Raw genomic sequence first — 140,678 nt, 5'->3', positions numbered from 1 at the left:
AAACTCCCCAAATTGCTGGTGTGGAGCCACAACACGGCAGTGCTACCACTATTTTGCTTTCCATTGTGAGGCATTGTACATGCACACTGTATTTCAAATATAGCTGTCACTTAGTAGATTGATTACATTAGTGCAAGGCTTCTTAAGTTTTATGATGCCATGGCTTTCTCAACAGCAGGGAACAGTCACTCTTACATATCTACTACATTTTTGCCAGAAAATAAAAGGCTAATGACTTGAAATATGAATGCCACAGTAAGGCCCATGATTAATAGCCACTGAGTAATAAAATCATTGCTGACAAAATATGTCGAATGACAAGTTTAAATCTTTTCCAATGAAAAGTTTAAATATCCCCTTGGGAAAGAAGTCCTCTGTCTTGTTTCCAGTGCTGCAGAGGCATTTTTTATTCAATTGCTTCTTGGGCAAGTGTTGTGAAGCAGTTTCCAGCACATGGACAAGAACCAAGACTTCCCATTCTCAAACACATTTTTCTGTTAAAAGGGAGGGTGTGTACCTCTCCACTTTGTCTGTGTCCTCAGGAGTCCTGCACTCTTTGCTGAACAGTGGCCCAAAGGATTTCAGTGGCCTCATGCTGGACCTTTCCATAGCTGTTTCAGAAAGGAGGTATCACAGATTAAATTCCTTTAAGCTAAGTAGGATCCAAAACCTGCCTGCTCCATTTTGTTGTAGACATTATATTGCTGTGGTGACACAGCCCCTACTTCCTGCCTTCTTCAGATGATGGTCTGGTTCTCCCTCTCCAACAAGTACCAAGCCCACCTCTTATGCCCAACAGCTTTCAGCTGAGGGGCTGAAGCAGGTAAGGAGAACTGCTCTAATTCCTCAAAGCTCTAAAAAATAAAAGGGATTATACACCCATGTTGTGGAAATGAGATCTGTGCCTCAACTCTTCACTAAGAGGGAAAATTCATTGAGAAACTGATGTTTTGTAACATAAAACTAAATGCCACAGAATAGTTGGTTACTGCTGCTAGAGAAAACTAGATTGGGAGTATCATGGGAAAATACCAAACAAGAAGATTTTTCTAAAACATACTCATTTCTTCATCTCCTGAATTATGTGGTAGTTGTTTATAGTGGTTAGTCCTAAGTCTTGTCTTCACATGATACACAGTACAATAGCCCAGTAAACAGCACCAATCCACTGGAAATACTAAATTACATTAAAGAAATGTGTAGGGAGATGTTGCTTCAGCCAAGAGGAATGTGGGCCAGGTGACAGGCTCCAGCTTTTGGGGGGGCTACCCCCACCAGAAGAGTCCTAATACCATCCATCACATAGTCAGCCAGAACACAGCCCCCTAAGTCAAGGAAAAGATCTGACCTCACATACAGAGACCAGAGGGCAACACCACCATGCCCTGGCCCCTACCCTTACTCTCTTCACATTATCATCCTTGACCTAAAACCATGCCAGCTGTAGGCCCAGCTGGGCTATAAAAGGAAAATAGCAACCACCTTTTCTTCTAAAACTTTTCATCATTCAACTTACATCGCTTGTCTCCAGGGCATGATACAAGAGGGTACAATAAGCGCTAAGTGCCTTCCCCTCATTTTCCCTGTCAATGTTTCTTGCCAGCAAAGCCCCACAAGGCTGCACCCACAGTCCAGTCTGTCGCAGTGCAAGCAGTCCACAACAGTCCACATTACTGCTGACTCCTCCTTGCTTTTCAGGACACCCCTGCAATGACTGTCACTTTTATTACTGGCCCAAAGCCCACAGCTGCAGCTCTTTCCATCATGGGGATTGCTGAGTCCTTATTTCCCTAAACTGCTGCCTCTCCACCTGCATTTTGCATCACCTGGAGGCTGTCAGGCCAGAGAGCAAATACCTCACATATGGTGATGAAGCCTTCCTCAGTGCTGTCTAAAGCCACAGAGGAAAAGAGCAGCCCTGTCCAAATGCCAACAGTGGCACAGCAGGCCCTTGCCCATTCACATCGCAAGTGCCATTCTTCTAGACAGACCTCTGCTTCCCAGGACTTCCCCACACAACCTTCAAAAAGCAACCTAAACAACCTTTAAAAATATGCCAGCTAGGATATCAATTCCTGCTGACTCCTTAAGACCTGCAACCTAGTTTTCCAGCACTGCTGGGCTGCTGGTGGGCTCACAGGCAGGCTCATGTCAATACAGGCTAATGTACCAACTGAATTAGACACACAGCCCTTCATACAGCACAGGGTAACAGAGCAGTGGTGCTGCCGCAGTATGTATTGAAAATCAGCCATCTTTGCCTGGGACCGGGTATTTTACACAGTATTATGATTTGTTATGCACAGCAAGGCAGAGATGCCCAGACCACATAATATTTTCTCTCATAAGAGCTTAAGAACTCTGCTTCCCTAAATGTAAATGGAGAATTTGAGGAAACACAAGCCTTTGATGTGTGTGGGGAGATGTAATGCATTTAGGCAGAATATTTTAATTATGTGAATTACAACAGGACAGCCTGCTCTTTTTCTTTTTAGCATGCTGAGTCATTTCCACTTGGACTCTGCAAACATGGACCCTTGCACTGAGTGTTTAAGTATTTGGAATAAACAATTAATGTTGTGATCCAGCTTTCGCAAGCCTCGTGCAGAATAAAGACATCACTCCTTTTCTTCTCTCTTTTCCTTGTGCTTGTAAGTGCCTTCTTTGGAAGAGTGTGGAGCTAGTTGGGCACCCCATTTTGAGATACAGAGTGCCAAGGGCCAGTTTGCTGAAACTATCTCACCCGGTTCCCAGGGATTGACTTCTGAGCCTTCTCTGAGGCTTTCAGTTGCCATCCAGTCTCATTTGTGTACAAAATATGGAGAGATGAGTCAGAGTAATTTCTCGCCCTTTATGAAGAAAACCTGATACCTTGTGCATAGTTGTGGTATTTCTACACACAGTTTACATACTAGCCACCAACCCAGTTTTATTTTTCTTTTGAATCTTTTGATTTTTTCATACAGTAATTGTTCTGCTGAACTCTATAGCTAAATGAGGTGTTTATTCAGCATCTGTGCCTTCTAAATATTTACTAATGAAGATCTTTTTAAAAAAAACTTTTTCCCTCAGCTTATTGACTAACGTAACTTTTTCCATTTCTTTGATCCTGAAGCCCCTTTATTTTAATTATCCTCCCTTTTGGCAACCAAAAGAAAATGTGGCAATATATTCCAAGCCCTTCCTCACCCCTCCAGTTAACAGAAATACCGGTTGTAGATCAAAGAACCCATCAGAACAAACTGCTTCCTATGCAATAAGCCCTCTGTCTCTGGAATAAGCAAGTTTATCTTCATTGTGCATTCCGATAAGATGTTATTATAGCAGTGACTTTAATTACATTTCTCATTATTACATTAGTGTGCAGCAACATAGAGTTTCACTGAATCTAAATGTGTTACATTGTAAAATATGGTGCCTTTAAGTCTTGTGATGGAAGCCACAAAACAACAACAAAAAAGGGGTTGGTTTTGCAGTTGGACAGATGTTTCTGTGAAAGGAATGATGAAATTTTTCTGGAAAAAAAGTCTTGAGCATGGAAAAGGATGAAGAGACATCATGAAATGCCAACAGCATATGTCTCGTGTACTGTACATCATCTCTGTAATTCAAATGTGGTAAGACTCTAGAAAATAAATAGCTTCTTTATGATTTAAGCTGCTTTGTGATTTTCCTGTCTGAAGTTCATACAGTGATATACCTACAGGTATGCTTTAGTGGCAAATCTTTAAATGTTGATTTGCTTTCCTCCATAAGAAATAGCTTCTTCTCTCCTTATTTCTCGTTTGGTTTGCTTGAGAGTTTTTTATGGTAAGACTAGAAAATGTAAGACTAATGAACTATCTCAAAGTATTTAATCCTGGGCATCGAGTCAGTTAAAAATGTTTGTAGCTATAAAAACATTCTTCAGGACTTGTACATTTCAGATGTCTAATAGTCCCTGAACAGATGCTGAGTAAAACAGATCTTTATGTATCTCAGCTTCTCTGATAACTTGATTAAATATGAGGTCTGGTATTTGGTGCCAGGTGTTTCCCAGGGGAGTGAATTTATCACATACTTAGTCTTGCAATCCTTATTTAATAACTACTTGATCTATAACTTAATGTTAGTTCCTATGAACTGCAGTCAACTTTTAAATCAGGGCATAAATTACCAAATGCATCTCCCTGTGAAAAGCACAGATCTCCAAACAGAATGTTCCTACTTGTCCTATGGAGTGGCAATAACTTCATGATCTCCAAGACAACAACATGTTTGCAAGGAGTGGATTAGAGTGCAGTGGTCTCCTTCTTGGAACTCCTAAGCGAAATATTCAGTCAGTACCCAACTTGTTTCAAAGAAGACACAGAGTAAAATGATGCACTGCATGACCCCTATTGCTTGAAGCAACTGTAAATTTGTGAGGTTATTTTTCTGCCAGATAATAAAATACAGATAATCTGATCCATATAAATCAAGTTTTTAATTAAAATACTTTGAGTTTTCTAGAACAGATGGCATTTTCCCTTCTAATTGCTGCATCCTGCTTTAGTGCCAACACTGAACAAATAAGATATGTTTATCAGTACAATGTTATAGTCATGTATCACTGAGCTTTTTTTCCTTTTTATATTTTGAGTTTTAAATAGTCTAGTTTATAAAAATGTCTTTTTTGTCTTTTTTCCTCCCCTGGCAGGCACATATACTGTCTTTCTTTAAACTGTAGGAGTGTTTTAAAATAAAATATTATTAAGGAGATGTTTACAGTCAACATTAATTTTTAACATCTTTACAAGTTTTCATCTGGAGAGGGAAGGCTGAGGACACCATTTAGTGATAAGAGTTTCAAATGACCTTCCAAGATGGGCTTTCTCCAAAAGTGAAACACATCTTTGCAGTCTCTGTTTTGAGAAATTTGTTAATGATCTTTTAACTCCATAAAAAAGAAAAAGGCTGGAGGAGGGGGGAATTACTGGCTTCTTGTTGTTGTGAGCATTCTTTTCCCTTCCTAGAGCAAGAATATGAAGAAACCATATAAGCACATGAAAATCCAAGCAACCATACCTTCTAAGTAAACAGAACACACAAGGACATTTTAGGGATAACTGCTACACTAGATAACACAAAGTTTCCAGTTAGATTGGAAAAGACCTCCAAGACCACCAAATTCAACCTCCATCTGAACACCACCACTTCCACTAGGTCATATCACAGTGTGCCACATTTTCTTGGGTTTTGAACACTTCCAGGGATGCTGACTCCACCATTGCCTGGGGAGCCTGTTCCAACGTGTAACCACTCTATCATTAGTTTTGCCTGGGAGAAGAGGCCAACCCCCACCTTGCTACAGCCTCCTTTCAGGCACTTGTAAAGAGTGACGAAATTGTTCAAGCTGAGTTTCAAACAGAAGGAGGCACATCAGAACTGAAATTAACACATCAAGATGACCCCACTCAATATTTCCACAATCTTCTTCATACCTCTTCTTCGTTGACAATGTGGCCAAGAGAAAAAAATTATCTCTATGGACTTACTTTAAATCTGCTTCCAGAAAGGGTCAGGAATGATACCCTGTCAGGTCAATAGTTTCTTCTGAAAAGTTCTGTTCATCAAGGATGGCTTCACTGGCCTCAAAAATTTAGTATCTAACATGGAAATAATATGTGTTGGACAAAGTCTTGACTGGTACAGAAGCCTATCACTGAAATAGAGAGATTGCTTTACAAAGATTGCTTAATCACAAGGTATTGCAATTGCACTTGTGATGTGTTATCAGGAGATAGTTCGGACAGCTCTACTTGTTCTTGGAAATAAATTAAAAAAAAAAAAACAATCCACACAAAACCACAAACCAAAACCAGAAATTCAGTCTTATGAAGCTGAAAGCATTTTGAAGCTAAATCAGCTGAAAAGAAAGAAAATAAATAGAAAGGAAATGATAATTAGGAACTGCTTAAAACATTCTAGGAGATACTTTCAAAACCACAATCCAACTGAGAACAGAGGCTATTCTGGTTAACAGAGAACAGACAGACCCCAAATGAGTATGAATGCAAATATGTTCTATAAAACATACAAGACAAAAAAGACGTAGAGATTTTAGAAAAAAAATCATAATGGAAATAAAAGGAGGATAAATCCATGGATGGCCAAAGTAACAGTAAGAAAGGGGTTAAGTATTCCAGATAAATTAAAGTAATTCAAACAATTATTTGTTCAGTACTAGGTAAAAATTATAGAACTGAGAATAAAATTAAAGATTTCAAAAACTATCTGGAAAAAAAAGGAGTTAATTTACTTATACTGCAAGGTAATAACATTTTTTATTTTAACAATAACTGAAGATGATGTTAAAAAGCAAACCCTGACTTAAGACATTTTGAAATCATCAGCTCAATAGCTTCTTGTGAAAAGTTGTGCTTACGGGATTCCCTGGTCTTAAAAATTCAGCATCTAACACCTTGTTCTCAAGGATTTTAAATGTGAGCACTAATGAGCTCTATGGCAAACACACGCTACTTCAACAGATTTGAAAAGGTTAGGAACAGCAAAGCAGAAGACAGCTAATATTATGTTAGCATTTTGAGATATATGGAATATGTGGGGTGATTAGAGGTCTTTCAGAATTAAAACCAGTTCCAGGTAAAACTATGAAACAGTTAAAACAGATCATGGTTGCTAAAGGATTAAAGGAGGACAACAGGAGGATGGCATATGTACCACCACTCAGTAAATACATCTGATGAAATTAAAACTGAATTAAAAGATTAACTGGTAAAGGAAATTAGTTTGATATTACAGACTTTTCAGAGGTATTCAGCTTCACGCTACCTGACATTTTAATTAAGAAATTAATTAAAATTAATTATTAAATAAACTAATAATGTAAGCTGTATTGAATTAGTATTATTTTAAATTGATTAAAAACTGACTAGTTCCTAGGTCTGAAAACATCACCATAAATGGGGAAAATTTTATCAGCTTGATGGATTTTTAATGAGGGCACAAAGAGATAATTTCTTGACCTAAAAGGATTTAACTATCTTTTTAATAATGACACAGAAGAATCTATGAAGTTGTTACTGAGAACTTTGCCAATGACACAAATTATGGCATTGTTGAAAAAGGAGGACAAAAAAATTGAAGAGAATATGTAATTAGACTGTCAGTAGTGCAGGTGAGGACCTCAAAGTCATTCTATCCCTCCCGATTTCCATGAAAGAACCAGCTGTTGGACAGATTTTTTGCCTAATCTGTTCTTCAGAGGCAGAATTTCTCCCTCAGCAATGGGGAAGTTATTCCAGTACTTGCTTGTAAGCCTGGCTCAAGAAGACAGCACATTTCTGCACACTCTGTTCCTGTCTGTAAGGTGGCATGCTGGAGTGAAGAATGTCTGCAGGTCAAGGTGTGAGAGGATGGGAAGTCTAACCTAGAACCTAAATAAATCTTGGGCTTCACCTCAGCAAGAGACAAAATTATTAAATATTGGTGTGATCTCCATAAGTTCAATAGAGACTTACAAGGTCAACTGTTCTCTGTATATGTCCCCTGATTTCTAGTAGAGCTGGAGAAGCCTGGGTTCTTGATGTCCACCATTCAAAAAATGTTGAAAATTTGGAATGGAATCAAAGGGGAGTCCAGCAACTCTTAACATTATTTAATCAACTGATATTTAAGGGCCATTGCCAAGTGTATGAAGGAAAAGGTAGACCATAAGAACAGGCTGTAAAGGAATATGCAGAAATAATGAACTTTTAGTCCCATGTGTAAAGAAAGACACAAGATGAAACTGCTAGTAGCTGAAGTTAGAAAAATTCAGAACAGAGAAAGCCATTTTTTTTTACAGCCTGTGCTTATGCTACCTTGTAAGCCAAGGACAAGCCTGACCACGGAACAACTTAGCAAGACTTGTAATGGGTTTTCCATCACTAATGATTTCAAAATCTCTTTTTCCAGAAGATTTGCTCTAGCTCAACCATAGCTGTTGGCTCTGATGCCAAAGTTCAGGGAAATCCTGGGACCTCTGTATATATGTGAAGCCAAAGGACAGTGGCTTATTCTTACTACCAATGAATCTTTACATGTTGTTTCTTTTCCATACTCTTTCTTTTCATCCAAGCAAGTCCTCAGCAACAAGAAAACGGCTAACGTTAGAAAGATAAAGAATGGGCTTAGATAAAATGGCTGAGAGTTCATCTGGTTCTTCTCAACATTAGGTGTGAAGTACAGAAGGTGAAGTGAAGGCAGGGGATTGCAGCAGTTCTTGAATCAATGCCAGCTGAGCCAGAGGCACATAAATATTTCATCCAGGTCAAGCAAACATCAGGGAGGTGATTTATCACAGGTTTCAGCCAGTGATGGCTGAAAAGGGTGGAAAGAATCCTTGCAGACTTCGCCTACTATGGTTTACTAAGTCATCAATGCTGCTGTGCTAAAGGAACAAGAAGTGCAAGTAGGTTGTCTCTGTCCTCTTCCTCCACACTGTCTCACAGTTTTGAGGACAAAGTAACAGACTCTGTCAACTGGAAGATCATCTTCTTCCAACTAATCTCAGCTAGTCTGGCATCAATCCACATATCTTGGAATAAAAAGACATCTCAAGAATTATATTGTTCTGAGCATCTCAAGTCTTATTCTCTGCAGCAGAGAACAAACTCAGCACCAATAACAAGACAGGCAGCTGGATCTCAGTGCGCTAAAAACTTTGGAGAATTAAAGTCAAGTCATTTTATGTGGATCAAAGAAAAGGAAAAAAATCAAGGGACCCTATGGAGCTTTAGTATAGTAAGATGAAGACAGATTTCCCTGGAATTCCTTGGAATTTATGGGGGTTTAGCTCAGAGAAGAAATTGCCCCCAAAATCTTTAATAACAAATATGATTTCATTCTTTTAGCTGGTACTTACATACACACACTAACAAAAATCTTGTTATGGTACTGGATAGGAAATTATCCTTTCCACGTACAAAAACTGTAGTGACCTGGCCAGTCCAAATATTTTGCAGAGTCTTTTTCATCTGGTAATTGAAAGGTACAGAGAATAAATTCATTTGTTCATGCCACAGTATGCTTATTCACTTCTTGACATCTCTTCCAACGCTGGATGAAAAGTGCAATTCAACTAAATGACAAATTGCAGATCTTACTAGTCATCTGACCCAAAAGGGAGAGAATCCCCATCCTGGTGGCAGTACCTGAAGCCACTCAGCCTGCTCACCTCTGTGTCTCCCAATATTTCTGAACTATTGTTTTTCAGTTTTCTCAGGTGGTCGTTGTTATTCCATCTACTCCACTGGTGATTCCCTTTATTCCTTCTCTCCCTTTAGGCATACACCTCCAAACTTGCCTGCCTACATCCTTCTTCTGCCTCTCTGGATTTATAGCTTCACTTGCAGAATCTGAAGCGAAGAGCAGTGAGATGAGCAGTTGCAATTCCTTTTCTGTGACAGTACAGACCACCCAGCTGCCCAGCACAGTCTCTGCAGTGCTGCATTCACCAACATGTTGCAAAAGATTGCAGCTGCTTTTCCCACCTGTTTTTTCTTCTGAGAATTAGCATCTTAAACCATAAACATGCAGGAAATTGATGTGAGTAGCACAAAACATGTTTATAAAAGCAAATGTTTCATCCTGTTTGTGCTGGAAAAGATGTGTGAAGGAAGACTCCCTGATGGTTCAAGTGCTTATTTGTAAACCTGATACAGAGGTGTCCCAACTGTTGGGACCTTAATTCGATACTGAGATACCCAAACTGCCTGTGAATAAGAAGCAGGATACACTTCAAGCTTCCAGACAGCACAAGAAATATCAAAGAGTCAAACCCAAGGGTAAGGAGTTGGGGCTGGTCCAGCCCTATCCTGGGAAGGGGAGTAAAAGGTGTGGGGCTAGGCATCCTGGCAGGGTTTGGGCTTGTAGTTCAGTCACCCACGGAGAGAGTGAGATGGTGACTGCTGCTGCTTGAATAATCAGCTTCATCTTGGCAATGCTGCCCCACATGTCTGACTCCACCCTGCAATACTGGAACAGCCCTCCCTTTGCAGGGCTCTGGCACAGGCAAAGCGGGCAATGGAACCACAACTATGTTGCTGTTCCCAAAAATGTGCTGCCAGAGGCAAGTGCCTGCTGTGTCTTTGCCTGGAGAGAGCCCTTGAGGAAAATGTAACTCATGCAGTTAGTCCAAGATACCGTGGCTAGGAGTCCTCTAGTGCCTGCAGCAGCACACTTGGAGCTGTTTGAGGGATCTCCATCACCCGGCACACGACACTGCTGGTGTAACAGCTGTTCCTTGTTCAGTGCTGGACACTGCCAGTACTCCACTGGAGCCCTGGAGCAGTACCTGCAGAGTCAGTGTATTTACAGCTCTCAGGAACTTGCAGCTCCGTCCAAGTGGAAAATTCATGTTATTCTATATTTTACACAGTATCAGCGCTAAAAGGCATTAGTACCTTTTCATCCATTTTACAGCTACATCCAGTCTTTACTATTTTCTACATAACCTTTTATTGGTGCTTTTCTTTACGTACTTACCCAGTACAAAAATACAAAATACAGACCAAAATAAGAATACTCCAATAAGGTTTTGTTTTATGAGTAAAGAGGGTTGGTCCATGTTTTGTGGGAGGGGATTTGAGAAGGTTACATGGTGTGTAGGCTAAGGGAGGGCTTTTGCAAAGGGCAGGATGGGAAATGAGGCGCTGGAGAGAGATAATGGCATTAGCATAGCTCAGGTGGTGCAGAGGAGTAACAGGTGATGAATCCCCCTCGCAGGAGGAGCAGAGCCTTACAAAGAGGACACTGGCTTTGAAAGCCGTGCAGAAGAAGATTTGGGCTCAGGGATTTGGGCTCCGAAAGTGTGTGTGGAGAGAGTGGAAAGGACAGGCAGGATTTGTGAGCACTGCTCCTGAGGAGATCCCTCATTCCAAAGGTTGTTCCAAGCAGATCACAGGTAACACCAGCATATATTCAGCTCTTGTAATAAAACATGTATGTGTGCATGCCACGTGATCAGAAATACAACTGCATGCAAAAAAAATTGTTGCCTGCTAGACAATCTATAATGTATCAAACTCTAGTGTTATATATGTACACACACACACACACATATATATATGTATAAACACACACATATGACTTCTGTTAGCTAGAGTTTTTTCTGATATGGGACAGTTCAAACGGCCACCACACAAATAGGAATGCAATTAAATCATTTCACAAATAATTTATGCCTATTTAACTGGAAGCTTCAACCAAAGTAAAGTTTTGGGAACGGACTGCTCAATCTAGCCAGCAGCTCTGCTGGTTGGGATCACTCCAGTAGTGGTACTGGTATTTTAATGTACCCTGCCAACGAAGACAGACTGGAGATAGGACAGCAGGCTGTGCACCAGAGTGGCAGGAGTAAAGACCCGCCTTGTCTTGCCACCCCTTTTTTGGTAGCAGAAACTCTGAGCAGAGGCATGAGAAACCAGAAGTTTCAACACCTGAAAGAGATGCAGTGAGACCCAGCAGAATTTGGTTGTCCTTCAGTAAGTTACATACCACACCTCTGCCGACCCACCCCCCCTACCCCCCAAAATTACCCATGTATACATCTGCAGTGTGATGTCTTCAGTTAAAAATAAACAGCATTGTGGACATAAAATCTGAAAGCACACCCAGTTAGAATGTGTGATTGGCACTTTATTAATATTTACAGTGATTTTTAATTAACAGCATCTCTTCAGCCACTCATCTGTCAAGAAGTCTCCTGTAGAAGAAGCCCGACAAGCAGTGGGGAAGCCACCAGTATTTGAAGAAGATTTAGTCAAAGCAGGAAACAGAGATATTTTGGGGCATTACATTGTATCTCCCTATTGCACCACAGCCCTCACGCACGCATGCTTGGATAAAACTGCTCTGCGGAGCCGTAATTGCATTGTGGCTTTTTGATGTCTACTCAAACAACATTAGCTTTGCTGTCATGTTTTACAATGTAAAAGATTTTGGTGAAAATGTCAGCAGGATGGTATCTTTAATCATATTTATTGATTGACCTCAAAAGGCACAGTGCAATTTAACTGGAGCCCCTCGATGCAGCCAGGGTCAGGTTCAGACATACCTGTTCCTAGCACTGCCTGGAGCCCCAATTTCATGAGTAGCTTTTATGTCTGGTGTCCTTGAAGCCACTTGACTTCCCTTCTTTCAGCCCTTCCTTATTACGGCTTATGCAATATGCTACATAGCTAGAGATGCTTACTTTTAGGGAATATGAGGGTTTAATAGGTAATCTCTGGAGCAGGAGATGCATCTGCTCGTCAGGGCCAGCTGCAGTTTGGTGTTCTCTGACCAGTCCGAGAAATGATGGGACCTCCGCGCAGCCCGGCGTGGGAAGGCGCAGTCTGATCCCCAAACCCGTTGCAGCTGTGCTGTCCAGCCGTCCCAGAGGGACGACGTTGATTCCGAGTCTTTGCCCGCAGCCGGCATTTGTCTCCTGCGCCCAAAAGCCGGGTCAGCAGCGCTGGTAGCAGCGCAGGACGGGGCTGAAGTTGCCCACTCCCCGCTTGGCCCCGGTGTCCATCCTCGGGCATTGGCGAGAGGGACCCCGGGGAAGGACCGGCTGCAGAGGCAGTTTCGGGAAAGACCTGTCCCGGGGCGACCCGGCTGTCACACACAGACGCCTCGGCGGCCCCGCACGGCCCCGGGCAGGGCAGCGACCGGGGCACCCCCTCGGCGGGCAGCCCGGGCCGGCGGGATGGCGGCCCCCGAGGGGCTGGGGGTGAGCGGCAGCGGGCGTGTGATAAGGGCGGGTTCGGCGGAGGTGGTTCGTGTGTGTCTGTGCCTGCGGGTGAGCTCTGTCACGGGGAGCCCGTGCTCCGGAGGGGCAGAACTCGGCGGGCGCGGAGCGGTGAGCCCGGCGAGGGCGGCGTGCTGCGGGTGCGGGGAGATGCATGATGAAAGTGTGCCTGTGAGTGTGAGTGTGTAACTCACATGGGCGTGTGCTCGTCCGTGTGTGCTTGAGCGTGTGTGTATATCTGTATCTGTGTGGACGCGCGCGTGTGTGAGCGGTGCCAAGTGTGCGAGAGTGTGGATGTGCGCTTGTGTGTGTGCGAGCCATCTCGGCTGTGTGTGAGCGTGTGTGTGCGATCGTGTGTGTGTGTGTGTGTGTGCGCGTGTGTGTGAGCGCGGCCGGGGGGGCGCGGGGGCGGGGGGCCGAGGGGCGGGCCAGCGGCCGCGGCGCTGCTGGCCGCGCTCCAGCCCGGCGCACTAATACAGCCTGGCGGCTCCCGCCTGACTGACGCCGGCCGGGGCTGCTGCTGCCGCTGCCGCTGCGCCCTGGCCCCGCCGCCGCCGCCGCCGCGCAGCTGCAGCCCCGCTCCCGCCCGCGGCGCGCCGAGACCCCAGCCCGCGCCCGTGGCAGGTAAGAGCCGGGGCTCCCGGCAGCGTCCCGGCAAGGGCGAGGGGGGAAGCAGAGGGGACGGGGGACAGCGCCGTCGCTCCAAACTTCGCGCCGGGGCTGTCCCGCATCCTTCCCGAGCGGTGCCGGGCGGCGGGGCGGCGGCGGCGGCCGCAGCATCATCCATCGCCCCGAGAGCCCGGCGGAGCAGCCGCGGCGGCGCCCCGGGCCGGGGTCCCCCCGGCTGGCGGCCCCGGCCCCGCTGCGCTGGGGCGGTGTGCGGGCGGGGGCTGGGGCCGCAGAGCAGCGAGATGAGACAGACCGACGCCAGGACGGCGAGCGAAAGGAGGAGCGCGGGGAAAAACATTTTTATGGATGGCTAAACGGTGACAAGTCTTCCCGCTGTCAGGATTTTTTCTTTCTTTCTCGCTTAAGTAGGAGAGGGGAGGTTAAAAAAAAAGAAAAAAAAAAAAAGGAAAGAAAAGAAACAACAGAGCCCCACATGACACGTTTGGAAATACTTTTCCTTTCAGAGGTTATTTTCTGTTCAAGAAATCCCGCTCCTGGACACGCTCCCGGGAAAAACGGAGCACAATTGCTGGGATTCGGGGTTTTTATTCCAGCTCCGAACGGTGACTCTGATTGGCTTCTTGTCTTTTGGCTCCGAAGTTAAAACGTTGCACGTTTGTTGGTTAGCAAATAACCAACATTTCCAAAAACAATAGCCCTCGATATGGCAAATTAGAAATCACTGCAATTTTATCTCCGTGCCCAGGCAGCTCTAAGTGGGGGGAAATTCGGAGTTCAGCTTATTGGTAACAATTCAGATATTGTTTGGTAACTTTGTGTTTGATTTTATGGGTCCATTTATTTCGTGCTAGCCAGGTCTGCTTTAAAAGAGGCATTAGTGGAATAAAAATAAAAGACACACACATGGACATGTGCAGATGCACGCCCGCTGTTAATTACTTACATCTTATAAATTAGTGAAATAAATATTTCAGCCCAGAATGGTCAACTATTTAGTGAAGGAGCTCTCCCTTGGCAGAAGTAGGAAATTGTGTGCACGGCTTGGGAATGAATTCAAGTTTGCAGTGGTTTGAGAAGGGCACTGCAGATAACGCAAGTTTCAGTACTCTTCAGCATCTCCGCTGTGTGGAAATGTGCCCCTCTATAGGTGCAAGTATCGGTGTGGTAGGACTAATCTTCCCATCTTCAGGAGCATGAGATGAAGAAAGTGCTGCAAAATTCTTCTCCTCAGCAACGGTAGGACAAATGTCATCACTCAAACAAACCTCATCTCTTTTAATCCAGCCAGACAACTCCCTTCTTTCAGATTTGATAAGTACCAGTGTCTGGCTGGTTCATCTTTGCTTCCTGTTAGATTTTAAAGCAGACGCTGGGGATGTTTGTGGTTTGTTTTTTGGTTTTTTAAATATTGAGTTAATTTGACTTAGTAGCTAAAATAAACATGCCCAAAAATACATTTTTAGTCAGTTGTATCAGGAAGGATATCTTGTATTTACTGGGTTTAGCAGTAGTTCCCATTTCCCTCTGCCCTTTGTGATGGAATTAGAAACATTTTCTTCTTCACTTTATTAGCTTGCACATAAGCTGATAAACAGGAATTCTGCAAAAGGGCCTTGAATAAGGGTCAAGTGTATTTTACAACAAATCCTTATCATATCCAAATTATATATGCAAACCAAGAGATTTCCTGATGGATGCATCAAATCCGTGTCAGTATTTGTAAACTGATACAAGGTGGAGAGAGCTTTTATTTACATGCAGCAACTGAAACAAACACACACAAAGCTCTCAACTGCCCAACTTTGTGAAGAAGTTGAGAATTAGTATTTCACTAAAGAGTCATGCACACACATGCCAAGTATCTGCAGAAGGTGGGGATGTGGTGTAGAGGAACTCTTTAGCACCTCGGGTTTGAAAGCTACTCTCACGAAAATGGGCAGCAGTGCTCCATCTTTGCTTCAGTGGGTACAACATGAGGCCCAGCTCACTGGAAGAGGAGTGTGGAAGTGTCAATACAAAGTATCACGTAACATCTGCACAGTTAATTCTCCTTTCTCTCCTTTTATTCTTTTACAGGCTTTCTGCATCTCATGTTTGAATTCTTAGCTATCTGCTGTTATCAGACAGGGAGATAGTGTGTCATGCAATCCTCTCTCCTGAGTGCTAAAGTGCTGTAATTTTGATGGCCAGGCTAATCTGTCGCTATAAAGTTTTATTTTCCCATTGTTAAATTCAAAGGACAATGACTACTAATTACAAGTGACCTTTAACCAAAACACTAGCTGGAGTTTATCACCAGTGCTGATACTGACTAACAGTAATTCCAGCACCAGCAGTACTGGGCACCCTGTTTCAAAGAAACTTAAAAGAATAAGGGGAGACAAATATATATATGTATATATATACATGCTCTATAATTTGTCTGCTGCAAAAAATACTGTGATAGTGTAGAGAGATTCCATTTTCTGTGCAATATATACCCTTTACAAATAATAATTACAGGGCTGGGGAAGACAAAAAAACCCCAAATAATGCATCAGAAATATTTTAACTGAAAACAATACAGCAGAAATATACGTAGTAAAGGTTGTTCTGTCTGACTGCCTGGTTTCCTGATACAAGTGAGTGTAAAGAACCATTAGTGTTGCTGTGCATGAGCAGCAAGGGATAGTAATAAGAACAACAATTTGGGATAATCATTGCAGTCTTATTACTGTCTTTGAGAACAGTTGTGAGAAGCACTAGACTTTGAACACAGTGCAACAAAATTAATTTTTCAAAAATATCCCAAATTATTTCCCATCCGATAGTTTGCCTGCAGTGTTTGAATAGTTAGTACTGTGGGAATTTTACAGGTGGAAAGGTGGCTTACAGAGATTTGGGCCCTGTGTATTTATTATAGCAGCTAAAAATATGGCTGTGCTTTTGCAGATGAGTGGATTTAATAGAGTGCAGGACCAGAGTCCAGACAGAGATCCTGACCAATACATGTTTGCATTTTAATTAAAGCAGGTGAAACATCAGGTGGATTGTTCTACAGGACCATTTCAGATTTCTGCACCTTAGACAGATGTAAGGTTGAGCAGCTCTCTTTGAGGTTCAGTTCCTCTAAACAGGGGCACAGCAAGGACATGGTGGAAGTAGTCATGGAGTGAAGGAGACTTCCCAATTTATGCAGCCAGCCCTACTTTAAAAACCAAGAAAAAAAACAGAAGAAGAAAGTCTGATAATTGATCTCTGTTTTTCTGAGACATCATTAAGACCGAAGTGTGTTTCTGACTGGGAGAAGCAAAGCCTTATCTTTCACATCTTTCTACCCAGAACTTGTTTCCTTCCCACTCTTTTTTCCTTGTCAGTGGCATCACCATCCTCCCTCTGCCAAGCTTAGCATCATCTTTGCCTCTTCTATTTCCTCACAGGTTGTGATACTTCCAGATATCTCTTGACAATTTTTCTTTGTGTTACTTCTTACATTCCTCCTTCCTTTTTTTTGCAGCTGCCAAAGCATTAGTCCACACTGTGGCAACCTTCCAGCTTGATACTGCAACCTCCTATTTCCCAACAAGATCTCTTCTCCCACCTACGTTCTGCTCCCAGATGCAAAATCCTGCATCTTTTACTTTTCTTCCTGAAACATCTCCCATTCTGGAGTCTCTCTATATGCCTGGCCTTTGTATAGGTTTTGAAAATATTCCTCACATCCTGAGTTCCCCACAACTGTTGGCCTCAAACTCACTGTCCATTAAAAGAGAGAAATGAGGAGGAAAGAAAATTAGCAGACCCGTGGGTCATTAGAGTTTGTTCTGCTTCAGACTTCCTTTCACCCTCATTACCTGGCTACAATGGGAGCCAGACTGGCCACTTCTTGGTAGCGGTGGTTCTGTGTTTGCTCGGCCTGCTGGTGAGCTGGGTCACGCAGCCGTGCTGGGCAGAACAGCAGGCAGGAGCTGGCCATGGGGGTGCCCTTTCCAGCAGGCCTTGTCTGCCAGCAGCAAAGCTCCACCTAATGAAGAATCCTTTATAGTGTGAATAACCCTGCAGCTGAGGTCAATACATTTCAACAATGCCTAATCTTTTTTTTACATGTGTTTTCTTGCTTGCCTTCCCTTAACAAAAAAAAAACCAAACAAACAACAACAAAAAAAAACCACCAAAACCAAAAACACACACAAAAACCAAAACCAAAACCCCAAAAACCCCACTTTTTTTTTTTTTTTTCTTTTAAGCATTTCTTTGCTGCATTACTCATCAGATCATGCTTTACAAAGCCATTCCTGTCAGGACACCTGTGGGACAGATGCACCTGAGGGAAGGCTGTTCACCCTGAGGCCTGTGGCAGGGAGCAATCCCACATGCTGCCCGGTGGGCACAAAACTGACCTGAGGCACAAGCAGTTCATGTGGCTTTTCAAAACTCTCTTTTGGTTGCTTGCTGGTCTTGCCTATCCAAACCTACTTGTCTCTGTCAAATTACTCTGGCCCAGCTGCCAAGGTGCAGCTTCTCACCCTGCAGCATACGTGAGGTAGCTGATTTATCTCTCTCTCATCAACAGATCTTGGATTACTTCACACAGGGCATGACACCTTCACAGAGACATCTAGAGCAGAGAAACCAAAATCCATTCCCATGGGAGGCTGCAGCTCCCATGCCTGTCCTGCTGCATGGTCCTACAGGACCACTCAGGCTTCCTGGTCATGCCCTCCTCGGGAGCCTTGGGCTGTACGGGCTGCCTGGGCCAGAGCTGAGTGGCCCAGGCACTCAGGAGGGGAGAGGAAGGGTAGCAACAGCCATGAAGAGATGGAATATTCCTTGGAATCCTGAGATGGATTTGAAGAAGAGTAAAATATTTCTTCTAAGGACTCAGGGCCTGATTTGTGCCTTCTGAGACAGCTGGTAGTTAACACGACATGTCATCTTACATGCTAAAGAGAATCCAGTCTTTGGGTTTTTTTTTTCCCAGGCTCAAATGTAGGCATATGAAACCTGTTTAATCTCCTAAGAAGATGTTCTGGTTTGCAGAGAATCTGAGCACCCACATCTTCAGCTGAAGTCGCTGGGAATGGCCAGCTATCTCCTTCTTTCCCCCACAGGAGGGAACTAGATAGGCAAGTTCTCACTCCTTTTGTTCTTAGTCCTGTTGTTGGGAAATAACTTCCACAGACAGTCCAAGCATATCCAGATATTTTTCAAAGAAAATGTCCTGGTCCCTTGACCAAGGCAATCCTTGCCACTGGACCAGATCTTTACATGATAAAGCACACTAATACTAGTGTTTACCTTTTCTCCACACAGTTATTTGCTGCAGCTCTCCAAGATGCAGGCCGTGTGGATGCTCCACCCTTCCTCCCCCCTGCAGGGTTTCACAAGCCACTGAGGGCTCAATTAGCACAGATTACTGCGGATGTTCATGCAGGAGAACCTATATGTCAATCTTATTGCATTAGCAATTTCCCACAGTGATGCACAATGGAGGCCTTTTAGGAAAAACAGATTCGAGTGTGATATGGTTTGAACACAATGAAATGCTAATGCGATTCCGTGGACAACTGCTAGTGTGATGTGTACAGAAAGTGTCTTGTGTGTGAAATCTATCCCCCCTGTGCAGTTAGCCAGGCTGTCTCACCTGCAGAGAAAGAGACGTGGCCAGCAGTACTGTTGCTTCCTCCCCAGCCCTGCTGCCACTCAGAGGGGAAGTGCTTCTGGAAGTTCTTCCTTTTGCGTTTTTTATTGATCTGTATTTCACTTTCCAAGCTGTGAGATGCTAAATCATCTGCAAAAGACGTCTCCTATTTTAACACTAGAACTGAGTAATGCTTCAGACAGACCTCCCTGAGGTGGGATGTGCTACCATACAATGTGAGGAGAACATTTGCTTTGTCCTTTTTCCCTGTGTGCACTGTAAAGGCACAACCAGGTATGCAAAAGCATATTCTCTTCTGACAGTTTAAGACACTAAATTTCCAGAATAGGTTCTTATCACACTATGTGCCACATTATTGGTGAAGTAATTGTTCTTTACAAGTATCCTTATTCACAACATTCTTAACATCTGAATCTAAGCAAATCCTTTTCCTAAAATGAGTATTTGGGAATGACTCCAAGAATGCCAGTGATTGATAACAAGGATTACGGAATCCTATTATTGTGGCTGTAAACTTTAGACTAGCATGGAAGCTGAAGTTCTTTTCAAGTTCTCTTCTTCCTTTGTGTTTGTTCTGGAGGCACTTGGCTTCATGCTTTGTATCAGAGACGAATCAGCTTTTATTTTAAAAGCGGGAATTCTATTTTTTTTGCGTATTTCTAACCCTTCCATTTTTAGAAACACCAATGGGCTTTGCTGCAGTTTCTTTGGGAATGGTGGGTATGTGAGGAATGCAGGACCAACTGGCTGTAAAATGGGGATAGCCAGAGCCATGAGAAGACATTTTGGCTTCCTAGGGCAGGTTGATGCACCTCCCCATCACCCCAATGCCTCCTGCCGTCTCCCACAGATGTACCCTCAGAGCTCCTCCATGGCATGAGTGCTCCTTAGCCTGCAGCTCTGCTGGAGGAAAGCAGCTGAGAGAGGGGCTCTTCCTTGGAGGTGCCGGATGAGTGTGAGCAAGGCAGCCTCAGGAAGAGGTAAGGCAGGGACTGGGTGGATGGGTCTTCTTCCTGCCTGCAGGGAGCAGGGTGTGAAGCAGAGAAGAGGATGTGTCCCTGTGGGATTGCATCTTAGAAACTTTGGTGTGGCCCAGACAGGGAATACTGTGTGGTTCACTCCTTATAAACATCACAGTCACTGGTTTCCTTTAAAAATTAATACCGAGGAAGGAAGTGCAGTCGGAGAGAGATCATAGTGATAAATTGGTCCAGTTTAATATTTTTACATAGACTTTGGTTGTGGTAGTTTTGTGGGGTGCCTTCAGATATTGTGGGAGATTTTCAAAGACAAAATTTGGTGGGAACATCAACCCTCTGGTTTGGGTTGCCATCCTCAGCAGCTGGATGCAAGTAGCCCAGGGGTCAAAGCCAGTGTAGCCGTGCTAGCCCAGTGCTACACCAGAAGAGAGGGACCCTTTTACTCAGTTCTAGTAAGGGATGTACAGTCATTAGGGCTCATCTCAAGGAGTTTTCCAGTCCCTTCTTCCTCCCCAAGGCCAGCACAGTTATTCTTGAAGCAAGCTGTGTAAAATGCTCTTGCAGACGGCAGCAACTGTCCCAACATGTATCTATCCTACTCCCTGATTTTTCAAGTGGACATGAAAGATGGATTGCCCCTATCCTGCCTGCAGCAGACTTTGCACATGGGGGTACTGTTACCATGCCCAAGAACCTCTGCTCTCCCCATCTTATGTCACACCAACAAAGCTTTGTTGAAACATCTGCCAATGTGCTCATCCACAGTCCCACAGCAGTCCTACAGCAGGAATTGCTTACTAATCAGGCATCATGGGCATACCAGACATGACCTGGGTACTTAATTTTCTTTTGTGACAGAGTTTATGCTCCTGAAACACTTCTGCAGGTGTTTGTTTGTTTGTGTGGAAGTGCACATAGCTGTGTTAAGGTGTGTAGCTTATATACTTGAATATTTCCTCCTTTGTATCAAGTAAGAATGTGTTATTCCTGTCACGAGCAGCTAAAAGATGCTGAGTAGATGAGGTAATACTTGAGTGGTTACATGAGCTCAGAACAATTATGTGAATACCTGAAATTTTTACTCACTAGCATCAAATTTTGTTCTTACTTTATTTGAGAGGCAGTGAGTTCAGGTGAAGGCTCGACAGGGTGAATAAGTGGCTGGAGAAGCATGAGGTGCTGTGAGATTTGCTTTGTGATATTGATGCCTGCACATAAAGTTCACTGTAGAAGGGTTTTCTAAACAAACTTGAAAAATACTCAAGAAAATTAGTTTCAGAAGCTTATTCATTTAAGCTTATATGAATAAACAAGATGCTCCCAGGGCTGTGCGAAACATGGATACATTTGAGCTTCAAACACTCTACCTCCTATCATTGGATGTGTTTTTAGTTGGAGCAGTCCAGGGTCAAACTGAAAAGAAATTTAATTTCCTAATTAAAAAACCCCAACCTTCTTTTCATCCTATTAAATTAAAACCCTAGGTGTTAGGTTCTGTGGTTGTGGAAGAAGTTGGGAACACTGTAATGAATAATTCATTCACTGTATTTTCCTGTGTGTGAAAGACAGTGGTTTCAGATGGGTTCATAATAGCACCCTTGTCCCAAGGGTGGGTCCCAAGGGCAACAAGAAGCCTCGGGGGATCCCAACTGATGCTGAGGGTGCCATGAGTGGAGCAAGTGATCTACATGCTTCAAAGATAACATGTGGCCACAGTTGCTGAGCCATGAGCTGATTAATGGACTGTGCTCCTCAGGCTGTGCTTTCACACTGCTCTCCTGAAATGAGTGTACACGTGAAACCTCTGTTGCCCAGCTCCAAGTTGCTGTTAGGGCAAAAATATAAAAAGATTGGTGCATGAGGCCCGAGGCAAGGTTGGTGAGGTTTGCCACACATTTGAGACCCACATATTTGTACACACTTTTGTTTGTTTGTTTGTTTTGAAACCCTTTTCCCTGCTGATGTGTAGAAGATCCCCAGAGCAAGTAGCAGTGATGATTTGACTTGGGTGGTTCTCTGCCAGCCCTGAGTGTGTGCAGGCTGCTGTCAGCTGGGCACATTTGAAAACATACCAAGAATAATTTGATTTAAGAAAACTCACATACTTCTCTCTTTCATAGTAGGTAGAAGTTACTGAATCAGCACTAGGTAAAAATAACTAACCAAGAGCATGTTCACTGCATTCTTCTTCACACTGTTCGACTGAAACAATTTTCTCCCTTCCAGTTCTGTTGTGATTTAGTTGCTGAGTGTCAGACTTCCAGCTATAATTGTCTCACTGCTGTGTTTTCCAGCTGCATGCATCCCCAAGAACTGCACAGCTTATGTCTAGATGACCCTCTGAGAAATCTCCCTCTGTGGCCTTACTTAGCTGTTGCAGTGACACTGAGACTGATGATGTCAGGCATTCTCAAGACAGATAGCCATGCCTCTCACCAGACAAGTGCTGGAGTGGAGGCAGCACCTTGAAGCTTTATGCTGAGATCATGAGTACATACACATCTGCCCACACTTCTGCTTGCATGCACATACACAGATACGCTTTTGAAGGATGTTGGACACTTTGTTTTCACACAGTGGTGTCTTAAGTCTGTTGTCATTAGCATCTGTGAAAGTTTTCCTTTTTGACTTCTGCAGAAAGCTTAGAGTGAAATTTAACAAGGACTGGTACAATTTCCCTGCTGTGCCTATGGGAGTGAAATTCCCCCAGCCTGAGGGAATGGTATGAAGCTGTGTCAGAGGAGGTTTAGGTTGGATATCAGGAAAAGTTTCTTCACCCAGAGGGTGATTTGAGTTTTTTTGTTTTTTGGTTTTTTTGGGGGTTTTTTTTGAGGTTGGATATCAGGAAAAGTTTCTTCACCCAGAGAAGTGATCATAGCACCAAGCCTGACAGAGTTCAAGAAGTGTTTGGACAACACTCTGAGGCACATGGTGTGACTCCTGGGCTGGCCTGTGCAGGGCCAGGAGTTGGTTTTGATGACTCTAGTGTGCCCCTTTCAGTTCAGGATATTCTTTGATTCTGTGATTCTATGACAACTGAATTAGAGGAAACTTCATCAGCATGTTGGACTGCACAGGCATTCTGCTGGTGTGTGATGTGAATCTTCCCTGACGCAACAGATCCTTCTTACATTAGGTAAAATCTGAACTTACCAAATCTTTTCATTGTGGAGATGTCAGCATGTTTGCACTAGACAGAGAGGAGGGCATGTTTAATATCCATGAACTCTGGAATCTCTCTTATTGGCTTCATCAGGGCTTGTCTCCAGTTAGGAAACTGTAAGCCCACAGTTATGGTGGGCTTTCCTCTGCTCCTGGTGTGTCAGGCTCTTTAGTACCACAGTAGAAGTTACTGAAGTGAAGCTCCTGGAGCAACACATTTCTCCTGTTGACCTGAGGACCTACAGGCTATTTCTACACTAGAAGGTGAAAAATGGGCATTGAAGGAGAAGAAAATATCCTAGTCCCTTCTACTTCATGTCCATTTTGCTGGCTATTAGCAGCAGTCATTCTGACTTGAGGTGTCTCATCTCACACATTAGCTGTATGCAGTGCCTGATTTTGCTATTTTTTTTTCTGGATATTTACCTTTATGTGAAATGCTCCATGCTATGTACACACATATTCTTCTCAAATACAGATTTAGGGACTTGAAGATGAGTAGGTCAGATGGGTGATAAAAATTTGGACATGTTTACGTGGCCAAGTAAATTCTATTGAAAGACTGCTTCTATACTAATAAATTAAGCATGCCTTATACTGTTCTTGGCCTTGAGGCTTACTTCTGTACAATGGTTGTCTCACCCTCCAAAACATGGTGGCTTTATGCTGACTTGTTATTAGGAGTGACCCCTGTTCCCTCCTAACTCTTGAACTCTGCACAAAAGTGGTTTGGGGGAGTGCTGCTGGCACCGACCAAAGCCATTCCAGATGCTGTGGTAATAACATGCTACAGGTAATAAAGTTCCCATGCCCAGAGATGTTTCCCACCACTGTTATGCCACAGCAATAGTAGACAACCTTATGTTTAGCGAGAATGGAGCCAGTGAACTGGGCTGACATGTTTCCAGTCCCACCTTCTCTGCAGGCTGCAGGAAAAAAAAAAGGTGCTCACATCTCATATGCTCACATCTCATATGTCTTATACCTCTTCCCTAAATCAAGCTTCAGATCTTAGGCTATACTCAGTGATGGAATAAAGATTTACAGCATGGAAGACTGACCGTGTTTGGTGTTGACCCTTCACTTAGCTGACAGATAGACAAAGCCTTCCTTGTAGTCCCAGGGGAGGGAATTGTGTTAGGAAAGTATCCTGAACGATGCCTGACTCATCCTCATGATAGCACATCATAATACCACATCATATTCTCACTGAGGGAGATAGAGCTGACCAGACCAGAACTTCCATCATTATGTAATGGATGTGTGCTGGGAATATGGATCAAAACTGTAACACTTCCCTCCCCACTGCTACTCTAAACTGCATCGTGCATCGAGAAACACAATAGATCACCAGCACAGAAAATATATCAAGTGTGGATTTGAAACATTCCAGTTGGGTAGTCAAGTTGCTTGTTACCAAAGGCATATGGCTTAAGCAACTGCTATACTGAAAGACTGTTAAAATTAAATTGTGAATTGACATCTCAGTCGTTGCAGCCCTGGAGCAGAGTGGCTGCCTCGCTGTTTCGCAATGGAGAATCTAAGCGTAGCAACACAGGGCTTAGTCTGCTGAATAGTGTGCAGTATTATGTAATTTAATAACATTAAACTAGGATGTTCTGATAATATTATTTGAAAGCTGTTTAATTTATTTAATACCATTTATATTTTATATGTCAGTTGAATTTGGGGAAAAAGGATTTTAGAAGAAACTGGGGGGAGCGCGGTAGGAAATTGTGCAATGTACTTATCTGAGACTACATCACATGGTCTGCAAAGCATGGCTTTTGCTTTTATACACATAGTCTTGGCGACTCTCCCACCAGCAACAACAGTGCTCAGACTCATACTGATGTCACTGTTGAGTTATTTAATTTGACTGAACGAGATTAATGTGTTTATTTAAAACCTTGGTCAAAATGGAAAAGAAAATCTCAGGACAATACTTTTATGTGAACATGTATGTTTTCACATCTGATGATTGTAATGTTGCATTAACTTATCAGGAGTAGTTGTTTACACATGCCAATGCCCAGGAGACCCCCTCAGATAAGAAGTGTGAGCCTTTTCCCTCTCAGCATAGAGCAGAGACTTCTACACTGCTACTGGTCCAGTGGGCTTTCATCCCAGGCTTTCCTTGCTTCCTGTTGCTGCTTTCAAGGTTGATCCACAGTGATCCCAGCATTGTTTTATATTCTCGTGTGACGACGAGTTTGGTGCCACCAGGGAATGCCAGCAATGTGTTGGTGGATCCTCCACAGGTTCTCACCAGGGCAGCGAGGGACAGACACTTCCACTGCACAGGATGTCTGGATGGGGCTGGTGCTGGGCTCTGTAGCCTGCTCCTGCAAGGACTGGAGCCTGCCTGTCTAAATTTTATCCACATTATGTTTTACAAACAGATTGAGGGTGTTTTTTCCTGTGATAAATCACTCTGATTTTCCTTCATTTTCACGTGTACCCCCTAAGTGTTTGGAATAGACTTTGGTTTTGTCTAGAGGCATTAGTAACTATCCAGTTAAAATACTCCAGGTCATTGGACTTCTACTAATGTAGAGCAGGGAAAAAAAATCTGGAATCTGAATGTTCTTTTTGTATGGTGGGACAGGTTTCCACAGTCCTGTGTAATTGATCTTTGACTGATGAAGTGCATGAGGGAGGGGGTTTCTGCCGTGCTCTGTCAAGAGCCCTCTTGACAGTCGGGGACAAATGGACACACACATAAGTTGATAATGTAGAAATTGCATAAGCCAGAGCTCAGTGCTGTGGTGGGTGCCCGAAGCAAGGTGTGCCTGTTCTGTTTTCCTGTTTTGTAGTTCCTTTGTGCATGATTTTATGGCGCTTGGCATATGAAAATCTCGGGGAAGAGCAGCTGCTGCCAAAGAGTTGCTTTCATGATTTCTGCTCTGTGGGGACAAGTGCTTCCATCCTCCTAGTGCAGTGGAAGGCTTTTGGGACTTTGAGCTCCTTCCCCCACCACTGCTGCTGTTGTGGAGGAAGGGAAAAAGCTTGTTATGTTTCCATGTATCTGCATTTCTCAGTGATGGGCATCTCTCAAAGGGAAATGCAGTGGAGCATAGGGATGGGCATGAGAACAAAACAGAAGAGCTGGGAGAAAAACAGCTCTAGGCAGTCCTTGGTCCTCAGTAAACATCACAACCTGTCCAAGAGGCTGTGCTGCCCTGGGCCATGTGTGCTCACACTGCAGCATGCTCCAGAGCTGCATGGCGCCGAGGGTATCCAAGTATGCCAAAGAACCAGTCCTTAAATTGGCCTCCTGTCTCACTGTGTTGTACCTGTGCCTGCACATGGTGTCCCCAGGTGCCCTCTGAACTCTTACAAGACCTGTATATTCAAGGAAATTGCACAAAATATGGTTTGTGAAGCTCTGCCGCTCCCTGTGCTGGGCAATATCTGTCTCCCCAGTGGCTGCATCTAAGTGGTGCTGAGGACTGGGAGCAGGCCTTTATTGGTGGGGCAAAAAGGTCCACAAGGGTGGGCTAGGGCAGTCATGGAACTGCTTTTCTAGAGGCATCCATTTGGAAGCTGGCCCCATCGCTTGTTTCAAGTGCCCTCTGTGTGGTTCAGACTTTTGGATTTGCTTTGCACAGGGGGTCCATGAAATATATTTAAAGCAGTAAATAGCTTGACATACAAGGACATTTTTTCCTCAGAGTTCCAGTCAGTGGAAATATGTAATTTTCAGCTAAAATTAGACTGGCTCCAGCTATATGGAAAAAAAAAAAAAAAAAAAGGAAAAGCCCTCAAGAGCTAAACTCTTTCTGTTGGACTTTGTCAGATGTAGCAACTCCTAGCAAAATAACTCAGGATCCATCCACTCAGGATCCATCCAGCACAAACTGTGTCCAAAAGTCTGTGATTTGGATCCAGAAAGCTGTGAACTGTTGATGAGAGAGAAACAAACTGTATAGGCAAAAAAGATGTTCTCTTCCATGTAAGAAAATATAAATAAGTTTAGAGAATAATAATAAATCTTTCAAAAGCCTTAAATGAAATCCAGGAGAATTTTAAATTAATTTTGCAGTTAATATTTTACAACTCTTGACAGTACAGTGAGATTGGAGTGGCAGAGAGCGAGTTGAAATCAGAACAGTGTTCTACTCATTGCTTCCATAGAATTTGGTATCACAGATTTATTTTCATAGAAGATGATTGAGCTGAACCTACAGCTACCAGCCTATAAAAAGGAGGGTAAATTTTATTTTGTACTAATAATAATCTTAGTCCTGCAACCATTTGCCTGGTGCATTAAACTCTAAACACAAGTTGAAGTGACTGGATACTTTACAATTTCCATGAAATCCCCAACTCTAAAATGAGTGGGGTGGATAGTGTGGAAGAGAGGCTTGGGCCCAAAATAAACATTAAAAACCAAACAGAAAACCACTGAAAATTAACTACACATTTTGAATGATTTCTCTTTCAAAACATTTTATTGAGGGAACAATGGAAATAGTGTGTGAAGCCTAACCATGTATTGTGTTGCTGTTCCAGGCTTCATCAGCAGTTTCTTGATGTTTGGAAAGTTCTGAGACCCACCCTGTTAGACTACTTGTGCCTAAGACTACAAAAACGTACGTGTGAAAGAACCTGTCTTCCTTCTTCCACTGAAGGAAGTGTCCATCGCAGCACTGTGGAAACGCCGTGCAGGCCTTGCAAGGCAGGAGAACAGTTTGTGCTTCCCTTGACGCTCGTGCGCAATCTCTGCTTCTTATGCACTCCAGCACCCCTATCAGCTCCTTGTTCTCCTTCACCAGCCCCGCAGTGAAAAGGCTGCTGGGCTGGAAACAAGGAGATGAAGAAGAAAAGTGGGCAGAAAAAGCTGTTGATTCCTTGGTGAAGAAGTTAAAGAAGAAAAAAGGAGCCATGGAAGAACTGGAGAGGGCTCTGAGCTGCCCGGGTCAGCCCAGTAAATGCGTCACGATCCCACGTTCCTTGGACGGGCGGCTGCAGGTGTCTCACCGCAAGGGGCTTCCCCACGTCATATACTGCAGAGTGTGGCGTTGGCCTGACTTACAGTCTCACCATGAGCTGAAACCACTGGAATGTTGTGAGTTCCCTTTTGGCTCAAAACAGAAAGAAGTGTGCATCAACCCCTACCATTACCGGCGGGTGGAAACCCCAGGTAATTATGTCATCTGCAGATGATTCGCATCTCTGTGTTAGCTCTTGCTCTGGCAGGTCCTGTCTTGGTGCATCCTACAGCCTTGCTCTGAAATGTGAAAAGGCAGGTTCCATCTGATGGAAGGATCTTGTGTCTCACCCTGCCTGCTGCTATCATAGCTCTGGCAGCCAGGATTAGGGAGGGAGTAAGGAGCCCCTCTCCCGTTGGGGTCTGAGTCCCGTCGGACCCCTGAGGGTACCCGGATCTTGTCCAAGGTGCTGAAAGCAGCTTCCTCTCCCTGGACGTGGGTGCTGAATCCTCCCCATCTGAACTGGTTTGCATGAAGTCCGGGCACCAGCCTGGCCTCACCACCGTGGTGAGATTTATGTCTCACTGAAAACTAACAGTTGACTCATTAAGCCCCAGGAAACACTAGCTCTCTCTTTAAAGATAAGAGTTGCAGTAAAATGGCATATTTTGCAGTGAATGCCAAACCAGGTCAGTTGATTCTTCCTAAAATACATGGTGGACTGCCTTAAGTGGGATTTACTTACCTAAACGGAGAGTTTATGCGAAATAAATCCATCAGGTTCCCATAAAACTTTGACATTTTCTACTGATAACCCTCTTTGGACTGCACTAAAAACTTATGACCTCACTGAAAGGTCATTTAATTGGGCTTTATGTCAATGAAACAGCTGTTAAAAAATTGTAGTGTTCAGTGTTGACTTCTATAGGGATCTTGGAAAACAGGGCTGGCAAAGGTCTTTAGCAGTCATCCTGTTTTCCTCTGCCCAGACTCCTGAACCAAACGAAATTACCAGGTATATTCCTGACAGATATTTTCCTAATAAGCTCTAAAAATCCCATGTGATTAAGGCTTTACAACCTCCCCAGGCAAGTGAAGCTATTGCTTTTCTATCCTTACAGTTCAAAATGATTTCTAATGTCTAACCTGGCTCTCCCTTACTGCCAAAAATCTCGGTAATTTAATTTACTAATGGATACGGTTGGTAAGTGTATACTTTTTATTCTGAGATTACTCCTTGTCTGGCATGAATTTTACTCTGAGGTGACATTCTGATCAGATAAGTGAACCATGGGATGTTTCTTTTCACACAGATGAAATAAGGGAAAGACATTTGTTAACATTTGTTAACATTTGTTAAACACTAGGGGCTGCTTCCTCTTCTGATAATCCTTCCAGTGCAGCAGAGCTGTCATTGTGAAGGTGTATCCAATCTCCTGTAAACATTGTCAAAATTTTTATATTTTACAGCTACACTGAGTGGCGCTTGTTGTCAACAGTTTTCAGTGGACAAAGCTGATCTCATGCCTTGTTAAAGTAAACTCTTCAATAATTTAAGAAAAGATGCTCATAAAATATCCCATTTTTTTGTTTATTGCACTTCTTTATTTGCAGGCTGCAGTCTTTAGAGTCTTATTTCTTCTGGTGTAACTTTGGTGCAGTTAATGGAGTCTCCTCAAAGCTGACAGCACTGAACAGTGCTGATTTCAACCCTGGTTTTCTCATCTTTTCAGTGCCAGCTAACAAACACTGCTAATGGAATAGTCCAGCAGCTGCTAAATGGCTGCCAAAGCTTGTTGTTCTGATCCTGAAACTCAGAAGCTTTTGAACACGTGAACACATCTCTATTGTCTGTCTGTGCAGCAGAGTGGCGGTATCTGTGCTAGTAAAGTAGAAGGGGACAAGGTGCAGGTCTGGGTACTGCTGAATTGGTAACATGATCCCAGGAACAGCTTTCACCCATGTGGACTCGTGTGGACTAGCAGCTCTCAGAGTGCAGAGTTAGCCCACAGGAGGGACTTTGGGCACTTTGGACTCGGCCACCTTGTTCTGGAGGTGGAAGTGAGTGCAACTGTGAGGATACAAGCTGTGCTGTGCCAGTTCTCCACAGGACCCAGGAATTGCTCTCAGGCTGTTGTATTCACTCCTACAACTCTGCTCACAGGCACAGCTCAGAAGCCTAAGCTCACAGCCATAGTATATATTTGTACAGTGTAGCAGAGTGCAACCCACTCGGGTACTCTGGGGCAGCAGCAGCAGAGAGAACTTGCACCACTGCAAGTGGTGCAATGCAGCTCCAGTTAGAAAGCAGTGCTGCAAGGAGGGGTTGGCAAGGCAAGAGAACACATGAGCTTCATGAGAAAGTGGCAGCAGTGAGATCACTGCAGAAAAGGCTGGGAGTGGTTGATTTAGGTGCCAGTCTGTTTAAACAACAGTCCTCTTTTAACTGCAGGAAATCTGCATCTTGGCTGTTGGTGATTTTAGGCTTATATGAGATTCTCTGAGTTTCATCCTCTGGAGCTAAAGAATCCCTCACTGAATAAGTCAACACTGTATTTTTTATAATCCACATACCAGCCTTATTTTCATATGAATGTCCACCCTTTTCGGGATCATTTTCCATCACTGCAGTCTTTCTTGCTGAGTCAACCACTCAATGACCAGATCCATTAACTTCAATCCAGAATGAATGAGCTGTGTCCAAGATGGGAGGGCCTCATTCTTTCTTTGACAGCCTGGCAAATCCTCTGTTACTAGAGTACAGCTTTGAAATCTGGTCAGAGATTCTGGGATTTCATTACCTCTGCTGTGTCCTCAGGCGGCCCAGTCCCATTTTAGGCTCTGCTACTGAAACTGCACAGATTACACATGGCTTTTATTGCTGCTACAACTATTCCTGGCAGATTTCTTCTCAGGTCTGCTGAATAGCAGGTGCCACTTAGGAAAAAAAACCCAGAAAATATTCCCTATATGTGTGCAACATCCCATTGCAGAGAGGAGTTAGCCACCAAATCAGAAAGGGGTAGGTATGTTGCTTATGCTCTGCTTCCCCCTTCATTGTTGCCTTGTTGCCTTCAAAGAGCTTCTAAAAAGTCTGGTTTGGTGTCAGCAGAAGCTGCCTAAACATGTACCCTATCGTTTTTATAAGAGATCATTCATATGTAAGTATTGCAAATTTGAGGGTGCACCATTGCTCTGGATAGGAGAAGTTTTGACTTAGACTAACTGACTGCTTTCATGAAGCCTGAGTGGGACTAAGATGTGATAGCCTGCAAGGTGGAAGACCACCTGATGGCTTCACTGTTGGTCGTGTGCTTGGGAGTAGCCATGGGCACAGGGAAGAGGTGGATATCACTGGAGAGTGGTCTCCAAAAGTAGTAAACTATGCGGAGATGGATTAATGTGTGAGAAATCACAGTGTGGATGTTGTACCTGAAATTAAAATGAGGCAGAGAAGTTTGCTTGCTAGCATCTGAAGTCACAGGCACAGCCAGGTTCCCAGCAAGAACTGTTGAAGCCTAAAGGGAATGGGAGAAAGGTATGAAAAGCAGTGGCAGGACTTAGGACACGACCATATTTGTCTTCAGTTGAACAAAGATCATCAACACTTCAGCATGCATAGAAGGAAGGATCCACCTCTGGCTCTTGGTGGACAGTAGCACATAGAAGAAAAGGACCCCAGTGAGTGGAGAAAATGTGGATAATTTATGAGGACAGACAGGTCCCAACACATTCAGTTACTCGTAGATTTATGCCTCTGGTCACACTTCCTTCAGAGTGGCTGAGCCCTGGAGAGTGACATGTTACTGAAAGAACAAGGAGAACGAGGCCCTGGGGTATACTCTCAGCCACAAACAAGAACATCTCGGAATGCTTCCCCACCACAGAGGCTTCAGCCCTCCAGGCAGTCACAGAACAGTCAGTGGAAAGAGTGAGTGAAGTGGCAAACAAACTGTTCAGCAGAGCAGAAATTAAGAGTGCCATGGTCAGAGCTGGGAAGGAGTTCAAGGCTTGAAAATTCTTCCTGCTGACTCACTCAAGGCAAATCAAAGGCTTTCCCTGGCAAGCGCTGTTCACACATCCAGATTCTCAGCTTTCGTTTAGAGAAGGAGTTGAGTTCTCACAGGGCTAAAGGAAGCAGCTCCCTCAGCTGTGGTGCCCACAGTGAGGTGTCAGCCTCTCAACACTGCAGGACATTGCTGCACACAGCTGCCCCTTTCTCAACACCTCTGCTGGGTGCAAAATGATCTCCAGCTCCTCATTTTTGAAGGCTGCTGGTCGGAGCTGGCTGATCAGCAGCAGACCTGACAAGCATCAGACCAGTTTCATGGAGCTGCTGAGGAAAACTCCAGAAGCAGCAATAGTTCACAGCCTGGAGCTGTTCACAGCAGCATGGGATGGGAGGAATACAGCTCACCAAAACTATATCTGCAGTGCTGGTATTGGTCTTGTCTCAGTATATAGCAGTTAAAGAGTTTATTCCTCTCCACTGGCTGTGAAGAGGTCTGCAGGGGACTGGGCAGTGCATGCCAGATGTGAACACTTGTATTGCCTGTATGAGTCCTACCTGAATGTTTAAAGCTAAAGGAACAGCAAAGAAGCAGAAATACCTTTCTTTACCAAACAAGAAAGTGGCAGCAGACTCTTCATGCCACAAACAGGGGCATATGAGAGGCAGAAGGAAAGAAAATAGTCTCCAGAGCACCAATCCTTGTCTTGGCCAGGGTCTAATTAGCAATGCATTGGGCCAGAGAACCATGCATATGTGGTGTCCTAACAGGTATGCCAGTGCCTGTGTTTCTGGGCAGAGGAGAAGATAACTTCTGCAGTGAACTCCCTGCCATCAGTCCAATCTTTTGCAGTGTTAGGGCTCAGTTCTTCAGGTCATGGGTGACTAGCAAACTCCCAGTGGTATATTCCAGTGGGTGGGCAGACAAGTTGTTTACCCCTGCCTCTACTGCAGCATTGAGCAAGAAGCTGTGAGCCCATTGTTGGTACCAGGCACTGTAAATGCCCAGCTCTCTGAGCAACTGATGTGCATTCCAAGCAGAGTTCCTGCAGCCTCTTTTCATGCACATGTTTTGCATTATCTATACATTATTTGCTTTATTCAATAGCAATTATTCTACTCTTTCATTAAGCTGGATAAATGAGAGTTTGCTGTAATTAAAAGTTGTTAGCTAACCTACCTAAAAATAATTTGCCTTACCTAGACAGCTCTTTGGCTCAAGCAATATGTTAAAACATGTTCAAACTCTATATTCCCATCAACATTTAAAAACAAGAGTGTACATTGCTACTTGTTTCCATAAACCAGTAAGGATAGGCTGGAAGATGATGTGCTGCTGAATTTTAAGCCAGAGGAACTCTGGATACTAAGTCAGTCAATACAAGCCTGCTGAATTGTCCCTGATGCTGGGACAATTCATCCTTCTCACAATAACTCAAATTGCCTCCTTATCTTTTTTGGTGGCTTTTAGATCTACACGATACCAACTGGGAATTCATTCTCCCTACCTGTGCTGAAAGCCTTAACTAAGATAATTAGGCATTATGTGAGCTAGTAGCTAATAGAGAAATCTTGGAGTACAGGAATCACCCATTGTAGGGGCTGCTTTCTCCACCAAGGACTATGGAAGATGTGGTTAAAGCCTCAGGTTGAAGTCTCATATTGTAAATTTATCAGCAAGCCTCCTTGTGTTCCAGCCTAGGGACTGCATCTTCATAGGTATCTCACTAATCAGGGTTTTCAAAGTGTTTTGAGTCTTAATTCTACTATGTCAGAATCCAAAGTAATTTGGATCAGCTTTGGGTTTCTCAAAGGGGCAATGCTGTTAACAGCACTGACAGTGTGAGATAAAAAGGAAGAGAGTTTGTGGATAGGCAGTATCTTCTTCTAGGCTAATTTTTAAATGGGTTAATTTGGATTTCAGTTTTCTGGCCTGCATTTTTCATGTCTTAAATACCAACCACTGACATATGCCTTATTATGCTAGATCTTTTATAACTATATTGCAAGACCCAAATTGATATTGCTGCAATGTTTGAATTGCCATTTACATTTCCTTTCAAAGATCCCACTGTCTGTCTGGCAGCATTTTCAAGTACCTGATAACATTTTAGATCTGGTTTCAGGTCTGTACGTCTTTTTGCCCATCTGTAACACGCTGATAGTAAAATATGCAGTGTATTGTAGAGCACTATTAATTGTTATTAAACTTGGCTGTAAATTTGGCACATCCTGGTGATAATATTTAGAAAATTTCTGATGTGTTCAGTTTTTGAAGAAGGGAGGATTAGGTAATTTTGGAAGGGAGAGATATACCTCCTGAATTTCTGCATGCCATACTTGTGGTACCTTGCTCAAGTCAAGATTCCTTATTTTTCATGTGAAACTGCTGTAACTGGATGCAGATCTGGAGAAAAATGTCCAAGAATTCAGTTTTCATTCTTGACTTTGGACAGATTTATTACTCTTCAATGACTTGTATGCAGACAGCAATATTTGAGCAGCATGGAATATGCCTCTTTTTAACTTACAAGATATACTTTCAAGAACACAGCTTTAACCATTTTTCTGTTGTTTTTGTTTTCAGTCCTACCTCCTGTACTTGTTCCAAGGCACAGTGAATTTAACCCTCACCTCAGCCTCCTTGCCAAGTTTCGAAACACTTCTCTGCACAGCGACCCACTGATGCCGCACAATGCCACATACCCGGATTCCTTCCAGCATCCTCCGTGCACCCCTTTCCCTTCATCCCCCAGCCACATGTTCTCCCAGTCACCCAACAGCATCAGCTACCCCAACTCACCAGAAAGCTCTTCTGGACCAGGAAGTCCCTATCAGCTCACAGGTAAGAATGAGCTTTGGGACACCCTCACTGAGGCATTTGAGGGTTGTGACAGGGCCTGGGGTCAGGTGACAATTCTGTGCTCCCCCCAGACTGTAGCTGCAGATTGAACTGTTGGATAGAATGGACTTGGAATGTGATTTTTCATGACTGTCTCCTGTATATTGTCTCTCAGTCCTTCTGACAGATGCTCAAGAGATTGAGAACTGTAGTTGTCCTGCTCCTAGAAGTGCCTGGGTGCGATGACATGATTATTCTAGGGAAAAAACTGAGGAGAGAAGTAGGTGTGGCAGAAACGAGCACTTGCAAGACCTAAGTTAGGGACCTAGGGTGGTCAGGGTAGGAACCTTTAGAAACTCCATCAAGGAGACAGGATAAAATGGGGAAACTGGTGTGCAGAATTTTTTTTAAGTTTATGGCAGTCCTACTGACTGTATAAATTTCAGAAAGTTAAGATGTTTAACAATCTTGCCCAACACTTGGAGAAGTCACCAGACAAGTTCCTGTGACTTTGGAACATGTTCCACAGTTCCGAGATTAACAGGTTTATATCACTCAGATATAAGTTTGTGCTGTGAACTCCTGACTTAGTACAGCTCTAATTACCTGAAAATTTAACTGTGCTTTTGCTGCTAATGCAACACAGCTAAGAGCTAATTTTAATATCATAAAATGGTTCAGATTCACTTCAGCACTTTAACTTTCAAGCAGTTTCAGTTATGTCAGCTTTTTCACAAAGATGAATTCGGGTCAGAATCTTGTAATTTAAGATTTTAGTGTCTTAACTATGAAGCATTTAAATTCAGGTCCTTAATGATATGCCTATTTCATTTTAAGAAAGAAGTTTATTTTACAAGGTTTTTGTAGCATTTGAACTTCCTTTTAAATTGAATACTTTCAACACAGTATGATGTTTTTCCTTCCCTTTTCATTCATTGGATGTGCCTTCATTCATTTATTCTCTAGATCTCTATTTCTGATTATATCATATTTAGCAACACTGAAACATTTCATCAAGTAGCAAGACTTGTTTGTCTTGCCAATATTTTTCTTTCTCCTGTGTGTAACTAAGTTGGATTTAGTGGAGCTGGTCCTGACAGGTAAATCAGGCCCATTCCAGCTGTGTAATGACTCTGACTCGTGCATTTAACTGAACTTGGGACCTCGCAAAGCTACTTAATAATGGAAGTGGCTCAACCTGAGCTTCAGTATATCACAGCACACGGCTTACTGATAAGCATAATTTGCCTGTGTAACAATTAGGGATGGAAGGCTATCTAAAGCAAACTGGAGTTGCATCAAGAACCTTGAGAGGGATTGCTGTGACCAAATATAGATGTCAGCAATGCAGGTTTCTGCATCTCATGGAATTGTCTATACTCTCCCTGTAACCAGAGCAGGAAAACAGACACTCCCAGAAAAAGATTCATTGCATCTTCTTGTGTATGTCCAATACACTGTGTCTGCAGGTTCCTGTTTTTCTTTAGTGGATATAAGGAGACCTAAATGTGACTAGTTTAGGAGCAGACATCAAAAATATCCACATAACCACATGATTCTGTGATTATATTCCTTTCTGTAACTTATTTTCTCTTCCACTATTTCTTGACTCTGTTTTACTGTTTTTTGTTGGAGGGTTATGTCATTTAAGTGTTAGAAATATCATATAGTGTATGAAATTCCTAGGTCCTGAGCAGTGCTTAAATAGAATAGAATAACATGACTTACTTGGAAGATTCAGTGGTTGTCTAATGATACAGTTCACAGTTATCCACTCTGGGTCAAGTTGCTTCATTTTGAGGGCCAGACAACAGACCCCAAACACAAGAGGGAATTTCAGTCTGGAACAAAGTTAAACCCTTCTTAGAGAGGCCTTTGGTCCTGCAAGCTTGTATGTGGCTATAATTTTCAGATAAGCCCATTGAGTTTCTGTTAAAATGAGGCAAAACTACACACTTTTAGTGCTTATGCACTGAATGTTGTCATTTTATAATATGAAAATGAAGTTCTTTTTCATTTGGCTTTCTAGAGCCTCCAGCCTTTCTGGATAATCCCCACTGTAGAGTCACCTTCTGTTTTCTAGCTCATGTTGCTGTAAATGAAACAAATCAGGAGCTGAGCAGTTGTGACTTCATACTTTTTCCTCCCAATGTTTTCATGACATCTATTGCTCTTTGATGGGAGACTGAACAAACCAGGAGAGGGACACACTTCCCTTGTAGGACAGGGGTAAAAACACAAGTCTGGAGGGAGTTTTGTCAAGTCTGATTTCTACAGCTTTCCATAAGCTTTTTTTACATATTATGAAGAAAGAGAGCTTTCTCCCAGAGGATGAAATAAAGTCAGTTTCTGTTTGTGTTGGGAACTCCTGACTTAGTACAGCCCTAATTACCTGAAAATTTAAATTGTCCTCCATAAGTTTTGAATTAAAGACAGAAATCTGGAAATAACAGATGAAACTGCATTACTTTCTTAGGGTAACAACCAGTGTTAACAGAGAACTTGATTTTACATGGGTCTAGGCCTGAGGCACTGTTGTGACCACCCCTCTCTCTTTCAAGCACTGCATGTCCAACATGTCAGCTTTTCCTTCCCATCTTTGCTGAACATGCAATGGTCTTAACATGGAGACTGAAGGGAAGTCAGATTCAGATTTGTTCTTTTTCCAGTCTTCTCAAGCCAAACAGTACTGAAGTGGTAAAATATTCACCAGGAAAAAAACAGGAGGAATTTACCAACATACTGACCTAGGTGTCTTTCTTCCTTTCTTTCTCCTTTCTTTTTTATTTCTTTCTGTAGTGGAAACTCCACCTCCACCCTACCATGCAAGAGAACCTCCAGGAATCCACAATGGACGGTCAATGGATGCAATAGCTGAAAGTCAGCTAGTGCTGTCTTTGCCCAATGGAGGTAAATCTGCCGATGGAGAAGCTGAAAGTAAATACCATTTATACTATTCTTTAAATAAAAACTTTAAAGAAAAAAAATTGTTTTAAAAAATTGTTATTTGCACATGAAGGGTTAGTGATCTGTAATAATAATTTTGAGTCAGTTTTGCAGTAAGGCTGTGTGCTAGACCCATCCATTAGCTAGCAGGAGAGGTTGAAGTACTATTTCCATGAATTATGTGCAAAGTTACAGAGTTTAGACCTTATTTGCATCCATGGACTATTACAGTTAAAAAGCTGTTAATGCAAGCAAACACTGTTATCTACATTGTAAAGATAAACATATCAAATCAGGGATGGTGGGGCAATATAACACACAAAAGAGTTATCAATATCAGAACTCATTTCTTTATCACCTTCAGCTCTAGGTTTCAAGTACTTTAAAGCCTTATGGTGGGGACTTTTTTACTGCCATCTTTGTATAAATGTTATGGAACTGCCTGGCTGGAAAAGGAAAGGACATGTTCTAGTGGAGTACCAAGATATTTTGACAGAACTCCAAAGTCTTTGTCGTCTTATAAGAATTATTTAGTGAGACGCATTAATGGTCAAAGAAGGTTCTGGGGTCCTGTTTGCACCCCTCAAACAACTTGATGACCTCTCCTCTTGATGGCCTTTCCTACCTTTGGGCTAGTACTGGCTAGTGCTAATGCCCCCACCATTCAGAGCCCGTGCTGCAGAGTAGGAAGGGGAAATGGAATTCCTCTGCTGGCTTTTGCTTTGGCTTCCTGCTACTGCAATGAAAAATCACTGATGTTCTTTTAGTCCATCATATTGTTTTCCTAAAGAAGTGTCATTTCCAGAATGAGGACTGACATTAAAAAAAAAATATTGCCAGCCTTCTGAAACAGTGAGGAGTGTGTATTTAGCATGGAACTGGAGCAGAAGGAATGTGAGGGGATAGTGCTAATTATGGATGGGGACACAGAATGGCTGGATAATAACAGGTTATCAGACACCAATACTTATAAATAAATTGTCAAGCTAGTTTAATCTCTTTATCACAGCCTACCATCCCTGATCACTATCCTAGCGAATATTAGTTGGAAGTTTATTAGAGGTTATGCACAGAGGTGCTCTGGGGGCAGGCGGGCTCACATGCCTGTGGTGAGCAGGAAGGATAAAGTTTCCTACTAATTCCTGTAGGACAAATGAGGCTCAGAGATTCTGTTACATTTTTGAGTCTTTCTCTGTCTCTGACTTAGAAAACCTGACCAGGGGTAGATCCAAAAGAAATGACCTTGCTGGCATTTCTGCTTACAGTCCCACATGGAAGCGGAAAGCCTGAAAGCTTGCAAAAATTGGAGTGATTTATTACTTCTGAACTCTAGAGTTTGGTATTAGGCTGAAGGCCTAATACCAAAAACTTGGCTCAGTTTTGACTTGCTTTGAGCCCATCTGTCATCTCTATCTCCTGCTGGTGTGCAGAGCAGATGTATCCCTTTCTATTTTCAGTGTATAGTTTGGGCCCCAGTTCAGCAAGGAATGTCAGTGTGGTTGATTTAATGCAGTGGAGTTTCCACTTTTAAGAAGAAGTGGGGCTCTTCGAGGCTTAGACTTAAGCTGATGCATCAACCTTTTGCATGTTTGGTACTTCAGTCATAAAATCAAAAAGCAAAGGGAGCTTCTGTGGGGATAAAGTATGACATAAGTGACTGTTTAGATAAAGAGATGGGGGTCTGAGAGTGGGAGGGAATGAAAGAAAACAGAGCAAGATTGTTTAAAAAATATTGCTGAAACCTGAGCAGCTGCTTAACTTTATTTCCTACAGACTTTCGGCCTGTTTGTTATGAGGAACCCCAACATTGGTGCTCAGTTGCCTACTATGAACTCAACAACCGAGTAGGGGAGACTTTCCAGGCCTCCTCTCGAAGTATCCTTATAGATGGATTTACAGATCCTTCAAATAACAAAAACAGGTTCTGCCTGGGTCTGCTCTCAAATGTAAACCGCAATTCTACTATAGAAAACACCAGGAGACACATAGGAAAAGGTAAGAGGAAATCCCCTCTCCTCAGGAGTAATATTCAGAGCTCAGAAGATCCATGCATTGCATGAACAAACCTATCTGATTCATCAGATGTGCTTGCCTTAAAAATCAGACCTCTGACATTACTTGTGAAATAGAAGAAAAGCAGAGGATTCTTTTCTGACTGGATAACAATCAACAGAGTAACTCCTTACAAAGGCTATTTACTTGGCCAGCAAAGAGAAAAATGTTGTTTATAGTTGTGTGTTCTAATTTAGCAGTATGTATTTTCATTTTATTTATTGGAGCTTCTGGCAACTGGGAATATTGCCATTGAAATGCCACTAAAAGGATAATTGCTGGTGCCTCAGGGCTGCTTCTCCTCCCACCAAATAACAAAGGGAGATGGATGAAACACTTAGTAGTTGAGTTGCTTAGCTGAAGAACTCTGGTGGAGTTGTGTTTGTAGCTTCCCCCCCCCCCCCCCCCCCCCGCCATCCTCCTCCTGCCAGTCTGATTCCCTGCTTTGCCAGCTTTTCACTGGTAAAACTAAGGTTTGTGTCCTCCCACCAGTGGCTGCTGGTGCAGCTCTGTGTGCTCCAGCGCTGGTGTACAGATACCCCCAGCATGCAGTGCTGGGGCCAAGCACCAGGAGTCCACACCTGGACACACATGGCCACACACACTCTGTCCCAGCTCCCCAGGGTTGTGTAGGGTTTGATATTCTCCCAGAACTTACTGTTGTTTGTGGTGGTGAGTCAGAAGCTCTGTGCCAGCCACTTCTCCATGCAGATGAAGCTTTGCCTGTTCTGGTACATCCAGTCTAGACTCATTATCTTGCCAACCCAGCCTCTCACCAGTAGTTGCCTGGGAATGCATTTCCCACTGGGCTAATTAACTCTAATTGTTCCACTCCTATTATCTTGTCAACCTCACCTCATTTCCCAGGCCTAGAGCAATATTTTAATTGGCTCTTGATAGTCTAGTGTTGAATGACTGAATATGAGGAAGCTCTGAGACAAATGTGATACATTTTTTGCAAACAGCAGTGAACCTGAAGGCTGGAGCAGGCAATGTTGTGCTAAGCTCTTGCACTTTTCCCCAGAATGAAAAACACTTATGTTGCAGATGCTACAAGTGTGTGCCATAGTGGTTCGTTGTGTGGAGTGCAAATGTGTTGTACATCTAGTTCTAACTTAGAAAATAAAGCAAAGCTTTACATCCTATCAGCGTAAGCTGTCAGAGGGATGTGGATCAAAGCTGAGCATGGCCCTAAAAGAAGAAAGACAAAAGATCCCAGCTGTCATTTGGCAGTGTTGCAGTCTGTGACTTTCTGCCCCAAAAGATGAGGAGACAGAAGAGAAATAAAGTTGGGTAAATGCTAATGGTCTTCATCCATTTAAATGTGAAGATCTGTCTTAATTGATTGGAAGTCCTTTAAAGTCCTACACTAGGAATGTGCCCAAGGGAAGGGAGCAGATTGCCCAGAGAGGAGCTTAATATATCAGAGATCCTTAATTTTACTGCTCTTCCCTGTTTATGCAAATCCTAAAAAATCATATGCAAGTGGAATAGAAGTGGCACCAGTGCAGGCCTGCAGAAGAGCACAGAGCAGCTCCAGAAGCGTATAGTTCAAAGGCATGGTGGACAGATGAAAGCTGCTGAAATGGATACAATTGTCACATGTTAACACTGGAGAAAAAAGAGTGAGTAAACAAGATTAGCTCAGTAGGATAAGGATATGGGATTGAATTGTCATCTAGAGTATCAGCGTGAAACCATTTCCTGGAAATACCACATCAAAGCTAAAAACAATCCAGAACACAATGCTACATCTACGAGCAATTGGACCTGTTTCAGCAGTCAGACTTCAAGGACAAAAAAGTAACTTTTGATCAGTGTCAAAAAGATGTGGATGCTTGGAGACTGCTGAGGCAGTTTCTGCAGTTTCTTTCAGTTTCTGCAGAGGCAATGAAATACCACCTAAACATATGGACCTTTGATTTGGTCTTCTACAAATATGTATTTAGCTGCTTGGTTTCCTTTAGGATGCTTTCCTCTGGTGAATGAGTACTAGAATAATAGGAATACACACTGATTAGTGTTGTATTTACTGCTTTTAAAAAGTTCACAAGAAGAAAACAATTTGTAACCTCTGCTTTCAGAAGCGGCATTGATGTTTTTGTTATTGTAGCACAATGTTTGGGCAATGCCTTTGATAGCATTCTTTTTTTTTAAGAAAATGGGTTACTTAATATACTTTGAAAACTCAGCCTTTAAAAATTTTCACCTTAGCATCCTCTGTGTGACCCTAAGTCTGTAGCTTCTCCTGAAGATTTGAAATGTGGTGCACATTTACGTCCTAATTCTTCTCTCCCTACCCTCTGTTCTCACTTCATCTGATTATTTCAGACAGCTATATGGACTCCATTAAGTTCCTTTCTGTCCTTCTCTTTTGCCCATTTCCATGGGAAGGAAGATCAAGCGGTAACAGCCACGGTGTGCAGCACCCCACGGTGCCTGGTGCAGCTGGAGCTGATGCTTTCCTGTCGCTGCTGTTCCCAGTGCAGCACCAGAGTGTGCTCCAAGCCACAGCCCTGCCACTCACAGCTCATTTCAGATCTTGTGGCTGCTCAGAAGTCAAGTGATGGCTTGAAGACAGACTTTAAGGTTCCCATCTGAGTTACCCTGGAAGACTATGGGAGAGTGTATTTTTTCCCAGATTCTTTTCCCACTCAACCTGCTTTCCCCCGTGCCATTCCCACTTCTGTCTAGAGGCTGGTTTTGACCTAAGGATGTGCTGCTGCCCCTTGTTGTTATGACTGCAGAATGATAAACAGACTGGGAATATGTAACCAGTCTGTTTGTATGAAAGACAGCGGGAATAAAACTAATTACAGCTGCATTATTAAAGCACAGTTACCAGTAGCTTTGCAGGCAGTCTGCTGAGGCTCTGTGAACATTTGTGTGTGTTTGAAGAGCATACCTAGTATTAGAGAGGAGGATTTCATTTTTATTTAGTAGTGGTTTTTACAAGAACAAAGAATTGAGTTTTTCCACCTCTCTTGGCCCTGGGAAGGATTCATTTCCCCTAATCTAGCCATGGGAAGGGTGACTGGGCATTTTCACGGATGACTTGTCCCCTTTCAGGTTTGTGGCTTCATGCTCACTTTTCAAGCAGTCAGGGTCCTCATTGCCACACTTGTACTGATGAAGATCTCACAAGATCTCACTGAAATTAAATTTTGTTTTGTTTGTTTTCAATTTTATTAGCTGGTTCAGTTCCTCAGCCTGGACAGTAGCCCAATCCTCAGCTGTTGCTGCCAGCATGAAAGCAGGTGTGTCAGCAGGGGCAGGGAATGGGAGAGCCTTTTCAGCACCTGCACAGGCTTCCATGGCATTAAGCTGGCTCTGAGCCTGCACTCTGTAGCAGATGGAGTGAATCATCTGGTCACAGTGCCTCTCTCTAGCTATCAGCTAGAGAAGGCATCTACACAGTTATCATCTTACAGATGATCCCCAAATTCAAGGTTGCTGAATTAGGCTAAGATAAATTCTCCCACCAATTCAGGTATGTTTTCCTGCAAGCACATATCCTTGGTGGATCAGAGTATTTGAAGGGATAGAAGTGCTTCCACCTTAATTTCCCCAAGTCACAGTCAAAATTTGAGTTAGTATTGGTAAGCCACTTGGGCACTGAAAAGTTCTGAAGAAAAGCAGTCATTTTCATGCTAAAGGTCACTTGGAACGGGATCGGATGAGTAAGTCACATCATGTAAATGCAAATACATGGTTCTGATGTGGGAGATAAAGCAAAATACAGAAAAATATTTTAAGTACATGCCATGCTGTGTTTTAAATGTTTGACAGTAGGACCCTGTAGTAAAACAACAGCGTGCAGTGAAGTGGGTCTTGGCCAGTGCACATTTGCTTAACGGCGAAAATACATTTAGCTGTGTAATGCAATAGTGATTTTTCCATTCTTGGGTAGTTTTGATTGATGTTTAGGACATTGTTGACATGTGCTTGATGTTTATGTATGTGTATAAAGTGCGTTGTGAAAAATGGAGACATAATACATGTTACTTTTTTTTTTTTCCAAGGTGTTCATCTTTACTACGTTGGTGGAGAGGTTTATGCTGAATGTGTCAGTGACAGCAGTATTTTTGTGCAAAGCCGCAACTGTAACTACCAGCACGGTTTCCATCCTGCCACGGTCTGCAAGATCCCCAGTGGCTGCAGCCTCAAGATCTTCAACAACCAGCTCTTTGCCCAGCTTCTTGCCCAGTCAGTCAATCATGGTTTTGAAGTGGTGTATGAGCTGACCAAGATGTGTACGATTCGAATGAGCTTTGTTAAAGTAAGGATTCTTTGCTTCCTCTTACATCCTTGCTTTTGCTTTCTCTTGCATCCTTTGGTGCAAAACTAGATCACATCAAATCCGTTCCAAGGGAAGATGTAGATACCCAACTTTTGAATAGCAATTTATACTGCCTGTTTTCCAGTATTGCCTTAAACTTTTAGGTGCTCAAACTCAATAGCTTTTGTGGTCAACCTGAAAATCTCTGAGATTACAAAATTCAGGTGCTCCATAGACTCTCTGTGGAAAATAGGCAGAGAAATCATGGTGGTGTTCCCCCACTGATTGTTCAAAAAGCTCAACTCAGAAAGGCTTACCAACATATAAATGTTGTAGCACGTATCTTAGGCAGTTGTGATCTCTCCCAATGTTACTGGCTTGCAATAGAGCTTGACAGAGCCATTGACCTGAAAAGAATGTTCTTTAGGCTAATGTGTATTTACGCTAATTTACAGTCTCACCAGTACCACAGACTGGTATATATTGTCTTAATCAAGAAACACTGGGTCCTTCTTCATCCCTCACTGAGCTTGCAGAGAATTGTTTGCCATCTGCGCAATCCCTCACAAATACTGTTTTACTTTCTGATGATATTCACTCTGGCCAGCCACACAACCAGAAGGGCTTCTTGCAAGCAGAACAGAAAACCCAAAAGAATATTTTACCTTCCCCCTGTTATTTGGGAGAGACAAGGGGCTACCAAATCCATTACTGTTCTGATGTCCTTCCTATTTGATTTTCACAGCCTGACTGCTCTGTGGGAAATCTATCAGTCTTTGTGGGACTTTCTCAAATCTTCTGAATGGCCTTCTCACCAGAACAAGATCTCTCAACTGCTTTTAGCACTTAGGATTTATTTGCATGCCTGTTGTAGCATCTAACCCCCAAAGAATGGCTTGTGTTTTGAGATAGTTTCCAGATGATGCTAGACCAACATGCTATAGTGCTGCTGGGGAGAGCTGGCAGTAATGTTCAGCCTACAAACTAGAGCACTTGCACCATTAGAAGCTCTTGGTCCTGCTAGGTGCCATAAAAATGCTTGAGTATGTTCCTTTGTCTTGCACATTTGTTTTTATACAAATGACTGAATTGAGGTGATTGAATTCTCATCTAAGATACCAAAAAGTGCTTGAGGCTCAAGTCCAGTTTCCTTAAGTTCTACAGAGCTGATGAGTTGAGTCCTACATATCTTTCTGGTCTAACTTTTTCTAGCCATCCTTGGGGACCCATCTTTTTAAGTCTTCAAGAGAATCAGGAGTGCCCTGTAATCTCTCCCAGAAGTCCAAGCCAAAATCTCCATGCCCATGCTGTTGCTTTGTTCTTGAGAGTGAACTGATATCTTATTCACATACAAGCATTAGGGCAAAAAAAAAAAAGGAAGCAAGAAACCACACAAACAGCATTTTCTTTTGTGGAAGACATGAATGGGCATGCTGCTTGTAAAGGCAGTGTAGCCAGTTACACAATATTTTCATTATCTCAGCGATTCAGGGGCAAGCTCTTTGATGTGTTATCTGCCTCCATGCCCAGCATGGCAGCAGAAATGGTGGTGTTGATGCACTATATAATGCTGCTGCCATATTATCACCTTGCTTTGTTGAAATAATAGCAGCTATTATTGTGCTTCAGTCACCATAAAACCAGTGCAAGGAGTTATTTATTTTGAACTCTTTCCCATGACGTCTGGAAAATTGCTATGCAAATCTCATCTAGGTTCTTTCTTCCTGGCCTGCAAATACACTTTCCTTTATTCAGTCTTCCTAAAATATTTCACTCCCAAGGAGTGAGCCCACCTGTGTTCAGTCTGGGGTCAGGAGTGATCCTGGATGTTGGGGATGCAGTGCCAAAGGGGCCTGCTGCCTGTCAGAGCCATAGTCCAAGAGAGCCCTCATGTGTAGAGCAGTGCTGTGGCTTCTCTGCTGACTCATGTCCAGACACTGCTGGGCACCTACAGCCCAAAGGGCTGGAGATCCTGATCTGACCCCACCAATGCCTGAGCTACCAGCTGGGAGGCAGGGATAGATAGGGACTGAGATATGAGAAACTTGACAGGGCTGTGCCCTCTTCTGATGTAGGGCATGGGACAGAGGGAGGTGAAGGTCTTGTCCCCTCTGATGCCCTTTCTGTGCCCACTGAGCAGCTGAGAGGAGCTCAAATGTGGTTGTATCATCAGTGGGAGCAGCTTCCATCCACTGACCACTGCTGATAACCAAAGCAGGTTGCCTCTTGCCACCTCTCCACAGGTGAAGCAGCTGCAACACTAGTGGAAGAGATGGAGAGTTTCTCCAAGCCGAGGTCTGAACCCAGCTCAATCCCTCCCACACCTCTCCAGGTCTTGGGGCTAAGGGGAGCACCCATCAGACTTGAAAGCTCAGCACTCTGGGACACGGAGACTAGGCTGGAGAGAGCTGTTGCCCACAGGAGGAGGGAAGTGTTGGCAGGAGCAGCAGGACCCATGAGAGTACCAGTGTCCTCTTTTCCACCATCTGTGGAAAACATCACTGCAGCTTTGAAAGTTGTACACACTTCATTCCCTCGTTAAGAGAACTCCAGCTCTGGGCTCTTCTCAGTCCTGAGGTGAAGGAGGCTACCTGCAACCCAAGAGTGATATACAGGGAGCATCAGAGTCCTTGCCCTCCTGGCATTTCCCCTGGGGGTGCTCCAGCCAGAGACAGCATCGCTGGGAGTGTTTGGGAGTTGCCAGCAGAGGGAGATGGCCAGCCACTTGCCAGGCTCCCCCAAACCCGGCACATTGTGCTTGAATCTGTAATTGCTGTTCCTCTAGATTTTCTGTCCTGCCTGTCAGCAAGGTGTGCCAGCTGCTCTGACACTTGCTCTCTTGGCTGTGTATCTTCACTGCAGTTGAGTACTTGTGACTTCACCACCTCAGAAGTCTGACTGTGCTGGCATTTTATGCAAACATTTACAGAACATCAATCTGAGGTTCTGTGAATGCAGGCTCTTTCTAGTCTGAGAAATGCTCTGCAGTTCAGAAAAATGCTGTCTGTTTGGAAGTACTCTTTGGGCTTTGGTGGGTCCATATCTTACTCTGTTGCTTTCTTTCCCCTTTTCTTCATTAATTAGCATGGATTTTATCCAGACCACTTATGGTGACATCTCATTTTAGTGTTGATCCTAATTTTCCAGCTATCATCTAAAGAAGTAGCTGCACTGGCAGCCACAGCTGTCTGAGCTGCTCAGCACTCTCAAATTTTGGTGACTTTGGCAGCAATCAGTCTTAATACACCTCATATCCATTTTCGACAAGAATACCAACCTGCCTGCTTATCATAATGACAGTTATGACTCAGTGTCTGATCAGCATCCCACAAATGAAGATCCTCATCCTGTAGTGGGACCATGTTTTGCACATTGCCCTATGGAAATCTGAGATCAGTTCTGCCAGTGAGACATCTGGTGAGCTGCAAGACTCGGGGCTGTGACTCGCATGCCTTGTGTTGCTGTGACGTCAGGCTGCCTGCTTAGCACTGCTTAGACACTGTGCCTGCTTGAATCAGAGAATATGCTGAGTTGAAAGGGATTCATCAGGATCATCAAGTCCACCTCCTGACCCTGCACAGCAATATCCCCAAGAATCACACCCACAAGCATTATCTGAATGCTTCTTGAACTCTGTCAGGCTTGGTGCTGTGACCACTTCCCTGGGATGCCTGTTCCAGTGCCCAACCATCCTCTGAGAGAAAAGTCTTTTCCTTACTTAAAACTGCTCCTTGAAGCATGGGTACTTCAGGTTTTCTCTTCTCCCTGCCAGCACCCCATGCCTACCTTCTCTCAGATGCCTCATGTCCCTTATCTTCCCCAAGAGAGTTGGAGAAATTACTGCAGGACTTCCCACAGCAGACAGCTGGGAACTCTTGTTGGCAAAGAGGACATGTTCAAGGATAGAAAACCCATGGGCAATATTTATACATAAGCTAAGTATGGTACATAGGGCTGGAAGTTTCCAGAGATTAGGCAAATACTTAGAAATTCTAAATTCTTAGAATCAAAGGATGAATCTCTACCAATACACGAAGCAGTGCCCAGGACCATCCCTAGTTCCTGTTAATGAAAAAGGCTGGCCTGCTTTTTGTCGGTGCCTGACAGCAGTCTGCCAGACTTCCCCAGGCATGTCCCTGGGGTGCAAACAACAGGGACCATTCCCCACGGGCTGTTTGCAGGCAGCCAGGCTTGGAAACAGGCCTTTCCATGCTAGTTGTTCTCTGCACCTGGAAGTGTAACTGAGATTTTTAATTTAATAACATTGAGTCCCTGGTAATTATGCTAACAATGACCTTAAAAAGGAGCTAAGTTTTTAGAGAAAATTATCCCTAGGATAAAGTAGCAAATCTTGGGAACTTGGATGGTGGACTGTCTGTGGTTGTGTTAGACTGTCAGCACTGGAGTTATGATTTAATGTTTTGAGTGTTTTTAAAAAAAAAAAAAAAAACCACCTCACTTTTTGGTCCTTTTATAGGGCTGGGGAGCAGAGTATCATCGCCAAGATGTTACAAGTACACCCTGCTGGATTGAGATCCATCTGCATGGACCATTGCAATGGCTGGATAAGGTGCTGACACAGATGGGCTCACCTCACAACCCCATCTCCTCAGTCTCTTAAGAATCATCTCTAGAATTCCCCTAGGATGGATGCTATTGCAGGCAGTGGCTTATAGAATTCCCATGAACAGAAGCTTCTATATGTAGATGTATGTAGATGTAAATATATCTATACATAGTCTACTGTCTTTTTTAATTTTTTTTTTTCATTCTGTGGTTTCTAGTTACTCTGATGCCAGTACAATAAGTTTAGAAAGTCAGGTATAGCATATCTGTTCTCTAGTACAAAATAAGCCAAATTCCTGCAAAAGTGTCAAACATTTCCTGTGAGCATCTTCATTCCCCAGCCAAGCCAGTAAACGGTGCAAATTCCCAGCACTTTCACGTGGGTTCAGAAACCTGTCTGTCACTACTCCTAGTAGGTGAAATTCACCCTTCTGCAGGCAATCAAAATCAGATCTCTGGGCCATTTAAATTCATCTTACATCCTGATTTCAAGTCCAGAAGAGGACCTGAGGTGGTGCACAGGACTTATGCATAGAGGTGACTTTTATCTAGGGAACTGAAGGACTAAACTGCCATTCCAGTCTGTCTCCCTACCGCAAAGCACGATGGGACAACAAATCCTCTGAAGTGCTGGATGCACACTGTCTCTCCTGGGATTTGGCAGGAGAAGGGAGCATGTTCAGCACACGAACCTTATCTCAGAGCATTCTGGACAATCTGAGTAGTCTGATACTGCTAACATAGTAGGGTATGGTACTGCTGCACTGAAAAGCAACAAGCTCCTAAGAAAAAAATAGTAATTTAAATATATGCCCATGAGTTAAAAAAATTAATTAACTTCCAGTGCTTTTTTGCAAAGTACATACAGACTTGCATATGTGTCGGGTGTGTAAACTAAATCCTGTTCATTCTACAGTATTGATGTAGCTTGTTTTAAGATTAGGACTGTCTGTATTTAGACTGCTGTGCTGATATCAAGGTACTTCTAAAAGGGATTTGAACTGTGATTCAGAAAAGGGACATTAATTGTGCATTGAAGAAGCAAATCATTACTTTATCATTCATCTTGGGAACAGAAAGCCCCACACTCAAAGGATGCAATGAGAAGGAGATCGGAGCCATGTCCATCCCCTGTATTGGGCCAGTCCTCGGGATCTGACAGCATTGCTTGGGTCTGACTGAGAGGGTTTCCCTGCCAGTCACTCCATACATCCCTGTCATCCCTGTGGATGCTTTCTCATCTTAGGTACACGCTTCTTCATTTGCTGAGCTTTTGCCTTGCCTGCAGAGGATGGTGAGGCATGGTGAAGCCATGAACAAGTAAAGAGTGAATCTGTGTGCAGAACCTTGTCTGTGTTCTTTCTGTAAGAAGGGAAACCTATTGCCCATACCCTACTCTCATCCTTGCAAAATGCTGTTCACTTGGAAACCTTTCCTGAGAAGACATTTTGATAATCTTTCCTTTTGCTGAAAGAGTTGAGATTATTTCTTTCCAGGCATAACAGTCCACTGAAAATCATTTTTATTTAAGGGTCAGAAAGACTGAAAACATCTGCAACATAATTCCTCCATAGAACAAGCAGAAATATTAGTGGGAAAAAAAATGTTTTTCAGAATATGTCTTTTCTTCTCACACAATATCTGGTGCTGGACATTTTGCTGCATAACTAGAAGAAGACTCCTGAAATCTTCAGCTGTATCACAAATGCAAAAGGAAATAATATTCACCAGAAAGACAGTGAGTAAACTAACAGTGTTATTTCATTTGAATGCATCTTCAGCTTTAGCAGGGCACAGAAGGATAAATTGTTGTTAATTTTGAGCAGTAGTAGCAAGTTTTACAGGAAATTTGTAAGTGCAAAGAACCCTATTCTGTCACCATTTGATGTCAGCAATGTCACTGTGAGATAGGAAAAACTTTACAGTCTCTTGCAGCAATGAAATCCAATAACAATAATAATCATATGCAGAAATTCCAGGTGTGCCATTTACTATTTAGTAGACTTTAGAGACATCAGTTTGGAAAAATGCATTTTCCTCAGCTCTCTCTGTTACAAGTGATCAAATACTGGTAATGTTTTTTAGCACGTTTGTTGCCCCTCTTCTCCATCTGCAGCTTTGCTCCAGGATTTTGCTCTTTTTTTTTTTTGTTTTTTTTTTTTGTTTGTTTGTTTTTGTTTTGTTTTGTTTTTGTGTTTTTTTTGTTTGTTTTGGTTTTTTTTTTTTTTTGTTTTTTGTTTTTTGTTTTGTTTTGTTTTAGCAGCTAAGGACAGAGGATATCACCTTTACTGTCCAGGATCTAGCTCTGTCCCTTATCCTAGATTCTTCCTTGTCTTTTAGGTTGAAGCCTCCTTCCCTTTTAATATAGAGAGAAAGCCTAGGAGTTCCTTTTAGACATTCCCAGCATTGTCATCTTCCTCACAGAAAGCAAAGAGAAATGTTCTGAGGTGCATCTGCTCTTGGGCAGTTCCAGAACTCAGTTTTCTGTCAATACTGCAGAGAAAAATTGGAAAAATGGCCAGTGAAGAGAAGCAGCTTCTTCTGGGGCATTATTTGTTTCATCACAAGGTATTTCAGGCAGGTGAAATACATTCCTATCTGAGCATGCTTGTGTCTTCCCACTGAGTAAAAGGGGAACTCAGAGTCATCAGCTCAAATGCAGACTGCTACATTGGATGTATTAAAAAATAGATGAAGGGAACCCTAATGACAGTGTTTTGACTTTCCCAGCCTAGTCATGATGCTTGCTCAGCAAGTGTTTGTTTGGTTTAAATGGAAGTCAGTCAATTTAGAGCAGTTTTTCCTTTCCTTTATGTCTACCTTTAATCATTTTACAAATAGGATTTGGCTTCCATGTAGTCCATACATGCATCTCATTTAAGGTAGTCACTTTAATAACTGCCTTACTAATAAGAAAAGAGGCATTTCTGGAGCATGATTCTTCTGACCTATTTAAAACACCTGTATTAGCATGAGATGAATTTCAGCAAATTTCACTATTTACTGAAAACTGGATCAAAGCACTTGATTCTGGGCAATTCTGGCAACAGCCATCTGTTTTTAGCCTTTGGGAAGGCTGATACCACTGTGTCAGTTGTTTCCTATTGTGATTGTTTCTGGGGGCTTAGCCTACTGTGCTGTGCAAACACACAGAAGCTGCCAGCTCCTCCCCAAAGCCCACAGTACGTGGAAGGAGTGGTCACAGTGGATGAGACAAAAAAGTAAATAAGATTACACTTACCCAGATAAAAAGTAAGGCTAATAAACCATTTATTTCCCTTTATTTTTAACAAGGTTCCTTTTACAGGCTTTTCTAATATATATCAATTGCAATTGGTTAAAATTCAGGTTTCTTACAATTTACAGCAATAGAACTTTGCATCTCCAATGTCTTCCCCACTTTGGAAGGAGATGATTTCTGCTCAAAGGTCTTCATGAACCTTTAAACCTGTAGTCAGTTTAAGGTCTTTATAAATGTTCTACTCATTAATGCTCAGCCTTTGGAGACAGTCCTCCTGAGAGATTTAAAACCACTTACAGCAAGACTACTTAGTTGAAAGCAGATTTTTAAAATGGTTTTTTTTGAGTCATCAACAGTTCATAGCCTCTTAAAAGATTCTGTGGAGCAGTACCATGCATCAGCAGGCAGCGGCAGGAGCCTAATGGGGCAGAGTCATAAAGCACATTCAGCACGGTATGTAGACCACTTGTTTTCCTATTAAACAGTCGAGAGAAGATGACTTCAGTTGCTGCCAGTTCTTCGGCACCACCAGTATTAATGTGCTGTTTGCATCCAGAGGTGGCAGGAGCAAATCTCGCAGCCTGACTGCCTGGAGCCATTCATTGGCACTGCTGCTTGGGTGGCTCAGTGCCATCCCATTGCCTAGGAAAAGCTGCCCAGGTACGGCACAGCAGTGGCTGTAGCATTGCAGGGTGCAGCACGTGCTTGCCCTCCCCATCAGCTGCTGTTCCACCAACGTGTTTACTCCTCATCAGAGTGCTTCAGCAATCTCAGTCTGAAAGGTAACTGTGGCCCAAAGTAGCATCAGCTGAACTTGAGGAAATCCCTTCCATGTCTCCAGCAGGTACTGTGTCAAGACTTTCACTACCCTGAGCAGCCTTGTTCAAGCAGTCCCTGTCTGGTTCAGGGTGTCAGACTTGATGCCATGGTGAGATCCCTTCCAATATACTTCATCCTCTGGGTCTCTGTGGAGATTCAGTCATAACTGGTTGCCACAGGAAGGAGCTCTCTGTTAGCAGCACTTTCAGGATGAAACATGTTTCTCCTTAGCTATTTCATATTAGTGTTCCCTCAGCATAAAATCAGCACTCCAGACATCTCTCACTGTAAACGTATATTCACCACACCCCTGTTAAAATGCAGAAAATAAGGCAATTGTGACTGTAACCTTATCTAATCTGCTGTTGTTCTTCCTGACTTACAACACCCATCTTTGTCTATCAGCTCTTCAAATGAATCTCACCAGTGACTAAGGAGTTGCGCAAACAGCTGGATTTACAGAGGCAGCTCAGGCAGAGACTTGGCTTCTTGACTGCATGGAAATGATTAATAAAAAAGCCTGATCAATTTAGGAACTTTAAAGGGGTATCAAGTATAAGAATAATGTTCTTGGATCAAGACTGCTCTGGTACAACTACAAAGTATTTTAGGAATACTTTAGCACTACCTGGTACTCAGCAAAGGAAAGAAACATTACATCCTCTCTACTATTCACCTCTTCCCCTAGCTCTGCATAACCTAACTTAGTACAAGCAAAATCAAACGCAACAAAAAAAGATCAATGAGTCATAAAGTAGAGTAATTAAATACCATTTTTCAAAGCTGAGAAGTGCTGCCTAAAATGTAGATTTATATCACGAGAAGGCCATGTAGTTATAGGACAAGTGGGTAATGGCTTTACTGAAAGAGGGTAGTTTTAGTTAAGATATTAGGCAGAAATTCTTTATTCTGAGGGTGGGGAGACACTGGCACAGGAAAAGCCGTCCCAGAGAAGTTCAAAGCCAGGTTGCATGGGGCTTTGAGTAACCTGGTCTACAGGAGGGTGTCCTTGCCCACGGCAGGAGGTTGGGACTTGATCATCTTTAAAACCCAAACTATTTGATGACAACGATGTCCCAGATACCCACCAAGCCAGGAACCAGACTTCCTTGCTCTGGAGAAACCTGGAGACCCGGCTGTTACTTGAACATCTGAACCAAAGCCCTTCTGAGTGAGTGGAGACCTCACTGAAGGGGCTGAGAAAATTTTTATAAAGGATTTACAGTTCATGGGTGTTCCAGTAGCCAGAAGTGCACCGAGATGATGAAGATACTGAGGAGGAGGAGGGAGCATACAACCAGATAAGCCCAGTGGTCATCACTGGAGGTATAAGGCAGTACCTGCCCAGGCAGCCACTCAAGGCCTGTTTTAGGAGCAGCTTGAATTACCACAATCCTTGCTTGGATTTTTGCTATACACTTGGCCTGGGAGAATGTGCCAGCTTCCTGATTAAGTCATCCGATATCGTGGGGCAAATGGTGTCCCATGTGCTCCAGAGAGTAAGCTCTGGTTGCATTTGGGAACCAAACTTGGAAGATTATCCTCTGCCTCACCACAAGACTAATGAGAAGCTCAGCTTCAGGGCATTGTCCACGGACACTACAAACACATCCAGCATATACTCCTCAAAGAAAGATGGAGTCTGAACAGAAACTGCACTACTGAAAGCTGTGGACTATACATGGAGAAAGCATCTAACCTGGGAATTGTGACAAACCAGCTCATTACAAGATAAGGTGGGAAATTGCAGTGCCCAAAGAAAAACAGTCAGCAGGAACCTTCATGAGGACTCCTGACTATGAAATCAGATTTTTAACAGTACATAAGGGTGGACAAGTGTGCTTCCCTAAGAGCAACTAAGAGGTCAAGTTACCAAAAAAAGAGCTTGACAGTTAGTCTCATCTTGCAGCAGGGAGAGAAATTCTGTGAGACTTGAGATCTATGAATTAAGAAGTTCTCAACCTGGAGGCTTCATTGCAGCCACTGAAACAGGGCTTGTTCCTCATGGCAGCTCCAGGAGTACCCTTCTGCAAGATACAAGAAGTCTGAGTGGGCATTTAGTCTTTGTTCAGTTGAGAGAAATCTCTTTGTGTGTCTAGGACAGACAGACACTTCTGCATGTTGGGGACCAGCACAGAACACAGCCTTTGGTTTGTACCCATCATCTACCCACAGGAAGTTCCAGAACAGTCAGGAACAGCCAGAATCCTGTTACATGTTCACCCCAGGGCTGTCCAGACACCCTGCCCAGGCGTGCCTTACATTACGTTGCCATACTGATGCCACATTTCTCTGCCAGGGAGGTGAGACACATGAGAATCCTAGCAAGAGGACACCTCCACTTGCACCTGGGCCATGCTTGCAAACTTGGTGCCTGTATAGATAACAAATCTAATTTGCAGGCCATGTCTCTCACGCAAGGTAGATATAACCACTATGTCCTCCAGAATCAGCTACTCTTCCATTATGGTCAATGTGAACATTTGCAGCTAATTGTGAACACATTTTAATCTTCAGTCATAGTGTTTTTATTATCCATGGATGCTGCTATTTTATATTCTGTGTTAGTATTAAAATAATATTGCATATGAATAGCATAGGGTGAAATAGACCAAGCAGTTAATAATTTTAAATACAGACCTCATCAGCAAAGAAAAACTAGAGAAATCTTGGTAAAATCTGACCCCTTGCACTTTCACAGTAGTGAGCGAGCACGTCATATTCAAAGTGGTTCATTTGATGCTAAAGTGTGCGTTGTCTTATTAATTCACAGTTATGTCCATGAGAAGCTTTGCAAACAAGGGCAAGGGAACAAACATAATGATGAGCAGACACAATGTGCATTCAGATAAATTTTTTTCACTTACTCAAGCAATTGGAGTTTTTAATTATTTGTAATACTGTTAAAGTACAAGTTAAATGTACCACAGCCTGCTTTCTGCAGATAAGTCAGTGTTAGCAATTTAAACCTTCATTTCATATCACCTCTGTGATATTAATGGGGTTGAGAAGTGAGACAAGAAAGTGAAGAAACAGGCCTTTTTGTGTGGATCAACGAAGCCATGAAGTTGCAAAGCTCTATGCAAGGGGCTAAAATGGTGGATTTCAGCAAGGACTGTTAACTATGGGCTTGTGTTAACTATGACCTATCAGTCTGGTGAGAAAAGCACTGTGAGTCATCCACAGATTAACAAGAGTCACTCATGTCTATGAATAATTCTGCCCTCTGTTTTCCATCAGAAGCAAAGAAAAACATCTGCACTATCCACAAGTATTACTCACGGTTTGTGACATTCTGTCAGCCAGTGTAGGTCGCTGTATAAAGAACAATACTTGGGCTCTTGCCTCTGGAGAATGAAAAATTCAGGAGTGCGAGAGACCCGGGCAGCTCGGAGTCCTCCAACCAGCCCCAGAGTACTCTATTCCATTCCATGTCATACCAAGAAAAATGGAATGACTGCTAACCAAGGGGACACTTTCTCAAGCATTCCTCCTGCTGCATTTGATTTGAGGCATTCTGAAGACAACACATTTAGCCTGAACAATACACTTTTTAACGCACTCCACTTTCTTTGGCCAGAATTATTCTATTGTAAAAGGGATTATTCACGTCTTGTGTTTTACTGTTAATAAAGAGATTTCTGTTTTAAGAGCTCCTTCTCTTGTTGTCTCCCATTCTTCTCTTTTAAAGAGATTGGCTGTAGGTCCCAGTATGACCACAAGTGACTTTGGGAACTGGAGCATTTAGAAAGCCTTTATCATACAAATCAGTCTTAGGCATCCCTAAAAGGAAGCATCCCATTACTCACTTAGTGTATCTCATTGCACTAAATGAGTAATGGGATGCTTGACACAAGAAAAGGTATTGAAAATTAATTCAGCATAAAATCTCCATGTATATGAATCCCTCACTGTCCTGTGGTAGATTTGATGATTCAAGAGGATGGTTCAGTTTTCTTTGGATGGGGACAGCTCCGATCTGACAGGCAGTCAATGAACAATGATGCTGCCCTGTGACACCTTTCCTCTGGACCAGATTGACATAAGTGGAAAGACAGACTTGCAGCTGCACAGTTCTTCAACTGCTCAAGGACAATGAGAGATATAATAAGAATGTACTCTTAGGTAAGTGTTGTGTTTCCATCTTCCTAAAATTCAGATTTTGTTCTGCGATAATAGAAGGAAGTAGACAACATAATGGGCCTCAGAGCTACACAGACAGTGCTGGCTTGGGAATCCCATCCAATCTTCTGCCCAAACAGGAGAGCACAGCTACCAGCACATCTCCCAGTGTCCACACCGGCCTGATGGTGCTGCTCTCACAGACTATCAAAAATACAGGATAGGTGAGATGCACTCGACTGTACTTCTCTATACAGAGCTTCAGCACATGACATTTATTTTGACATAGACAACTTGTTCAGCACTGTCTTAACAAACACTCCCTGTGCCAATTTTCTGCCCTGAGGGATTTGGTTTTAAAGAAGTTTAATCAGATTTGTCCACCTAAATGATCTGTTCACCTTTTAAAAGTTGACCATTTAAAACAAAATCAAGTATATTATTCTACAATTTTTGCCAATTATGTTTTCACATATATTCTTATTCACTGAAAAGTAACCTATTTTTGCTTAATTTAAATTAATTTTCTATAACAAGACCTTGAAACACAAAATTTCCTTCTAGTCAGAGCTGGCTGTTTTAGCACAGGAAGAAAAACCCATACAAATTTAACAAAAGAAAAAAGAACAGAATTTTTTTTAAAGAAAAACCAAAGATTTTACTCACTTATTGGTCCAGAACTGTTTATACAAAGTTTTTCAAGTTCTTTTTTAAAGAACAATTTGCACAATGCTAAACACAATAAATCCCCACAGAACAAGTTGTATAAATACAAAAAGCAGAACATGTAAAAATCCACAGGACTAACAAATACTGCTGAAGAGATATTATTTAGTGGATCAAACTGCTGCAATATAAAAGTAGTACTTGATAATAAGCACCTAACCCATTTGGATAACCTCTATTCAGAAATGTGGCTTAATACAAAACGATTTTTATAAATAAAACACTGGATTTAACATTTACATAATATAGTGTTTGGATTCTTAACCCAATAAATTGCAAGTTCATTTTAATTGGTTGAAAACCTGTGAAGTCAAGCACTGCAGCTGATTAGAGATCTGTTGTCTTAATAAAAGAATTTTAACTATACCTTTTTGAGAAGAAAGAGACTAGATTTTTAATTATTTACTATTTTGAGTTAAAAACTTTATAATTTAATTTAGTCACTTAAAAATTAGTGGTATTCTAAACTGTAATTAAGTTATATTTCACATATAAGAAGTTAGTAATTTCAAATAACTCCATGTAACAAGGTCCAACTCTCAGTTTCATACTTTTCACCTGATACTTTTTAAAGTTTTTTGCCATTTATCACTTTAGGAACTTTTAAGTGCAAATTCTTTTACATGCTATGCACAATGTAGCATTTCAAACCTACTTAACTTGCAGGTAATAGTGATCACCTACTTGTACTTTTCTGAACTGCTGGATTGACTTCTTGATGGCATGTTGTCTTTGCCTTTAGTGAAAGATTCTACAGGACAAAAATCTCTCATATCCCTGAGCAATTGCTGTTAGCTAATGCCACTGGACTGACTCAGCTTCAGAACTTTGTTTCACAATGCCCACAGAAAGTAACTGACTTCCATCAATGATTGTCATCAAAGACTGACTTAACTGTAAAGGTTTATATAGAAAAATGTTAATTTATTATAATTTTGGTAGAAATGGGTGTACAGCTAAACACTGCTACCATAAACAAGTTTTTATTAACAAATTAAATATTAAAAATTAAATATTAAAATTAAGGTTTAAGAATAATTGGAAAAGACTTCTCCAGATGCCAAAGGAAACATCCCCATAACAGATCACGCAGCCAGTGCTACATTGAGTAAGAGGGTAGCATTGATTACATGAGCTCAACTGGGAATTCTGGAAAAAATCATGGACTAGCCAGAAGGCAAAGATTTTGGAGCATTGCAGAGAAGACTTGTGCACAAGAAGCACCCACACACAACCCGTTATCAGAAGGTGAAAGAGGCTATGCCCTATTTAGTGATGGATCCTGTTGTGTGGCAGGAAACCATCAGAGGTGAACAAGTCATTGAGGCTGCTGAAGGAGAAGGCAAGTGAAGCCAGTTTGCAGAGGTCAAAGCCATCTGAACTAGCCAGAAAGACTGCTGAATGAGAAAAGTGACTTGCCTCTATCTCTATCCTGACTCCTGGATGGTGGCTAATGACCTATGGAGGGGGCTGCAAAAATGGAAGAGGACCAATTGGCAATGCAAAGATAAACCCATCTGGGCTGCACTGCACCTGCACTGGGGCAGGACATCAGTGCACAGGTTGAAAACTTGACTGGAAATGTGTATCAGGGAGATGTTCACATGCCCAAAACCCACTCCACTGAAGAACAGGTAGATAAGGCTGCCAAAACTGAATTAACTTAGGTACACTTGGACTGGGAGTGGAAGGGTGAGCCATTTATAACTTGATGGGGTCATGAAACATCAGCTGCAACGAACAGATGTGCTCATCAACGAGGGACTGACCTGACCATGGAGGCCATTGCACAGATCATTCATGAATGAGAAGCATGTGCTGCAATCAACCAAGCCACTGAAGTAAACTTTCCCTGGAATAGAGAGCAGCAGCTGGGTTTCCCGTATGGTGAGGCCTGGCAAACTGGACCATTGCCATAAACACACCAAACATATGTACATACTCACCATGGCAACAACTGGATGGCTGGCAACATACCCTGTAAACCACTGCCACTGCTCAAGACACCATCTCAGATCTTGAGAGACACATTTTGTGGCAACATGGTACCGAGCGAGAATTGAATCAGACAATGGGACTACTTTTCAAAACAACCTAATAAACTCTTGGGCAAAAAAAAACATGGCATTGAGTGGACATCACAGCCGTTATCATCCATAAGACAAGGGGTTGTGTGGTATAACAGAATCACATAGCCTGCTGAAGACTGTGTTAAGTGTTAGGTAATGAGGCATGGAAGGATTGGGATGTAAATTTAACAGAAGCCATTTGGCTGGTTAACACCAGATCTGCAAACCTCCCTGGTACTGTCCAAACAAAACCCCTACACACTGGGGGAGGAGATAAGGTCCCCATACTATACATGGGAAGTGACTAGGAAAACTGGGGTGGATTTCTCTCCCTACAGGAACAAGCAAACCCATTTATGTGATTGTCTTTGCTCAAATACCTGGGTGTACTTGGTGAGTAATGTAGAAGGATGGGAAGACCGGTGTGTGCTCCATGGAGATTTGACCCTGGGGGGAAAACAATTTGTGTTGTAAGTTGTTGGACATCTGAAGGGGTGGAGGATGCTCTTAAGATAGGAAAATAATACCTATCTGTGAAAGGACAGGGGACAGCACTAATGAAAATTTATAAATTTGTATGTCCAGCCAAAGTCAACCCATCACAGCCCCTCTGCTCTGGTGAAAATGCCATCTGGTGGACTGCATCCAGTTCTGGAACCCACAACATAGGAAGGACATCCACCTGTTACAGCAAATCCAGAGATGGGTCACAAGCTGATTAGAGGGATGGAAGACCTCTCCTATGAAGAAAGGCCGAGAGAATTGGGATTGTCCAGCCTAGAAAAGCAGTGGCTTCATGGTGACCTAATTGCAGCCTTCTAATACTTGAAGTGAGCCTACAGGAAAGATGTGAGAGGGACTTTTTAGAAGGACATGTAGGGACAGAGTAAGGGAATAAGGGTTCACACTAAGAGTAGATTTAGATTAGATATTAGGAAGAAATTCTTTACTGTGAAGGTCGTCAGGCACTGGAACAGGTTGCTCAGAGAATCTAGGTATGTATACCCCCTCCCTGGGAAGTGTTCAAGGCCAGGCTGGACAGAGCTCTGAGTAAGCTGGTCTTATGAAAGGTATCCCTGTCCAGAGCAGGGGAGTTGGAACTTGATGACCTTTCAAGATCCCTTCCAACTGTTGAGGAACACATCTGGTGCAGGTAGTTGACTTATAAGCTGCAGTTATAGATGCAGACTGAGATGCAAATTGAGCTCTGGGTAGGAGCAATGACAGGAGGCAGTGAACTGCCAACTCTTTGTGTAACAAAAGGCATGAAGGCGAGTGGCCAGCCAGGTGAATGGACACAGTGACGTGGCAGGAATGGAAGACTCAGAAGGGAAGATTCAGGAGGAAGAGCCTTACACTGTGATGGTATAAAAGCCCAGGAGTTCCTTTGTCTGGGATCCCTCCTTGGAGGCACCAGCCCAGGCTGTTTCTGTGTTATTACACTGTTAATAAATTGCTTTATGGAACAAGGTTCTCAAGACCTGGGGTCAAACCAGTAAGGAAACCTGGTCTGACTGCAAGCCAGGTGTGCAGGGAGTCGGGGGGGGCACCTGTCAGATCACTGGAGCTACCCGCAGTGAAGGAGCTTTGGTCCCAGAAGCTGAAGTCTCTGGCACTGGGAGAGTGACTGTCAGAGAGTCCTGTGAATGGTCAGACTGGGAATTTTCCGTAACACAACCCAGACCATTCTATGATTTGCTCACAAGTCTGCAGACACCCAAGCAGCTCAAAACCTCAAAAGTGCAAACAGGAAACAAATACATAACAACAGCAACTTCCATTTTTGTTTAAACACTGAGATTCTTTGTATTTATACAAAATACAGATCCTGTCCCTCCTTCAGCACCAGACTCATCTGCAGATCATTGATCTTTCCTCATTACCCAGGTGCTCCTTGAAACTGTTGCTGCCTTTGTTCCAAAGCTTGTTGACTTAACAGTTGCTGTTGTTTCTGTAGAAACTGCACTACTTCTGGGCTTCTGAGTAGGGACTGCAAGAGAGAGAAAGTGAACTTTATTTTACAAAACTCACATACGTTAAATAGCTACCACAGTAATATTTTTCCGTTACACTAATTCACACATTACCCACTGCTGTTGCTTAATATCATAAAAACCCTGTAAGTATAGCAAACAGGAGTAATTTATTGACATACTATAACCAAAACATCTTTCAGTTGTGCTTCAGTTCTACAGCTGTGCTTCAATTGAGCTAATTTCTACATTTCTCACTGCAGATCACTCAAAACTAGTTTAACAAATGAATAAAATATTGTAATCCTGCAGCAAAGCTCATGTGCCTGTCAGAGTTCAAGCATCAGGACTATGCCCATAACACATATTTTAGTTTTAGGCAGTCCTGTGAGGAGCAGGGAGTTGGACTCAATGATCCAATTCAAGATAGTCTATGGTTCTCACTGATTGTCCAGAATTTCCCAACATTTCAAAACAGAAGTCCATCCATAGGGAATGACTTAAAAAACTCCTCAGCATTCAAACAAAAGACAAAGTATCTAGAAGTATTTGCATTTGGCTCCTGGCTTGAATAGCTGCAGACTGTAATCCAACTCTAGTTGTTCACTCTTATTCCTGCATGGTGGCAGCACAAGTGATTGTAAGGTAAAATGGCAAATCAGGCTGGGAATTGATTCCTTCCAAAAATTATTACAGGAAAAGGGTTATTTTTCAGCTGAATGAATTCCTTAAATGCTTGCTCATTATGCATGGTTACTTCAGTGATATAACCAAAGAGGTACTGCAACTGCAAGGCAGAGGAGAAAGAGAGAAGCAAGAACCAGATCAAGGAGGATCTGAATTTCAGGAATACTGGAAGGAATCCTGAGTTCTTAAGGAGCCTTGACATAATTAGTGCAAAAGCTCTGAAAATCTATTAAAAGAGCTTCTGGTTGCTGTACGTCTATAAAAAAAATAATGTTTAATTCATAAGATACCTTTCAAATTTAATTAAAAGCCATGTTTATAGAAACAGCCAGGAAAGGGGACAGCAAGCCAGTAAGAGGGCATGAAGAACAAGAGAATATATGAAAATTACTTCATAGTTCATTACTTGTTTGTGTCATGAAAACTGAAGAGCTATGAATACTCCTCTGAGTTTTAGACACAATCACTAAAAAAGCGCTATTATTGAGAAAGAATTATCAAGAAATACATCTAGGTAGTTGTATACCTAAGACTGACATGATGTTTGTTTTAAAGCTTTCCAAATTTCTGAACAAGCACTACAGCACTATAATGAGGATTGTTAAATTGCATTAATTGCACAAGTAACAGAGGAAGAGAAACAGTCCCATAGCTTTTGAAGAATAGAGACTGCAAAAACATGCAACAAAGAAAGTTGCAGTGAAGAAGCTGTAGGTACTGAATAATTTCCCTACACTGGGCTTAACTTGTTAAAGGAGAAACCAGCGTTTAAAAAACTTTACAAGACTCACCATTCATGCAGTCTGCAAATATTATAAATCACACTGTTTGCTTAGAGTTTGCTTTATCAACACACATATACACAACTTTAAGTTTGATATGATACATCTACAATTTCTAAAACACACCACAGTAAACCTTACATGAGACCAATAAAGTCCATTCATTGTTCTACCCAAGGCTTTGCTTGAACAAGCTAAAACCATCTCAGTTACACTGTAGGCACTATTTACCCTAAAGAAACCACCCCATCTGTTACTACCAGAACTTCAGATCATTAAATTCAGTCATCTTAGTATTCTTCACAGAGAGACTGAAGCACACATCTCTGAAGCATGTTTCAAATTTGAAATTATGCACTTGCAGTGCATGCTTATTAAACTGATTTTCTTTTTTCACAATGGTGGCAGGTAAACACTGTTACATTGCCTTTACTTATTTGAATTCAAAACCTCTCAAAAACAAGACTTACCAGCCTCTTCTTATTCAATACTTGTTCTAAAAGAGTAGGTCTTGCTGGGCGATCTCCAATGGATCCTGTTCTCTGCTTTGTGACAGACACTGAACCTTCAGCACTATCCTGCACACAACAGAAAACAAAAACAAAAAACAAGGGAGGTCAGACAATGAACTCTGATACAGTCATACACAGAAAACCCCAAGAGTAAAGAACATTTGCCTCCTTAATCTGAAGAGCAAAGTAACAGCACAGGAATGGAAATCTGTCTATTCAAGACCTGGCCTCTTCTTTCCACCTCCTTTCACTATTTCACCAGCAAGGGTGAAGCAATGCATCTTCAGAGTTAGTCTTCTATAGTGCAAAACTGAACAGGTTACTAGGGCTAGTTAAGGGCTTCAATTTATTTGACTGCGTTTCTTAAAAATGAAGTAATTCACAACAGGTCAGCCTCCAGCTTGTGGAAATGAATGATATTTACCATTTGTAATTGGGCAGGAATGACAATAATCCTTGTAGTACCAAAATGTACTTCAGAACACTATGATGAACGCACCGAAGCCACAGGCTTCTTTTTTCCCCCCAGGTTTATTCTGTTCCCTGTACAGTCATCTGAATTAGACATACTAGTACAATGTGGCTCTACAATCTGCTCTAAAGAAAATATGAAAGGTTTGGAAAATTTCAACCAATGCTGAATCCTATGTGTATTACATTCAAAACTTACTGATATTTCCATCTACCTGAAAGAGTTCAAAAGCAGGAACAATAAAAAGCTATCCCAGTACCTTTCACTTCTATCCACTCCACAGAAGTGAAAAATGAAACTTCTAGTAGGAACTTTTACTGAAAATGGCCTCAATAAACATCACTGTAAAAAAGTAAGCTTAGCACTAAATACCCTGCTTGTTCCTGCAACTTCAGGCCCTAATTTCCTTACACTCAAAGCAATCTCCACTTGCACAAACTGGGAAAAGAAAACCCACCCTCTTCCAACATGCAATAATCACTATTTCATGCTACAGATCAAAAAGTTTTAACCCATCACTACATGAAATGCAGCATTTTTACCCTTCTCCCATACTGTCCCCTTTCCTAAACTAGCACAAGTATCTGTGTAGACACATCATGAATTGAGCAAGATGAACTATCAGGGAAGGAAGAGAGAAGAGGGAAAGTCATGCTGGTATATAAATCTAGAATTCATTCTCCTTTTCAATAATGTGTGCTCTCTTATTGAAATGAGAAGTAGCTACTAGAATTAGAAAAGGCTCACAAAACAGCATGGATGATAATAGTGTGTAACTTTTTCACTGGAAACAAGCATGCCATGCCTTTTCAATGTGAGAAGGAAAAAAACTCAGACTAAGTATCACAAACACAAGAGGAACTGTTCTAATGTAAACACTACCTGGCAAATTAGCTTGACACTAACAAGATTCAAAAACAAGGTGAATATTCACACCAGGTAGCAGACCTGAAAAAACCACCAGAATGTAACAGAGCCACAGAGCTTACAAGGGTTCAACAAAAATCCAAAATACTATATGCAACACTTATCAATTATAGTTACAGAATACATCAGGAAAACCTCAGCGAGTCCTTTGAACTGGAAGAGAAGATGAGAGAACATTCCCTAGCAGCAACATGTACACTTCCCTTTTTAAAAGCACCTGCCTCGTGGCTTTTACAGACATACCAAAGATGATTCTTTCGTGTGACACCCAGCATGGTTACTATTATATTTACATGAAGAAAAATGGAAACAGGAAAAGATTTTGGTGGCCAGTTTGCAGTTAGATCAGTTCCCACTCACACTACTCCGGACACAGCTGCGATGACATAAAAGGGTGGCTTTTAGCAGGAGCTCCGGGTAAGATTTTTTTCTTCTTCTGACAATCACTATTTCACACCTACCCCTTTGAGCACAAACAACTCAGCACCTTCCAGTGTAAAACTATTTCCCTTTTTCTGTTTCATCTAAATACAAGATCTGAAACACTAACTCTGTACAAGAGACCATCACAGAAGGGCCCTAGCTGAGTCACAAACTGTAGGAAAAAGAGTATTTAAAAAAATGTACATTACCATTAGTTTTCCCACTGATAGTATTTCCCCATCTAAACAATACACATTAGCTTATACAAGTTAATTATGAACTAGCCGTGGTGGAAATATTTACCTGCATTTAATATCAAAGTAAAAACCAAAAAGCATCCTGAAGAACCTACACAACTGACTTTTGTACACCTGATACCCAAAGCCTTTGTGACTTTAAAACCCACACTTCAGCACCAGCTGAGAAACAAGCCTGACATATCTCTTAGTCTATACTTTCCTACCACAGGAAAAAAAGCCACGCTGCAAGTGAAGCATCTTCCAGCGATATTTTTTCTCCTGGAACCTGGTATAGCTGTAAGCTTCCACAAATTACGCCAGAACTGAAAACAAACGGAGTTTGCTCCGGCAAACAGGAAGAAGAGCGAGCTGCAGGACGGCCCTGAACTTCTGCCCTTTCCTCTGGCCGTCTGACAGATCCCTACAGCCCCCAGGCAGCCCCAGCTCCGAGGGACCAGCGGCACCCGAGGGTGTCCGGGCCGGGCCCCGCCGCCCCCGCCTCACCTCGGCCCGCGGGCCGCCCCCCGCGGCTGCCGCCCCGCCGCCCCCCAGGGCCTGGTCGCTCTTCTTGCGCTTGTACTTGTCCTTGTAGATCTTGTTGCGGTGCCGCTTGCACATCCAGGGCTTGCGCTGCTTCACCACCTGCGTGGTGGTCTCGCTGCAGCCCTCGTACGTGCAGCTCTTGCACTCGCCGCCCGCCGCCGCCTCGCCGCCCGCAGCCCCCGGCGCCGCCGCCGCCTCCTCCTCCTCCAGCTCCTCCAGGCTGGCCGCGCTCTCGCCGCCCGCCGCCTCCACCTCCACCTCCTCCTCGCCCACCTCGATCTCGCCGGGGGCCCCCAGCTCGTAGAACACCATGAGGCCGCCGCTAGCGGAGGGCGGCAGCTGCGGGTCGGCGCTCGGCTGCAGCACCACCCCCGCCGCCCCGGCCGCCGCCTCCTCGCCGCCGCCGGGCTGCATCACGAGCAGCGTCAGCTGCTGCTGCTGCGGCGGCGACGAGGAGGAGGAAGAGGCGGAGGAGGCGGGAGCGGCGGCGGGGCTGCCCTGCAGGGCGGGGGTGCCCGGCCCGGCCCGGCCGGTCCCTGAGCGAGCGCGCCGCTCCCGCGCCTCCGCCGCACCGCCCGCGCGCATGCGCTGTGCGCACGGCGCAAGCGCCCCGGCCTGCTCAGGGGCGGGGCCCCTGTAATGGCGGCACCGCCCCCGGGGCGCTGTGGGGAAATTTGCGTCGGGGCTGTAGCGGCACCGCTGGTGTGAAGCGTTTGAGGCCGTGTTAGAGCCACCAGTGTGGCTTGGCCCCGGGTGGTAAATGCTCGTGATCGAAAGGAGCGTGGAAGTCGGAGGGTCTGCAAGCAATTAGAAAGTTATATTAGTATATTGCGCGCTTGGCGTGGGAATTGGTTTGTTAGCCCCTGACTTACTGTGTAATCACGCGGCAGTGGGTTTGGATATAGGGGCCGGGTGAAAGGGAAGAGCGAAACATTGTAAAAAATGCGTACTTTATGATTGGCTTTTCGCAAATATTGAAATTAATGTTATATGTGTTGTGTCAGAAATTAATGCTGTATTACTTCTCTTAAGTAGTATGTTAAATATAGTTTTAGATTATAACAAAATGTTAAAATAAAAACTATGCAATGTAGGATACTTTTTCTCTAAAGAATGGACTCGCACCGAGATAGCAGCCACAGGACACCTAAGTCTTTCAGAGAAAGAGAAGTTATTGCTCCATTATCAGGAGAAATGAACTTCTTCCCATTTCGCTCAGGCAAGATGATGCCACTAGGATTATGAGGAAGAAGCTGACACTGGCCAGACAGAATCCTTTGAATGGAATTTATGTATCATGTATGAGGTGTATGAATATGCAACAGGCTATTGCTTTAAAGGGTTAATCCTCTATTAACGGGTGTCCTTTTTCAGGCTTATGCTGCCCAGAAAAAGGTACCCTGACGTCTGTAACTCTTTGTTTCTATTGTCTCATATTGTCCTAATTCAAATTGTCCAAATTATTATTACTCTATGTGTATTACTATTTTTATAATAATTTTGTTGAACAACTATTAAACTATTAAAATTTTAAAAACAAGTGATTGGCGTTTTTCACAAGATGAATTAGAGGGGGTGAGGGGTCAGAGAGAGGAAAAGAAAATTAAGAAATGAGAGAAAAGAGAAAAATGAGGTGCTACCCAGGTTTGGAGGGGGTACCTTTTCATGGGCAGGCTTCTCGCTTTCTATGCAAATTAATTATCATGCACAGTCTGCTCTTTCAGATCTTTTGGGAAATAGCTCAGAGAGCTTTGTGAAAAACGCCAACCACTTGTTTTTAAAATGTTAAAAGTTTAATAGTAATAAAATGGTTATAAAAATAGCTATATAATTAAAGTAATAATAATTTGGACAATTTGGAATAGGACAATATGAGATAAGAAAAGCAAAGAGTTACAGACAGTCCAGGTACCTCTCTCTGGGCAGCAGAAGCCTGAAAAAGGACACCTGTTAACAGAGGATTACCCCTTAAAAGCAATAGCCTGTTGCATATTCCTACACCTCATACATGATGCCAAAATTCCATTCAAACTAAGGATTCTGTTTGGTCAGTGTCAACTTCTTCCTCTGAATCCTAACAGCGTCTTCAGGGCTGAGCAAGACGGAAAGGACTCGATAAGAGACCTATAAATTATTTTTCTCTGAAAGATTTAGGTGTCCTGTAGGTGCTATTTCGATGTGAGTCCTCTCTTTAAAAAAGGTATCTTAGATAGCATAGTTTCTATTTTAACATGATGTTATAACCTAAAACTATATTTAACACACTACTTAAGAAAATTAATGCAGCATGACTTTCTAACATAACACATATAATATTAATTTTAATGTTTGTGAAAAGCCAATCATAAAATACGCATTTTTCACAGGTTCAAGGAACTTTGATGGTCTTGATCTCCTCCCACAGCCCATGCTCACATCTTGCCCTCATTCCCATGCTTGTGTGATACTGTGTTGGGCTTATCTCCAGGAACTACAACAAGGCTGTTAGTCCAGGAAGAGTGCTGCCCTCCCTCTGCATGGCCCCTGTCTCCAGCCACATCTTCTCCTTTCTCACAGAGCATTGACACCAGCAATCCTCATCTGTTAGTGCAAACAATCCTTGGTTGGCTCCATTGCTATCCAGCTATCGTTTTTGAGACATACACATTATCCTGTCATCTTCTGGGATTCTACACCCTGTCAGCCTGCTCAGCCTCCTGACCTGCTGGGCTCATGTGATGGCTGTCCAGATCCAAGCTTTCCTGCTGCTGAGCTTTGCAAGCGCTGTCTCCAGGCTGTACTTGCGTCCTTGCTCTTCATCCACTGTCACTTGAGAGTGCAGATACAGGGATGCAGTTTGGCTTCTCCCACTTAGCCTTTTTGCTGCCTCTAGTGACAGCCCGTGTGGCTGTCAGCATGCTGCTCCTTGCCCTTTCTTCCTTTGGATGTCAGTTCTCTCCTTGGGTTACTTCTGCATGGCTGCGGAGAAGTCCCACTGACTTCCATCTGCTTGATCACCTGCTGTTGGCCCCTCTTTATTTGTCTTAGCTCCTTTCCGTGGGTTCTTGCCTTTCTCACTGCACACAGCAGTTCATCCCACGTTAAAGAACCCTGCTGACTCCATTTATTTCCTGTCAATTGCCGTAGCTCCCTTTTCCTGTCACTAAGACAAATGATTACGGTGTTCGCAGTTGTAGCCATTCTGTTTCGCCCTCAATCTTGTCATAATACATTTCTCTCTCATTTGTCAAAATAGTTAATGATGGTATAGTCCTAGAAAAATTGCAGTGAACTGAGTAACTCTGTCCTCATTGCCTTCGACCAAGCAGTCATGGGTGAGGTGATCTCCAGCTCCAGGGTTTAAACAGGAATTACAGCCTGTTTTTGTCAGTTAAGGCTTACTCTCCCCACATCTGCTTCGGTGTTTTTCATCTCTGTTACAGCCATGCTAGGACAACTTGAATGAACCTTTCTTTAGGACTCAGCCTTGATCTGTGTCAGTAGTGAAAAATACAAAAATTACATATTATCACTGTCATATTTTCTGGAAAAATCCCTTCACCAGGATTTTTTCTCCTGGGAAACTGAGAAGCCTCAGAGAAAAAGGAAAACTATATTATCTCATTTGTTTCTCCTGTGTTTTGCTGCTTTGAAATGTGGTTGGAGATTGTTTATCCAACATGTGAATTGTTTTGACTTAATGACCAATCATGGTCAGGCTGTGGTGGACCCTGGAAGGGAAAGTCACAGGTTTTTCAGTAGTATCTTGTTAAACCTTCTGTCTGTATCCTTCCTCTATGTTTTAGTATAGTATTCTTTAATATAATATAAAATAACATAATAAATTAGCCTTTTAAGAACATGGGGTCAGATTCATCAATTCCTCCTCCATCCGGGGAGCTCAGAAAATACCACACACATAGCTTTGTTTTTGTCCCGCTTCTTAACTATTTTGATGTCAACACAAAATGTTTGGGGTTTTTTTCACATTATAGGCCCATTCAAATAATTTTTGTTTATTTCTTTTGCTTTGAATGCATCTTGAAAGAATGTCTTCCTAAAATTCTAAGTTCTCCCCACATTATTTAAAATAAAAATCCAAAGTAATAATGGATCAAAATAAATCACATTTTTCTACACGCCCTGCATGTATATACATGATAACTAATTAAAAGAAATAGGAAACTGATAACCTTTAAATTCTAGGAAGAGTTGTTTGGGCCCTTCATGCACTTGTGTGAAACCTCACTGAGACAGCAGGGTTTGGCATGGGCTAGTCTGACCAGCAGACCAAAGCAGTTAAAGACTACATGAGAAAATTGTTCAGGGAGTTAATCTTTCCAACCAAATGCTCTGCTGAAAACTCCCTCTCTTGTAGAATAAGTTGAATTCTGCCTTAGACACTCTGGTAACACATGGGGATTTCATGGGAGACAATGCCTGGAAGCATACTTCAACTCCATGGTTCTCATTTTCCTCTTCTGAAGAAAAAAGAGCAACAAAAAGCCACAGAAAACTGACAGTTCATTATAAATATATTGAAGGCGTTAATTAGTTAGCAAATTGATTTGATGTTTACTGAGTCTCTTACTGTACTGGAATGTGAAGTATCATCTATTTTTTTTTTAAACCCAGAACCTTGTAGTCTGCTTGCTTGAGGGCACAGAAACATACACAGGTAGTAAATTAGTGACAGCTAACAAAGCAAGTCCTTCTTAAAAAGCTGCCACTGGTTTTCTCTTCTTGTTTTCTGCCTGGTTTGCTCAGAAAAGAGAAACATTCCAGTGGAAAAGAAATCTAAAAAGTAGTTGTTTCTTTGGGCTGCACTTCTGTAAATCTGTCTGCTGGAGAAGGAAGGTCATGTTTGGAAAATTTTATCACCACTCTGTCCATTATTGCTATCCAGTCAGGTGCAGTTGCATCATGTTTTGTATTCCCAGGTGCAATTAAAAGGAGAGAACAAATACAATTATTGAAATGCAATAAGTTCATTTACTGAAATGTAATAAGGTCATTTGTCCTCAGGCTGACATCTCTAAATAAATATTTAAATAGATTCTCTGATTTTCTGCTGTCTCTTCTTTTGTATTTGTGAAATAGTTCATTTTAATGTTCTACATTTCTGTGCTAGTTCTTACCATCCAGTTCTTAATTGTCTTGGAAACAACATGTTTTAAAAAACAGATACAGGTTAAGATCCAGAAAGGTAATAATCATTAGAAGAAACTGATTTGTCCTGCTTACAGATCAAGATAGTACTAATGATTACAGCTGAACTAATATTTTCAAATTGTTAAAGTTGTTTTAGCACTCTTCCATAAGGGATGATATGCATTTTGTTCAGTTAATATCTATCTGTGTGTCTATCTATCTATCTATCTATCTATCTATCTATCTATCTATCACACAAAAATGCATTTGCCTTTATCACGTGCTGTAAGAGCACAAGCCATACTAAGAATTTCTGTGAGACATGGGACTCTGAAATTCATACATTCAGTGTTGTGATATCCCTACAAATATAATCTAAATGCAAGGTATTTTGTAACCTTATTGCTGTGGGTTTTTTGTCCTAAAATTAACATCTTGAGTCAAGGAGAGCATTTGGGTTTTTTAAAAGGAAAGGAGTGGTACTTGAAAGATGAACAGGAATGAAAGAAGACTGCTGGAGGAAACTGAGAAGTAACAGTTTTTAAAAGACATCTCTTTATAAACACATTGTTTGATGAGGGATCCAAATGCAAGTATGGAGTCAAGAGAGATTTTTCTGCTTTGTTGCGCCTTGTACTGCTTAGCCAACTCCCCATTTATTCTCCCTACTTGCTCTTGATGTTCGAGCCAAATTGAACAGTGATACAGTCATGGAAAGATTCAAAAGCTCAGCAGTCTGAAAACAAATCTCCCCTCAAGGTAAGGTGATGTGCAGATGATCAATGTGCTCACTGATACAAATGCCCAGGTGCCAATGAGTGCTGAAATCTTACCACAAATAGCAAAGCAAAGGAGTATTAGCTACTACAATGTCTGTTAAAGCTTGATTTTCAGATAAGTGTACAAAAATTTGATGCCAATTTCATAAAATCTTGTAAACATCTCTCTTTGCACTGTTCAAGTATACAAAATGAGGGTAATCAGAAACTCATTAAGCTTTATGAATTACAGACAAATTTATTTTTGCAATCATAGAAATAAAAAAAACGAACTAAACAGAAGTTTGGTTTTCATTACGATATGTATTCTGGTTTTAGTATATGTGTGACAAAAATGGCCATTAGAAATAGTTTTCCTTCCCCATGCCAGTCTCATTTTGCATGGTTACCTTTGTCCCATGACAACAGGTAAGTTAAATAGGTATGCTGAAAGAAAATCTCCCCTTGAGATATTTACACATAATTAGACATAAGTAAATCAGCTTTTTAATAAAGTTAAGATTTACATAAGATAGTAAAAATTTTAAACTATTTTTAAAATAAAATTTTTAATAAAATTAAGATTTACAAGATAGTAAAACCAATCAAAACCAGACATGAATAAAAATGTGCAGGACAGGGGATAGACTATACCTCAAACCTCACACTGGACAGTTATTAGCCCCTAGTCTCTCCACAGGTTTAGTTACTGGAATACTACTAATTTTCAAAACAGTGCTTCTTAGATGTTCTTTTAAATTTCTGAAGTAAAACTTAACTGCAGGCCATTTTGTTAGTCTAGGTCATTTCCATTCACAATGAATGGATTATATTTACTGCTTTTAGCTTCTGGGTAGGCTCTGTGTCATTCTGGATGTTGTCCCCCCCATGCAGAGCCAACATCCTTGGACATGTCCTGAGCTGTCTCCTAGTCTAGGTGAGTTGTTATATATGCCTTTGTGGTGTGGAACAGTGAGTACCTTGGCAGAAGTCTGTATTGCAAATTCTAATTATTACTGTTTCACAGGTTGATTCCCTCTCAATCTAAATAATTGAATTCAGGCCTACTTTAAAATAATATTTCTCTCTCTCTCTCTCTACCATAAATAACAGAAAATTGCTTATTGTAAAAATAGTAGGTATAGTCACTATGGTTAATAAAGCAGTAAATATAAAAAATGGGATACATTTAAAAAAATGAAAAAAGAAAAGCAGTGAACTGTTTTAGACTATGGAACATTGTCCTTCAGTAGAAGTAGGGAGATCCTTGCTTATTAAGAAAGTTAAAACTAGATGGAAGCAAAGCTCTAGATAAGAGAAGCAATCCTCTCCTGACAGGGAAATATTTGATTAGCTGCTCTGTCCATTGCCAACAACTGTGGCTGCCGAATACAGGCAACTCATAGCTGTGTCTGAACGTCAGCATCTTTTCCTTATCTTGTAACAACTGATAACATTGATCATATGTTCTGGCCTTTGTGCTGACGTTCATAGAATCACAGAACAGTTTGTGTTGGAAGGGACCTTACAGATCATCTAGTTCTAACTTCCCTCCATGGACAGATACCTTCCTCTTGACCAGGTTGCTCTAAACCCCATGCAGTCTTGGCCTTTAACACTTCCAGGGATGGGGCATCCACAAGTTCTCTAGGCAACCTATGCCAGAATCTCACCACCTTTATGTTGGGAACCCCAGAGCTGGATGCAGCACTTTAGGTGGGGTCCCACAGGAGTGGAGTAGAGGGGCAGAATTCCCTCCCTTGACCTGATGGCCAACCCCCTTTTGGTGCAACCCAGGATATGATTGACTTTCTGGGCTGTGAGCAAACACTGCCAGGTCCTGTTGAACTTCTCACCAGAGACTCTGTTTCATGATCCAAGAGAGTCACACCTTGGGGTCATTCACTGACTTATTCACAGGTTGTGTTCTGTGAATAATTTATCACTTTAATCAAGCAGTGAACTATCTTCTGTATAGTTCTCACATGTATGCTTTGCATGTCATTTCAAGCAAAAGTTGGAAAATTTATTTCTGGGATAGTTTTTTGAACAGCAAAATTTATATTTTCTGTTCTGGCTTAATGCCACACATTTCTCACATATAAGTGTTATCAAAGGTGGCTAATTTTTCTGAAAGAAGTATTTCACACTTGAGAATCTCCTTAATGAAAAGGGTGCCTCTAACCTATTAACAGGAATTTCTTTCCTGAACTAGAGCTATTTTTGCACACTTCTCTGGCATTTGTTGAAGCTATGAAATAGCAACTTTGTCCCTTCTTTTACCCAGTCATGGAGGCTTTTCTGTTTTGTTTTTCAATATCAAGTGTGTGTGTGTGTGTGGAGGGGTGTTATTTGATTTGCTCTGTTTGAGAGACAGTTCTTTAAAGAGCAAGAGTATCAGAATCACTTTGTCTTCTTTGTACTGCAGTGATGTAGAGGGTACCCACAAAGGGAAGGGCAGAGGCATAGAGTGTTCTGGATACAGGAAAGTCAAGATGCCCTGGTTTATGAAATTGTACAGTAACAACTGTCAGTAAATGAGATTTGTTGGCTCCTCATTTATATGCTTTCCTAGCCCACTCTTCTTTTCCTTTACAGAAAGTCAGGGAGAAAGGAGTCCTTCATGGAAGGCCAAATCTTTTGTTGTATTCTGCTCAATGACTTATACCTGTTCTTTTTGAAATTCTTGGCACATACAGGTACAAAGGAAGTTCATATGTAGGGCCTTTATTATGATCAGATTCAGACTATCAGAGAATGAAATGAATTAGTTTTTGCATGATAGAGGGGAAGGAGTTATCACTGTACAGGACTGAAGCATGGCTTGATTCTCAGTAAATTATGTATCTGTGACTATGAAGCTGTTTATTCTCTCCTTTCTCAGACTGACATGACAAGACTTTATTTATGTACAGGAATAACAATTTCTAGACAAGTGTGCTGTCTTTGTGCTTTGTGCATACAGCTATTCTGCCTTTCATCTTGGCAAACAAGAACATGTTTGTCTGAATGCTGGCCCTGAAGCATCCATGATCAACAGCCTGTTGGAACACCCTTGGGGATCCAGCTGTTTTCAAAGCCATTCTATTAAAGCTGGATGTTTAAACAGTTTAATTTTGGAGCAGTCAGGATCCAGACTTCCAACTACATCAAGCTGGTTCCAAGTAGAGGATCCTGAAACCAGTTTTCAGGAAGCTCAAAAGGGATTTATTATGGGGCCATTAGCACATGCCTTAGTCATTAGCTTATATCTTCTAATTGCAATTGCCTTTATCCTTTTTCTTTTGCTGAGATCTAGGGACAGTTCCTTGCCTAGTTACCAGATGCCCTGGGACTGCTACTTCACATGAAACATTCTTCTCAAACATTGAATTTCTTGGTCCTGTCATGCATCATCACCTCAAGCATTCGTATTGATCTACAGTTATTTTGGCATTGCAGTACATATATTGAGACATATATACACACACACATACATATATGCATGTATTTCTGGAGGTGTGCCATACACTTGTACTTAAGCATCAAAATTTCTAGGCAAAAGAGCTCTTCCATGCATTTTTACAGAAGGTTGTTGTGTAACCCCAAAGTCCCTGGTGTCACCATTTGGCTGCGGCACATCTGTTTCTGCATAAATTTTTATGCATTCCTGCCAGAAGGATAAATGTTGTAATCCACAGTCTGAACTTCTCCCAGTTGGGGTCAATGGCTAGTATTATTCAGGAGACACTTGGACCTTGTCCGGATCCTGGTTATTGTTTTAGAAGTAGCTACTGGCGTACAGAAAAATTCTGGTACAAATGGAATGTTAGTGATGATTATGTCCTTTTGTACATTGGAGATAATCACCTTCAGATACAGAACTTTTCCAAGAAGAGGCAGATATTCATTGAGCTTTGTAAAGAAGTTTGTGTTATAGCACGCAGAGGAGACAATCTCCTTAAAGAAGCAGGGCACAATTTTCCCATTTGAACTATGCCACCCTAGCTGCTGCAGATTTTATGTAACTCTGTTCAGTACAGGAAAATCAAAGTGTTGGGGCTGCAGCAATGGAGTTCTCTGTAATTTTTTTTGAGTTGACAATAAGTAATAAAGATTATGAATGATACAGAGTAACTTGTAGAAAAGTAGGATTCTTCACTTCCCAAGGGCCACAAGTAATGTCCTAGAGGAGAAAATGTTGAGTCTACAAGTCTACCTTAGAAAGCAGAGAGATTCATGGATAACTGTGTAGGAAACATGGGAAAAGTGCTGAGGGTTCTTGGCATATTAAATATTGAGAGAAGTAAGGACAAGTCCTCCATGAGGACTTTGTATGTGTAATTGTGAAGTTGGTTTTGTGTTCTAAATAGATGACAACTTATAGGCTTATTGAATTGCTAGCATCCAACATTCTTTTTTGTGTTATGTGAACAGTCTCACAGTGGTCTGTGCCACACAATCTCTTGAAAAGTGTTTGGAAAGGAAAAGTGTGCAACCTAGAGATTTCTGTCCTCCGCTCTCAATTTCCTAGACTTGTGCATCCTATATAGGGCTGGGCATTTGAACTATTGAAAGCAGAGTAGGAAGCATAAAATGCAATTTGAATATTCTCAAACCATGAAAACATTTTGTTTAGCTCCCCATATATTGACATAGGGATAATTATGACTTATCCTCTTTTCAACAGAATATTTTACATAAAAAATGCCGACCACTTCTAAATATTCCTCTTTATATTGCAACTGTTGAACGATTCTTTGTAATAAAGAAGATGGTTCCCATGGTATTATTTTCTTATTATAAATTACTTGTCAAACAACAGCTTAGTGAAGACAGTCTTATTCCAAATAATTTTTAAAAGTTGACTAAGAACCAGGTAATTCCTGCTCAACTGCTTTTTCTCAATAAAGAATTAAAATTCATGCTTAGAAATGTGTCAAAGTCTGAAAACTGTAAATTCATTCCTCTTTGCTTCTCTTTGGCACTGTCACTTGATCAAGAGTTTTCTCTTTTTTTTTATACTGAAATGAGGAGGACCAGTAGTTTTGGACCAGTGCTCTCGGGATAAAACTAATTGACATTCTGCAGTGTAAGGAGTACACAGATGCAGATTTTGGACTTGATTAGTGGTGGTGAAAAATGCCAGTGCTGTGTTTTATATAACAAACACAAGTTGGAAGTTTAAATCAATGTGCTCCCCTGAAACTGCCTGTATTTCAAAAGATTTTTAGATGCAGAGAATCTAGATGTTACATTCTGCCCTTTTTTCTCTTTTAAATAGGCACTATTGATTTGATTGTTTTCAAAACAGTATGAATAAAGTGAGTATATGTCTACATATACTTGTTCATTGCCTAGTGTGAGGAATGGCTAATTATAAAATCCAGCTCTGATTTAAAGCCTTTACAGCCATACTGAAATCAGTAAGAACAACCCAACCCTGCCAATTCCCACACAATTGTACAAATACCACTCAAAGCAGAATTTGGACCTAAAGCCCTTTAATTGTTGACAATTCTTCTACAACTCAAGCCTTACTCACAGGGAAATCACAATACCTTCAATTACTCAAGCAACGTCTGGAAGATCCATCTTTCTTGTGGGAAAAAAAAGAAAGAGTAAAACAAAAATAAGTCACCACTCCTGACTGCAGTGGAATCCTTAAAGGCTGACAACTTATTTCACTGTGTACTATCCTCCTGGTTTCCCCATGACCTGGATCTCTTGTTACAAGAGTAAGTGTGTCAGATGTTTGCAATTACATGACCAATTGCAACTGGGTTTGGCCTATTTCCACCATCAAGTCAAGCATCAGACTTGAGCTTGTATATAGTATCCTTAATTTCTTGGTAGCTTGCTGACAGGCCAGACAGCCAGCATGACTTCGTGTATAGTAATGTAATTCACAAGAATTGCTCTTTAACCCATGTCTAGCCTTGTTGGTCTTATCTGCTTCTTTACTCCCGCATAATAAAGTGATTCTACTTTAAGTAATGGTCTTTCAGGCATGACCTAGTCAGGCAAATCAACACTTTTGATCTTTTAACAGTTTGTAACAAATACATCATCCTATTATATTAAAAGCATAGAGTAGCAAGGGAAGGTTTAGACTGCCAGTGCTAAGGCATTATTACACCTTCTAACAATTAGCGATAGTAATTTATTTACATAAGGGGTACTAAGTGCCAGATTATGATAAAGAAAAATTAATCAGGAAGCCAGTAATCAAGACTAATTGCAGTCTCTGTGGAGAAAAAAAATCACCATAAACAGTAATTATAAAAACATATGCTACACATAAGGATGCTCATACGGATATAGGAGTTAACTTCAAAACAGAAAAAAATTGAGCAAAATAGTTTAGGAGAAAAATAGAAAATAGTTGATTTAAAAGAAAATTTTATTAGATGGCTAAAAAAGTTCCAATCTATCAGAAGGGACATCTTTGGCTTAGAGCCAATCTTGGCCTGATGCCTCAGGTTTTAGCATTTATATTTTTCAGATTCTGTGCTGCTTTAGTGTGTGGGTCTGGGCTTCATATTAAAGGATGGTAAGCTCTCTTCACAGAGTAGGTAGACAAAACAATTCCTTCTCCAGCTGGTGACCCAAGGACAGCCAATCCATATCTCAGGCCCAAGAGCATAAATGAAGGTGGACTGAAGCGAGAAGGACAAGGATAAGCCTTCATGGGCTAAAGCTGTAATTGGACAATTGACACCAGTATGGTAATGGACCAGAACTGAATGGACCAGAAGTGTGAGAGCCCATGACCAGTCATGCACTTTATGACCATTTTGGGTTCATCTTGGGTGTGGCCCTGGCTGGGCTCTTGTGCTGGCCAAGGTGTATCCATTGAGTTCCCCTAATAAAAACCTACTTTATTCTTTAACTCCATCTAGTCTCTGTTCTAGGCCAGCCTTCACAAGGCATCAGGCCCAGTAATGAAGCCAGGGCTGGCCTTGTGAATATTAAATTATATGTAATGAAAAATTGGTAATGATGATGAAATGTAGAAAAATGTTGGCCTCACATAGAAAAAATGAAAAACTGAAGATTTTTAGAAAATGTGTTATTCCTAGGCCTCCTGTTAAATGGAGATGATAAAGTTATTATGAAGGAAAAAAAATAGAGGCTTAATAAATATTTCTGTTAATTCATTGAAAATAGACCATGCTTTTTTCTATCATAAGAGGAAATTAAAAGTGTTTTCTAGTTCTCTAGCAATTTAGGGCAATATTGAACATCTGCAAAAGAAAAATTAAAAACAATAGTGGTTCACTCAAAAAAAACCCCAAAAACCTGACATGTGATACAACGTCAATATAAGTAGGTTTTTGAAGATAAAATAATAGTAAGTGAATTAAATTAAGTTGAATTAAATAGGGAAAACATCAGGGAAAAAAAAAAGAAACATCAAAACCAAAAAACCCCCACAATTTTTTGGAAACTAAAGTCATACAGATTCAAATGGCATTAGGCACAAATTTTTAAGAGTGAAGGTTTGGATTAAGCTAATAAAACTGGTGGATTCTCTAGTTTTCTGTGTTTTAAATTCAAGCCTAGCTAAATTGCTGGAAAATGTGTTTAGTCAAACACAAGGTAGCCCAACAAAAGGAGAGCTGTATGATACATCTGGGAAATGGCCTGTGAAATACTGGAGATTGAAATCAGATGATCAAATATCCACTTCTCATGGCAAACTCTGTAAACCTCCTTCAGCCAACTATAGGCACCATAAATTTTACTTTTGATAGTGCTCAGGTTATTAATATCAAAAGACTATAGATCTCAGTCATACTAGCTAGAACAGGCTGTAAAACTGCTATTTAAATATATTGGTCAAACCAAATCTAGTGGGAAAATGTCCTGCAGAGATTTCTTTTCCTTTCACTCCATTCTTGGAAAGAAACATTCCTCTCTTATGTAAAGTTGTGTTTTCAGCAAAGAAGAAACTTATCTTCTTTTCCATCTCTTCCCTTATATTACCTCTGTAGCTGTTCCCTGTACTCACTTACAGGAACCCCCTGCAGCAGGACAATGGTCAGCACCGCTACCTGTGCTGTGCTTGTTTCTGGAACACTGAGGGAAGCAGAGATGGGATGTTGACAGCTGAGTATTTCCTCAGCTGCAGAGACAGGCTCCATGGTTTTCTGGCAGCCATTCTCTTCTGTGCAACTATTGGGGCTTTCCACAAGGTTTTTAAATTTTTTGACATTGGACAGCAGCTTGGGAATTTGTATCTGCTCTTTTATGAATTAGATGGAGCAAAGCATAGCTCATACAAAACTGCAATTCAGATAATGGTGCAACTTCACGTTTCAAAATAGGCCTAGCAAAGAAAGACCTGGTAGCTTTGTATCCAACCAATTATATATCTGAAATGACCTTACAAAGAGGAACATTTTCTTACAGAGAAATTGCTGCTGTAGTCACTGTCCAGCAGGCTGAAACCACAGCAATACAGTCAGGTGAGAGACAGGTTTTGCAGATTATGTGGGAACAATAGAAGAAAGAGGAAACATTTTCTGTCTCTGTCTTTCCAAAGATCCAGGCAACCCCATGATGCTGCTAGTTGTGGCAGTCCTCGCCATGAAAGGACAAAGCAGTCTCACAGCAAAGGTCACTTTCTGAAGCTTTTTGTACTGAGTTCAGTTCTCTCCTAAAATAGCATTTCTTCATGCTCTTTCCATGTGTATGCCAATAGACAAGCTTTCCAGCAGAAAGGCTTAGCTGAGGGGTTTATAGCTGGCAGAAATCAGGAAGTGTAATGTACATTGACACAATTCTCTGTACCATGCAGAGTGTCATTGCTACTTTTTTACAGCCATTCTGTGACTTCTGGCCTAGGGGAAAGAAATTGGACAAAATTCTAAATCTGAATATTCTTGGCCTGGGTTTTCCCATTAAAGGTTTAGTATGAAAACTAATTATTTTCTAGTCCCACTATCTGATAACAGTCCATACCAATATCCATTTAAAGAAATTTATGTGTTCCAAAATTAAAGGTTAAAAGCTTCTAGCTTGAGGAAAACTGGTTTTGCAGCTTGATCTGTGAATGTTTGAGGTTATTTGCAGAAAAGACACCTGTACTTCACAGAGAAGAGAGAGGGAGGAGTGGAGAGGGTTGAGGTGTGATCCATCAAGAAAAATTTCTTGAAAAGAAAATGTGTTAGGTTCCTATTCTCATGTGGGTGAGGTATGTTTTACCTAATGGATCCTGTTCTGTCTGGTACTTGCCCAGAAATTGCTGCGACACAGAGACTGTCTCTGCTATTTGCCGTGCTGCACCTACCAAAAGTCTCAGAATCATCAACTAACACTGCCAAGAATCATCACAAGTAAATGGCATAAGCTAAAATTATCTATATAAGCTAAAAGCCTGTTAAACAGACTTAATAAGTTAAAGTCAAAGACACACAGGCAAAAACCCCTTTGTTTAATGCCTGAATGAAAAAAAATTCAAGAAATCAACCCTTCTCACTGGGCTCAAAACACAATAATAAAATAATCAATTAGATAGATGAAAATGTGATAATAAGAAGGAACCATTGCTCTCCTGCTGAGTAGAATTTGCTTCTCTCAGAGGTTGTGGTGTCAGGAAGCAAACTACAGTGCAGTAAGGAAGGAGGCAATTTCCTTTTCCCCTCATTCTTGCAAAGTCTAGAGAGCTGTTATTGAAATAGCAAACTCTAATCTTGACTAGAAACTAATTTATCTTCTTGATTCAAAGCTAAGGGATTTAGATTTGTCTTCAGACAACTTAATGGGATTCTCCAGTGAATTAAAATGTTCCAAATTTCCCAAGAAAGGGATGCCTGACATTGTGAGTGCCACATGATTCTCATGGAACTGTGATAGTTTGGTGAGTCTAAATGTAGAATGATATGTGAACAAGTGAATGTACTTTTAAAACTTCTATGTCTTTTCTATTTTCTCCACAATGGATCTGTTCCATAGATAAGGCCCAAGAACTGGGAGTGTCCCTTTAGCATCAGCATCTTTGAATGGCTTCAGTAAATCAAGGTACTGAACCTGGTACTGAAAATGTTGTGGATCACCCATACCTAGTTTTTTAATTAGTCCTCTCTCCTTTAGCATCTTTTTCCTTTTTTGGTCATTCTCAAAACCACATTTTTTTTCAAATGTGTCTTTTCCCAGTTTTCTTATGAGTGCTATAAAAGTCTCTCTAAATCTCTGATAGCACAACTGTGGCACTTCTGGTTTTGCTATCATTCAGTTGATGCTAAACTGTCTCTTTTCTTTACATATTCATTTTCTTGTTTTCCTGATTAAAATTCTGCCTGTCATTACTAAAATTTCAAACCCTAATTACTTGTCAAAACCATGAAAATTCTAAGAAGCCTTTTCACAGTGCAGTTCTCCAAATAGTGCCTTGTGCTTGTGTTGACTCCAACCAAATCTGTATGGAAAACACTGAACTAAAAGAATTACTTTAGTATTCAAAACCTTTTGCCGAATCAAAATTAAATCCATCTTGATCATTGTAATTATCAAATGTGGAAGCATTTCCTCCCAAATAAAAAAACTTGGAATTACTGGAGGCTCCTCCTTCTGGGGTGGTAGCTAGCAGTGTCAGGGAGGAGTAGCCTCAGAAGCCAGGTCATTAAAGCTCCTGAAGAGACAGTCCTCTGTCAGAGCTGTAGAGTCCTAATCTAAATATTTTGGTACAGTGAGTCTTGAAATGCTGCTCAAATGCTGGCCCCCTGGAAATGTCACAGCTCTTCCGGAGAGCAGTAAATGCTGTCAAGGAGGTAATGAGGTTAATCAAAACTTTATTTCTAATAAAATCTCTCATTTAAGACAGCTCCTCAGAGGTCAGTGAGAGACGTGAGTTATGAGCATATGTATGACTTCTTTGCACCTCTAGCATCTTTGCTGCTCTTGCATTTGTTATCCCAGCATCAGTTCATTGGTGCTAAGGATATAATCTAGGCTATTTTCTTATTATTTTTCTAATATTTTTCTGTTAATTTCTCTGTTTGCTAGCAAAAAGCAACCAGTGTATCACAAATTATTAGCACAGCAATGGCATTCAAAACAGAAAATAATATGCACAGTGTGCATCTTGGAGATGTTCAGTACAGTTCTGGTTGTGTCTCAAGGGTGATGACAAAGCTGGAGGAGGTACAGAGATAAGGGATAAGGACAGTCAAAGGTATGGAACTGCTATATAATAAACAGACAAGTTGAATAGACTGGCTGAGAGATAACTATAGAAAAGTCTGTGAAAACAAGTGGCTAGAAAAGACAATTATAATTTTTCGTTATAACCTGTTTCATCCAATACAAAAGCAAGAGACTTTCAAATGAAATAAGGAGATGACTAGATAAAAGCAAACAAAAGAAGTGAATTTTTATACAATATTCAATCAAGCTGTGAAAAGTTTCCCTGCAAAAAGTTGTGGTTGCTACAAGTTTACATAATTCAAAGAGTGACTGGACAGTTTCATGAAAGATAACTTCAGCCAAAATAAAATGCAAAACTGTTGTGTTATGTGCAGTGGTACTGTACATAATGGTATACAACATATGTTTAAGATATCCATTGTGTACACCACAATTCCATTAAACAATTGCATAATACAGTTCTAATAAACATAGTGACAATATCTCTGGCTCAGGAAGTCTTCAACTGATTATTTGCTGGATGATTGCCATGAGAACATTTGGAGGAAGCACTACTGTGAGTGTAGTGTTCTTATTGCCTTCATCAAGTATGCTAACCACTGTTCTCCTGGGGATTGTTGTTCTTTTCTTCCTTTTCTTCCTTTTTTTTTTCCTCTCAAGAGAAAACTAGCCTTACTGAATTCAGTGCCGCAATCTGCTCTATAAAATGTTTCATCAAACATCCCATAACTAGGGGATATTACCATCTGTTCCTGGCACCTTTAAGTTTGGCTTCTGTGACAGGCACGGGGTTGACTAAAATGTTGCTCCACTCCACTGGATGGTGCTTTTGTCAGTGAATGAGAGAAAAGAGAATAAAAAAATGAGGTGCTGGGGTTTCCTAGGCCTTGTCTATGACTGCCCTTGTATTCAGATTCTGTGATTTCCAGAAGCTCCAGTCCTATTACCAGTTGTTGGATATTGGCAATTACTTAGGATCCATGCTGCTGGGAAAAGGATAGTTATTGCTAAGAGGAACAAAGCTACACTGAGGCCGAATGTGCCACGTGTGCTAACTGTGACAAACAGCACAGTAACACCTTTGTAAGGCTGAATCCTGGGCTAGTTGGATACTTCTGACTCTTCTGGCCAATTTCATATCCTTAAATAACATGAGGAAAATATTTTTCTTGATCATACTACAGTTTCTATTTAAGCTGACTCTTTCATAGTAACATTTCTAGGAGAATTCATTCAGACTAATAGCTAAATATCATATAGTGAGTATGAGGTTTATGAGACAAGTGTCTTGAAAAGGCTGCTGTGTTAGTTTGGAAAGGGCATTGTGGTTATTGTAGACAGCAGCTTGCAGCCTGTCTGGCCATGATTCTAAATCCATTTACAGCTGGATCAGCAAGGAATTGGCTCCAGACTTGTGTCTGTAAACTAGGCTTAAGTCCACAGCTCCAGATCCACAGCAGGAGACTTGATTGAATCCCAGGGGTCCTGCATTAGCCACAATCAGAGTAATCAATGGAGTTCACTGTAGTTAAAAAAATATAACAGAATGTCAATACTCTTTTTTTTTTTTTTCTTTTTCAGAAGCCAGACAGGAATAGGAATAACAAAACAGCTAATGCACAAGCTGTTATGAAAATGGTAGTGGGAAATTGTGCTAAAATGGACACTTTTGTCTTCCTAATACCTCCATCTGATATATAAAATCTTATGAGGGAAAAACTTCCTTGCAATATTTTGCAGTTTTTTGAAGCATACAACTAGAACAAAGTTGTCACTATAATTTCTTCCATCTGCTCCCTTTGGCTACAGGTACAAGGCTGTCAATTCATCATACACAAAAAGAAACCTGGGGCCAAATTCTCTGTTGGCATAACTCCACATAAGTCTTGGACTTGATCTTCCCATGAAGAACTGATTTGGAAAAATTCAGTGGAAAAACAAGAGAAAAATGGAAATAACAGTACGTGACTATTCTCATAGTTCATAGAATCAGAGAAAAGACGTCAGGATACTGCTTGTAACAGATTTCTGAGACAAATGCCTTCAAGAACCAAACAACAACAAAGTACTGAGGCAGTAAGCCGTGCCCATTTTTATATGCAATAACGAATGCCTGGCATTGTATCAATAGCAGATGCTGGATGCATTGTCATAGAATTTTAATACTTGGCCATCCCTTTTTGCAGATTGCTGTTCTTGCTATCAGAAGCACATTTAATTTAATCTCTAGCTATTAATCAGTCTGTGAAATGTTTTGGAATAAAAGATGGACAAGTGGACCTGATGGGGGTCGTCGTTTTTTCATACCATATCTAATATAGAAAGGTTTTAGAAGAGGAAAATGGGCCCTCTGTTTTCTTTTGGTCTTGAAATCTATTGTGTTTGTCAACTGTAGTATGAGAAGATTTTCTTCCACTAAAACAATTTGAAGAAGAGGTCATCATTGTTACAGGAAAGTCTACAGAGATCTTCAAAGACAAAACTTCAAAGTGAGGTGGGGCAACCCCCTCCCCAAATGTCACATTCCACATGGGGAACCTTAAGACTTGAGGGTCTTGCGTGAAGTCAGGTCCAACTGTGTCCACAGCAGGCAAAATATTTTCATTTATGGTCAGTGTTGTCTCACCTGAAAAACTTAAAACATAGTAGTCTGAGAGAGTTGTGTCTGTTTAGCCTAAAGAAGGCTCTTGGGGAGACCTTATCATAGCCTTCCAGTGGGAGCCTACAAAGAAGAGAAACGTGACTTTATACACAGGGAGATTGATAGGACAAGGGGAAAAAGTAAAAGAGAAGATAGTTACATTTAATGTTAGGAAAAAATTCTTTACTGTGAGGATAGTGAGGCACTGGACCAGGTTGTTTAGAGAGGTTGTGGGCCCAACCCTGGAAGTGTTCAAGATCAGGCTGGATCGGGCCTTGAGCAACCTGATGTAGTGAGTGACTTCCCTGCCCATGGGGAGAGGGGTGGAACTAAGTGATGTTGAAAGTCCCTTCCAACACAAGCCATTCTTTGTTTTTCCAGGACTACATGGCAAATAATACTGTCATCCAAAAGAGCATTTCTATACACTGTCCTATATCATTGACCTGCTATTATGAGTTACAGCAAGCATTAGCAGTGTCTAAAGCATAGGTGAGCCTCGAGTCTCTAAGAGCCATTTGTAAGAAAGAGCAGAACATACGAAATTTCTAGAATAACCATTCTGTGTTCAACTGCTGATATTGGAACTACAAGTGTGTACTATAAGCTGCAGATCTCTGTTTGGCCTGTAGCACCTGATTTTCCTGCATTAGAATGTAGATATGTACATATTTCAGAATGGCCTGTGCTGGTAAGACTCTGCCATCAAGTGAAAGGATGAGAGAAAATGGCCTTAAGTTGTACCAGAGGAGGTTCATATTAAATATTAGATTTTTTTTTTCCACTGAAAAAGGGGTTAGGCATTGGAATAAGTTGACCAGGGAGGTGGTAGAGTCACTCTGTCTAGAAATATTGCAAATGTGTCTGGATGAGGCACTTGGGGATCTGTTTTAGGGGTTATAATGATGGTGTTAGGTTGACTGTTGGACTCAGATGATTTTGAAGGTCTCTTCCAATCCTGACGATTCTGTGGTTCTGTGATTTCATGATCTGACTGTGTCAATTCAGAAAACATGAGCTATATCCCAGGAATTGTAATTACTCATAAGTCACTGCAACCCTTACAGGATCGGCATCTCTAAAACTGTAAGTTGGCAATTAATTGTGCACAGCATTTGGTTTGTTATGACTCATGATTGACTCATAATTCTCTTGCAGATGCAGCTGGCACCAACCCCAGGAGAGGTGACTGAGGGTGAGAAAGTAAGAATCTCATCATGGGATCATAATATTGGTAATATATTCAAAAGCTGGGGAGCAGGGATTTTGAAGAACTCTGTGATACAGGTCCCAGTAGCAGTTATAGATCTGTCTTATATTTAGATTTCTGGAAATTAGGAATCTAACTACTACAGGGAGTTTGGACTGAAATTGGTTAGTGCTGTGACTGAAGCTGATGAGACTTCTGGGTTTAAGGCAATTTGAGAAAGATCCACAAGACCTGCTGATATGCCTCCAAGACAGGTATTACAACAAGAAGGAGACCTCTAGCCTCAGCAAAGGAGTCAGAACATGTAAATTAGGAGCCAAGGCAGACAGTATGAAGAGTTAAGACATGGAGTTCATGAAGCAATGCAGGAATCTGCTAACACCATTGTTAGAGTGATGCAGTGGAACGCAAATTCAGGAGAGCATTCAGCACTTCATTCTGTTTTCTGCATGAAGCATAGGCATGTTCTGGGTAATTTCCAAAGACTAATCTACAAAACACAGGAGTTGGTGTGTGGGGAAAGATTGGTTGAACTCCATTTGGATTGGTTTCCACCATTAGAGATGGGAACCCAGATTAAGTGCCTCCAACAACTTGAGTGCTATGTACAAGTACTTCACAGAGCAGAGCTCACCTCTTCTATGAGACTAAATCATCCAGAAAGTGTGCAAATTAGTTTCAACACTCTCCTTGATCTCAGAGGAGGCAAGTCATCTACCCTTCCTTCCAACAGTGTGTTGGCCTTAGTGGTGTGCCTGTGAGAGGGTCAGGATATCCACTGCATCTCCCTACGCAGCCAGGAAGGCAAGCACAGGGTGTTCAAGAGATGAATCCTTGAAGATACCCAAAGTCTGACAGCTGAGAAGTTCATAAGGTAAAGAAGGCCTGGGTTCTCTCCTCTGAAGTGATCACAAGCTTACAGAGTCCTTGGGTAAAGTCAGAAGTTACCCTGTCAACAGGAGCCCTAACCTTCAGTTCCCCATGCCCCATAGCTTACTTTGTGTGTCATCTAAAGTGATCTTTGTAAGTCAGTGCTGAATTCTGATATGGCAGTTTTTCTGTCAAGGGATTGACATAAAAAGCTACACCTCTGTGTCCCCCAGGGCCAGCAAACATGCTTAAGGGCAGGGTGCTGTGGAATTGGTGGGATAACAGAATGTAGGGAACTGTAGATGAGGTTGCTGCTGGAGTTGTGGCTCTGGGACAACCCTTGTGATAGGACAAGAGGGAATGACTTGAAAATAAAAGGGATATTTAGATTACATATTAGGAAGAAAATCTGTCCTATGAGGGGGGTGAGGCACTGGAACAAGTTGCCCAGAGAAGCTGTGGACTTGGAGTAACCTGATCTAGTGGAAGGTGTCCCTTCCCAAGGCACCGGGGCTGGAACTGAATAATCTTGAAGGCCACTTCCATCCCAAATCATTCTATGATTCTGTGATAAGTTGCAAAGTCATTCACCTTTAGATTCAAACACAATCAAGCACACGATCCAAGATATTTTTAAAAGTGATGCCATGGAGAATTTCAAGGGTTTTTAGTGGTCTGTGTAGAGATGGAATTGCCTCAGCCCCAGACCTCTTTTCTTGCTGTGTATACTAGCTATTTGAACAAAGAAAATAATGGATTTATTAGGAGTCTTTAATTCCTGCTTGCAAACATACCTCGTTCTTCCACATTAGGAAGGAAGTAGCTCAAAAAAGAAGTCTGTGTAAACGTGCAGTTATTTTGTTGTATCATTAATGCCTGATGACCTAGCTACTTACATAAGACCACACTTTCTTATTAAGAGGCAGAATGATGGCCCAGGGAGATGGCCAAGATCATGGTAAGGATTAAATAGCAGCAAAGTGATAACAACAGTCTATTCCAGAGACTAATGAAGATAAGGAGAAAGCAACAGTTACTGGACTCCGTGTTCTACAACAAATACATGGATGCAGAGTTTGTGCTCAGCTTTCTGCTTGTCTGCCATAGCCACACCGCCATGTGCTGTCAAAGGAGCTACTCAGTGAATGGAGCCATCAGGGCTGCTCCTGTAACAGAGCTGCTGGTGTGCTCCCTGGCAGGTCACACACTCAAAGAGCAGCACAAAGCTGGCCCGCATCCAGACCCAAATCGTGACAATGATATCAGGCAACAGTGAGTAGAGAGAAAAATTTTCATGGAGTTTCTCATCGTCTGAGTGGAACTGTCAAAGCTTTGATTCATGCCAGGGGTTCTGCTTGTACAGCAGTTTTCTGTGCTGCCTGATAATGCATGTCGGAGGCATTTTATTGGAACCCTCTTTAGGACGTGCCAGCTGTGTGATCAAGTACTCTGAAAAGTTCAGTGATTACACTGCTGCAGGCTTTCAAGAAACCAAGCCGTCAGGAACAATTTATGGCCCAGCTCTCTCTCTGCTGCCATGTTTTGCTCCTGATGAGATGCAGAATCCCTGAGGGCCTGGTCTTATATCATGTGAATGAGTAAAGCTTTGAAAAATTGGTATTTTATAAAATTCATTTAACTGATAACACTACGCAGTCACCTTCCAAGCTTCCTTGACTGTCCCCCATCTCTCATTCTAATTTGAAATGGATTTTGTTCTTCAGAAGTACACAGTAATTCCCAGTGGTGATTTTTACTGATAGCTTATACTAGAGCTCAGCTGTGCTGCGCCTGAATTTCTAATCAGCTTAGCAATGACAGAACTGCTGTCAGAGAATTTCACTACACCTATTTTATATTCAAAACTAGACGCAAAAAAAAAAAAAAAAACCCATAAAAATATTTTTTCTATACTTTATCACAAAAACTGGATAAAATAAAAAGAGGTGTACACTTTTCACCCATGGGACATCTTCTGCTAATCCCTGGAAGTTAGCAGAAGGAATGACTGGCTGCGTGAACAAGTTACTGCAGGGCAAGTTTATACCACAGCTCCTATTCTGCTGTGAGAGCTTGTCAGAATGTTTTCAAGCCACAGCCAACGTGAGGTAGCTTAGCCTGTACTCATGAAGGTACAAAACCACTTGACACTTGATCACAATTTAAAGAACAGTCACTGCAGTGGCAGTCACAGTTTGTGTCACCTGCCAGTTGTTCGTGTTGCTGTATTCAAAGTATCAGAGAGGTTATCATCAAAGTGAACTTCTCAGGATGCTTAAATGCTGTAAACAGAAATCAGAGATTGTGTTTTGTTGTATTTTTGGATGCATATTTATCATATTCTTAGTTTCTTTTCTGCACAGACTGGTCAAAGACTTCCTGATGACCTTTAGCAACCACTTTGGCTTCAATCCTCAGAGATAATTAGTCCCACACTTCCACTGAATTACTGATTAATCAACTTTGGTGGTCTAGGATTAATCCTTCATTTCCTCAATTGAGGAATAATAGCAGGAGGCAATAACATCCTTGTTATCCTTTTTGTCTATACAGCCTGCAGTGTGCTTGGGAATGAACCACAATTACTGCAGTGACCACAATGTAGTGTAGATCTGCCTAGATTTGTAGTAGGTGTTTTTGTGTTTTGGGTTTGTTTGATTTTTTTTCCTCAGAGTGATAGCTCCATGGTGGGAGACCATGCTACGAGGTTTTGTAGAGACAAAAGGCATTTATCTCCTCTGATGGCTTTGAAACCAAACCATCTCATGTAAAATTTGTAAAAATTGCCAGCTACTGATTGTCACATTCAAATGTTTATTTCTCTGTTTGCCCAAGAAGGGGTATATGCCACATTTGCTTAGCAATCAGTGAGGAATGAAGCTCTCCATGACACTTATTTTGGATTTGATGACTAAACAAACTTACATCTTGTGAACTGGTTGCAAACTTACTCTGAAAGAATCTAACCTTTTTCATTCTAGGCACATTCACACCATGGATGCCTCAAGACCATTTAACATTTTTAAATCACTGAGAAGATTAATTTAAAACCTGAAATGGATGCACTTTTTGTCTGTAATCTCTGTAATGAGAAAAAACTGCATTTCAACAGACAAATTGGTTTAATTCTCAATAATTGTGTGTATGAGGACTGAGACATCCTTCATCCTTGGGTTCATCTTTCTCTGAAAAGTGTTAATCTATTGTGAAAGAGCAGTGAATACTATGCAGAGTATTAGAGGGGACAAGTTCCTTTCTAGTCCTCTGCTCTCAGTGAGCCTGTGTCAAGTCACACATCAAGTTAGCTTAATCACATGAGGTTGCAGAATTGTGCAGGGATGTAGAGAACAACAACACTGCAAGAGAAATAAGAAATTCCTGGCTCACCAGCCTGTGCTGAAGGTGTTAGGATGACTTATCTTCTATTAGTGCCAAATACCAAATTCAAAGTGGTGCTACTACTAGAACACACTGATGGTATGTCAGCATTGTATGTGGGTTTTGTGTCTTTTTGTGTGAACTAGCACAGGGTTAGCAAGCTTAGGAAAGTAGACTGACAGAGTATGAACCTACAATCTGCCAAGCTGCTGAGCCATCCCCTTAGTGTTTCAACTGTCCAGCACTCTGGATAGATGTGAGTTTTGGCTCTTGATGGCACAATACAGCATTTACATTCAGTAATAGAAATACAGTTTTAGAAATAATTGTCCCTTAAGAAAACCCCCAGGGACTTAAAAGGCAAAATTTGGGTGCTTCTGGATTTAGAAAGAGATTTCTTGATTCAGGAAGACAAAATGAATATTGTGTCTTGAATTGAAGGCATCCAACAAAAAGGAATATGCAACTGGTTTATCCTCACATTTAAAATTACAAATGTGAGCAAAACACGCTTTCTCATCAGACAGCTCTTTCTTGGGTTAAAACCAGCCAGAATAAATGTTCTTAAGGCTCTGTGAAGGAGCTAAAATGTCTGTGCATCCTTTGTGACTACCATCACACTGAAAACAACAGCTGGCATTTAAAGAAACTGCTCACAGTAAACAAATCAGTTTAGCAGGTGTACACATATTGATTCTTTAAACACAATAATTTGTCTCTTTCTATAAAAGATCTGCCATCTTGTACTACAAAGGAACTCTAGTAACTAGTTGGTTTTATTCTATTTTTAAAAATTATGATTCATTAAGTCCAAAATAATTTTTCCCCAAAGCCTATGAGAGTTTGTCTGTACTAGCAGGAGAATGGAAAAATTCCTTAATTCTATAATTCTATAGTTCTTAATTCTATAATTAACTAATCACTGAGGATTTAACAGCAAATGCTGTTGTTCTACCTGCCTTTGCTATGGCTTCATTAGTTTTACAGAATATATCAGAGTGCATTAATCTGATTTATTGTCAAAAAGAATTATTGTGCAGTCATGCTCTGGAAAGCAGATATGTAAAAATGCCATCTTCTTATACAGAGATCATTCCTGTGAGCCTGCTGTCAGATCTGCCTATTTTGTGGTAGAAATACTCTTTTATGTGTTTCAGTTCTTCAAGCACCTTGTTTACATAATATCAATAACACTGAATGTGTTGAATCCCTTAAGGGCATTCTCATAATTGTGATCACTGAACATGGGGTCATGGAGTTGTGCACAAATTTTAGAAAAGCACAGCTGGGGGATCTTAGTGCTGATGAATCTTGAGTGAATTCCCAGCTTGATTTTCCATAGACATCAAAGCAGACATAATGAGAAGATAATCTAGTCTGAGTTTTAGAAAGCAGGCAGAATTTCCAGGGCTAGCAGAGTACATCTCTACTGACAGAAGCAATGTGTTTGATCTGAAAGTAATTAAGCTATAACAAATGTGGAACCTCAGAATGCCATTTTAAATGTCTTCCATTTTCAAATCCCACTGTAAAATTAATCTCTAAGTGTCCAATGTAACATTTTATTGTGCAAGAGCCTTGTTTCAGTGAGGGTACTCTCTTAATCATGTTGCTTTATTTCTTTATTAATTCACATAACATAACATTACAGTATGTCCATCTTTGTTCATTGTTGACTTGATCCTTACAACCCTAAGTAACTTAGTTTCATCAGAAATATCACACCAACCTATTACCCACCTACTCTTCCAGCTCTTTCCCTTTTTATGTCAAATACCAAAATATCTCCCTCCAGTCTGAAAAGCAAACAATTGCTCCTGTTTAGTTTTCTATCTCTTTGCCATTTAGTCATCCATAAAAGTACTGTCCTCCTTGCTTTGTTGTTGCGTAGTTCCCTAAATGATCTTTGGCAATGGGATTAGTCAAGTCTTTTGGAAATCCAAGCAGTTAGAATGACCTTGATAATCTCCATCCATACTCTTGTTCAATCATTTAAAGACCTTGTTCATAAGGCAATATTTCTCTTCATAAAAACCTTGATTATTCTGCTCAATTAGATAATTTTTCTTCAAGTGCCCACTAATTCTAATCTTCATTATACTTTCATTTAATTTGCCTAGCAGAAGCATCAGGATCACAGACCTAGAGTTCCTCAAATCTCCTCCAGAGTCTTTTTCAAAATTGTCATCACACCAATTTGCCACCCTCCAGGTTTTTGGTATGAAAACAATCTAGCACAACAGTTTCCCAGACTACTGTGATTTATTTATTCATAGAAATATAACAAGCAGAGAGAACAAGATTGAAACAAGCAGAACCTTTATCCTTTTCCTTCCCTCCCAACTCAGTTATTTTATCTTAAAATTCAGGTTCCTCAAGACTTACCCAAGCAAGTCATTATATAACTTATTTTGTCAGTGTCTCCGCTGGTCTTTCTGCAACCAGTTGCTGATGAATCACCTCTTTTGATTTCTTCAGGAAACTGTATAACTCTTTAATAACTTTGGGGAGCAAGCTTTCAGTCTTGGTTACACCATTATTTAACTTGGTTTGGAGCTCTGATATTCCCATTTTGCAGACAATAGCTAATTGTTTTATCTCAGTTTCTTTTTTTCCCCCTCCCTCTTTGACTGTTTCTTATTCAGACTGCTGCCCTTCCTACCTGCAGCAGCCTGGTTACCAAAGCAAGCCAATATTTGCTCCACTGTGCCATATCGAAACTTTGTAAGTACCAAGGAAAATATTCATAATATTGCCCGTGCACTCTCCTTGGTTTCAGACCTGTCCCACAATGGAGCTCTGCAGATGAACTTCAGGTGGCTTGAGTAGTCTGTGCTGGTTTCCCAGCATGGGCCATGAAGCCAACAGGACAGGACCAGGAGAAAAAATCTGCACATGGTTCAGAAGCAAAAGGGAAAGCATCTTGCTTTTAGTTCATGTAGTGGTAAAAAGGAGCTCAAAGCCCACATTAGGAGGGCAGAAGATCACAAGGTAGCAGAATACAACAATCCCATGACATGGGCTAGTTCTGGAGTCACAGGTTTCTGATAGGAAGCATGAAAACATGAGTTGATAAAGGCCAAGTGCAGCTGATGCTTTTCTGAAGTTGGAACACAACCCTCCACTGGAATAAATGACAATTAAAGCTGCTGAAGAGATTTCAGTAGAGTTTGACAACCTGCACTGGCTCTGTGCTCGATGTACATTGGAAACAAGGGCAAGTGTGGAAGCAAAGGGCTCCTCAGCTCCCCACTCTTTGTGCAGTCCAGTAGGGTGCAGCCAAGCTGATGGACAGTAATAGGCATCTGTGGCTTATGTCTTATAGTTTAGCAACTCGATGTGCTGGGCTTGGCCACAGGTGTTTATCTTTGTGTAATTAGCAGAAGTGACAATAGCAACCTTTAATTCAGTGGCTGCCATTAATTCTACTTAAATGAGAAACAAATGTGCAGGTGAGTGCAGAGTTTCAAGCATTCCCCAAGATACCAAACTAAATTGTAAATTACATTAAACAATAAAAAATTACCAGGGAAGAGATAAATATTCACTGTACTTTTCAAACTAACTGTGTAGGTGCTTGCACAGCCCATGCTTGGCAAATGGCCTGAAGACAACCATAAGCCCCAATCCAATGCTATTAAAGAGGAAGAACAACAATCAATGGATTAAACAATAGCCAGGGGACTTCGAAGAGAGCTTTGAAAGAAGAGAGGAGTCAGCCTGAAAAGGAGTATAAAAGAAGCTGAAAATTGGGTTGGGGGAAATACCTTGAAGGGTAACCCTCAGTAGTCACACCTGGTTTGACACTTCCAGAATCTGCCCTGTCAGCATTGCTATCACCACTTGCCTCAAACAGATCATCATCCTTATGGAATTCCTCGTGGAGCTGGTGCTCAACAGGCGCCATGGCTGGATGAGGCACAAGAAGTGGGAACCCACACTCAAAGTGCATGTAAAGGGGCTTGTGGAGGAGCATTTCTTAGCCCATAGGAGACATGGTTTATCTCTGGTTTATTTATACCAATAACGGTATAATTGTTATTGATCTAGAATGTACTGCAGGTGAGTTATATGTCATTAATAAATCAATACAATTCTTTAATCCTTATGTGGCTTAAATTATGAGAGCTGGACAGTTTTCCCCTGCTTCATTATTTGGACAGTGCATGATAACACCAGAAAAATCTTTCCATTTTTTCTTTGCTAAAGAAAACTATCTAGTGGCTAACTTGAATGCAGTTATCTGCAAAGACGAAAAATAGCTGTGGGGGTTTTTTTCCCCTCTCATTTTGTTTAGATTGGACAAACTTTGGGATTGTCTTATGCACTGTTGCAATTTCATTTGGGGCTGCAAGTATAATAAACAAGTCCAAAAGTCAGTTTCAGGAGTAGTGCTGGTGAACAAAATCTGAGGTGAGGAAGTCTCCACTGAAACACATTGCAAAGGTATCCTGGTCTAGTACATCCCACAGTGAGGATGTACTAGACCAGGATGTCTCACTGTGATACCCAAAAGCCAGTGATTTCCAATGCCTAACACAAGGACTCAGCAGGCAGCAAGTGGTGGCTACACAGCCTGATTGCAGCAGGAAGGACCTTCAACACTGTGAAAAACTTGCTTACTGAAATGGATGAGCAGGGAAACAGAGAGCAAAAGTAATGCTTTGGCAAGGGCTTTCAGTCTATGCAGTAAGCCCAACACTTTTGTAGGTTCAATGACCTTCCCACATTTCTTTTCCATTTATACAAATGTATTCATGCCTCAGATTCAGATCCACACTGAGACCCAGGCTGGATTGCAAAATGTTCCAAAAATCCTTTCAAGAAGATTTTCCTTTTATTACTCTCTCATAGAATTTGCTTCAATTAAAATTTTTCTATTACTTTAAGAGGTAGCTTTGCAAGTCATTGCAGAAGATACTGTACTTGATAACTGAGACAAGCCACAGATTTGGAAACAACACCTTGAGTGGTTTAAATAAAACTGAAGAGTTTTTTCCACCTTGAATAATGCAGTCAGGCTTGAAATGTGATATCTGATGCTCTATTAATTTTCCTTTAGAAAGGCAATGGCTTTTTTAGGTAGTCGTCTGTCAAAATCTTTGTGTTTAAAACAAAGGAAAGTAGAACACAATACTGCTGTACTCTGGTCACCTCAAAGGGCATCACACCTTGTGGTAAGACAAATGCCTCGGATATGACAAAATACCTTGAAGTATTTATTGTTACTCCTGAATTTAGTGTAGCAAATAATTCTAACACCTTGGAAGGGCTGAGATAAGTTGAATTAGTGATTCTGCAGAGAACAAAGCCCTTCTGTGATTGTCATGTTTTTTCCAGCTGCTTAATAGCAATTTCAGCAAGTAGTCTCTCTGAATAAAAGTGGAGGTGTGTGCTCAGAGGTCGCATGCCACTGGTTGGGAAGCCAAGTGCCTTCAGTGGCCAGGAGTGATATTTTCTCTTAGCGTGGTTAAACAACTCATATGAGAAGGTGCTTGTGCTTTTATCAAGTGTTTGATTTTGTGATTTAGGCTGAGATCTCAGGAATATTATTTGTTATGCTTCTTCCCCATCACCCCCATCCTCTTAGTTGAGACTAAGGAGCTGTTCCTGTAATAAGGAGCTAAACAAAAGAACTGAGATTAAAGAAAACCTACACCAATAGAACAAAATAAAAGGAAAGAATTGGCTAAGGCTTTCAAGGAAAAGGGTGTAAGTAGACAAAACCAGTAGAAATGTAGTTGGAAATGATTGAAGGGCAGATGAAAAATACAACACATTTTAATGAAGGCCACTTCCTGTCTGAAAAAAGGCTGCCGCATAGGAAAACATCCAGAAATTGGTGAGGGGACTAAATTTTGCACAAGAGTTTTATCTGACTATAAAAAGGTTATGTCATAATGAGAAAGGAAAATAGGGGCATTTAGGAAGTAAAGGAGATCTAATAAAAGACCTGTTAATTGCCAAACCAGACGTGGACTCCCGGAAATTATAAACATGAAAAAGACAGTCGGTTCAGGTCATATGGGGACTGTGGTGTTTATGCAGCAAATGTAAGGTTTAATTGGGAGCAGCCACATTGCCAGTTCCTGCAGAGCCTGAGCCAGCTGAGATGGTGTCTGGGAGAAGCCATCAATCCCAAATAGCTTCAATCACACTCCCAGACTTGGATGTGCTTGCTAGACAAAGACTGTCTGCTGGAGCACGGCAGAAAAGGAACAGTGTGCAGGAGACTTCCAACAGTGGTTTAAGGGTTGGGCCAGGAAGAAGTGGAGGAAGAACAATGAAGAGACTGCATGTTAGTGGTGTCAACCTCAGGGTGGATGAAATTTCTCAGAAGGCAACTGAAGCTCTAAGTTGTATGTGAACAAGAAGAGAAAATCAGATGCAGTTTGGTTTCTCTGGAAGGGAGGAACAATCCTGGCAGTTATATTTGGATGAGGATAAGCTCCCATCTCACTTTATCCAGTGGAGGGGATTCTGAGAAAAGAAAACCCCAGATATCTGTGAAAGGAATGCAGGAAACACTGTGCTATAGACATTTCCCGTCCAGTGCAGCAGTGTGTAACTCTCCCAGGTGTCTGCCCCACAGTATCTCATGGCTCCATACATGTGCTGCCTAGGCACCCTTCTTGCCCCCAGGCCCTGGCTCTGCCCCAGACAATCAAAATTAGGGGAAAGAAAAGCAGCGGATGTAACAGCAGCAGGTCTTCTTTGAATGTAACATGCCTAATTCTGTTGACAGCTCCGACACTTTACACCAATATAATTACATTTCTGTAATGCACTAGATAGAGTAATTTATGAAATATTACTCAGATAATTGTCTTGATAGTTACTTTGACAGGGATAAAACCTCCCTGAATTGTAAACAAAGGGCAATGATAGACATTAATGTGCTGGGTTGGAGTTGGTGGCTAACTGCTGAGACTGCTATTACATGCAGGCTTGTTTAATGATCTGAATGAAGGTGTTAACAGAGTATTAAAACAAATCCTGAGGTGAGCTGAAATGGAACAAGATGAGCACAGTGGAGGCAAAGCACTGATGAAAGAATCTTAAAAGAAAAGATGATTTGGGATTTGGATTTAGAGTGGACCAGGGTCCAGTTTTCTGACTGCACCATGCACAACATTCCTCTGTCCAGGTTTTCAATGGTGCTGATCGATTCCAGACTCACACAGGTGATTTGGAGCTAAAAAAATTATTAAAAGTGAGTTTACTATGAGATGTGGCCAGTTCAGGTCTCTTTACACAGAAACGTCCCCTTGCAAAGTGGGAATCCTGCAAAAACTCTCTGTGACTCTGGGGTTGCAGGAGCCGCAACACTGAGTGGGATGCTGAGCATCTTCCTAGAAGAGATTGGAGAATTCAGAGAAGAGTGACAGAAGTGACTGGGAGTATTGAGGAGTTTGGTGGCGTACACACAAACACACAAAAATAGAGGTGTACGAGAGAGTGAGAGAAAGTAGAATGAGCTATTTCTCATTGTCAACAAACATTTGCAGGATGTCAGGCAAATTTGTGCTTCATCCATATGTACTGAACACCATCACTGGGAAAGTTCTTTTGGTCCATAGCTTTGTGAAATCATAGCCTTGGCAAATCACAGAACCTGCACTGAAAGTGTTTCTTTAATGTTTTTAATCCAGACTTTACTACTGGATTTCGCAGGGCAGCAAAATAATCGCTAAATTATAAAAGATGACTTGTTAATTGAAATTCTGTAACTCAAGCCTGTAAATCCAAAAATCTTTGGGCATTTCCAGAAAACCAGGATGTGGTGATGAAGAGGTTTAACTTTTCAGATGGGGGGAGGAGGGGGCAGGGGGGTATGAAAAGAAAATAAAATGGTATCTGAAATAATGTTTTCAGAATGCGTATTTTAGGGTAATACAAGCAAGAAAGAGAAAGAATTCTTTCAGAGGTGATCCCATCCCATAAATCCTAGGTTTTTGGAAGTTCACTTTACAATTCCTTCACTGTGCATACACAGCAATGAGTAGTTTTATTTGCAGCACCCACCCTGGGATATCTCTGTCTGTCTGTCTGTCTATCTATCTACATATCTATCTATCTGTCTGTAAACTTATCTTTAAAACAAATTAGTACCAAACTGAAGAAATTAAATAGTCCCAGTGAATGGCAATAGAGTATGTAATAGTGGTAAGGGCATTTTGATAAAAGGGCTCAGAACTGTGGCAGCACCACCTTTAAAGGTTGTAACTAACTGATCTAACCTATCAAACATACAGCCCAAAATGGCATTTACAGCATTTCCTGATTTAACTGTAGAGACTTTCCCATTGCATGCTCATCAGGTAGGCTCACTGAATTTTCCAGGACTCAGGAGATGCTTGGAGAATAATTGCTGATAGAAATTCAAAACCCAAATGAGCCTCTGTATGTTGATATCCAGATGAGAGGTATGTAGCTAAAAATACCCTTTGTCAACTGTGGTTTTTTTATGCACCAGCTCCACTTGAAATTTGCTATAGACAACCAAGATGAGCAGAGTCTGCTTGCAAGGAATATTTTTCACTGCCCCTTTGATCTAAAGCAGATGTTACAGATTATCACCAGAAGGCCTGTGTTGCATGCTAAGGTCAGTACTGCTCAGTAAAGGGTATTGGTAAAGATAATGTGAGAGGGGATAGGCCATGTATTACTGCTGTCAAATCACCCAACTGTTCCACTGCAGTTTTTATTGCAGAGGTTTTCTAGGCTTCGCATAAAGTATCATATACATAGGACAGCTCATAATTTCAGGAAAAACAAAGGAACTAGGAAAATCCAAAGAAAATAGGAAAATGGGGTATTTCCTGAAGGACCTCCATGCAAAGGGAGGCAGCTGAAGTCACTGTAATGTTTCACCTGAATAAAACCCAACATACTTTAGGTCATTGCTGATGTTTTTGAGTCCCCTCTTTCCCCCCACAATGGAGGCTGAGTTAATGTATAATGTGATTAGATCCATCCTGTGGACAGCTCACCAATACCTATCCCATAATGGAAATTATCTATTCTTCCTCTGCACTACTCTGAGGGTCTCTGTATGGCAGTGCACACAGTTCAGCTCCTGACTCTCAGTTTCTCAAAGCAGATGTTTTACACATTTTCAGAGATGTGGTTTTCTGAATACAAATTAGTAGAAGTGGCAACGGAAATGGCAATCGGTGGTATTTGTAACTCAAATGAAAACATTCACATTTACCAATTGCTCTGTTTCTGGAGCTCTAATATAATGTTAGCTATTTTTCTTGTCTGATTACATTCTCATTCCAGCATATATTTCTTTTTCCCTTTAAAAGTCAATAACTTGGTCTCTAAACAGCGGAAAAATTAAACACCAATTAGAGCAATTAGAAAATCACTAATTTTGTCTGCTAGGTCTGCTTCTGCATTCCCTTTGGATGCATAACATCCAAGGAGGTCAACAGGAGGTCTGTGTGCAAACATGCATTAGGATCTAGTCATAAAGGAAAATTTGATTAAGGTTTTATAAATAAATGACTTTTTTTTTCCCTTGATTGATGAAATGGTTGAAAAAAATTAATCACAGGTCTATTTGAAGTAAATTTTCTTCACAAAAAATTATTGTGTCTTTGAAAAAATAATTTAAAATCTACTTTTTAAACAGGATTGTTTAAAAAGGTTAACCAAGATTGTTTCATTTAATCTTTAGAGACATTCTTTGAATACTTCATTTTAAGATAGATATATCTGAGTCATCTTTAAATATAGTGCAAAACAATCTGAGAACAGTGCTTGTTTCCAAAATGTAAAAACATTTCAACTAATAATGGTGTTAATTTAATTCAAATAATTTTGACAGAAATGCATCAAGCTCATTACAGTAAACTGTGACCTGTGTTTTCCAGTGAGCAGAGAAGACAGGAAATATCTGCACAGGACTCTGCTGCAGATTTGGCTGCTTGGAGGCTAATTCCAGTAGGATCACTGCCTAGTGCCTGCACATTATTTGTTTCAGAAAAAGGACAGGTATCTTTTTTTTTTTTGCTGAAAACCATGCTTCCTACCCTAGTTTCCAAGCTGCTGCATTGTTTTAAGCATAGAAATTTTAAGTTATCTTTAGATTTAATGGAGTAGTAGAAAGACTGGGGGGAACAATTGAGTTTCTTCACTGTAAATCGTGTGATCTTTGAGGATGATGTACAGCAAAGTCAGTCCCTCACTTCTGTACTCTGCCTTACTCTCATTCTCCTTCTGTTTCTTTATTCTCTTTGCCACAGCCCTCATAGCAGCAGACATTTCCAGTCTAACACAAGTCAGCATCTTCAGACACAAGTGAGTGATATAAACCTCTTTTTTTGCTTTCCTTCCAGGCAAGAAAAAGGTTATATAACTATTTCAGGTGCCCACGAAGCTGTCCTAAGGCATTTATAGCTGGTCAGTGTGTAGATGTTGACAGGAGTCACACTGTCTCCAGCAGCTCCTGCAGCACCCTGGCTGCTGGGGAGAGGGAGGGCAGTGGATGGTACCCACTGGCCCTGGGCAGGTGAGGATGCCAGGACAGTCCCTGAGGCTCTCTGGAGGGGGTGCATGTGGAAACAGAGGAGGAGCAGATCCTGCTTGCTCAAACTCCCCTCAGAGCTCATGGATCCCAGCGTCACCAAAGGCAGAGTCCACCTGCCCATTATCCCTTGTCTGCAGAGATGGCTCTGTTTCTCCATCCTCTCTGGCACATTTCCTGCAGCAGCTGAACACATATGGGCAAAGAAAGTACCATACTCCCCAAACATTTAATCATATCCATTTTCCTGATTACTCTTCCATTTATCTGTTTTGCATGATGGGTTTCTAGCTGTAAATGGGAAGCAATTGGTGGGTGGTTTGCCTCAAAGCATAACTATTTTTTTCCTCCTGTTTTCTGCAAGCTTTTTTTTTTTCCTAAGATAGAAAGACAGAAGAGGTGCAAATTCAGTTCAGTTCTAGCTACACAATTTTCAACTTCTTTTGCTTATTTTGTTTATTTATTTGTATACCTATTTATTTCTATATCCAATTCTATTCTCCTTAAAACTTTCTTGGTTTTTGCTCTTCACGTTTCCCTCTGCTGGGATCCATCTTTGGGGAAGGAAAGCAAAGAGCATCCCAGAGGACCATCCCAGCAGGATTGCTTTAGGAGGACAGCTACTCAGATGGACTAGGGTGCAGGAGGGAGCAACAGCAGAGTTCTGCTTTTTTGATAACCACTGAAAAAATCCAGATGACAAAGGATAGGAGCACCCAAGCTGAGCAACGGTCAGTCTGTCTTCCTGATTTTCCCACTTTAATTTTCCCTCTGCAACAACCCTTTTATTACAGCATTATAATCCAGCATTAAAATTATAATTTTCTGTAATGCAAAATCATGCAGGTTTTTTTTTTTCTGCCTTCCCTTCCACTTCAGCTGAAAGCACTCTGATTTCCAGTACCCAACTAATTGCTTTTGATCTTGCCAAAGTTCAAGTTACAGTATCTGATATTGTTTTTCATCACAGCAAGCTCTGTTTTCACTGAATGAATACTGATGAGTTAGACACTAGAAAGTGCCTTTGGTTAAATAACATGCTTAGTTCTGAATTCTCAGTAGATCTAAGCAATTATAAATCTGTCAGCATAATCTTCTTTACTTTCAAAATTAACTACAATGTTTTGTAATAAATTTCTAAAACTTTTATCAAGAGGTTTTTTCCTGAAAGTTGTTTGTTTTTTGTGTAGCATAGGGCTGCAGGGTCCCTTCTCAATGTACAGATTTATCAGGGCATGGTCCTTCCAGATCCTCCCTGGCCCACCAGCCTGTGAAAGAGCAGATGAAGAGGGAGAATGTGGCAATGTGGGAGGGAATCTGTGTACTCAATAGCCTTTGCAGGGCAGGATAGGACCACAGGATCTCACTTTACCCACTGTGAAGCTCAGACTTGCCCCTCACTTGACATCAGCAGGACTGATAGTCTCTTACAAGAAACACCATGAAATCTGGACCACCTGGAATTGTCTGGCAGATCTAGCTCAGCCTTTCACTCACTGTTAGGAGCAGATATTAGGGTTGCCCTTTTCCCCTACAGGCACTTGTTGTCATAGTGATGGCTGAAATGGCAAATTTAGGCATTTCTTCAGGAATATAACATAGGACCATAATCTGAAATAGTGTATTTGCGAGGTTCTCAAATATAGAAAAGTTAGTGAAGGAAAATTATTCCTGCAGAAATACAGTGACATGTTCACTCAGAAGTTAACTTCTGAATAAAACCAACCTCAAAGTGTGAATGGAAACTGAAAACCATGAAGCAGCTCTTTTAAAGAAACTACTGAAAATGTGCATTAGTTGTTCTTCAGACTTCCTACTGTGGAAACTGGGCACACTCCTATGGGTTTTCCAGCAATGTTACATTACCATGCAAAATCAAATGTGAGGATATTTCTCATTGAAAAACCCTCTCTGGACATGCAAAGAACAGTTTCTGAAGAGCATCCAGGGAACTGGAGCAGGATTTGCCCTGAATGAACTACACAGGGAATCTCCATCATAAATGTGTCCTTTACACCAATTTCTTACCTGTCAGCAACTGCTGAGCCCAAGCTCAAGAAAAAGCAACACAAATGATTTACGGGTTTTGGCTAATATTCTAAAACAAATGACAAACTGATGCCTGTGCTGAAGGAACAGTGAGGGCACAATTCATTAACTAGAAGCTTAGTCTCCACCTTATATTTAATCATTAATACTCTGTAACAAACAAACAAACAAACAAACAAAAAAGAGAGATGTAACTGTACTCTGGGACCACGTCTATATGACCAGATCAGCATTCAGAGTTGGAAGTGAAGCTTCCTAAGTAAATATGTGTGGCAAAAAATGCCCTGACAGACACCTACACTTGTTTTTTGAGGAGACAAATATTTGGATAGAGTAATTTTTTGTCCCCTAAAACAGTAGAATGTCTTACCTAGAAAAATCTGTGGGCAAAAATAATTATGCCAGCATAGCTGGCATAAAATGCTCCATTTTTTACAATTTAATCATATAGCTTTTCTCTTTAGAAATAGATATTTTGGCAAAAAATTACAAAGGAAAATTTCTAACTTTGTTTTTAAAAAGCTATACATTAGATTATACTTTTTAAAAGTTTAATTTTCTGCTTCTGATTTTTTAAACTGAAGCTGTTTAAAGACATTTATTGTATTAAAACTGCATCTTTTGGAGCTCAAACAAATGCAGCCACTCTGCTGCTGTCTATGAGAGACAGAAGGTGAAGTGAAACTATGCCAAGGAGCCAGTCCAATTTTCAGAAAGCACCTGGAGCTTCTATAAACATTGATAGCCTACGAGCCACCAGTCCTTTTCAGACTTTCAGAGGGTGATCATCTCTTACTGATCTAAAACAAAGAAAACAGAAGTGAAAAATAGCTCAACTCACCTGGGTCTTGCTGTCACCTGCATGGTGATTATCATGATTACACTAATGGCTTACCTGCCTTGAAAAGGGGTACACAGGCGGTTGATGCTGCTTTTATCTCCAAAGCACAGTGCTGGGAGGAGCTGGGAGAACACCGGTATTTGGCATCAGGAAAGTGACCTTGGCCAAGCCCCTCTTGGACAGTTTGGGCGGTGTGAGCGAGGCAGGGGCTTTGTGGGGCAGTGGTGCGAGCACAGGGCTGTGTCCCGCTGGCGCATCAAACTGCCCGGCAGCACTGAGGGGTAAAGCAGCTTGAGGGCTGCTCCAGGCAAGCAAAACCACTTTTCTTGGAGAGAAAAAAAAAAGAAAAAGGCTCCTTCAGGCTACTTTTGCGCCCTGCATTCGGGGCATGTAATTGTCCGTTGCAGCCACAGAGCGGGGCCCTTGCCTTGGGAGCCTTTGGAGGGCAGGGGATGCGGAGAGGTCCCTGAGCCGGGAGCAGCAGCCGGGCTGGAACTCACCGGGTCTCCTTGGACAGCCGGAGCAGATGCAGCACAAACAGGACTAGTAAGAAGAATGGGAGGTACATGGAGCTCGTAAATAATCTTCCCACGGAGGTGTCCTTGCTAGGGCTCTCACCAAAAAATAAAAAACGCTGAAGGGAAAAAGGTCAAGTACAGTGGGACATGATGTTCCTTGGAGATTCAGCCTTGCTGGAGTACCATGGAGTCAGACAGCAAGGAGAAGGCAAATCAGCTGCACAGAAGAGGAGTAACACTTGCTCCCAGGGTAAAAGACTTTTGCTGGAAATCCAGACAAGAATTTCAGCTTACAGAGACAAACCATTCAGGTGAGCTGGCAGAGAAGGGCTGAACACCGAAAATAACTTCAGTGGAATAAGCTCTCCACGGAGCTGAAGAGTTTCTAAGTGAAAAGCATGACAGTGTTTCAGGATGGGAATAATGGGGTAATCTTCAGGGCAGGTAAATATAATGGGTTAACTTGACAGTAGGGCTAAGGTGACAAACAGTGCAAGGGAGTCTCGGATGTAGAGGCTGCTACATATTTCAGCAGGTACTCTGATTATATATGCTTGAATGGACCGTATTTGGTAAACTAAAGCAAAATAATTTTTCTGCATTTTCCAGAAACTCCTTCAGTTCTTTTCTCATCCTTGTTTTATTTATATTCTTTTTCTATAGATTTAGAGGTATATTTTGCAACTACCTGATGCCGTGCAGTCTTGGAGTCATATCATAACCAAGTTAATGGCAGTGTTTGAGTTAGAGGGCTCAGTAACAACTGAAAACAGCTCAAGGAAAAAGCTGACTGTGAAATGTGAACCCACACCACAAAAAGGCAGTGGAGAAGCTGGAAAAGTATTTGGCTGCAGGGAGGAGGGGGAGCTGAGCAGCTCTTCAGCAACAAATTGTTGAACTAATTACCTCCCAGTAAAGATACTGCTTACTCAGCTCCAGGGATGAGAAAACACATCAGGAGGAGGCAGCAAGCCAGAAGCCTCTGAGTTTTTGCACTGACATGAAGGGGGCTGCCTGAGGATTGTTTGATCCAGTCCTCTTGCCCAAAGCAGGGTCAGCTGCAAGCAGGTCAACACACCAAAGCACCACAGCCTCTCTGGACAATCTGTGCCAGTGTTTGACTACCCCCTCAGTAATCTATTTTCTTGTGGAATTTCATGTGTTTCAGTTTGGCCTCTTGTCCTGTTGTGGGCACCACTGGGAAGGCCCCAGCTCCCTCTTCTTCCTTCTTTCCATAAGGTATTTATATACACTGATGAGATCATTCCGAGCCTTCTATAAACTAAACAGTCCCAGCTCTCTCAGCCTCTCATCATACGAGAGATGCTCCAACCCCTTAATCATCTCAGCAGCTCTGAGCTGGGCTCAGTGCAGTATCTCCACATCTCTCTCTCTTCTACTGGGAACGCAGAACTGGACACAGCAAAAAATATCCCTGTAACTCTAGTTGGAATAGAGTAGGAGAATATCTGCAGCTGGAAGATATCTACAGTGATCATCGAGTATAACTGTCTGACCACTCTGGGGCTGACCAAAATCTAAAGCATATTGATAACAGCATTGTCCAAGTGCTTTTTAAACACTGACAGGTTTGGGATATCCACCACCTCCCTAGGAAGCCTGTTCCAGTGTTCTCAGGTTAACTTAGTCTCAGATTCTCATGTGGATTTCTTTTCTTCTTCCTCTTTTCTTTTTTTCTTGAAGAACTGGTGCTTAACAATCCCCAAGAACGACATTGTGCTTTTTGCCTGTGGCTTCTCCTGATGCTATTTTGTTGGAACCTACTTGTTTCTATTCAAATCTGTCCTGAAGAGATGCAACTCAGCTGAAATTGTGATGACTATACAGTCTTGTATGTCACTGCAATGTGGACAAAAAATTAATACCATCTAGTAAACTACAAAGCAAAATCAAATGTGTGGTTTCAGTTATCTTTGCTATTTTCTGCAGTTGGAAAGATGCTTTCTGTTCTGGTGAAGTTTGACAACAGCTCACTGAACACAGCCGATGGGGTTTCAACAGTTTATATTTTAATATGAAATGTCTCTATATCTGCAAGTATAAGCACACTGCTGGGAACAAATGCCCATCTTAACCTGTGGTCTCATCTCCGGTTTTGATTAAATTCCTCCATTTGCAGCAAAGGAAGCAACAAATTTACAGCTTTGTCAGTAAGGGAAGATAGTCAAACAGTTGCTCTGTCTTGATTTACAGCTTGTTTATTTCTATCTGCCAGTGAACATACAAATACATTCTGTAACAGGTTTGGGATTTCAATGAGCTTTCAGAAGAGAAGTAATGTTTTCTGATCCCTTTTAAACAACTACCTCTTTTTTCAAGGCCAGTTGTCAAATACAGTGAAAAGTGACATACAAGAAACTTTTGTCTAGATGAGTAGAATATTCCAAGCTGTAAATATATCCATCAAATCAGTTTGGCTCAGGGAATCTGCAGGTTTACATTCTTTATTAGTCAGCAAGTTCTTTGGCCTCTGTAAGGAACTAATCACCACCATAAGTCATTACCACTTACCATACTGCATGTCTACTTTTAAAATCTGAAAACACCAACTCCAGCATCATCTGTATTGTTTGGCAACAACAGCTGCATTTCTAATGATTATATTTACACCAGACTTTCCAAATTTGTATTTTAAAGCCTGTGTAGTCAATGGCATAGGCTGTCTTGTTTACAAATGCATGGACAGCTTGGCAAGAGGTATAAATGTGTTTGGGAAGTGTTCCCTAACCCTTTGGCCTGCTGGGCAGTGGTGCCATGAGAGGGGAGGGCAGCTGCTCCCGCTGAGATAACCCCATCTCCCAGAGTTACACCTGTGTTATGTCAGTGACAATGCCATACCTTTCTTAGGTCTCTCCAGTGACTTGGATCCAGCCATGAGAACAAAATTTGCATGGGCTTGCTCACACACTGCAGTAAGGACAACAAGGCATTGCACCAGTCTGGGGTTGCAGTTCTAGTCACACTTGGCACTTCAAATCATAAATTTGAATGTTTGGCTTGATTTAAAGCCCAGCTGACCACAGGATCCAGTTCACAAAGCTGCTCATTATTTTACTGCAGAAATGGAGTGACATGTTACACTTTGAGCAGGGGAAATGATAATCCAGAAAATGACATGACAAAGAGGAGTGAGATAGTGAATCCATTTCTCTTCCCCTCTCGCTGGCCTTCCCTTATTCTGATGGGGAAAGTGACCGAGCCACTGCCATTTGTCCTGCCCATCCCTTCCTACCCTCTGCAGGTGCACCTTGCATTTCCTGCAGATTAGAGCTCGGATCTTCCTGGCCATTGTGCAGATCCCTGTGTGCCCCCCTCCACACACTGCACATTTCTGAAATCCCAGGACAAAGGCTGGCCCAGAAAGTCCTCATCAGTACAAGCAATTTCTGTCCCTGCTGGCCCTGCTCACGTGAGTACAAACATCATATCCTTAAAGGACAGTTTAGGAGCTCCTCACTTGGTACCTGTATTTGGTAAATGCAGGTCTTTTACAAGAAACCCTTACTTTGCCCTGTTATCTAGTAAGAATAAGCTGTAGTATTGGTGAAGAATGAAAAGGAGATGTGTGGTATTTATGATTCAGCAGCAAAAGCTGCCCCCTGGAGGAACATGTTATTAGGCAAATAAGATAATGAGATGCAACAAGGTCCAAAAATACCTCCACACATTCAACCGTGAGCATTGTTATTGTAGTCGCTTTACTAAGTTAACCAAAGAGACTCAAAAACTGAAATACAGACTTTATACAGAATGAGTTGGGAGTACAAATAAACAAAAACAACATTCTTCAAGAATTAGTTGTGTTTTATAAACATCAATAGACACTGAAAATTATGTGAAAACTAAAAAAAGGGAAACAATATCAACAACTTTAAATTGTCCCAGTATTTATCATTTAAGCAGTTTTTTTGTACTTTTGCAATAGGGATTTCATCCAGAAGTCCTTATATAATTAAAAAAGGAAAAGAAAAACAGTCAGCATATTGCTGACACAAGACCAGGGAAGGGGTCACAATTAAAGCAGAAAAATAACACATCCAGTTAGAAGTGTATTACTATTTGGCAGGAACACTCTTTAATGAACACCGTCTATGCATGAGAAAGAGACAGCATCACTATTACAGGCAAGAAATGATGATCAGGTATCATTCATTATCCATTGTCCAAAATTAAAATTAGTTAAAGAAGAAATGAAAACTAGAAAAGGAGAGGGGAAAAAAAATAAGGAAACTTTTAAAAACACTTGATAATAGTCTCTTGATATTGAAATATCAATAGACTCTTGATAATGGTCTTCTAAGGCAAATGTTACATGCACTACCTCCCCAAGAAACCAGACAAAGCTCTTCCATTCCCCATGTGTTTCCTTTCATTTGTTTTCATGAAGAAAGGTTTGAGAGAGCAGAGCGCTGGGAAGAAATACTGCAAACCTCTAAATTAGTGAACGAACTTCCAGCATCACTGTTGTACTCAGGGTAGGAGGAACTGGAAGAAATGATGTTTTTCAGCCTCTGGAGTGCAATGATCAGTAGCAAAAGGAGAAAAGCTAAGAGACTAAGGAATATAGAAACATAGACATAGACATTGGATAAACGGCCAGGCGATGAATCCACTGAAGTTGAAAGGGATGTGGGATACAGCTCCAGAAAAGTCCCATTTTCCATGTTTCCCACAAATCCAGACGAAGGGTCGGGTTCTGACATTACTGGGTTTGTGTTTTAAAAATCACAACTGATCTTGTATTTGAAGGCAGTTTTAGTGGCATAAAAAGGGTTTATTTTAAGTGAACATTTTTCCATCACAACAGTGAGATGGCAAGTCAGCCAGTGAATGAATTTATCCTTTACTGCTCAAGCCCAGGACAATTTAAGATTTTATCCTTCAGAACTGCAAGGGAAAAAAAAAAGCCAGGTTAATTTACTAGCAGATAATGTGCACCTGATATAATTTAGGTCTTAAGAGTTACATTTCTTAGCTCAAAGATGCAATTCTTAAAGAATTAATTAGCAATTATCTCTATATCTCAATTTTTCAAAATGCAGGGATTAGGAGAAATCCTACTGAATTCTAATGGATTGACTCTTTCCAACCATGAGTTGTTTAATTGCAGAAGAGCACAATCAAAAATGTACTTTATATGGGACACAGGTACTGGAATCCAATTTATCTTGTGATAAAAAATCTAGTCAAGTAATAAAACTCCCTCTCAGGACTTCAGCTCCTCAACCTAGATGAGCAAAGCCACTCAACATCACAGTTGACAATTAATCCATTTTACCTACTTACTCTGCAGTGTCTTGCCAAAGGTACCCAGAATTAGAAAATCTGCCAGACTTGCTCTCTTGCTGTATTTATTAAATGTTTTGAATGGTTTCAAACATGAAAATGTATCTTGCTGTAATTCTCCCATTGAGATACCAATGTCAGGCATGTTTCAGTGGAGTGATGCAGCTTCTGACCCCTCCAAGCAAAATCCCAAGGAATGGGCAGCCCTGCCAGCCCAGCAAGCATGACAGGACTATCTAAGGGCTATGGAAAAAAGGTTACATTCCAGATGTTGTTTTATTGTTTATTTATTGTGTTTGCTGTTTTATAGTGGAGCTTTTGGTGGTTTCAATCAAGCATCCCATCAGCCTGCAAGATACACAGGAGTGCAAAATTGCATCTGCAAATACCAGATAAAAATATTCTTACCATTATGGTCTATAACTCATAGTGATGCATAAAATATACTAAACTAAAACCATTTTATCACCCTAATAGTATTTAGCCCCATAGGAAACCGTATTTGTTGTACCTCCTGAAATAAGTCACAACAGACTGAACAAAGAGAGATCCTTATGAGATTAAATTCCTTTTGAACTGTCTTTAATTTGGTGATATAAAATTAACTAATGGAACAATATGTGTTCATTTCATGTTCTGGAAATAGTTAAGTGTGTTATAGCTAATTTATCCTTTTTAAAAGATAGGCTTTGATGTAGAAGATGTTTATTCTTAATTACGTGTCATAATGAAAATTAGATCCGTTATTAATTGAATTGCTCTATAATAATTTAAGGAATTACTTCACATGAATTCTTTAACATGGCAGAAGTTGAAAGCCTTTAAATTTCTCACAAATTTGAAATCTACTACACTCTGCCTTTACTACTAGCACTTGACCCTGGTACAAGGAATAACTTTGCCATTTTTAGGGACTTTTTTTGAAGTCAGAACCTCAGTTAAGTAGAGATGTGTTTTGCTAAATAAGAGCTTTTATAGGTCTTACAACATCACCCAGGCTATTTTTAAATGAGTGTTTTGTAGTGATGTAAACTCTGATTCCAAATGAAGCCATGAGTACTTTTATTCAGTGCACCACAGCCACTACTTCAGCTCAGGTTCCTGCTTCTCCTGGGAGAAGGAGGTAAGTGCCATGAACTGTCTGTCTCTCTTACCCTGATCCTCCTGAAGAAAAAACCCCTAGAGTGTCAGATGGCAAATTCACTTTCTTGTTAATTAGGGTTTCTTTTGCATTTCTGAAAACTAAATACAACAACATCATAAGATTTAGCCCATACTTAGTCCCCAAAAATGATTGGGAATTTTACCACGACATCAAAGCATAATGGCAAAGCTGGTAAACTGCAATAAACCTGTTGTCTTTCTGAGAGCTGTAAACTGACCCAGGAAATGAACCATGGAGGCAAAGTTTTCACATTCTGTAGTCGTCCCTGCCTTTCCCTCATCTGTTTTTGGAAAGTTGAGTTGGTTTAAGGCAAAGAATGAATTGCAAGTATTGCTCCTGAATGACTGCAGATGGAGAACTCTGTCTGACAGGAGGCATCTTTCCAATTAACCACTCTTGAAAACTGCTGAGACAGTAGAACTGGCACCTGTCTGCAGGGGGACTCAGGTTTTGTGGTGTAGCTGGATTGGGATTGCTTTGTCAGAGGCACCTCTGCAATGCCAGGACAGGGCTGTGTGACTTGAGGAGGCTCCCTGCTCAAGTCACACAGCCATCCAGTGCAGCCTCACTGCTGAAGGCCCCAGATCATACTCTGCCTTTCTGACTATGGCTGAGATTTCCTGCTGCTATTGCTCCTTTGTTAAACAGCCTTGCTGCTCTGATGGACAATCTGCCAAGAAGATTCACACATTTCAGTAAGGTCCAAGAAGGCACAGACTCTACCTCCACAGTCTGCTGGTTTTAGATGTACAAGAGAGCAAAACCTTGTTCTGCCACTCTGGTCTTCAAATATGAGCACTGACAGAGAAGGAAAGGCTCTCCTAGACACATGGTGTCATATGTACATCCTGACTTTTCAACCAGAGCCACTATTTAGCTATATTCTCCCAGCATTGTTTCTTCACTCACATCCTTGGTATTAATACCTCTCACAGGTGAGGACAACCACTCTTACTCTGGGGTAAGCCAACTCGGCAGATACTGTAGGCAGGCTCAGTTGGAGTTTTTCATATTTCCTTTTATCCTGTGGTAAGTAGGAAATGGGCAAGGTGTCATTCACCAGAAGAAGGGCAAACTGAGCAGGTGAGGGATCAGGCAAGGCATCACTGTGGATCACTGTGCAGGTTCCAGCAGTTCCACGCCTAAGCATCCATGCCAAAGCTTGGCACTACTGCATATCTGATGGGACCTGCTGTAAAATCCATTTTGTAAGGAAATGTAAATGTGGTCAGGAGCAGAGGCCTCACAATTAGCATATGCCCTGAGTGCCAAATTATATGTAACATATGTAATTTAATCTTTATCATTGCTAAGACAATAGCCATCTCCCAGTTCAGACTAAAGTGAATATTAAATGAGACTGCAACACTCTGCAGGATGGCATGAACAGAGGTTTTTCATCATCCCAATGTTGCAAATGCTTTACTGTCTGTATTGTATTTCTTCATATATCTTGATGCAACAACTCTACTTCTCCAGGCTCAGTCAGATATAATTTAATGGCCTGCACTCACACCAGTGAAACCCCAAAAACTGAGGAACAGGCAGCAAAGATAGGTCTGGTAGACTCAATTTCTTGTGAGTTTATCAGCCACAGTAAAGCACTTCATTTTCTTGGCTCTTCCTGTATTTTCGTGACTACAAGCTGAGAAATAGCTTGTTGTTTCAGTGTCTTCAAAACGTTTCAGCGTCTTCAAAAGCAGAGAGACAAATTGACATCAAAGAAAATCAACATTTGTGTATTACATAAACTAACACTTTTGTCACAATCTCCTATGAACTGTTTCTTTACAGGTAGAAGGTATCCTAGAAAGCTCTTATTGTAAACATCTTCTAACAGATGAGATCTTAATTTGCCTTTAGCACAGCTACAACAGAGAGGTCCCTTGTCTGGCCAAACTACAATATGCTGTAGCAGGGCAGGAAGAGCAGGAGGAAGACTGTGCAGGTTCCCAGGTGATATGGTGATGCCACTTCTAAGACTCACTCATCCCTAAAGATGTGTTGCTCCTCCCTAAGTTCTGCTATCACAGTGAGTGGTCCCAAAAGCTGGCAGCAAGTCTTCACTAGATTGATATATGTATGAAGGCCAGGGAGCTCTTGGTTTAATTCTTTCATCTTCCCACACTTGTTTTCTACATTTATTTCCTTCCTAGGTTGCCAATATTTCCCTTCCAGCAAACATGTAACGCTAAATATTTAATGCCAATAAAAATATGTTTGCATGCTCATACTAAAGGGCTGAATGAATTTTATGTACCAGGAGCACTTGAGCCTTGAAAGGCAATATGTTCTAGACTGGAAAAGTGTAGCAGTTTAACATCATGCAACTAAATAAGACAGTAGCTCTAGACAGGAAAAAAGATGTGAACAACATTTTATTCCATTGAAAATGTAGGTAGGAAAGGCAAAGAGTGACTTTTAGCTTGCAGTTTAACAAGAATATGATCTTTAATACTTCTTCTCGGATGCATGCCTTTGGCAAATAAAGACCACAAGTAAGTTGGACGCTTCCTTTTTCCATTACAGATGGACCTTCCAGGAGCAGACGAAGGTCCATCTTCCCTTTCCACTCTGCCTGGGAAACACGATCAATTGCCAACTGACTCAATAAAATAGAGCACAGAAGGAAAAGAAAAACTATTTCCTGCCACAAGCAAAGTTTTCCTTTTAATTTATTATCTAATTTCATTTTTTATTATGATTTAATATGATTTAAATTTATGTCTTTGAAAATCTAAGAAGACAAGTGCCCAGATGGCTTGGTTGCAGGTTAAAATCAAGTTATATTTTGTTTGGGGGTTTGTGTGGGGCTGTGAAAAGGAAACCCTCTGAGCCATAAGGATACTTAGATTAATTCAGATAGGCTCCAACGATTCTCTAATTTACATTTCCCATGGATCTACAGATTATAGAGTCATTTGTATCAACGTAAATCAAAAACATTGTGACCTGGGATCCAACCCAGAACCCATGAGTTAAATCTGGTTTTTAAAAGGAAAAGAAAAATGAGCAAGGAGAAAGAATAAAATACTTACAAGCAGGAAGAAGATATGGAAAAAAATGTCCAGTGCAGAGGATGTGGTTGGTGTTCACACCCAAATCTAAAGGGACTGCATGCTGAGAAAAGCCCCTATAAAAAGGCAAATAAAAGTGGAAGAGTTTAGTAATAACTCCAACAATAATAATAAAATAAAGGAAGGACAAGTGCTGAATTTTGACTGCTCTTACTGGCAGAAATTTCAGGGGAAAAAAGCCCAATCAACTGGAACCCTGGCTTGCGTTTTATTCCTGCTAACAACATCCTTCTGTAGCCCTGTTACAGCACGGCATGTACAGCATCAAAACCAGGATCCAGAACTCTGTTTTACAGACAGGCTTTGATAACACCTTACTCTTGTTTTGCAGTGTGCTGAAGGACCAAGACAGACATTTGTCCTCTGGCACATTTTTAAGTACTAGAGCACTGTATCTGCTCTCCAATTCATTTCACATTATACCCTGAAGACTCCTGCCAGGAATCAGGTCTTTTGGATTACACACTATTATTTATTCATCCTCTTTATTTCTGACTATCTGCAGTTTAAGTTTTCACATACTTGAAATATCCAAACTGAATATGTTATGTGCACATTAATAGCTAGAAGAATTTTGTGTGCTACATGCATTCAAAACCTAAAATTAAAACATAGCCCCTGAATTGTTTTTAATAAAGTAAATTAAATTTCTTATGTATGAAGAAATGATACAGATTAAAGCAAAAGAGGGCCACTCTCAAACAGATTTTCCCCTCTGGGAGACAAAAGACACTTTCACAATCATTGTACATCTTAGAGCTCTGCCCCTTCAGCACATTTGGTTTGACTGTGTTAGAGAAGCAGATCTCTGGGGATGGATGCTGATGCATTGTTGTGCTGCTTTCATCCCTTCAGTCACTGAATCACTTCTGCTTTAAGCCTCTCCAAGTTCAATAAAGAAAATTGTCTAGTGCAGCTGTTAAAAGACAGTATTGTTGAAATCCAAATGTTTTGATAACACTGACTATACTAATGTTCCACCAAAGGGAGTCAGACAGCTTCCTGACCATCTCTTTGTGAAGGAGAGGTAGGAGGCTGTAGGTGAACCCCAAAGTCAGCTGCCCCAGAAATGGACCCGGGATATGCACTGCATGTGAGGGTGTGCACCCTTGCCACCTTGCCCAGAACTGCTTCTGAGGCTGAGGCAGGTCTGGTACAGGATGGAGAGGCGATACAGCAGCCCCTGTAGGCATTTTCTCTGGCAAATATGCCTCACATGGCCAAGAGCTCTACCCTATACCCCTCAGTTTTGTCTGCTTGTAGCAGAGATCCTTTTCCTCCCCTCTCTTTCTTTCCTCGGGGAAAGAGGCATAGATCTCTGCAACAGGGCTGTATCTTCAATCAAAGCAAATACAAAGTATTTTGCTCTTTTTTCTTGGGTGAATCTTTGTTAGTCTGTCTCCCCCCAGATACACAGAGCACTGCTTTAGCCCACTTAGCCCCTCATCCAATACAACAGTGCCACAATCTCCAGCAAGGCAAGGGGACCAGAGCCTACCAAATCTTGGGCTGATTAAACACGAAGTGAAAAATACAAGGCTTCCTCAAGGCTTCCTAAGTGCAGGCATTCATATTCAAATGGCAGGTGTACACAGTGAGGTGGGGAGGGCGCAACTTTTAATTATCTTTGAAGAACAGAGAAATACTTGGACCAGAACATCAATATGCTTATCTTCAGAAGACCTCTTGCCATACACAGTTTTATCCCACAGTCCTTCATCCTCTTGCACCACTCTAATGTCTCTCACAGCTATTTTTACTATTTCAGCTGTAGTAGTAGCCTATAGAAGGATTTGGCCCAAACAGTGTATTCATACACTGTGCTAGTAAGACATGCAAGTAGTAGGGATCTATTTGTTCCCTGTATCTCTCAGGATGTGGAGAGGGGTAAGGAGTCTCACTGCTGTGCCTCTGAGACCTTAGATAGAGAAAGGGGGCCTTACTAGTCTAGCCTCCTACGAGACCATCAGTCTGAATCTCACCCAAAGGATACAGTCACCAAGGAAATCAATCTCCTTCCTGTGCTGGTTGGTTAAAAATATTTATTTGTCTTTTGAAAATTTCCTGTGGAAAAATAGAGGTTGCTGAAAAAAACCCACCCAAAACTCAACAGCCTACTCTTTGCTGACCCTAGGGATGGGTCATATTTGATTTCTTGGTGTCCAGTGCCAAATCTATTCCCCTTATTGCCACTCTGAATAACTTTTGTTGCCACTCTCAGCCAAATTCAACCCAGGCAGAAACCTCAAAACAGATTTGAGCTCCTGAAGTTTAATGACAGTGGGTGATCAGGCAGAGAAGACATGAAGGTTCACACAGCCATTTGGTTGCTCATAACAGCTTTAAATCTTGGTAATTGACTTCCACAGTCAAAAACAGCCACTAAGGTGTCACTGTCAAAGTGGCAGATCCCAGGTGCCAGGCTGGAAAAGAAGTCCAGTGCAAAGTTAGCCAGGGAAGAGGAGAAACCAGCAGGTGTCAGGAATCCTTAACTTCTGCATTTTGTCTAACAATTTCTTGTTTGATTTCTTGCAACATCTGATTTGGAAGTTTTTTTGGAAGAAAATTTAGTGTAGTGTGGAATGGCTGCTTAATGAGAAATGAAAATTCCATTAAAACCCATTTTCCTCAGTGGAACAAGTATATGAAACTATTTCAACTGCTTCTGCCTTGTTGCCTTCTTTAGTGGTTGAGCCTCCCATTCCTGCTACCCCTTCGTTCTGAAGGCTGTGTGGAGCATCCCACCAACTGAGAAGCCTCTCAGGAGATTCTATCCAGCATACATCTGTGTGGCATAGCAGTGATGTAATTAATCTCAGAACAAACAAAAGTTAATTAAGCTTTGCCACTTCACGCGTGACTCTCCACATGGGCTCCCAATAACCACCTCTTTTATTTGACACAGGCAGAGCAGCACTGGACTCCACAAATGAGGCCAAGTGGCCATGCAGTGGAGGGCTGGGCACTGTCTTTGCTTGTCCTGAAGCCACCACACTTCTCATGGGGCAGTGCTTCAGCTCCTGCACATTGCTTATTCATACCAAAACCAGATATATCATACCAAATATATCAGCTCCTGCACATTGTTTATTCAGACCAAAACCAGATATATCATACCAAATATATCATACCCAATAAAATACCAAGCTCCAGGGCAAGCAGTCCTTGTTATCAGAGCTTGCTTTCATTTTCCATTACACTCATGTGTGAAACTAAAAACTTGCAGTGCTTAGACCCTCAGGTCCATCTCCAGGTAGAGGGGGAAAACCCCTCGAAAGTATCATAGCCATCCCCTTAATCTACAAGGAATGCAGTTTTAAGACAAAGTGTGGCTAGATCTGGAACTGAATGGACTTAAGCTCTCTTTGTCTCTGCCAGTGCTGCAGCACATCCTCCTGCCCGATGCCGATGCCGTGGCTGCATGCACGAGTGTACCTGAGAGCCCTCATCTCCCACTCTCCATGTGGGCACATCCACTCCCGTCTCAGAGGAATTCTGGGCAGACTACAGCAAGGAGCTTTGCTGAACAGTAAAAGCAAAGTGAACTTTGCTAGTCAAGGGGGTTATTGGTCCTTAACTAGCAAAGATGTGACACAGGAAGTAGAGTCCAGAACAACAAGAAAACACCTTTCTATTGCAAAATCTAGCTGATACATTGATTTCAATGTATTTTATAAAAAACAACAGGTATAAATCACACATTTCATAAATCACAAATTTTATAAATCCATATAACACCCAAAAATGTCAAGCAGATTTCATTTTAACCTTCTTAGGAACTTTGTCACAATATAAAGCTAGGACACGATTTTTTACACTTGGTTCAACAGAAATTTCTTTTAATGCATAATTTTCAGGTTTTTTTTCCTCTCAAAAAAAGTGCAGATTCAGTATCAACTACACTTAAATGTCTGTACATTTAAATGTCAAGGGAGTTTTAGGCACAGATGTGCTATCACAGTAACTCCATTCACTGTAACTCTGCTTCCTGACTTGGGTACCTTGTGCTTTACTAGGGAAAGTAGGAAAACACCCTTCTCCTTTGATTCTCTGTTTCCCCTCACTGCTGTAGCAGAAGATCCCTATCCTCACCATTCCTTATTTTACTGACACAGGCTGCATGCATGCCCTCCCCTGATGAAGAAACCATGGCATATTTGTGTGCCTAATATTCACATATAGTCCCTGTTTGCAAAACAGCCTGCAACGACTCAGGCAAAGAGTCAACACGATTGCAAAGGGAGCTGCAGCGAGCCACGCTGTGCTGTGCAAGCATAAGGGGGCAGGGTTGCGCCTGAAATGCCAAAAAAGAGCAAGTTAGGATAATGTAGGCTATGGAAGGAGAGTTTCTGCTGGTGCTAGACAGAGTGATCTGTTCAACAACTGCCTCTCAGACGGCCTAGCTTTAGAGGACACTGTCATGCTCCAGTCCAGAGCAAGTGTAATTCCAGTGGCAGGGATGATGACAGACCGGGTGAAGGCTTGTCTTAGCATCTCACCAGACGGCTGCTGAAGGCATCAAACCAAAGCAAATGTGCTGGGATATTTCAAGGAAATTAAAGGAATGATGGACAAAGTGCCTATATGAAGTTACAAGTAAGCACAAGGAGGACCTGGGAGAAATGCAGAGATGATGGCTTGAGGGAGAAAGATGCTGAGAGCACAGGCTGATCAAAGCCCAGGGCTACATCCTGGGAAAACAGGAGACTTCGTACCTCATGTACAGGGCAACTGTCAAGAACACTTGAAGCCTCAGACTTTCATGTGAGATGCAGGGAGAAAGAGGGAGCAGCAGAAGGGCTGCCAAAGAGGGGAGATGCAGGCTAAGAGGTGGGTTTTGCAGCAGCGCCATGGATCGACTCTGTCGTAACAGGATTTCCTCTGTGCAAGCCAGGAAAAGGAGGCAACCGCAGTCATGAAGACATCGAGGGAGGACTGCTTGCAAAAGAGTGCAGGAGGTAGAGGTGAAAATATACTGACTTTTTAGTATTTAGATTCCAAGTCTCAGACCTATCAGAAACACCAGATTTTCCAGCAACTTCTGACTGTAGTCTTGTTGTTGAGATAATTCCTCTTCTGCTTCTGTGTAGATGGGGTGCAAGAAGGATAGGCTCCGTTGCTTCCTGCCTCTGATAGGGAACTTACACAATACAATTTACAATTTGCACTGCACCAGTAAGACCCGATTATGAGCAAGGACACTTGGCAAAGGTGAGTTATCCCAGTTCAGCCTTTTACATCTGAAAAGGTTAGCAAAATGCCCACAAGAATAATTCCCTATGCCAAATAAATTCACATACATACACACACGGTGATAGTACTAAATTAAACGTGGATGCTGAAATAGCCCAAGACCCCTTCCCCTGCAGTTCCAGGTGCTGCAACATATATTCTGTTGACAGCAAAACACATGTTCTGGATGTAGAAAGCAGCAGCCTGCAGGCAGGCCAGCATGTGTAGCAGAGCACAGGAAAGCTGGGGAACATGAGGGAGGCAGGGGGGACATGCCTGCCTTTTCTTTCCCCACCTGGGGTGACAGGGGTGACCCAGTCTGAGGAAGAGGTGGGAAAGGAAGGCAGCCAGCACACAGCTACAACCAGCAACCATCCCTAAGGGGAACAAGCCCTTCTAGGCATAATAGCAGAGAGAAGGCAGCTGGTGGTTTCAGGTTGCCTTTTGTTTCAGTCTGTTCAGGCACAGGAAAGTTAGAGTGGGTTCAAAATGACTGTAAAAAGCAAAAGCACAAGGAAACAGACATGACATGCCAGCTGGATCCCTTATCATAATAAAACTGCCAGCACTATATGCATCTTATATGGTCCAGATTTTATACATTTTTCCTATTCATCTTGCTCCCATTCTGCTACAATTAGCTGAGCATTAATTAAATAATAGCTAGTATGCATTCCTAATTGTCTTTGCTTATATAAATGTTAATCATCATGGCAAATTCTCAGCCCTTTAGCACTATTTTCACAATTTGCCTTTAACTGTTTAGTATTTGCAAGGCTAGGAAGAGTTTGCGTCACTTGATTTCTGTTCCAAACTTTATTGCATCTAGCAAGATGATGTTGAAACAGCCTGCAGCTTTCAGGCAAACATAAAATGCTTGCAAAGGGCATATTTTTGTGCATCCATCCTGCGTTTTTTTCCATGCTGTGCTGTCTAAGCTCAGCTCTTCTCCCACTACATTGGATAAGCGTGTTACAATTTATTTGCAGAGGGAGCAATGCTTTCCCCGTCATCTTTCTGCAAGCATTGTGAAAGAGCACACGGGTGGCAGCCCGTGCTTATGCCCGCTGAGCCAAGAATTCGCTTGCACAGTGATGACCCAATGGTCTGCGCTATCACACCCCTGGGCTGCAGCATCTTTCAGCAAAAGAAACCAGCCCGTGTCTCCCTTCTCTCCGCATCCCTCCTTCCAGAAGCTGTGCAGCCCCGCACTGTCACCACGCTCTCTCAGAGCGTTCCCCCTTTTTGCCTCCGCCGAAAGCAATTTCTCCAAACCCAAGAAGCGTTCGTTCAATTCAAGCACTCGCCAACCCGTGAAGTGAGTTAGGCTAAATACAGGTTCTTTCCAAAACACGTTTGTGAACGATCAAGCGCAGGCCACAAAACACATACCTCGGTTAAACGCTTGTGAAAATCAAATGCCCTTGGTTACAGCACAGGACAGGCAAGCCGCTAGAGATGCTCCCTCGGAGCAGCAGCACGGGCGAGGCGCGGCGGGAGCTGTTCCAGGGCGCACAGCAGCCTCCCAAACCCGCCAGGGACCCGCCGGGACCCGCCTCAGCCGGCGCGGCACCCGCGGCGCCGGACAGCGGCAGCGAGCGGCCCCGGCGCTGCGGGAACGTGCGAGCCACAGCGCCGGGCAGCCGGGCAGCCGTGCTCGCCGAGGCTCCGCGGGCACCGAGAGCGCGAACAACGCGCACCGGTGAGGGCAGGGGCAGGAGTGTCGACCTCCCTCGAAAAGCAGACGGCTGACGCCGCCGGGATGCTCCGGCCCGGGATGCTCCGGCTCGGGATGCTCCGGCTCGGGATGCTCCGGCTCGGGCGCAAGCGGCAGCGCGGCCCCTTCCCGCCCGCAGCCGCCCCGCTGGGGCAGCCCCGCTCCCCGTTCCTCGCTCCCCGCTCCCCTGCGCGGCTCCAGCCCCTGCCCCGGCTCCCGCTGCCGTCCCGCGCGGCACCGGAGGCAGCGCCGCCCCCGGCCCGCCCCTCGCCCGTCCCCGCCGCCCCCGGCCCGCCCCAGCGCCCGGACGGGGCGGGCCGTGCTGGGAGCGGGGCTGGGGCTGTGCTGGGAGCGGGGCTGGGGCCGTGCTGGGAGCGGGGCTGGGGCTGTGCGGGAGCCCCGGCGAGGCGCTGCGCTCCGCTGGAAGTGGGGCGAGCCCCGCACCTCACCGGCGTTAGGGGATGGAAGACACTGGGCATCGTACAAACCCGCATCGACACCCGGCTCTTACCGTGCCGCGGCTGTCCACAGCGTACATCCTTGAAACGGGCCGGGGCTGGTCCCTTAAAAAACAAAAACAAAAACAAAAACAAAAACAAAAACAAAAACAAACAAACAAACAAAAAAACCCCAAAAAAACCAAATCACAAACCCAAAACCCCCCATGTTAAGTCCGTATTCCACCGTGCAGAGCTGCCCGTGGGAAATGCGAGATCCTTCGGAGCAGAGCGTCTGCAGAGGGGGTCAGATCGTGGCGCCATAAAGGGAACTGGACCTAGCAAAGGAGTGGGTTAGAAAAGAGGTTACCTGGAAAGTGAAAACTTGCAGATGGCTTTTGAAAATTCTGCCAGGTTTTCGGCTGGCTGCTGAGACCTTCAGGGATACTTTGACATCATGTACACTGGAGTGAATTAATGGTTGTGCTAAGATCAACTGAGATAATAAGGTAGTGTAAATGAGAACAAAACCTGGCTTCCCTAGTTCATTTGGAGAACGACTTACCTACAGATATCACATGCTCTGGAATGAAATTTTGAGAAAATGTTGGCTGGATCAGACGCATTTCCTTCCATGGACACTGATGAAGGAAAGGTTCATCTGGCTTCTGGTACGCTTGTCTCATCCACGCTTTTTTTGGCCAAATGACTTTACTGTGGGTTAGACATCAATGATGAGCACTGTGAAGAGCAGATGCACACTGTGCAGCTCAGTCTTGTGTCTGGCTAATGTCCATGTGCAGTTCTGAAAGGATGTTGGAAAAGGATGTTCTTCATTTTAAATTGCTCTTAGGGAGATGTGCAGTCCATAATGTGCTGCCGAGGCACTTCTGTGAGAGGTGATTTCTTTGATACAGTCTACACAGTTTCAGTAGAAGAGTAACTTGGAATGTCATGAAACAGTCTTGGAGGAACAAGACATATGAATAGATAGGAAAAAGACAAAACTTAAAGGAAAAATAATTCCCAAGAATGAGCCTTATTTCTCCTTGATAATAACCAGTGAATGCAGTGGCATATAAGAGACAGGTTTGACTTTCCAATGGAAAAAATGCTCCATATTTCACCTATGAAAAAGGAAATCATTGTTTTTGTGGGTTTTTGTGGGGTGTTTTTTTTTTTTGTTTAGTTTTGACTTTTCAGAGTGGAAAGCCACATGCATGGCATATGAACAAAAAAAGAATACAGTATCAGTTGGTGCCATGATATTCCTAACCTGGAAGCAGACCACTGGCTCACTTCAACTTGCAGCCACTGCAGAAAAGGGCACATCTGACAGTGAACTTGCTGATTGCATTAACTTCTGTAGGACCAGGAAACAAAGCCTGTTGAAACTGTGGGGAAAGAAATGTTGTAGACACCTGCTACAGTACTGGCAGTGGTTAGATTAGAGGTGGATAATCCTGCTGGAACCATTTCAAACAATGCAGAGAATTTGCTATATCCTTTTTTATTTGTATACTCAGACTAGAGGTAGAGACTTTCTGGTACAAGCCCTGTGTCTGGGATGTCACTGGGTATAAACAGAGACAGATGGTGCATTGGAGCTCTCAACATTGATTTTGCATATAGATAAGTTCCCAGGTACAAAATTCTAAGGAGATAAGAGAACCAAAAGCAGTAAAGCAAAATGTTTGAATCTTGAAAATGAGAAAGCAGTCAATGGAAGGGTTTCTGTTATAGCTCAATTATTCCAGCAGTGGAATTGCAACCTGGGACAGGCAGAAAGAATTTTCCCAAGGTCAAGCAGGAAGATGAATAGAAGGAAAGGCAAATGCAACAGAGCTGAAGTGGCTGCTAAGACAGACATGCTGTTGCTAGGACTGGCCAGAAAAAAAAAGCAGTGCTTTCTAAAGGAAACAAACTATGATTGCTTGGGCTTGTGTTACTTTTGTGGATTTTTGCTCAAAGCTGAATCCACTGAAGAATGAGAAAATTCTCAAGTTCTCCCTGCTGATGAATGTGCTTACCCCAGAGCATCAGGCATAGTTACTAGTAATCCTTGGCTTTGGAAGAAACTGAGAAGTCAGATCCAGATCTATCCACTGTGTCTCACAATCTCAACATACACAATGTAGGCTAGGTCATATCATCCTAGCTTGTTCAGGTACAAAAAATACGAGTACTTAGGCCACAAGTGAGAATTGCTTTTTGCAGCTGTGCTCTGATTTTTCATTCTTTTCCTGGATAAAGCACCTCTCAAGGAGAGGTGAACAGCACTGCTAGAAGAGGTTATGATTTGTTCAGCAGAGGAGAGAGAACAGGGCAGAAAGAGGAACAGGGCAGAAAGGCTTTTGTGCTTTTTGGAGGTCACTGCTGTTTCTGTAAGTTTTTTAGCCTGGGCTACGTCATTGATGTCCTGCCACTTTTTGTGGCCTGATCATTTGCTGTGAGCTGCTCAGTGACTTTGGGTAAAGCTGCACCAGAGGAGTTGTCAGCAAGATCAGGCCGCTCTCACCAAGGCTGGTGGCTGCGTCAGGACCTCATGCAGAGGCTGTGGCAGCAGGAAGCACCACGGCTCCAAAGTAATTAAGTTGCTCTTTTATTGCCCTTCCTCCTTCATGCTCTCTATGCAAACAACACAGTGTGAGTTGGCCCTTCCTCAGGACAGTGTCTTTCATGCAAAATGTGTTTCAAAATGTTTTGCAATTATAAAATATACCAAGAGTATTAAACAGAGAAATGGGAAGACAGATATTTTCAGAGAAGGTTTAAAAGAAAGATGACAGTAAAGAAGAAAAAAATGCATGGATTCTTGAGATGGTGAGAATAAAAAAAAAAAAAAAAAAAGTAACAAATAGAGCCTTTTTTGTTTGTTTGTTTGGTTGGGTTTTTTTTGATTTTTTTTTTTTTTAATGCAGTTGCAGTCAGATAAGCACTGATTTTTCCTTGGAGTCAGAGCAACAGGCTGAGGGTCTGGAAGTGTCTGGTTGCCTCTGAGGTTCTGGCAAGAGCACATCAAGGAGATGTAGCTTGGCTGATGCTTAGTGTGATTATGCCTCCAGAGCTCAGTGTCATTCCTGCTGTTAGGCTGTCTATGAGACAGCATGGCTGTAGTGGATAGCTTTTAATAGCTTTTCTTAGAATACAGAAAAATATGGAAAACTAAATGTTATTATTGCTATTATGACTGATTTGATGGTTCTTGATATGATTTCCTGTACCTTCTCAGAGTCATTAGGTGGTGGAATCAGCAAACAGTGATTGTAAAAACTTCCAGAGGGAGTTCTTACTCATCCAAGTTTGAGTACAGGAATTAGGTGTACATTACCTTGTCTAATGGACTTAAAGCCATTTCTCTTTCTCGTTTTGACTATCTAAGGAACTTAGGAACTTCCTCAAAAGGTCTGCTTCATTGCACTCACAAGATACAGGAACATAGCAGTTTAATGAACTAAATCCCACCCAAGAAAATCAGATCCTCATCTGTTCAGCTGACCTCTCCACTTTAAACACTTACATATAGAGAATGCAGTTCTACTGAGGTTAAAAATAAAACCTTCTGCTGTTTGCACAACCAGTGAATACTGTCTCTTCCCTCATTCTTTACCAAGATCTCAGGAGAAGGCAGTGAATAGTAAATCCTTCCTGAACCTGACTATGTCCTCTTAGTGCCTGGATTTGTACTCAGCTTGTAGCACTGCCTTGAGCACCCATTTTGTCTTGTACTTCTTTGTGAACATGGTGGCTGAAAGTTAATGAGTTTTGAGGGTAACCTTTTCCAATACTGAAAAGGCTTTGGCACTATAATTTGCATAAACATTACTATTTAATAATCACAGAAAATAGGAAACATCTTTGAAGACTGATTGAGAAAATATTTAATTTCTAATTCCTACATCACATAAAGGCTACTTGTTAATGCAAGGACCAGCTAAATGAATTCTAAAGCTCAATTAACTCCATCATTAGATGATTTTAAAATACTGTTAGACCACTATTAGACTTAGAATTCTCCAGATGCCTCTGGTCTTTTTAATTACCTGGAGTCATTATAAGGAGCAGTCACTGAAGTTCATTCATTCTCTCCATGCTTCCTACTAATCAACTTACAAACTTTGCCATTGAGCAATCTCAGGAGAGGCTATCTTTAATGAGACCCCCTATGGAATAATGGGCTATTCATTTCCCTAAATGTCACTTGGATCATATTAATACATTCATATTCTAATAAGAGGACAAGTGCCTCATACACTGCTTATCTGTGATATAAAACCTTGGCATGGATCAACTCTGCCTGTTAGTAGTCAGCATTTTTCATTGAATCTTTTTCATTTTTATAAGCTGGCTCTTTGTTTAGGACATGTCTGCAGTGAGGTACATTAAGTATATGGATAATGTCCAAGGTCAAATGGTGGTGTCTTCTCATGTCCAGGGACTGCTGCTTCTTCTGGGAATCAGGATCCATTGACAGCCAACAGCAAATCCTGTATGGAGCCAGATGAGAAAGTTGCACTTAATTTTTAAAGGCAGTGAAATTCATACATAACATATGATGAACAAATAGTTCTGCAAGTATTGCAACTGCAGAAGTTTGTTTTCTTGGAGATTTGTGTCTTGTGGCTAATTACTTCTTGTCTTCTCAAAGACACAAACTCCACTTGAAGTTTTGCTAGTCAGAGCAGTTATAAGGTGGCAAGTATGTACATGTAGTTTTTCTGATGGTCTGTCTCTCTGTGAGAAGGACCAAGATGTTTCTTGCCCTAAGTTCATAAGGTCTAATTACTCTATTTCAATGAAATTGATTATGGTTTATTTATGTATTGGTAACATCAGATTATACCTATTAAACGGGGACATCTTGCCCTCAGATACCATCCGTGACATTTTAGATGTCACAGGGTACCAGAGACATTGTGGAGTGCTGGTAGATATGAGCAGGGCCTATAGGAAGCATTCAGATTTCTTGCTTGGTAACTGGGATGCAGGCAGGATGCAGGCAGTACGCTTAAGGGCATCTCAAATGGCACAGAGCTTAGCACCAGTTCTTAAGTATCTGTATTGGAATCTTGGGCACTCATCTCCAAGTGTGCACATATAATTAAGTATTTTAAAGAAAATCCAACCATCCAACTCCCACTTATTTTTATATTTTAAATATATATGTACACTTTATTTTATTACTTAAGTTGTGGGGGAGGGCAGTGGCTGACATCTGGAAAGGGTTTTCTGTTCACATAGATCTCACTGTGGAGCCAGAAAAGCTGTAAGTGCCAAGCCAGGATTTCCAAATTCTGGTGTTTTTCTGTGCATTTGCCATCACTGCAACTCACAGCCTCTCCCAAAAGCACAGCACTGCATCAGCCAGTACAACCACTGTTTTCAGAGATATGCCTTTTGAGGAATAATTCTGTATTTCATCTGTGCACAGGCTCAGTATTGGCTGCTATTACACCTGTATTAGATGATCCACTTAGGAATACTGGGTATAGCAAGGCAGAACTACCCTGCTACCCTTACCTGTGACATCTTCCTGTTCATGTAATTTTCAAAAGATTGTTACATACCTGTCAGTTAATCAAACCATTACAAATCTGATGCCCATGTACTCAGCAATCATCTAATACCATTCTGTCAGAGCAAAAGTGCTTTAAAGGGGGTAAAAATTTGATCTGAGATGATTCTAAAGACCCATTACACTGCCAGAGTGCTCCAAAGTGGCCTAAGTATAATTGAAAATCAGGACCTCCATCACAAAGATAAATGATCCCGCCAAAAGAACAATCTCATCTCCACAAAATAGCAGGAGCAACAACAGTAGAGACAAATCTCTTCAGGGGCCTCCTGTTTGAAGTCTACAGAGCCAGCTGCAGAGCCCACAGCAAGAAGGGAAAACAAACCCAAAGCACAAGACAGATCTCACGTGGGGCTGCCTTTTACCCAGGGGATGAAGCACAGCTACTGCAGCCCATCTATTTATGTTGGATGAAATATTCCCAAATGACTCCTCTCTCTCTTTAGAAGGCATCTTTTTTCTTCCTTTTTTTTTTTTTTTTTTTTATGCAGTAATAAATTCTGAGCTGGAGAAAAAAAGCAGTGTAAGGAAAGGTTGTTCATTATAATTCTGAGAAATGTGAGGGTTTTTGATCATTTTAACACCTCAAAGGTCAGTGGCTGCTGCTTCTTTGTCCCTGAGGTAACATTGCCTTTTTCTGTAGTGTCTCTTTTTCATCAAAGTCAGAGAAAATCTATGAACTGTGTGATAACCTTAGGTAATTTTTCGGAGTGGTAGCATAATGTGCTGTGATATCAGCACTGAGATAGAATAATTTTGATAACATACCAGCTCCTGAGTGCATCTGCACATACCAGCCCAGGAACATATACACTGAGAAGATCAGCTTTTCATCCCAACCCTATAATAAAATGCAAGTTCTGTTACCAACCAAGAGTGAAGAAATAGCAGCTGTTCCTGCCTCTTTCTGCGATCTATTCACATTTGAAGCACTAGTGAAAAAACAAGTGGATTCCCTGCTGGTTTAGAGTCCTATAATATCAAAGGCAAATAATCACAGGTTATCTGTGGACAGAAATGCCAAAGATACACAAAAGGGACTTCGGTTCTTTTTCTTCTCAAAACTCAGCCATGTTAATGGCAAGTGCAATTTTCATAAGCTTTTCAACTGAAACAGTGTTTCAATAAGTTGGATCTGATTCTGAAGAGTACTAAACGTGCTTAGCAATATATGAGGAGAGTCCTCTTTAGGCACTCATATCAGATCCTTTGCCTTTGGAATCTCTTGACTGCAGTCGAGGATGCTAAAGCATAACAGTGATAGACAGAGAGGCAAATAAATCTTCTCTGGACGTGCTTATCTCCTTGTTGAAAGTAGAGCTTTGCAATTTTCTGTGCTCTCACCCTAAAGCAAGCATATAATATATCCTATGTAATGCAGCTGTGCTTCAGGCCTCTTGTAAACTACAATTCTTTTATTCCTACCTCCATAGGTGTTTTCTCTTTTATAGTCTCTCCTCAAATCTTAAACAGAAAACTCAGGACTGGAGTTGTTACACTTTCTCATCCAGTTTCATGTGTACCTAAAAGAAGGCCATTCTTTTTTGCTATTCCTTTTTGACTATGTTTCAGATCAGAGGAAACCTAGCAGACAAAGCCTTCCTGTATTGCACCTTTGAGGCTTGGAAGCTCAAAGCTCTGCTAAAGTGTAAACCAGAGCAGTAAGGGAAGATGCCTGACCCAGCCATTTGGAGGGATGGGATTGTTTGTGAAAGGCAGATCAACAAGGTCACATTAGATTTTTGTGTTGTGGTCTCCAGCCAAGGCTCGTGCTGACTACAAACAATTACCCAGGAGCAGCCAACACAGGGAGGGTAATGCAACACTTAGACATACACAGGTTGTGTCATGAATACAATGTCCTGTGTTTTGCCAGTCTGATTAATTCTGATGTTAATTTTTTCCTTTTCCTGATTTTCAATTTTTGCTAGGTAAGGTTGAAAAACTTTGCTTTTCTTTTCAAAAACCACTCAAGGTGTATGGAGGGCCAGCTCTGTAGTGGTAGAGACAGGCAGCATGTGAAGAATAGGACCTGACTTGGTGTGTCTGATGAGCCTTCTTCATGGCATTTCCCAATGTCCTTTCTTTTGTGGTAGGCTATGTAAGAGCTCTTTCAATCTATAAAAAGATTTTATTTCCTAATGATACATTATTACCCAATGAAATGAGGCAAGGCTAAACTGTCGGAGGAAGGAGACCCAGACACCAGTTGGTTCATCCAAGTCCCCTTTATTGATCGAATATGGCGGGTTAAATATAGTTCTTAATAAGCTTCATACATATTGCAAAAGTTGAGCTCAGGATTGGTTAGTTACATATCAGCAACTACACCTACTTCTACATTCTTGTGCTTATTCTTCTGTTACATTCTGCAGATATTCAGGACTAATCTCACCTCCCTTTCCTCATGTTGCAGCAAGGCCATCCGGTATTCTTGCCTGTCAGCAGTCACTGAATCAGAGACTGCTGACCTCCCTTTCAAGCTTAACCAGCGGCATTAAGTCAGTATGGCCTTTCTCAGCTAACCAACTCTTAATAAAATCCTCCACACTAAACACATCACTGTTGCAAAGGCTCAAGGGATGACTGAGAAAGATGGTTTAGCAGTTTCAGGATGGTGGGCTAATAGCTGCATACTAGGGATTATTCACTTCTCATATAATTGTATGCAGGTGCAGTTCCATGGGCAGCAGAGATTCACATGAGTGGCAGAAGAAGGCCCTATAAGAGGAAGTGTGCCACAAACTGATTGATTTATTCCCATTGCTTAGTATGGAAGACAAATTTCTTGAGCCTGGTTTCTAATGTTGAAATCCATGAAAGTATTCTACTTGGCAGCTATTTTTGATTGTTAGCAGAAGAGCTGTGGAAAATGAATTTTTGATTTGGTTTATTTATAATCTCTGTTCCAAGTTGTCCTTCATAATTAATTAAAACTGGCTGGTGCCAGTTTTTCACCCTCTGCCATTATAACAAATTCATCACTGCTTAAATCTGATTTTTCATGAAACGAAATGAAAAATTCCACCTTTTTCAGATACAACCCATTGTTGCTTTCTCATAATTTACACATGTATTTATGCATGCATTTTAGTAAATTGCTGGGTTTCTTGGTCTGTATTCCTGATTGTCAGAAAAAGGTAAACTCGTTCCTGGTTATGGTCACGTGAACTGTGAAGTACTTGACATTTGGAAGCATGAAAACACCAAAGAGTGCTACTTAGTCAACTTTTAAATTTTTTGACAAGCTGTAGCGTAGTGGGTGCAAAGTGCTTAGCAAATAACATCACAAATAAAAGAAAGATTTTATTTACTATTTCTGTTGCCCTTAAGCTGAAGTAATTGTTTTTAATATGCACAAAATAGCTAAAAATAATAAATGAGTTATTACTAAGCAGCAGTAATAAATTCCCAGACAGTAAGTTGAATATAGGACATTGATTATTACCTTTTTTCCACCTAGTAAACAGAAAATTTATTTTCCACCTAGTAAAGAGAAAATTAACTTTAAAAATTCACCAGTTTTAAATGTGAGGCATATATTTGAGCCTTTATCCCAGGGTAATTTACTTCCATTAAGACCCAAGCCAGTAATGGCCAAAGTCTTCAGTTTTACCCCTTTCTATTTATTTGCTAGTCTCTCTGAAAGAAGACTGATTGTTTCAAGCCATCGCCCATGCCAAACTGAACGGATTAGCACAGCTCTTTTCATGTCAAATCACCTCACAAAGGAAACAGTACTGAATGTGTATTATAGCTCTAAATTGTACCAGTGTACTTTCTGTAGGCTTTAGCAATAACCCCATGGAGACTTGGAGCCTATGCTCGTGTTTTATTGCTTTGACATGTTCTTTGTACAAGTACTAGAGACACAAAAGTCAAAGTTGTCACTTGAATTAAAACAAAGGCATCACACTTTCCCCCAAAATAAATTCTTATCAAACTATTGTGCATGTTTTCTATCATGCAAGTTGTGACATTATGCCTCCTGCCTTCCTATTCATTGAAGTGCACTAAATTATAAGCTGATAGAGGATAATATTTTTTTCATTGCCTTAATAGTGCGCCCACTAATTCTGTATGTTGATATATCTCTGAAATTTAACCTTTGTGCTTGGTGGAGGGACAGAGGTCTAAAAGCAGGAAAAGCAATATAAGGTTCAGGTATAAAAAATTATCTGTGCTAGTGAAAGACACATTTCAGATTAATTGTGTTGCTGCCTTATGGAACAGTCTTATTTTCCTCTATTTCTCACCCTTCTGTGGGCTGCAGAGATACAGGTGGACATATAGCAACTGCAGCAGAGATAGCCTGCACATTGCCAGAGGTCTCAAGAGGCATTAAAACTGCTTCCATTCTCTAAACTTTTTTTTGCACACTATATCCCATGGTAGGATTATAAGGCCAGAATTTATCCCTTAAACCTTACCAGGGTATATGAGTTTCTGTAGTAGATCATTATTCTGAATTTGGGAAATATTTCTAGTTCTTTAAACTCCCATCTTCATCTAAGACAGTCACCAACCTGGAGTCTACATGTATTTGCTTCTATAGGATGTCAACAGTCTTGTGTGAATATTCCTCAGCTCTTCATTTATCCCTCCTAACTGTCCTATTTTATATGTTAAGAATATTCTTTCCTTCATTTAATCTTATTCTGCAAAACACTGAAGCATTTCTAAGAGGTCGCTTAATTTCATTAACTTTTCTGAAAACAAAAGCACAGCACGAGCACCTAAGTAGAAAAATTAAATAACTAGATAGAAGTGAGAAGAGGGAAATGCCCTGATACCAGCTTTAAAGACCATAGACTGTTTCTAAACTCATCACTATAGTAACTAAAGTTATAGCCACAGTCTTGGAGATCAAAACTTGCTGCAAGGAAGAACAAGATGGGGTGACTTAATGCGCTCTGTATGTGTCAGGACAACAAGGCTATGTCTGAAATTGAAAGTTGTCAAAGCAGTCTCACATGATCCTCTTCTGTTAATCAGATAGCTTTACTATAATATTTAACATTGTTCCTCTCTGAGCTACATTTTGTCTCCTTTTAGTTAGAGTAGTCTCTGAAAGCTATACAGAGAACAGTAATTAATAGCATTTTTAATCTCAGGTGTCATTCTGTAGGCAGAGTGCAAAAGGATGCAAAAAAGTAATAAAGCTTATATTGGCTGTAGGCTTTTGTGAGTATTTCCCAGTTTGTAGACAATAAAAAGCCTGATTGTAGGGTCGCTCCATGTTATTCTACTTAAAAGTTAAGCAGATTGGTAGCTGATGGTAAAATTACTGGTTATATGGGAGTCACTCAGCTATGAATTTAAAAGGAGTTGAATGGATAAATCCCTACCCATTCAAAGCAAATCAAAGGAAAGATACTCAATTTTACTCAAGTGGTCCAGCTTCCACATTTCAGTGAAAAATTAATGCAAAAGCATGCTGGATTTTTTGCCTTCTTCCGGGTTTTTGGGCCAGAGTTATTGTCACTTTTGATCCTCAAAAATGCCATTAATGGAAGAGTCAGCAGCAATGACAATGGGAACAGCAGTGGTTAAACATGAACTGGTGACAGAATTTCTTCTCTTATAATGTGAAATCTAATCAGCATTAATATATTCTCCAAGCTGAATTGCACCCAGTGTTTTGCATACATAAGTACAGGCAAATATAATTTAATAGCTTGGTAGATCAAAGTGCTCCATGTAAGACCTGGGTATCTGCTGCACACAGAAGCGGCAGCACTGGTTGGGATTTGTGGCCTCTCTTCCAAGTGAGCACCATAATGGCATGGAGGAGGAGGGACTGGGAGGATGGCAGTGGAACCTAAGGATGTGGAAGCGAACCCCAGATGCCTTATGGATCTGCACTTTTTAAAGAGCAGAAATGTCCGAGTCCAGATTCCTCACACACATTAATTCTACATTTGAGAGAAACAGGTAAGCAAAATAGGCTACAGTTGAGGTTGGCTTTTGAGAGATTTTGTTCAGAATATATACTAAAAATCGAAGAGATGCAGCAACAGTCTTAGAACCATACTCACAGAGAACCATAGTCACAGAATGGTTTGGATTGTAAGAGACCTTAAAAATCACCCTGTTCTAACCCCTCTGCCATGGGTAGGGAGCACCTTCCACTAGACCAGGTTGCTCAAGGCCCCATCCAAGCTGGCCAGGAACTCTTCCAGAAATGGGGCATCTACAACTTCTCTGGGCAACCTGTTACAATGCCTCCACAACTGTCAGAGTAAAGAATTTCTTCCTAATTATCTAATCTGAACCCAACCTCTTCCCATTTGAAGACATTGCCTCTTGTAGTATCACTACATGGCCTTGTAAAAAGTCCCTCTCCAACTTTCTTGAAAGCCCCCTTCAGGTACTGAAAGGTGCTGTAAGGTCTTCCTGGAGCATTCCCTTCTCCAGACTGGACAGCCCCAACTCTCTCAGCCTGTCTTCACTGAAGAGGAGCTCTAGCCCTCTGATCATCTTTGTGGCCTTCCTTGAAGCCACTCCTTTGTGGATGCTTGTCTTCATATTATCCCTATTCTATATGCCATATTCTAGCTGAAAGAAAACAATAGTTTTATCTCTTTGTTGCAAGGAGTTTAATGTGTACCATATAATTAATATCATGTAATGCTCACAAAGTATATTGAGAAAAGAATATGAAAGTGCTAAGGGCTGTTAGTGTAATGGATGTCTTAATTTTTTTCATAAAAGTCATGTAGCAGACAGTTTTAAAGCAATATCATGAAAGACTGGGAGCACTTATTAGTTTGATGGTATGAAATAAATAATAGATATCCATTCCTGGGAGCTTTTGCTTCTTTGGGAAATACTATTTGTTCCTTAATTTATTACTTCTTTTTCCCAAGACATATGCAGCTCTTTGAAAGCCTGAGTGAGATAGATTAGAGCAAGGGGAAGGGAGAAGAGGAAGAGCTGGAAAAGAGGCTGAAGAGTAGTACCACCACTATGAATATTTAAGCAGTTAAAGATGAAGATGTCAGCTTTCTACATTAATTTTTTTTTTTTTAGGGTTTTCCCTGTTCAGTCTAGTCCATATACTGGGGAAGGAAACACAAAGCATTGATGCAGCGGGATACCCCATTGGTGGAGTTGTTCCAGGAGGAGAGAAAGAGCAGGTAAGGTGCCAAGTGTGGGCAGGTGGAGTTTTCCATAAATCCTTTCAGGATGTATTGGTAGGAAGAGGTGGGGCTGCATGATTTAGGAGTCTGAGGTTCCTATTTAGAATACAATCAAATCTGAGTGGAAATAATAATTTATTTTTTTTTTCTGCAGAGTTCTTCAGGCATTGATTTTCATGAGGGATCCGCATTAGATCAGCTGTATAGGTATATTTGGCATCCAGGAAAAAATACATGCTGACCATGAAGAGGGAGAGTAGCTTTCACCACTGGAGCAGAGAGAGCACTGCCAGAGGGTTGCCGTTCTGGGTAAATTGTTCTTGGAGTGGTGTCAAGACATGAGGAAATGCCCAGAGAAACCAGAGGGCATCTCTCAGGCACTTAACATTGTGCTTCACATATTGGGGTCAGTCAGAATTGCTGGCAACCTCAGGTTGCAGGCAACTACAAGTCAAGCTAAAATCTATTGAGGACAAATATGAAAATGTTTCTTCCAATTGCTTGGGACCTGATGTAGGTGAACTGAATTTTAAATCCTTCTAGAGGGTGATTCTTCTATTCCAATGTGAACCTTTGCCTTTCTTCCCAGTGGTGTTCTTTTTTCTGCTGTGAAAACAGAAGTATTTTCATTTGAGGGTATGTACGGACCTTTAGAGTAACTCAGTTAAATCAGATATTAATGTTTAAAATTTTGCAATTTTCCTGCTTTTAAAAGTGTTTAATTATTAGTTATCTGATAGAAGGAAATCTGTTGTGAAATAATCCTCAGGCACAAGTTTACAATGCTTTTAAATTCAAAGAGAAACTATTTCTTCTGTCATTTCCTAGGGCTTGCAATCAATGTTCCACTAATTAACACACTGATATATACATTAGTTCCTATTCTTGCTGCTATATGGCATACTGACTGATACACACTTCAGCTTTTCCCTTTCAGCACTCAGCCCGGGGAATCAGGCTGAGGTTTTTAGGTGGTGCCATGGGGTACCAATGAGGTGAAAGACCCTCTGTTTTCACTGTTTCCAGCTCCATTTGAGCAACTGTGGCAAAAGCAGTGGGTTTGTGCATTGGCCATTTGTTTTCTCCTCTGTTTTGTGGGTCTTCTTGTTTTCTCTTATGATAAAAACCAGTCTGTTAGTAGTAGTGTTCTTGGGGTAGGATGGTTTGTGCCATTCTCTGGTTGTAGTTAAGAAAAACTTCAAGTCAGAGTTTAAAAGGGTCTGAAAAATCTGATAAACCCAGATCAGAGAAAGGAGGCAACGGGGAAGAGGCATGTCTATGCAAGGATGCAAAGGCCAGCTAATCCAGTATCAACTTCTTCCAGAGTCTTAATGGTCTCATCACCTTTTTGTGGCCACCACATATTCCCCATCTCTTGCAGGTAACCCCATCGGCATCCTCCAGAAATAAAACTGGGGCAGCAGTATGTCAAAGGTGTGTGGTAACCCAGCTCTGCAAAGGTGTCAGAAGTGTGTCAGATGTTAATCAGATCTTCAGAAGAACTTAAAGCTGTTTCATCTTTTTCCTGCTGGTTTACAATGTAGCTTGTGTTTGAACCACTAGGTTGTTCTTTCTTCACAAAAAAAAAGTATCCATGCTAGTGTAATAACATCTGATTTATAAAGGTTTGCATTTCTGGGTTCCAGTGTATATACATCACAGGTACATTGATGTTTGTACATGTGTAGTGCTTAAAGAGCATTATATAGAGAATTATGAATATATATGCATATGTGAATATACCATTCCAGCCTGTACTAACATATTTTTTGGGTTTTTTTGTTTGTTTTTTTTTTTAACTAGAAAAAGAGGTTTCATACTGAAATTTTTTTGCATGGCTCCATTTGTATGTACATGCACACACAAAGCAAGTGAAGATTTGTGAAGTGCTAAGTATTCTTAATATTGAATTATGTGAAACAGATTCATGTTTATCTTTATTTATGTGTAAACAATTGTATTCTTTCATATTTTCTGCTGACTATCAGAGTTTTTTGGTTGGTTTTCAATCTCAAGATGGACCCTCTGTTCGTGTTTTTATTCAACTGAATATGGAAAAGTGACAATACATTTGCTGAAATCCAGAACAATTTTATAATGCATCTTGTACATCTTCTTAATGTTGAGAGAATTGTGAGAGAGAATTGTGCCAAAAGTTTCAACTAGTGTAAGATTTTCTCCAGACCTTCAGCAAATTTTGTTCTCTGAATTCCCTGTAGCCCCAGTGCACAGCAGCAAACAAGTGTTCCACTTGCTTTTTTGTGTATGCTCTGACAAATCTTCTAACCTGAAGCTCTCTTCTGAGCAGAACCTTTTTATAATGTTCCCCCTCCTCTTGAATACAGCAATTTCAGATTATTTTATCTTCAGGCACTTTTTGTTCCCTCTTCTAATCCTTATCAACAGCATGGCTTGGATTCTTTAATTTTACACATCATTATAAGCGATGATAAAAAGACTAGACTCGACATGGGTAAATGCCAAATCTCGGCATGCATTGGTTACAAAGGTGTAGCTTACATGAAACATGTAAGAACGTTATATTAGTTATTTGCCAGTCTGGGGTCTAAAGTGTCAGCATTTTTGTGTCCCAACAGGACAGATACTGGCCCAGTGGCTGCCTCTTTCCTAAAGCTTCCTAAAGGTTTGAATGAGAAAATGAAACAATCGCTTTCACCTCCATGGTTTCCTGCCCTGTGGATTCTTCAATTTTTGATAATGTGACAGTGAGTAGGCTTTTCCTCCATCCATTAACTGATTCAAATCTGTTCTCTTCCCCACATTGCGGATTTGCATTAAATTAGTGGGATTTAGTAATTTTGAGATTTTTTTCAGTGAAATTGGCCAACATTGAAAAGATATAAAGAGGCAGGAAATTATACGCAGGTGAGACAGACAAGATTGTGTCAATTCTACTTCCATACGAAATCAGGCATGCAATCTGTAAAATTTACCTTCTTGTACTGCAAGAAACATTGCTCCTATAACTCTCAATGTAAGTATTAAAGAACCATTTTTTTTGGCTGGAACAGGACTATATTCCTGTCAAATAATGGGGCAGACTTCTAGTAGGATTATAACTACATACAGGTAGGAAATATAAATACAGGTAGGATTATAACTACATACAGTCTGATGCAAAGAATTTCCAGTTCAGCAACAAAAATGGTTTGATAACTCAGAAGATTGATGTCACTGTCATTTAATGGTTTTTAGTAGCTGCAAAATATATATATTTTGGTCCCTATATTACCAACAGAATAGATAATTTACACATTATTATGAATTTATTAATTTCTTAAAACTATCAGTTCAGTTTATTTGTTTTCGTCATATATTTCTTCACAGTCTCACGAATCCCACCTACCTTTTTGTCATTGTTTTTCTGTTCCTAACACCTCAGATTTTAGCAAACTTTCAAAGGACCTTGTGCTAATTCTGCCTCCCAAGGCTTCACAGGAAGCTGCATCTTGTCTCTGCTGGACCTCTACGTGCAAAGAACTGAGATCACAAAGTTCATCTATTCATTAGTTTCAGTAGTGTAATGCTTAGCATAAAAGACAGGAATCAGTGAAGTATAGCTGTGGTTTTGCACTATGGTTTATGTAGAATCTTACCTGGGATTAAATTGCAGAAATACAAGTAAATGAATATTAGAAGTGGAATGTCATTATTTAAGGACTAAATGCAACATCTCATTGTTTTTATTCACTAGAAATGATGTGAATAGTGAATAAATTATTTTATTCACTAGAAATAAAAACTTCTGTTTGTGTTACCACAATAAACTGTGTATATCATTATTTGAGTTTGCTGTTCTTTCTAAATTTACTCTAGCACCTAAGGACTTTTAATTGTTAAGTTCAGTTGCATATCTAGGTAACACATTCTTGCCCTTACTCCATGGTGCAGAAATACAGATTTTCACTAGTCCTTGTGGTGGTGCAGCTTCAGTGTTTTTGTGTGCAGAGTACTATGGTGTGTGAAGAACTCTACAGTTAATTTTTGTGCAAATCTTAGAGACATGTTTCTAAATCAACATCACATACAATATAATTTTGAGGGATTTTTTTTCCTCCTTTGTGCATTGCCTATTTTACCATCATTGTAATAAAATAATACTGTAAGTTTTAAGGAGAGTGGGTTCATATATTATGTCAAAAGCTTACTTATTTATATACCATGTCAACTTCATTCTCACAGTGGGGTTCTTTTTGGATAATGGCTGCACTTCAGAGATTGGAAAAGGCATAATTATAGTTTGTCCCACACTGACTCATATATAGGGAGGGAAAATGAAATCTGGAGTAAGGATATTTTAACACAGAAGACCTGAATCTTCTAAAATAACAGCTACTAAGCTACTTTCCCTTTAGTAAAATTCTAATACTTGCAGGGCTGAAGAATAAATTCTAGATCATTAAAGTTGCCTGTTGATTATATGTTTGTTATTTGTTAATACTACAGTTTTCTTTTTCTCTCTAAAACCAAGCAGATTTTTATGTTGCAATTCTCTATATCATCTAGAGCTAATTTAGCCAATTTTATAGATGCATATCCCAATAACTACTCCTGCTCAGTGAAACTTGCATCCACCTTTCCATTATCAAAAATTCTGTTCCCAAAAAACTAATTGCAGGTAGCTCAATATGAAGAGGATATCCTGATCAGGTATTTGCTGATGTTTCCATCTGGCATCGAACAGCCCATGGCTTCAGTCACAGGATCACAGAATGGCTTGGGTTGGAAGGGGATGTAAAGATCATCTAATTCCAACTCCCCTGCCACAGGCAGGGACACCTTCCACTGGACCAGGTTATTCAAAGCTCCATCCAACCTGGCCATCCAACATTTCCAGAGACATGGCATCACAACTTCTCTGAGAAATCTGTTCCAGTCTCACATTACAAAAATACTTCTCCGTTTCTTTAATTGTTACTATTACTTTTGATTCTCTCATTTCTAAAAAAAAGAGTGCAATTTGCCTAAAATAGAAAATGGGGACTCAGCCTTTCTATTACAGAAAATATGTTTGCAATGCAGAGCACTAGTGAAAAGCTGATCTCCTATTTTAAATTATTCTGCACAAAATACAAACACACACATTTTTTGTATAAAAACCTCCATGTATGTCTCTTTAGCAGGTGGTTTCCTCCCCCAGGTGATGGAGAATTTTTGTTTCTTCACCCTCTTATCACTTTGATGGAAGTGTTATTTGTCACAGTCACTGGATCTTATTCACAGAGGGCTTCAGGGACTTGCACATTTCCAGTCCTTCACATTCAAAATAAGAAATCTTTTCAACAAAAACCTGATGGTGCAGATCAACCTTTCTACTTACTGTGATGATTGAGGACAGAAAAAGATATTAAACATGTTCTATTTCATGGACTAACTGTTTTCAGTTTTCCTGGAAAATGTGTTCTCTGGTTCAATTTCACTTCGATAGATCAAGTCCCCTGGACCTATTTATCACATGAAAATGTGAGGCAACTGGATTTTGTATAGAAAAATGACTCTACTTCAACCAACATTTACAACACTGGCTTAGATTTCTGGGAAAAAAAGAAGCCTGTCTACAGAAGGTAAGGTTTTTTTCTGTCCAGACTTTTCTCACACTTCAGCAATGAAGATATC

The 140,678-nt window shown here is 41.4% G+C and overlaps 3 protein-coding genes across 3 annotated transcripts; 1 reads left to right on the top strand and 2 right to left on the bottom strand.

The window, feature by feature from the left end:
* The first annotated feature begins 13,336 nt into the window (after positions 1-13,336).
* On the top strand, positions 13,337-48,896 carry SMAD9 (SMAD family member 9). The gene is made up of 7 exons (XM_054271727.1): positions 13,337-13,378; positions 27,683-28,313; positions 34,698-34,955; positions 37,752-37,889; positions 39,672-39,893; positions 43,973-44,229; positions 48,707-48,896. Exons 2-7 carry the CDS (start codon positions 27,902-27,904, stop codon positions 48,848-48,850), a joined length of 1,431 nt encoding a protein of 476 aa, XP_054127702.1. The 5' UTR covers positions 13,337-13,378; positions 27,683-27,901; the 3' UTR covers positions 48,851-48,896.
* Positions 48,897-61,530: 12,634 nt separating this feature from the next.
* On the bottom strand, positions 61,531-95,354 carry RFXAP (regulatory factor X associated protein). Its single transcript, XM_054271844.1, has 5 exons — positions 95,243-95,354; positions 66,903-67,127; positions 66,292-66,833; positions 63,685-63,792; positions 61,531-61,762 (listed from the first exon to the last, which is right to left on the bottom strand). Exons 1-5 carry the CDS (start codon positions 95,352-95,354, stop codon positions 61,652-61,654), a joined length of 1,098 nt encoding a protein of 365 aa, XP_054127819.1. The 3' UTR covers positions 61,531-61,651.
* Positions 95,355-109,695: 14,341 nt separating this feature from the next.
* Positions 109,696-121,699, bottom strand: SERTM1 (serine rich and transmembrane domain containing 1). The gene is made up of 3 exons (XM_054271728.1): positions 121,563-121,699; positions 114,900-114,994; positions 109,696-110,297 (listed from the first exon to the last, which is right to left on the bottom strand). Exon 3 carries the CDS (start codon positions 110,111-110,113, stop codon positions 109,790-109,792), a length of 324 nt encoding a protein of 107 aa, XP_054127703.1. The 5' UTR covers positions 110,114-110,297; positions 114,900-114,994; positions 121,563-121,699; the 3' UTR covers positions 109,696-109,789.
* Positions 121,700-140,678: the final 18,979 nt, after the last annotated feature.

This window comes from Melozone crissalis, unplaced genomic scaffold (genome assembly GCF_028551555.1).
Source record: "Melozone crissalis strain CALT ecotype California unplaced genomic scaffold, PUWL_Pcris_2 ptg000013l_1, whole genome shotgun sequence".
NCBI classification, from domain to species: Eukaryota; Metazoa; Chordata; class Aves; order Passeriformes; family Passerellidae; genus Melozone; species Melozone crissalis.
Note: the sequence above shows the minus strand (reverse complement) of the source record. Positions and strands in the feature narration are given on the sequence as shown.

What these genes read in the sequence shown, in the direction of transcription:
- SMAD9 (XM_054271727.1), top strand. Translation starts at nt 27,902, where the DNA reads ATGCACTCCAGCACCCCTATCAGCTCCTTGTTCTCCTTCACCAGCCCC. An exon ending in CCGGCGGGTGGAAACCCCAG is followed by an intron (nt 28,314 to 34,697) that starts GTAATTATGTCA and finishes TTTTGTTTTCAG; the next exon opens with TCCTACCTCCTGTACTTGTT. An exon ending in AAGTCCCTATCAGCTCACAG is followed by an intron (nt 34,956 to 37,751) that starts GTAAGAATGAGC and finishes TTCTTTCTGTAG; the next exon opens with TGGAAACTCCACCTCCACCC.
- RFXAP (XM_054271844.1), bottom strand. Translation starts at nt 95,354, where the DNA reads ATGGCGCCTGTTGAGCACCAGCTCCACGAGGAATTCCATAAGGATGAT. An exon ending in ACAGCGCATGCGCGCGGGCG is followed by an intron (nt 66,834 to 66,902) that starts GTGCGGCGGAGG and finishes GCACCCCCGCCC; the next exon opens with TGCAGGGCAGCCCCGCCGCC. An exon ending in GGGGCGGCCCGCGGGCCGAG is followed by an intron (nt 63,793 to 66,291) that starts GTGAGGCGGGGG and finishes TGTTGTGTGCAG; the next exon opens with GATAGTGCTGAAGGTTCAGT.
- SERTM1 (XM_054271728.1), bottom strand. Translation starts at nt 110,113, where the DNA reads ATGTCAGAACCCGACCCTTCGTCTGGATTTGTGGGAAACATGGAAAAT.